Source organism: Zonotrichia leucophrys, chromosome 5 (genome assembly GCF_028769735.1).
Source record: "Zonotrichia leucophrys gambelii isolate GWCS_2022_RI chromosome 5, RI_Zleu_2.0, whole genome shotgun sequence".
Classification (NCBI taxonomy): domain Eukaryota; kingdom Metazoa; phylum Chordata; class Aves; order Passeriformes; family Passerellidae; genus Zonotrichia; species Zonotrichia leucophrys.
In genome coordinates this window covers 13,730,935-13,875,113 of record NC_088175.1, presented here as the reverse complement: position 1 = coordinate 13,875,113, position 144,179 = coordinate 13,730,935, and the positions used below count along the sequence as shown (strand labels likewise).

General features: G+C 37.3%; 1 protein-coding gene across 4 annotated transcripts; it reads left to right on the top strand.

Annotated features, from left to right (window-relative positions):
- The first annotated feature begins 74,433 nt into the window (after positions 1-74,433).
- On the top strand, positions 74,434-134,136 carry FLRT2 (fibronectin leucine rich transmembrane protein 2). 4 transcript variants are annotated; one of them, XM_064713690.1, is made up of 4 exons: positions 74,434-74,648; positions 74,829-74,961; positions 75,411-76,313; positions 130,471-134,136. In XM_064713690.1, the coding sequence occupies exon 4, from the start codon at positions 130,883-130,885 to the stop codon at positions 132,866-132,868; it is 1,986 nt and encodes a 661-aa protein (XP_064569760.1). In that variant the 5' UTR covers positions 74,434-74,648; positions 74,829-74,961; positions 75,411-76,313; positions 130,471-130,882; the 3' UTR covers positions 132,869-134,136. The 4 variants fall into 4 exon arrangements, with proteins under 4 accessions (XP_064569760.1, XP_064569762.1, XP_064569761.1 ...); XM_064713692.1 differs by having other exon boundaries at positions 75,411-77,472; XM_064713691.1 differs by lacking the exon at positions 74,829-74,961.
- Positions 134,137-144,179: the final 10,043 nt, after the last annotated feature.

Sequence of the window (144,179 nt, the reverse complement as noted above, 5' to 3'; positions counted from 1 at the left end):
GTAGGAAGCAGTGAGTAATGCTAAGAAAAGGGGACTATTTCAAACCTGGACTTTTCCCTTGCTTTGCGTTTCTAATGACAGGCAGCATTAAACACCTCTGGATTCACAGCCTGGATTTATGTGCAATGTTATGTGACATACATGTGTCAAAACCAGCCAAACTTGTCAGAACATGCCCAAGTAAGAGTAAGCCAGTGACCTGCTCTAAGACAGCTTTAGCACAGCAACATCCAGCTCTGGCGGGATGACTGCATTCTTAACTTACAAATTTGCAGCATATATAAATGAAAATTCATCCCTAAAAACCTCAGGAGTCTAGTCAGAAGCCTATTCACCCTTTGCTCCCTCTGTGAGGGTATTTCAGTAACTGCTGAAAGGCAATTCAGATCCTCAGCAAGATGACAGAGAGAGCTCATCTCCACTTTTATGTGATGTTAGGAAGCTAAAATCCACATTTGTTCTTTAATGCCTACAGTTAGGTAGGGTAGTTGCTCCAGGCGTCTAAAGACTTTCCTTACCAATGCTTTTGTGCAGATGTCATGAGTTACTTCCTCATACTTCTGCAGAGTTTCAATATACAAGAACTCTTCTTCTTCTGCTATCCTCTCAGCAGCCCTGGCACTAAAATTTCTATTGCCTAATTTGCTAGGATCTGGAAGAGCTAAGTGAAATAGAAAAATGATGGATATTAAGTCAGTCTCAAAACTGATCAATGGAAATCAAACTTACTCCAAATACAGCCATATAAATATGAAATTAAAAAGTGTCCATATTTCTTTATTAGTCAGAAATGAAAGCAACAGAAAAAAATCTTATGCGTTGTATGTCTTCAGTTTAGACAAGTGTAGCTCTTGCTTCCAATAACCTCGCTTCTGTAGGAACTTTCTTCCCAGGGTTCACAACATAATAGAGAACCCAGATTTAATAAAATATTTATAGAACTCTGTTACAATAAGTATCACTCTTTGCTCAGAAATCTCAGGTACTTTCCATTCTGTTTCACTTCTGGTAAAGCTATTAGAGAAGAATAGCCATAAGAGTATCTCCTCATTCCGGAGATGGGGTGGGAGCAGAGCTGGTGGTGGGGAGCTGGAGGCCTCCCAGGACAGCCTCCTGCCCTGGATCCAGAGAGGAGAAGGGGCCCTGGGAAGGTGTGAGATCATCCAGAGGACAGTGGCTGATGTGGGCCCTGCTGCAGGACCAAACACAGCTCAGAGAGGAGTTTCCCCCAGTCTCTTCCTCTGGACTCTGCTGAAGTAGTACACACTGAAAAGAGAGATGGCAGGCCAATAATGTTCATCATCACTATTCTAAAAAGCCCATCTGATCTTTTTTTTTTTTTTAAACATATTTTTTTTTACACAAATTCAGTGAAAGAAATACATATAGTACCATTTTTTTTCAGAAATTACCATAAAGGAAGAGAAATAAACAACAAGTGTGCTATTTCAAATCCATATAGTTGGTATAACATAGGAATAGGTTAAAATATATAAATCAAAGTCTGAAGCTGATTAGAGATGAGACATTAATAATTTCTATTTTCATTGTAACAACATTAGTATTGTAACAACATTAGTATTGTAACAACATTTGTTTAATATCTTCCCTTTATAAGGTGAATTAAACCCTATAAACAAATTGAAAAGAGATGTATTATCTTTAAAATAAAGGTAATAATTTGACAGATAAAATAAATTCCTTGGTTTCTTTGAAGCTTGATACAGTCCATAACACTGTGGTATAGACAAGCTACACTAATATATTCCAGAAACCCATAGTAATGAAATTTGAGCTGTCACTATCCCAAAGCACTGTGACAAACGTGTAGGGCAACCCCTTGTGTCCTCTTGTATGTGTCCCTGAAACTGTGACAAGAAGCTGTGCTGTCACAGGATATAGCAGCACACAATTCCATGACAGAAGTAGAACTTGGAAGCCAAGAAAGTGAATTATAGCTTCGTGAAGACTTTTTAAAAACAGTTTATGTGACATTTCTCAAACCTACAGTATCTTTAAACCTAATCCAAGCTCCACTTAATGTAAAAAGTGAAATTTATATTACAAGGCCTTGGATCAGAGTTCAGGCTACACCTATTCTTAAGTATTCACTTTAGTGAACCTGTCCATTGCCTCATAAAAGGTACCAATTGAATTTCATGTCCTAGCAGAAGCTGAAAAAGTGAATGAGAAATAAAACATTGTCATTCCTTCACGTATGTAATTTGATATCTTAACAGACAAGAAGAAAAGTGCAATTATTTGCAGCGCATCAATCCTATAACTGCTTTTCCCATTTCCCCGTAGACAATTTGCTGTTCCCTAACAATTCAGTCCATAAAGCTTGAAACACACACCACAGAGAGGAAACTGATTCCTCTAGTAAATATTTCCTTTAGGCCAATGGGATCAGCACATCTCAAATGAACCCAAATCCAAAAGCATTTCTGATCAGCTGTTTCAGATAAAATTATTAGAAAAGCATATCATCTTTTTCTAATAGACCACTCATCACTAACCTATTCCCAGAGATAGAATGTGCAACTATGTAATCTCTTTAATCAGAGTAGTTACAAAATAAGAGTTAAATATTCATATATACCCTCTTATTTCAATATACTGTGATATCTTATGGCAGATTATAAATTTACATCTAGCTATCTTCTCCCTCTCCCCCACAATTTCTTTACAGGTTCACCCATAAAATATTGTTCTGCATAATTTGGGGTCACAGAGATGTTATACTGTAAAGTATTTATTACTTTAACTGAACTTTTTCTTCCCATGCAGTGATATAAATAAGAACATCAATGCTCTTTCCAGTAAGTAACATTATGTTCTCACATTTCTTCTGTATATCTAGGCCATATTAAGAGCATGAATAACATAGAGGCAAGCAAGTTTATACATAACAGCCTAAAAAGGCTCAAATCAAAACAAACAACAAAAGCAAAGTTATTGATGGTAGTGTTTAGATAGAAGCCTGCAGAACAGATTTTACCTAACAAATTAGTCTTTGTTCCAGGGCTGAGATCTGATGCATAAATGAGTTTAAAGAGAATAAAGTGATGCAAGTTACATCTTCTGTCACTCTCTCAGCCCATAAATTATTCCAGCCTACCCTCTCACAACCTAACAACCAGTATGGAAATATTAACTGCATTGTCCCCTTTTGGTTTGTTGCCTGTCACGTCCATTTGAAACACTGTAAATATAGTGAGAAAAATTTACGTGGATGAAAAAGTGTGCATAATTCTAATATAACCCTACCCTTTCTCTAGAAACTCAGTTTAACTATTAGTTTATTTGAAACTATTGCACAGTGTAAAACTTGAGTGTTAACAACTGCAAGGCTTACATAATTCTCACACTTCTCAGTCAGTATGGAAAGAGGGGATACTTAGTATATTCAGAGTCAGAAAGACATTTAACTGTCCATGTGAAATATCATAAATGTTCCAAAAGCACATAATTTTGTAATACCCTGAATTGCCTCTAAGTAAAAGCTAAGTCAATATTTTTTATCCACTCCCCATAAAACCTTTCACTTTGTTACTCATCCAAAAAATATAAATACTAACTTGAAATGCAACATTCACAGCTCTGCACTGCAACATGCACAGCTCTGTAGTGTGTGCACACAAACATTCCCTCTTATCATTTTCTTTCATGCATGATTTATCAGATGTCTATATTGCAAGCATTTTGCCAGCATAGACAAGTAGAACTTTATCCCACACAGGCAAAAACCTTTTTGAGAGCTGCATGTTATGACCCACCCTAAATTTTCCCCACTCCTCAGTGAAACTCTCAGTGTTGACAAAACAGTTTTTATCTTCATACCTATGTTAATGAGTGATTACAAATGTTCATAACCCCCAGCAAAATACACTTGAAGTCTGTATTAGAGGCAAGTTTCAGCTTTTTTTAGCATAGCTGTAGGATTTGTTTTGTGTTCTTGTGGTTCTTCAGAACTAGAAAAGAAGGGTAGTCTCCCACTTTATTTTTTTCCCTCCAAACAGCAAAATCTTGTCAGCAATCAATCTGGAGCCTATGTAACCAGCAGCAGGTTAATAGGTGACTGCTCCTTAGCTCAAGCAGTAATTTGTAGCACGTACCAAAAGTCATACACGTAACAGCCTATAAGGTATCACTTACTCTTATCTTACAAAGCTCTAAATGTAGAGACCTTATCTTTACCATGTAAACCCAGTGAAGGCAGGGAAGAATTAATAAACCTTCACCTCAGTGACTTATGCTGCTGCTTTTCTGTTAGCAAAGGCACAGCTCCAGCTCAGAGCTAATAGCTAGACTGCATTTTGCAGCCTCAATAGCCTTGAGACTTAAAGTCTGTTTCTCTCCTGTCTTATCCCCTGTAAGTCCATAAAATATGCAAGTGCAGACAAAGCATTAGATAATAAAGGACTGCCTTCATAAAAAATCCATTGAAATAACAGCTATCCATTTTCAAGTGGCATGCAATGGATTCTAGCCCCCTCCTACAATACCTGATAAGACTGTGCTTTGATCTAAACCAAAATGCACAGAAGCATTTTCCACTACTACAAGCACAGCTGTAGTTGTAACAACTGCTTTTGCTCTGGGGGCAGCTCTAGAACAGTGAAAAAGAAGGCTTTGTTCAGCAGTGGAACCAAAACATTACTTAAGCTTGGACAGTTTTTAACAGTCCAAATAACTACTAGGACCTTACAAGAGAGAACTATAAATATTTTTTAAATTTATTTTTCCTAAAGTCTAATAAAAAGGCAAAATATTTCAATAAAAAGCATTAAAAGTAGATATTCTAAATTTTTCCAATTTCTCTGAACACATTATGTGATGAAGCCAAGTTCAAAACATGTTTCAGAGTCATGGATTGCATTTTCTTAAAAAAAAACCAAAAAAACCCAAAACCCAAAAACACAAACAAACAAAAACAGGCAAATGAACAAACCAAAAGGCACAACCCAAATTCCCCCCACAAAAAAAAAAAAAAAATTAGTCAATGCTTTCGTCAAAATATTTTACTTCAGTTTATTTAAAATCTTTAACTCTGATAAATTATTCTATCACATGTGTGGACAATATCTTTTCCATGATGTAAGCCTCCTACATGTGTTCACAAATTTTATTTGGGAACCTTATAAGTGATATCTTTAAAGTTTGAGATCTTCTGTGACCTTCTACCTAAACCACAAGATTAGGGCTTCAGGTTATTTACAAAAGTACAGAATATTCCAGCTAAAATTTATTTTAGTATTATTCCCTTTTCCTGCATGGTTTCTAACATCCTGCCAATCTTACTGTAATGTATTCTTTATCCAGACAGCAAATATTATTGCTCATTAGAGCAATAATATTACTTTATTTTTTTAAGAGTAAAACTAAAATCTAATATTAAGATTATTTTCAAGTATATTTCCTCTAAATATTTTCTGTATAAAAGATATTTTATCCTAAAACCGCATATTTCACTTATAGAACCATTATGCATTGTTTAAATAACAAGGAAAATAACTCAAATTTTGAACATTTTTACTTTAAGGCATGAAGTAATTCAACTGACACTTCTTAACTCCTTATTGATCTGACATTTAGGTCCTTTTTTTACCTATTTTTATTCTGGTTCACTGTCTTTGGTTTATTTGGCAAGGATTTGATAGCACTGAGGCTGCAAGGGTGGCTTCTGTGAGAGAATCCCAGCTTTTCCCAAGCCTGACAGAACCAGTCCAGTCAGCCCCAAAGGGATCCACAAAGGTAATTAGTGAGCCATCTCTCCCTGCTCTTAACTTGACCTATGAGCTTTTCATTGTATTTTTCTCCTCCTGTGTTTTTGGTGGAAAACACAGTGGGGAGTGACAGAGTGGTTTGGGAGTGACAGAGTGGTTTGGTATGCACCTGAAAACCAAAAAACAATCCAGCACACTCATTCTCTGCCTTTCTAATCTATTGGAACTTTGGAATCCTTCCAACATGGTCCAAATACACCAAGACAAGAGAAGACTGTAACCTTCTTTCAGTCAGCATAGGCCACTGCTTGAAGACTTTTTTGATTCTAGTATAAATCCCAACACAGTACGTAAAACTAAAACTTAAATTATTTAATTATTGCCACTTCCTGGTAATAAATAGCAAGTTGCAGAAAAAAAATTATAAAAGAAACATAATAATATTGCAGTTTTCTAAATTTTATTTTCTTTTGAGTGATCTTGGCTTTTGTGCTGAATCATGTGAGTGCAAGATATAGTTTAAAAAATGTGTTCATAAGTTTTAGTCTCACTGACACCACAGAGAATTTATGAGGTATGTTAACCTCTCGATGTCAGTAGAGCTGAGACAGACACTTTGGCACTAGGGGTATTAAAAATCTTTGCTCAAAATTAAATTTTATTATGTAGACTATTGCAGTTATCAGGATTGAGTGCTTCTGAATCATAGATCTGAACAGAGTACCTATATTGGGCATTGTCCTCTTCAGGCATGTATTTCTTCATTTACATTAACTCTGAGGTGACTGAAGGTAACTTGTAGCTCTATGTGTTCACAAAGCCCAGCTCCACTTACCCACATTAACTACTAAAAAACCCACTGGTCCCACCTTTGTGGCCACCTTCAAAGCCTTCCTCAGAGCAATGGGGATTGTTTCATTGTTCTAATATTGCCACATATGCAAATCTCCTGCTTCCAGTTCAAGAAAGTTCAGAAGACACCTTCACATCACCAGGAAAAATCCAAACCATGTAGGATTTTCCTCAGCATGCTCACTACTTTGGCCTGAATCTATGTCATAGAACCTTCAGAACAGTAGATCTTACATTGCGATATTTGTTAAAATGTTGTTAAGGAATAGCATAAGACATTTCTTTAGCTCTCACACCAGTAGTTCAACTCCAGGGTTTACAATTCTAGAGCACAGACTAAAACACTGAAGCTCTTAATTCAGTCACAGCTGAGCTTTTCCTTAAAGAAGATTGAGTAAAAGAATTTTGTCACTTTAAGAAGAAACAACAGCACAAGAAGCAATACTTGCCATAATAAATGAGATCACCTATCTTTTTGCTGTTATCTAGTATTCTGATGCTAAAATTTTTCAGATGCATTAGAAGTTTGAAAGAAAGAAAAAATCCTATTGTCCATGAATGAAAATTACCCATACTTCCTTATCTCTGTAGACAGTTTTCTTAAATCCTAAAACATTGCTACAATTAACTTTTAACTATTATCATTTTAGTGATGCTCCAAAAGTATTGGAAAACTTACAGAAAAATACCTAAGCAGATATAAGAAGACAAATAATTTTGATATATGAAATTTTTCATTTCTTTATTCTATAAATCCCTTTCTGAGATGAAAAGATGATCCTGCTTGGTTAACCATGTCTGAAGTAGGTTATGGGATTATGGAAACCTTATGGGATTAGAATTAGCGTATAATTGTTCAAAAAGCATTAAATCCTTTTGATAGTTGTGGTTTAGAAAAGCCTTGTATGCCCTATTATTGTATATGTTCTTTTGTGCATTTTCCTAATGTGGAATTTTGAATTCAAGAAACAATAGTATTAAGTGTTTTTTTAATTGTTTTTTTCCCAATAACACCATTTTCAGTAACAAATAACAAAGAATTTCTGAAGAGATTAGTAAGTGATCTCTAAAGAATGAACAAACAATTCAGAGTGAATAAATATCCTTGAAGGGAGGAAACAGATGGTGTTGGTTTCTTAGACAACTTTGGCCTTAGTGACACTGAACACACTCCATTCCAAAGTCAGAGGATTCTATTGCATTTGTTCTATTTGATCCTGTTGCATAGGTTTTCCAAAAGAGAGGAAAATATTTTATAAAATCTATAACATCTGCAAATCTCAGTTGCCTAAGTCTTCATCCTGTTGCCCCAATCCAAACCCCAGCTCAAGAACATAGTGGGATGGTGATGGGTTTTTCTCCTATGGGAATAGCATAATTAGGCCCAGTGAGAAAAACTGACATGAGTGTCTGAAGTTGCTTTAGTGACCTTTATTGCCAAAGGAGATTGCAATCTGCATTACAGCATTTAAAATTATCTTCTAACTTTGTAGAATTTGTTTATACCATTATTTACACCCCAAAAGCAAGGTTTCTAACAGTTTTATGGTTCCTGGCATTAGAATTGTTAGGAACGTTAATTCAAGCTCACTAAAGCCTAAATCAAGGCATGTACATAAGTTAAAATGTGTAATAGTCCTTGCATTTGTTAACATTTAGAATCAAAGTGCTAGCTAGTCCCACAGAGATCTTTTCACTTCTGAATGCAAGCATAAGGTGCATGCAAGGATAAGATGAATGCAGTTTCACTCACAGTGTAAAGTATTTTGAATGCCTTCACATGGACAAACCCATAGTTGCTTTCTGTGCATGACTACTTTAGCTCAGTAGGATACGAATAGAACTAATATTTCAAAATGCAGGGGGAAAAAAAAACAGAACAAAAAAATATATTAAATCAACTTTTTCTAAAGTGAAAAACAAATTAATTGCACCACTGTAACGCCAAGCCACTAGATATCTGAAATTATTGAATGACTAGATGTGTTTATATAAAAGAAAGCAAAAAAAAAATCTTGTTAATAATTACAGTGCTCTTAAAATTTATTGACTTTTTAACTCTAACAAAATTCACAAGCACATCATTTTTCATGCATCATTAAACATTTTAAGAGATGATGGTGTCTACACTATAATATCACACTCAAGCAGCTGCAGTGGACAGCCACTGCATACAGCAGTCTACTTTTCAGAGTACACATACACTACTCTAATTGATCTCCTGTGGCAACATACAAAGCAATCATCAGGTTCTGATTTTGGTTACCAGAAATTTTGCCATTGTTTTAGGTACTGTTAACCAATTTTTTACTTGCATACAATACTTATGTTGTATATTTGTTCTCTTTCCCCAGTGCGCATTTTGGGTAATTCGGGACAGAGAACTGTTTTTACTCTGTAGAGTTAGAACAGAGATCTCCAACTTTGATTGAAGGAGCAGATGAAACATAGTGTAGGTGTCTGCCCTATAGTTAGCCATGCAAAGGGACAGCCTTTGCCAGCACTAGATCACACAGGACACACAAGGCAGGGAATGCAGCCCCAGGTGTATTTTGGGGACTGGTGCCTGGCTGTACAGCAGCAACACTTAAAAAGGCAGTTTTGTTCTGCTACAAAAGCCCCTGTACCAGATAGGCATAGGTATCATGATGATCAGCTGGTAACACATCTGAAAAGCCGGAGAGTAGCAGTGACACCAGGCTCACTTAATACCTTTGAGAAATTTTTACCGTAGCAAGCCTGGTATGGGTTCAAGCTAAGAGATCCAAGGAAAAGCAAGGGAAGCAAAGTAACGCTGAAATACCCATTTAACAGTACTATGAAATGCCTCTAGTATTTTCCAGCCTCTCAAAAGTACACCATTCTACCTAAAAAATGTATAGCAAAAAAATAATGTCCTTCTATCTCTTCTTAACAGCATAGTTGATACGTTCAGTTCTGTCTGAAAATACTAAATACAACAAACTGCAACTGTATTCTTTATGATTCTCTAAAATTTTTAGTTTTAGTCCTTTCTCCATAAGCTTTAGTTTCCTTCTAGATATGAAGATAAATGACAGTAATTTCCAGCCAAAAATATAACAGGGGTTATAACTGTTGGGAAGTCTTGTTTTGTAAAAATGAAGAGAAAAATATTTAGTCACTGGAAGACGACATCTCTTTAGAATTTATAATTAATTTTTTCTTTGCCTGGCCCAGCTTGTGATTGAGGTACATGATGAGAAAGTGCAACCTAGGATCAGAATTAGTTGTGGTGACTGTATCAATGCAGTAGAGACTTTTTTATTCCCTCAGTTTTCCCACTCCCACATACACTTTCACTGTAAGCAATGTTTTGCAAAGATCTTGATGGCAAAGACTGTCAGCTCAGACACAGCTGGTGGTATTGAGAGGAGGATGCTGAAACTTCTTCATTTTTCTGATAAATTACTACAGCTAAGACAGTTCATTATAATGTTGTCATTTGCAGCTGACTCCCTCTTCTCCTTTCAAGTCTAGTTGCTCTTATTCCTTTGCTGTCCTGTGACCAACAAAGACTTGAAACACAGAAGTAAAATGCAGGTGGCTCAGATATTACCCCTGTGGGCAAAGTATCAGGTATCTACAAAGGGCTCTGTCCCAGTCTCTGATATATAAGATATTCCAAGTCTTTCATCTGAAACATGCAATGAGAACACTTGATCCTTGGATGTTGCTTTGCTGTCTGTATTAATACTGAAAGCCTGGTTTATTGTGCTTAGTTTGTTGATTGTTGTAGTTGAATGTCTACCTCTGTGTATAGCTTTCAGTATATGAAATAGGAATCATTGGGGTCCCTTAGAAAACAGAAGTCAAATATACTGACAGCCTTGCATATCCATGGAGACAGATGTATGTAAGGAAAATAAATTAAAGAAATACATTCTTAGTTAAGGAAAGAATATATTGAGACTCAATATTTTTGTAAGTTTATTGTGCTACCCCAAGACTTTATTGGTTTGAAATTCTTCATGATACGGACTTGCACACATACAGTTGAACATATATCCTGGACGTGTAATTCTAGTAAAGAACTAAATTTTTCTTTCAACTGGAAAGGAGCTAGACAACTTTAACTATTTAATCTTGTTTTATGATAAATGTCACATACCAAAAAAAAGAGTGTGTGCACTCTCTTCTTCATTAATTAACTAAGACTGCTTTATATGTCCAGCGATGCAACCACATTACAATATATTTACTGAGTAATAAGAAATTAATATCCCCACAACTATATAAATCAATATTCTAGGTCAAGTTTTTAACAGTTTTGCAAAAACTAATTCTAGATATCATCCTTTTTCTCAGTCATTATGATTGATCTTCATGTAAAAATAAGGTATTGCTTTCTTCTTTTAAGGTGGAAAATGTCCTTGATCATATTCTTGGCAGCATCTTCCATATATTCTATGGGAGTGTAAAAGCCTTTCTCTTCAGATAGATAAAAAATCTAAGTACCAGCACACTGTTCTCACACAGAGGGAAAGGATACGGAGGATCACTTCCATACTATGTGAGAAAACAAATCTACTTCCCTGCATTCCTTTCAAGGAAGAACTATAGCACAGCCACCCCTAAACTATTTGAAGTCTTTCTTTTGTGGAGGAGACAAACATGCAAAGCACTGCATCCAGTTCCCCCTGCCCAGCTGCATTCTCCAGAGTGAACAGTGCCATCCGATTTTGCCTTGCTCCTTCCCTGACCATCTCCTTTGGCATTCAAGAGATCCAGCTGCTGTGTCTGACCCAGTTCTGGACCTGACCTCTCTGGCCTCCCCTCTGGTTCTTGCTCAGTGACCAGCAGTGCCTTACCAGGACATGTCCCCTTGAGAACCTTTGCTGTTCTGTGCTGGTTTACAGCAGCAGAATGTCAATCACACACAGGCTGGAGAAGCTTCTAGTGTTTACGTTCACCCAGCCTTGTGTATCAGAGCTTTAGGAGGGCCTTTAAAGTCTGCAGTCAAGTTATTCCATGATATGCAGCTGGTAGGTGGAGGAGCCACAATTAAAAAGTAGGTAGCGTGATTTCAGGCCAATTATTGCATGCTTTTACCATGCAACCTGGAATTCCTCTTTCTATCAGATAAGATATCTCCTCATGGCTCTAGTACACAAGCTGTGGTGTCTCATGTCCCCTAGACATGTGGCAGAGAAATGTTTTTATTAACCGGTACATATAACATAGATAAGATAGACTTAAAAGTGGGAAAAAAAACCCTGTCATGTTTGTATGGACCTGAAAAAAAAAAAAAAAGACAATTAATTCTGTGAAAGATTAATCCTACTTGAGCATTTTCTAATTTTCCAGAGAACATGGATTCAAAAAAACATGTGTGATTTAATTAGTATTATTACTAAAAAATCTGAACTGAAATCCATACATAAAAGTATTCGTAGAGATTATTAAAACTAAATTTGCATTAAAAAATGAGATTATTTAAAATATGGGAGAAGAAAAACGTTTCTGACAAGAGTATTTTTTCTTCAAAGGTATTTTGGGGGAGTTTTTTTAAATTTTGTTTTCTTTTCAGTTAATTGCTTTCTTATTGTTCTATCATCTTATTAAACTAATACTGAAATCCACACATTTATTTGGATGCATATTACTTATTCATATTGTTATTATTATTATTATTATTATTATTATTATTATTATTATTATTATTATTTGTTTGTCTTTTTATTAAACAGCACTTCTGACTAATATGTGAGCGTATCTAGTTTTTTACTTTCCCAAGTGTCTGGAAGTTCAGATTCAGTCTGAGCTTCAGAAGTTTAAACAGATTTTCAGTATCAAGAAGTTTAATGAGTGCACCTGATATAACTTGCAGAATTTGGAAATGTCCAGTTGAACTATTTTTTCTGATAATTAGCCACCTATTTTTCTGATGTGAGTTCCAGAAAGCAAATAAAAGTGTTGCTAAAAGTATCGACTTTATGATACTGATTATTTTTCATAAATTATGATAAAAGAAGTAGTTGTACCAAATGCAAATGACTGCAACTTTTCCAAGACTTAGCATAGCTAGAGAGGCTTTGTATAGAACAAGCTTCTTAAGCTCTCAAAAGCAATTGATACCTCTAAGATGTTATAAACCACCTGATGAAGATTTAATTTAATAATATTGATGATACTGAGTTCTGTGAGACATATTACACAATTTGAATCACAAAGTAAATATGTCTTTTTTGTTGGTATATATGTAGATAATATACTACTCTGGCCATATTTCATAGTTCCTTTTCCTTTTCTCACTGCCAGTATTTAATACTTATTATAACTTTCCACCAAATTCCTGCATTTTCTCTTCAACTTGCACGTAGATAAAGAACAAAGCACATATATAAAGAATTTGTAAGAAATTTCACAGCAGAACATGCTGGAACTAAAAATGGATATGCTCAGCTATCAACATTTTCTAACAGTGCTTGAGTTTGGGCAAAGTTTCCATTTCTCACACCTCTAATAGGCAGCAATAAAATTGCAAACTTTGGCTCTAGACAAACATTTATAATACTCCTACTTCCTAATGACTTCCCTGGGACTGCTTCTTTTATACAAAGAATAAGCTGTGGAACATAAATTGACAAGAGATGCAGATGACAAGCAACACTGAGATTTTTTGTTAAGAAGGAAATCTCTCAGAATAAAGATTTTGTTCATCTTGCTAGCTTGACAATTTGTACAGGCTTTTAAGATATAAATGTTAACATAACTGTGTTAATTCCTACGTTACAAGATTAATGCTAGTGACTTCTGCGGAAGTTTTCTTCAAGCAAAGACAGCCTGAACCCTGGATACAAAAGGATTATCAAGCATTAACCTGGATCTCTCCCAAGAGGGAAATATACTCAGAGCAAATAACATTCTTCCCCAGTTACTTGTTAGATTTGTAGTTCAGATCACAGCTGAGATTGCTACATCTCATTTAATAAGGACCATTGAATATGACTAGAGAACAATGGTACTCTGACAGGCTTGGAGTCTGACCCTGCATTTTTAAGTCTGTCAGAGGTGCTGTCCATCCTGTGGTAGGTCTGAGCACTTTGCTTCTTAAAATTAAATTAGAAATTAAGCTCAAATTATATATATATTTATATATATATATATATGTGTGTGTGTGTGTGTGTGTGTGTGTATGCATTTACATGCACTAAAAGTAAAATGTGTTACATATATATATATATATATATATATATATATATATATATGTAACACATTTTACTTTTTAATAATCTGATCCTTAAGGTGGTGTTAAAGGTTTAAGTTGAAGAACAAAGTTCCAGTTAAAATAATATATTTTGCCTTAAGATTGCAGTATTAAACAGTTTCCTGGAGAGCCCCTTGGCACACAGGCCCTTAAAAACAAATGGGACAGTCTCAGTAAAAGGCATTTTTGCATTCCACATTGCAGGGCTGGTATCATACCATAATAGTCATTCTCATGACGAGACTTGATGGCTAACCTGCCAGAAAATAGCTGACTTTTTTTGGCTTTCTTCCTCCATTTTTCACCCGCCCCCCTCTGCTCTTTATAATATATTTAAATAGAGAAAAAATCACACATTTTTGACAAGTAGGAACTGGGGTCAGAACCAACCCCCATCTCCTTCCCAGCTTTCATCTGCCTGAAGCAACATGGCTTGTTTCATCTCTTACCTAGGAAACAAGCCAAACGGAGCATGCCCTTTGCAAGAGCTGCCTCTCATATGAAGAGCCTGTCTTTTCTGAAGGACAGGCTGCTCCTCCCCTTCTCCTTAACTCAAAATTACTTCCTATAAGGGTCTCAAAAAAAAATTGAAAACTTTTAATATTCCACTAAATATCAATATTTCAGCCAAAGTACATGAAATTTGGACTCTTGTGGACTAAAAGATGTAGAAACAATAATCTTTCTGTCCTCCAGAACAGAAAGAGGCCATAAGTGCAATGCTGCTATGAAATAAGCAACTTCATTAAAAGTTTGCCTGTGCTATGAACAGAAGCACATAAAGCCTCAAAGACACTAAGTGATTCATAAAGAAGTCAAAATAACAAGTGCAATTTTGGTTTAAAAGTCAAAGAGCTGTGGGTGCGGTTTGGTTGAGGTTCTGGGTTTTTTCAGGTAGAAATTGTTTTGCTGTGCTCACAAAAATGTAAAAAGAAGCATAATTCACACCTTGTATACACATTTCAGCCAGTCACCTATTGCACTGACCTTCATTTCAGGTGTGCAGTGAAATTAAAGATCTCATTATTCTATGAAGGATCTTAGCATTGCTCATAAATTGTACATGATAATTGGAAAAGGGTGGAATGGACTATTTTGACAATGACTTTGGCATCTCTGGACAAAAAAGAGCTGTCTAAACAAAAAGATGTGAACAATATTCTTGTTACAGCAGTGTAACAGAGCTTCCTGTTTGATCATTTTTTAGCTTAGTCCTGAGGAATTTGACTGATGTAAACACACCTTAGCATGTGTGTGCAAAATACTAAGGGAAAATAAATATATTTTCCATATATTCCAAATATTCCCTCCTTTTTGTTGGAATTTGGAGGGTTTTTGTTTTTTTGTTTCTGGAGATATGCTTCTATTGTATTCCATATACTACTTTTTATGTGAGAGATAGTAGATAAATTTCCAGGGAAGACGGGTTCACAGAAGTCACAAAGAGTGATACAGGGAGTTGTCATGTATAGTGTGGACCACAAGTTTTAGGAAGGAAACTGTTACTGAGTTAGTGGTCCAACATTGCAGTCAAATAGGTTCATATAAACCCAAAGCTTTCAGATGCTTCCAATTTTAGTAACTGGTCTAACAAAAGACAACTGATGAAGCAGAGTTGCAAGCAAGAAACTTAAGTTCACTTAACAAAATCAACAAAATAAAATACATGACAAAAGAAGTAATAAACACTTAAAGTGTGATCTCTTAAGTATTGTACAAAAAACGCTTTTTAACAGGGAATTTCCGTTATACTGGCAAAGGGGTGACATAAGAAAACTGAAATATGGCATTCTGTAATACTTCCACGCCTCTGTAGGCTATTAGGCTAAAGGTCTGGACACTGGGAGAAGAACTCTTTCAACTATTAGGCCTATGTCAAAGAATTTACAGTCCACCCTACTTACCAGTTTGATGTCTGGAAAACTAATTTTAGTAAGACAAAATTGAAAAGGAAGCAAAAGAAACAAGTCCAAGTTGCTTCAACTGTAATATAGAATAGTTTTTGGAGAAAAGTTGCCTGATCTCTACCCACTAAGACTCTTAAAAGCAGACTGGAAAAAAGCAAACAAATTTCAAATATTCTGCTTGTAAAAAAAAATGCTGTACAAGCTGGAAGATGTTTATAGTTTCTTTAATTCCAGTACAGCTTAGTGAACAATGAAAAATAAAGTGGTTTGAATAATACATTTGGAAAGAGGAAAATCATACCATTCATTAAAATTTGTCATCTTCATTGCAGCGCAAATTAACAAAGGCATCATTATTTAGGAATGCATTTACATTTGTATTTAAATTTATACTTTTGCTGAGACAGAGGAATTACAAACTCTGTGGTTTTGCTTAGCTTCCTGCATTTAGATGCAATTCTAGCATATTACTGCCCAAAGGCCACTGTGAATTACATTTCAAAAGTGGGCAAAAGTCTGTCTTCTAATTCCTGTAAGTAGCACTGAAAAGTAATTGGATCACCAATGTTGATGGAGTGATTAAACAAATTCATTCCTCTAGCAGTTGCTCATGAACCCATTAACTAAATCATGCTAAATTATGGAGTAAGAGTCAGATGATAAACTGGTTTTGAGCTGGCCCTTTCTAGTGCCATCAGAACTTAAATCTAGAACACTTTAGTTTAGTTGAGGGTTTTTGCCAAGGTAAGTGGTGGTCTTTGGACATTTTCCCTAAGCTATCTGTATGTGAAAAGCCAATATCAGAAGTACTCCAAGGAGTAAAAATCAGACTTTCCCATTACTTTGTAATCCATTGATTCAGTTAAATACTATTACCTATATGTTATCTATTCCTTTAAAAAGTTATTTCCATTTCAAACAATTCAATAAACACTGAGGCTTGTAATCAGTATTAAAATGCACACACACTTATTTACAACACACATGCCCTGTAATGTGTATGAAACCCAGCTTTTGCTGCTAAGATGATCCAAACACCTGTTATCACAGAAATACAGTAAAGTGTCTCAAAAACTTTAAAAACATAATTTCTTGAACACTAATAGTAAAAAAGGTCCCCTTCAATAATGTCTTTACAACTTTCTACGTGATTTAATATAACTGAAGGTAGCTAATCCCTGAAAAATATTATTTAAAATTATCTCAAATCTATTTTACAGCTCAAGGTGAAATCAGGGAAATAAATGCAGCTCTTCCACAGGTGTAAAATATGGGAAACAGGCTTGCACTTTTACTTTCCTTACTCTTTCAATTTATCCTGTTACAAGCTGAACTGTCAACCTGTTTCTTGAGTTTTCATGTTTTCCCCAATGGTTTTTTTTTTTTTTCCTTTTCCACCTGTATCTGGACAATTTAATCAGTCACATTAGTGCTTTGTAATGAGCTCTTCTTGAGAATCAAAATTTCTTCATTTTCAAAGAGAGTGGGGGTAAGGGTGGGCTCAACACTAACCTCCACAAGGAAGAAATCAGTGGGAATTCTTCTGTTGGGAAAAAAAGAGGATGAAGAGGAAGAACATGAGGGATGAAGTTATTGTTCCTTATTTATTTTGAAGCAGCATATAAAAGTCTTGATTTTTGACATCTGTTTGCCCTGTGCAGTTGTCCCCCTTCAGAACCACCTTCTGAATTTCTTACTAACAAGTTTTGAAGAAAATGCTGTTTCCTTATCCCCACTGAAAATGTGTTTTGGAAAACTTATTCTGCTTTTGAAACATGCTTTGTATTAATCATTTAGTAAACATTGTGTTCATGAGATTGCAAAGGTACTCTTTGAGCCCTACTGAAATGGAAAAGAACTCACTGGAATGAAAAACACATGAAAACTACTGTCAAGAGTGTAGAAAACCTGATTTCCTGCAGTCATGTCAAAACCTGATTTAACATATGTATAATTAATATGTTATGAAAAAACCCTTAGTCTTCAGAAAACATTGGACTGAGCCTGTTTTGTGGGCAGAAGATGCATCTAGAGGTGATCTAAATGAGAGAAGTTTCTTATCTGATTCTTTTAATTCACGCCTTTGCGTGGAAATTCTAAGGGTAAATAAAGGAGCAGAAATACAATTTCTAAAATATCTAGTCCTTATATAATGTGTAAGTTGAAGTCAGTGTCTCTCATAGGTGGACCTATGATATATAGTAACCTTCAGAGGCTATACTTGACAATAAAGGCTTATATAAACTCTTTGGAAAACACTATCTTAGCTACGGATTGCAAGCTGAAGACAAGAGAATTTTGGTTAGAAATGAAGTACACAATTCTTGGAGAGAAAGTGAAAAAGCACTGGAAGAAATTTGGAAATAAGAACTAAAGGAAGTTATGTGATTCTTCAGATTAAGGCCTAAATTTTTTCCATCCAGGTTCAAGTCCTTTAATAATGTAATCTCCATAAAAAAGCCTTCATTCTTCCAGTAGCCAATTGCAAGATGTTGATTGCAAGGTTGATTCTGGATCTTGGTGTCTTTAGGGATGTCACTTACACAAGATACCAAGTTCAGTTCAGGGGAAACTTGGTGAACTTAAGTTTTCATATGGAATGTCAGAACAGACAGTTCAGTTGTTTCAGATGGTTTTAAATTTTTCTGTTCTACCCTTTCCATACTACACTGCTGCATCTCACTTCTGCTTTGAAAGAGCAGCTCTATCCTCCATTCCAGTCAGGTCTCTGTTCCTACTGCAGCAATGAGCAGCTATGCCAAAGGCGGCCTGCCATGGCAGTTATTTTAAGTATTCCATTCACTAAAACAAATATAGAATAACAATTCAGAGACCACAGAAGAGTCATCAGCTAGTGATGATTTACCAGAATAAAGTTCAGTATATACAAACTGTTGACCTAGAAATGATTGTATAAGCCATTACTAATTTTCTGAGTCACCTAGTCAGATCTCCATTGGGTCTTAGATAATATCTTGTAGCTGAACTCAGAACTGCTAACACAAAGCTATTGCAACTTCTCACCTAACAATTACTCATCCTCACTCTGTTGGGTGTAAATTTGATACGAAACATTCCTTGGTAGTTTCTGCCCCCATGCAGCCTACAGAACTTCTGTTCTGAGTGAACACTTAACGTCTTCAACATTTCTGTAGCCTTGAGGGAATAAACTTATTCAGATGAGCAGAACAAAAAGGCTGGTTCGTGCCCCAGTTCTTACTTCCCTTGAATTCTAAGCAGTCATCCATACAAATGTTGATTGTGATATGGATGTAAAGCAAACCATCGCTTTAGTGTGCTGCTGCTCACAGTGTAAATGACTACATAATGTGAGCACTGAAAGGGGCCCCATCAGCTACAAAGAGCAATCTGATATCGAGGTACAAAGTTCATATTTTACTTCAGATAAGTGAATTATTTTCAGATATGTCAAACACTTGAATAGTCAGTGAGAGGTTATTTATGAAATTAAATTGAATCTTTAGTTTTGAACAGAGTATCCATAGAGATCTAAAAAAAAGGAAAAAAAATCTGAACCTCAACTCTCTGCTTACTATAGTGATTAGCAAGCTGCATGTTGTCTTTCCTATCAAAAACATATCTTTTTTTTTTCTCTATAAGACTTTGAGCATCAGATTTTCTTTGCCTTTCTGGCCTTAAGCACATGTTCAGCTGATTGGTTACAAGAAATTCTTTTACAGCCTCTGGCTAGCTGCCACCTTCCAGCTTGCTTTTCCACATTCTTGAAATGATCAGTCTGTTCCCCCTGTTTTGGGGGGATGAGACCTTGTGGTTCAACCACCTTTTAACTGAGTTTCCAGGAGCACAGAGGTAAAAGTTTCCTTTTACCTGCCTACTGTTGCACATACACACGCCCAATACCTTTATTAAATATACTTTGTCATTTTTCACTAACTAAAAAGCAATACTATTTTGGAATCGCAGTTTCTTTTGTTTCTGCTACACAAAGCAATACTCATTATGTGTATGTGTATGTGTATGTGTATGTGTATGTGTATGTGTATGTGTATGTGTGTGTGTGTGTGTATGTGTATGTGTATGTGTCCTGTCATTTTTTTTTCTTCATATATTAGCATTAGTTCAAGAGAAAAAAGGTTTGACTGAGTTTGTTATATTCTGCATTCTTAATGACAAAATGACAGCATGCTGAATGTAGATCCTGTCTCATTGCGTATCTGTATGGAGGAGCCTGGAATTTCCATTTTTGGACTTCCTGTTGGAAATTAATAAATCACTGACTTCTAATCTATTCCATTAGCTTTGGCAAAAATCTTTCCGTAGAGTAGGTGGACAATAAGAAATTATTATTAATATATTCTTATTACATATATAATAATATAATTCTTCCATTAATTATCCAGACCATCTTTGAGGACATGAAGTTTCAGGGTCATTGATTTGCCATACTTATCTGTTTTTTCTAACAAATTCTTTTGATTTATCTCGAGGTATTCAAAGAAGCTATCACACAGATACCTTGTAAGCTACAAGGTACAAGTATTTTCCTTTCTGCCTACACTTGAGCAATTTTTTGCATAAAAGATTCTGAATTCTGAAAACCTATCTGGTTATTTTGTTCCTGTTAGAAGGATCCTACATCCAGCTACTCTATAATGTTTTTTCAGTATATAAGTCACCAGCAGATCAAGACTGTGTGACAGACCTAAGCTTTTATTACAACCCCTACACTATTTATCACTATACATGTTTTGGCATTCTCTTCACAAAATAGGCTTAAAGTTTATTTTCAAATTCAGTGAGAAAAGCTTTTAATAGGTTAGGCTAGCATACTCTCAATCATGGCCAGAAAGACAAACCATCATATCGATTAACATAGCATTATTATCCCTGTGTATATTTACATCTAAAATATAGTATTAGATATTTTATCATGTGACAAAATTGGCATTGAGCTTTTCCAGTTCATCAGTCAAAATGTACTGTGAAAATGAGTTAAGTAACTTGCAACACTACTCTTAAAAATGTGCAGTAGATGGAAAGCCACAGTTACATGCAAAGTGTAGTACCCAAGATGTAATCTAAAGCCATAAAATGACAAGAGGGAGCTTACAGTTGAGAATGTAGATGAAAGACAACTATATATACAATTTATATTCGTATAAACTCACTTACATGGTTATATATATGCTTCACTATATATAATGATGTCTGAATTCATCTTAGATAAAGACATTGGTTATGATACTGAAATAGCTTAGTGGATGAGTTTATAATGAAGTCAGTCACAGAATTATATGAATGAATGAAAGAAGGATCACCAATCACCAACCAAGGGTAATAAAACATTCTCTGTCAAAAAAAAAATGTCACTTAGGCATATACTTCCAATATTCAGTACTAGGCTTTCTCAAGACTGTCTATAATAAAACTGAAGGTCAGAATTGAAATCACAAATGATAAGACACTTAAGAAAACCAGTGAAATCAGTGAATTGGAGACTGACAGCGAGCCTTTTCCAAGTCGGGCTCCAAAAAAAAAAAACCATAAAACATTAAGACCTCTGAAATATAAGATGGCAATCACCAGTTTTCAGAAAGACTAACTAAATGCCTGAGATGATTGAAAGAATGAAAAAATATAGACAAATAAAAGAACTTGATAAAAACAAAAATAAAATAGTTTTGAGGATAATATTATTTTGATATATGTAAGTAGAGCAAACAAGTTAAATGTTATGCAGGTTTAAGAGTTATTGAAATAAAAATTTTAGCTGGTAGAGAAAGCAGTGGTTTATGAACAGAACTAATTTTTTATGTGACTAAAAGATCACAGAATATTCAGAGTTGAAAGGGACCCACAAGGACCATTGAGTCCAATGTTTAAGTGAATGGCCCATACAAGGATAAAACCCAGAACCTGGGTGTTATTAGCACCATGCTCTAACCACCTGAGCTGATCTCAAGGGACAAAAAAACCCTGCATCTTGATCTCCCTGTCCAACTAGTCTTCAATAATAGTGCCTCTTTGGTTGATACAAAAAAAAAAAAAAAAGAAATATGAGATTGGGTTTAATGAGCCAGGATGTCCTAAGATGCAGGGTCTAAAAAACCTCACCAGTTGTTACCCTTGTCCACTCACTGGGAATGTTTTTAATTGAAAGGCAGCAATTAATATCGTGCACAGTAGTTACATAACTACCACTACATGATATGACAGCCAGTTACAAAGAACATATATTGAATTTCATCCAGCAATTTTCAAACAAAATATCCCACATCCTGTTAAGAACCCCATGGTCTTTTTTGTGGCCTGGTGTCAGTCTTTGTTCCTATTCTGATCAAAGTCCTAAAATTTCCCAAAAGTTGCACATTGCCATGTTAGGGGAGCAATTAGCAACTCACCACTGTTTTCCTTGTTAATTTATGTTTGAATCCCTTTTAACCTCAGAGCTTTAGGTACCTTCAAAATAATTGTGGCCTAACATTTGCTGTGTCCATTACAGTTCCTGTTTTCTAATATTTGTTTAACTAGAACTGTTTCACAATTCCAGAGCTATAGGGATTTACTTGTGCTTTCCCCCATTTTAGGTTCTTTAATTCAATCAATCATATGCTAACTAAAGCTTAGGACTGTGAATAACAGGCAAAGATATTTTATGATTTTGATTCTATCTCACTTTTTGAGAGCCAAGAGCCATTTGGTTTTTTTGATTGCTCATACAAAATACAAAATAAAATTAAGTTCAGGAAAGCACAGCTGGAAAGAAAATGTTGTTTTATTTCCTCCTCAAGAAAAATTCTACCATTGCCTGGATGATAAACCTTTTTTCTATAAGTCTGAACAACTTTCAGCAATATTGAGCATGAGCATTGAGCCCACCAAGATCATGACAAGGTGAAAATCAAACCTATTTTAAAGAGGGTTCAGGAGATTCAGCTTTTTATGGAACCACATCCCTGATACTTTTGTGCTTCTTACTCAATCTGTTAAAATGAATTTCAATGCAATGACTCAGACTTGTAAGATAATACCAATGTTTCATGCATTTTGAATTTCATAAGTTTAAATATTGATTTAAAATAAGACTATTCTGAAATATATGTAAATTTCTGTATTGCTTGTCAGAAATACATTAGGCCATCTACATCTATGGAACTATTCAGGTTTGGGAATCCATAAAACCCATAATCTTTCTGTGACATCCTTCAGATATATTTTAGGACACAAAAAAATCTTTCTTTGGGCCTGAGCATCTCTGTATATGATACACATGATCACAGAAAAGTGTTGTTAATTGTATAAAAACAAAATTCCAATATTTTAATAGATAATAATACTTTTTGAATCATTAGTCTTCTAGAAAGTCAGCATAGAAATGTTCATGGTAATTTCATCAGAAAATATAATTTTCAACTAGACTGTGTTGGTGACAAATCTCACAGAATTTGTGGAGATGGACAAAAGGCAAATATGATGCCCAAATTTAACTGAGATAGGAGCTCCAGATACAAAAAAATCCCACCCTCTTTCTGGACTATTTCACTCTATATGTTTTAAGGATCATCACGGTATAATAAACTCTTCAACTTTGACACATCAGTGAAGGGAACACTTTTCTTTTTAATTTCTCTACAAGATGTATTTTGCCTCTAAATCCTGCTGTGCAGGGGAGTTTATAGCACTAATAAAAATGTAAGTGTAATAATAGTCTAGAGCTATGATTACTACATGTAGGATTTTGTGACTAAGCAACACCTACTAGCTAGTCAGTCTGGGTTTTTAATGTCTTTGAAGGACACAGCTACCTGAATCACAAACATTTTTACATATCTCCCAAAATACTTTTAGATACAGAAATTTTCTGTAATATAGTTTGTGCTTTTCAACTGCTTAATAGTAATGAGAAGGTTTTTTGTCTAACTTCTGGCTTGTGTAAAAAGAAGTCCAGTGAACTAAAAAACATCTAAGAAAGCAGATCATAGCTTCAATATATGGTGCCTGGTTGGGATTGGAAACAAAGGCAGAATGGCTCTTTTGAGAAGTGTGGTAGTGTGTTGTTAAGTTTCTTGTGTTATTCCCCCAATTTATGTATTGTTCTCCCCTATTATGTGTAAAATGGTTTCGTTCTCCCAGTTTTTCCCGCCACTGCTAGCCTGTCAGCTAAGTTGCTATAGCAACTGCTATTCATAGTTGCCGATATATAATTGCTTCTCCCTGGTTTCCCTTATAAGTGAAAGTTGTTTCCTCCCTGTCCAGTCAATCACTCCCTTCCTCCTCCCAGGTTTCGAGAACCTTCTCCTCTCTAGAGATGTTGGTTGGCTGGGGTCCAGGACACCTCCTTTACCTTTTGATTATTGGTCTCCATGGAGTGTCAGTTCTGTGAAGTTCATCCCCTCACCTTTCCTGATTGGCTCTGTCTGTACCCACCCCCTTGCTTTATAATCCTGTTTTCTCCCCTTTGAAAAAAACTTTTTCCCGGATGGTTTCCCGGTGTTTTGAATGCGGCATCACCGTCAATAAACCGATGTTTAACCCCCGGGAAATGGTCAGTTCCGTTCCTCTCCTATACCAGCGAGGTACGCCAGTCCGCAGCCAGCACAGCCCGAGCCATCAGACGCCGGAAGGGTGCTGGCCAGGAATTGCAGAGGGGCGTCGGCCTTTCGCCCTCAGCTAGTCGGATTCTGAACTTCGGGCCACATACGTTCATCTCTGCTGAGAAGTAAAGCTTGACAATTTTTTTAACCTATTAAAAACCTTTAAGAGACACTGAAAGGGCTCATTAAGTGGAAAAATACCAAACAAAAACTTGCTACTTTTTTTGCAAGGTTGCAGATTTTGGAAGACTTACTAAGCATTATTTTCATTACAGCAACATTCATAAGCACAGTCCTAATCTTTTCCAGCTCTGTACATGACTCAATATCTTATTCTATGATTCTTCTGCTTTCCACACAGCTGTCTAGACAAGTAAATGATCTAGATACATGTCTCAAATCATCACACTGCTACTGAAAGATGTAAAAAAACCCTGGACAATGTAAGTAGAACAGTCAAGGGAAGTTAGACTGAATATTTTTCCACAATGGTGGAATTAGGAAGAATGATTTTAAACTACAACAAGATCTACTATTTATACAAGACTGAGAAAGAAGAGAAGAGGCTAAAAAAATGCAATGAGGAGATGCATAGAGAGATTCATCTCTTTTCCTTGCCAAAAAGAATGTGTCTTAGTATATGTGTTTAAAGACTTTGAGATAAAAATACTAAATGAATAATCACTGACAAGCAAAAGACAGGTATTAACTGAAACTTGAACATACACACTGAAAGTAGCAATAAGGTATAGGGTTTTCTTTGGTTTTTTTCTTTGTTTGGAGTGGGTACTGCAGTGAGCTACCTTTATTTTCTTTAGATATGTTCTAATTAAATGCAAGTTAATATGATCACTGTTGATTATAGTTTCATGACTAACGGGCAACAATTAAGTATATATTAATTTATTGTAATCCTTCACCATAGGACTGAGATTCCTATAACAATTGAAGAAAAATATCGCCAAGAGCAGCAGATAAAAACATCAGTCCTTCAAAGGAGCTGAAAGAAAAGATGCTTTTATATTTAGAAGATTTTTGGGAAGGATGATCTGAAAAGGATGACAGTGTTATGGTGTAATGAATGTAGTCTCCACTGAAGGGAGTTATTGAGATAACAACAACAACTTTACAATTCAGGACTGAAATTATCTATTTTTGTCTTACACGGAGAATAGCGTAGCCCTTTGCTAGTACTTGGTTCAGAGCCATATAATAGGCCAGAAAAAATAGAGCCAGAGAAAATCTATTTTCGCAATCAGTGGGAAAGGCACGATCAGACCTTGACATGCTGAAATTGCCTTGTTTCTGATATAGGGAAGATTTTCTGATTGCTGGTGAAACTTGAGTCAGGCACTCCCAATTCCTCTACTATGCACACAGGGCATATACAAAGCAAACATTGGTTGCATGATTTGCACTTTTGTTGCATCAACAAGAACGATTGTTTCCCATCCACATGTGTGTGCACTGAGAGCGGAGGTGGGGAGACCCCATTTGTGTGAGCCAGCTGAGACTGGCTCATTTGGCAAGTCCATAAGGATTGGGGGGGGATTTCCTGAGCCATGAAACAGAGGTCTAGTCAAAGTACTCCTCCAGGAGGCATTGAAATGTGAAGTCCAAATTTGTACAACTAAATACAACCACATATTTGAGGAAGAAGTCCCAGCTTACTTGCTCTCCTGTAAGGAATAGAATTCCTCTACAGTAGAATTTGTCAATGGACATCAAGAGTGTCATCCAATGACAAAAACCTACCAATGGGTAGGAATTGACCAGCTGGAGCAATTCCCTTGCCAAACAAGCTCAGCTGCAGCATCAGAGTCATATGAGGCCATCAGCACCGCTCTGGATAAGCATCTGTGCAAGACTATTTTAAAATAAGATAGAGCTAACAACAGCTAGAGAAAATAACCTAAATAGGATTTCTCACCTGATTAGGAGATAGCTGTTTCTGTAATATTATAAAGATAGATCTGTCTTCCTCTAAGCTTCAAAATTTCAGTACTCAGTCTTATAAGAGAGTTCTTCAGGCATTGTACAAGCCTTAAGAGAAATCTCTTCTTAGTTTCAACCTCAAGGAGAATGTATTGATACTGAGCTGAGACAAGATATTAAGGCTGGTACTGCAACCATTTGTAACTGCTTCTGGTCTCTCCCACTCTATTTTTTTTTCCAGTATCACAAATAGTATTTGCTTAAGAAAGTTATTCCTGAGAAAATTTAAAGCAGCAAAAACATAGTGAAACCTCTACAACAGATGTCAGCATGAGTATAATATATAATTAAACTGTTGAATTCATAGTCCCAAAAAATTACTAGGGTACATTATTGAAATGGACAATGTATTTGTTAATATAAAAATCAACTTTTACAGATATTTACAGGAACGAAACTACAGTGCTTGTCAGGAAATAATTCAGTATTACAGATCTTTCACAGACTTTCCAATGCTAACTTTATACAAAAAGAAATTAAATACTTCATAAAAAGGTAAGTAAGTAATCAAAGTTATAGTCATCATAAAAAGAATGATATAAATCTAAGACATACTGTTACTGACAAATGGTATATGCTAGGCTGACAACTTCACCATTTTATTTTCTCACATACAGCTCCCCAGTCTACAGTCCGCATGTCATCCTGCTGCTCTTACTTAGGAATTCCAAGTAGGAAGCACCTCACCGTCAATATTAATTGTATATTGTTTGTATTGTATATTGTATGTATGTAATTGTATATATAAGTGGCAAGTTTTTTAAGAATCTGAAGTGGGATTTCTTTTATCAAAAACAATACTTATTTTTGGTATATTTATTTGCCCTGTGAAAGGAACTGAATGTATTTCAACTGGAAATAACACTGTTAGATTTCCTACTTTAATTCCATACATTCCCTTATCTCTTTAAGAACCTCGCAAATAACATTGACAGCCCTGTCTCTCCATGTCTAAGACTGCCACTGACCAGTCATTCATCTGCTGAGGGTTGTAGTTTTTTATATTGAATAAAGTTTACAAACACAGGCTTTCTAATCCATTATTCTACTGAATGAAGTTTACCAGATAGATGAAATCGAAAGACTTGTAAAATCCTTCCCAGGAAGCCAGGCTCCAATGACTGTTTTGTGATAAAAAGGGATCAAGCAATATCTTGAAACATGGGATTTGATTATTCTCAAACACAGAAGTAAACCAATACAACACATCTAATATAATTCATGCAGTACACTACATTATCTATGCTTTGATTTAAACATAACCCTGATGCAAAAAGAGGACAAAGGAGCAAAAAATTTACTTTAGGATCAGTCTGACCACAGGCACATTGCAAAAATAAAGATTCAGAACTTGATCTTGGGGGACATTTGGAACATTAACTGCAATGTGAATCAGGCCTTTCTTTGAATAGAAGTTAAGTATGATTTACCTATATTTATTTATTATATGCAATTTATATTATTTTCCTCATTTAAAAGAAAAATCTTTTTCTCCAAGTATCTTAGTGACCAAAAATTCATATCAAGAGCCTCAAACACATGATATTTATATGTAGCAAGGGCCTCCAGACACCATTTCCAAACCTCCCCTTGACAACAAAATACTGAGTACACTCAGAAGTTCTGTGCTACACCTATTTAATAATGGTATGTCAGTAAAAACCACAAATGAAACGCAGGCCCAGAAATGTTTTGCTTTAGGAAATTTCTTCCAGTTCTAATTCAGCACTAAAATAATTACTTGATGTCCTAATAATCAAGATATAATCCTTATTGAGCAGAGTATTTATAAATAAAGAATATCTTTTACATGTTCTTATTTATTTTACAAATTACAAAGGATTGTGTCAAAGTACTAAGGTACCAAAGTATTGTAGATTTCTCTTAAATGAAGGAGGGAATTTTTCCTGCAAACATAGAAAACCAACAATAGCTTCATCACTTCTCAAAGTCTCTGAGCTGGATCTGAGATGCCTTCATCCTCTTCCTGCAAGGTCATCACTGAACAGTCCTGAATTTCTGCTTCTCTGAATCTGTTGGAGGCCTCTGATTTCTCCCACAAATATATTAACCTCTCTTCTCAAAATATTGTCTTTCAAAGCTCCCAGACCACACAGTTTCAATACCCCAGGAGGTTTTTGTGTTGCTGTTTTAGTGGTTCTGTGCTATGTTTGGATGGGTTGTTTGTTGTTGGGGTTTTGAGGTGCTTTTTTGTTGTTACGGGTTTGTTTGTGTTGGTTGTTTGTTTGTAGTTAATTATCCCCCTTGTTTTCTCACATTTATCTAAAAGAAGATTTCATTTGCATTTGCTTTTGATATAGCTTAGAGTATTTTTAGTACGATATCATCATGGACAAAAGGGGCTAATAGAGACCTGAGGAGGAATCTCTTTGTGCAGTTCAAATGCATTACTTCTTGCTTCACCCACCATGTAAACAAATAACAGATTACACCCTCCTTATTACTCCAGTTTTGTAGGTTATGTCCTGAACTGTTTCCTTGGCTCTCTTCAGCTGGGCTAGCAACCACTCGAGCAATGAGCTCATAGGCTCTAATGGCTGAAAGCCTAATCCATGCAGTTTACCCTTGCACCTTCCCCACTACAGCTTTGCTCATATGTCACATTGGATGCTTGCTTTTTAGTAACAGCATGTGTGCTTTTTACTCAGTTTGTGACCTGCATTATTTACTTTTTCTGCTGACCTTGCACATGCCCAAAGGTTTTCAATCTTACATTTAGCAGCTGATTGTTTTCACCTAGATTTTTCCATGCAAAACAGTTTAAAAAAAAAGTTTTAGACATTGTCAGAGGAAGCTTACTCTCAAAACCCAAGTGTTTTCCAGAAGAAGTCTGGAAATTGCTGTTTCTCTTACAATTCCTAAAATTAAATCCATCACTTAATAAGTAAGTATGAATTACTTGATCTATTGACAAAAAAAAAAAAAGAAAAGAAATTATTAAGGGCCCCTTGATATATATGACTTGTCCAACCAGACTGAACAGGCAAAATGCTAATCTGAGTCCCAGTTTCTTAATAGGGACCTGGTCTTGGTCACTACAGGTATCCACTCCTTGGTCAGAGCAAGTATCAAGTGACAGTGACATCCACCTTGCCTTTACATTAAGCCGCTTTCAGCAGTAATAACAGTGTCAGTTGTTACAGAATTTTTTATTGCCCAGACAGTTATTCTCTACCTCCCCTGTCACAAAAGCACAGCTCGGATGAAACATCCCTTGGGTCTGTTCTGGTTTAGAGACTGCCTTTAGGACAAAATTGTGTTGATGAACTAGATTTTAATCTTAATTGCAGCCCTCAAACTCAAAACTACCTTATGAGATTTCAGGGATGTCAGCATTCACAGCAGCAGCAACATAGAAACCAAATCACTCCTCCCCTCCCCCAGGTGCAATCTGGCTATGGCACTCTCAATTCTATTATCACTTCTGTTCTTGCCAAAAATATGCCAAAAATCTTTTAAAAAAATCAGAGACATTAATTCTCAGATAATTCCAGATGGAGTTTTGGCTCAACATCTGAAATATTTATTAACTGACCAAACATATTCTCCTTTAAGACAAATATATTTATTTTTCAATCATAAAATCAGGTATTGAAGAAGTTTGGTTTTAATGCTGTGTGCTGTCACAGGTTAATGGGGCAGACAATGTTTGGAATCAATCAACCTTGCTGTGAAAATATATTCATTAGTACAACTACAGAAAGCACATCATCTTTAATTCAGAAGTCAATTTAAGATTAAATTGGCATAATAGTTAGATAAAATATTTTAGGCCTTAGAGGAAACAGTTTAGTGGTAGGGGTAGTAAAGAATTAATTTCTATAGCAATGGAACATTCCGTATAGTTTCTAGGCTTGCAGCATGGAAAAAGTAAAATGATCCAATCAGTTTTGACAGGATGCTTGCTACACATGCTCAAACTCCACTTTACTAATCCTGATCTTTAGTCTGAACCAATATCAGCCACCCTGGGAACTGGAGAAGGCAATTCTGTTGAATTTCTCCTCAGAAAACAGACTGCCTGCTGAAAGCTCTGGAGATACCTTTTTCTACTATCAAACAAGTTCAACCGTGCTTGCAATTAATGAAATTAAGGTAAGCAAAGGCACAAAAAGTATCAAGGCCAAACTGGAGAAAGAGGGCAGTTACTCCAGGATCACAGAGAACCCACAACCACATTAGCTGGGTTTATGATTTTAGTGTAGAAAGTTCATAATCGGCTTTGCAGTTCTCATATGGAAAAATGGTGTGTAAGGAAAGGAATTGTTCAGAAAAATTGTTCAAAACCTGCTAGAAAGAATGCTCACATGGCCCTGCCAGGTCCCTTTGATTCACAATCACATCACTCTTATTTCTCAGGAAGGAGGAATTGTTGCTCAGAAAATGCAAGGAGAAAGGAGGCTTCTTACTGGTTACAAACTATTAAACTATAAATAATTATAAACTATAAGACTCTAAGAAACCCTTTTGCAAAAGCAGCATCCTATCTACTTCACAGGTGACAACTGATCTGAACAGGAAATCCAGGTGAAATCTATCAACCCAGAGATTAATGTCTGTGACCTTGTAGCACATTCCTAATAATTCTTCCAAAAACTGATCCTGCTTATCCCTGATTAACCACATTTCTCATAAATGGAGATAAAATAAGGGCAATGCTTGCCTTTCTGTTGACTTTGAGGAAATCCCAGGAAGTCAGAATAGATTTCTTTTAGGATGTGAAAACACTGATAAAATACATACTTTGTTCAAGAAACACTTTTAAAGAATATTAAACCAGAAATCCACACTTTAATCTTTTAAAAGATAATAAATAGTTCAATTGAGTAAAAGGGGAAAATAAACCCCTTTTTTTAATTACTCAGACAAGACATGACAAACATGACTAGAAATGAAAAAATCCTTAATTGAAACCTTTTTTCTGAAGTAACTGCAGTGGTGGACTTTTTAGAGAACAAGCACTACTTGAACATCTCTTAAATAGATGCCAGGAAAATAATTTTGGGAAAGAATTTAAAATTCTGCAAGTGATCCCGTAATGACATTAGATTATCCTTCCATTTATGCTTAATAATCTGTAAAACAGTGGATAATTTACACCAGTGAAACTTCAACTTGCCATAATTTCATTTGTAGCCCTTAGTGAGCCAATTACACAAATTCTTTCTTACCTTTTTTTAACTGACTGTCTTTAATGCATATCGATCTGATGGTATACAGACTATAAATCTGTCTCTCTTCTGTGGAGAGAGAATGAAATAAAGTTTATAATTGTCAAGACAAACTTGAGTAGTTTAACTCAATCAATCTATCTAATCAAATGTCACTCACACTGTCACTGTTGAAGTATCTCCTGCATTTAACTCATGAGCAGTATTAATAGTCACCCCAAAATCTCTGAGCATAAAATGTAGGACTCAGGTTCAAACTAAAAATCCGAAGGACACGCATACATTTATGTTGTTACCTAAATGCAAGTGTATAATCAAAGAAAAATTATTACCCTGTTTCTTATGCACCTATGAGGGAAAACCTTTTAGATAATACAAATTAAATTAAAATGAACAAGTACTGTACAAGTTTGTGCATAACATAGAACAATGGGATTAATACAATTAATGCTTCTTTCTGGATCCAAGTGGATTAAGACTAAAGATAATTATTCTCTAATGAATAGTTGACAACTTACAGAAATACACTGTATTTTCCTTTGATTTCATCCTATTCCTCTACCTACAATAGGCTGCAACTTATTGTCAATGCCAGACCTGCAATCAAGGAATGAATGGGAGGGAAAGTCAATTTCATTTTATCAAAATATTAAGTTTGGAATTAAAAACCGTGAAGATGCTATTTAATATGTTTTTCCTGTTATTTTTAAAACATTTCTTAGAAACCAACACTTTTTATACTCATTTAGAAAAACCTATTTGAAAGCTTCTCTACATTTTCTTTATGTCTCTGCTAGGATGGATCACAAGTAGAAAGAATGTATTCAGCAAGTATTTGAGTCAGTTGTGAACTAAATTACTCACAAAAAATTCTTGACATTATTCAAGTAGTGTTAAGTCTGAGTAATGACAGAGACCGGAAAGGACGTTGTTTTTAGCTGTCATGATCCATTAATACAGCATGTATCTTTCCAAGATGTTTAAGATTATTAATATCTCCTCTACAGCAGCTGCACTGGGCTTGGTTGGAGCCATTAGATATTTCCTGGATGTGTGTTAACACAGCCAAAAGCCATTTCAGTTTCTCTCCAAAATGTCTAGGAAGTAATCTGAAAATATTTGAGCTGTTTGAATAAAAGAGGGGCTTAGGTTAGCTTGCAGAGAAAGTCAACAGCGTCAAAGCAAAAGTTAACTAAAATACCTTAAAAAGCAGATCCACATATAGCAGAACAATCAATAATTTAGGATTCTTTAATTTCATTTGAGACTATATTTTCTCCAGCATGTTCAGAGTTTCAGAAGAAATTACTAACACTCAGTGTGTTTTTATTTAAAAGAAGTGTTTTTATTAGTAGCTTTTATCTCAAGGCATCTCTGAACTTGTGGTCTCATCTCACTGTTCATCCATTCCTCTTAGTGCCTTAATCTTCCCAACCTCCTTCACTATAGATAAAAAATAGCTTTTTAAAAAGCATTGTACCTCCATAATCATGGGCCATGATCTCCAGGAGCCTCAACAGGTATTACTTTATTTATAGGGGTCACGTCACCCCATCAGAGAAGACAGGCCAAATCAAAGGACCGAGCTCTGTCTTCAAATTTGTAATCTGTCACTGAAATCAGCTTCAAGCATTTTGTTAAGAGGAATTGAAAGCATTGCACACCTTGTAATAATTACAGAATGACTCTACCAAATCAAGAAATAGCAAAATCTCAAAATAAACAACTAAACCACCATAAGGAATAATATCAACTCAGCTGCAGATATTTTTCTGCCCCATCCGGTGCTAGAGGAAGCAGGTTTCCTTTTCATGCTGAGTATATAGAGTTTTGACTCATATTACCAGGAAGGCTGAAAGGAGAGGCCTCCCCCAAGCTTCTGAACTCATCTGGTATCTACTCACACAAAGACATCAATGTTCTGAGAGAAATTAGCCACTGGAATGTTTTTGTTTTCAAAACTGTGTTCTGAAAAGGCAGCATTTGCCGCACATCTGGAAAAAGTGCTCATAGGTTAAGGATGAAAATGAGAAAGTCTTGAGAAAATAAAACATGAAAAGGGGCAGACTGGGTGGGAAAGCTGCTGCAGACTAAGTGAGAGGATGAAAGGGAGCTATCCTATCAGGAGGATGTCTTGCAGAGAAGCTTACAAAGATAGCTTTCTCTTCTGGGGCTTAGAGATGCTTCACTTGACACACTTCACTCCCCAGCAGAGTGGGAGGACAGCTAACTTGAGATTTCATAGGAAAGTGAAATCTTTGAGATATAAATACATAGAAAGGATCACAGAAATTTTGCACAGTGTTGGTTGGGTGTTTTGAGTTGTTGTTTTTTTTAAGACATCCTATTTTGCTAGAGAAATGCCTTACTACATTCTGATTGTAGGGCATAATGGGTGGGAGAAAGATACAGAGACCTTAAATGCCATTTTCTTCTGGCCTGCTTTTTTTTCTGTGGTCTTCCTAGCTGTATTTAGTAGTAAAGTATAAACAAACAGGTATAAACAAATAATATGTGAGGTGTTCTGTAGTACATAATATTCCCATAATCAGCAATGCACTGCCCACTGCAGCCTTTTTTTCCTGCCTATCACCAGACCTCAAGGCTGTACTTGAAGTTCAGCTGATAGTTATGAATGCCTCTACAGTTCTTGCAGTCCTTCCAAACAACGAAATGCACTTCATTAAGGGTGAAGTTGAAGCTCTTTTCTAGTAAGCAAAATTTTGCCATTGCAAGAAGAATCATCTGACTTAGATTTCCAATATGGTCTTCTCAATTGATTTCATGTGATTTGACCATTCCATCTGCAAAGACCTACACAGATCTTTCTGTTGTTTCTGTACATACAGAAAAAAAAGACTAGGCAGCCATCCAGCATTTGTATAAATATGATCTGTACTGTAGTGGAAGAGAAGAAACATGCTAATACTATATAAATACAAAAACAATAAGATGTCTGTTAAGGCATTAATTATAACCAGTAAGCTCAAAGATATTTACCAGCTTGCAGATATTACTGTGATGCAAGAAAAAAAATCATCCGACTGCAATCAAAGAAAAGGTCAGAAAACAATCTCCTTCCATCACAATTATGCAGACAAATTATCAATATATGAAAAGGATTCCAAGTGCAATGGTAAGTCTCAAGAACAGTTATATCCATTCTGTGAAATTATAAATGTTAAAATCAGGAAAATACTTTAAAGCAATGTACCAATATAATGTGCACAGAGAGAGAAAAAAAACCACTGAAAGTGAAATCATAGTCTATTGAAAATTCAAATAAAGATTAGCGGTTGACCTACAAGTCAAAGACTCTTGACAACAGAATTTAAGGCCAGAGGTGAGTATTAGATTATCTGCATGCTATAATCTAAGGATTTTAACTACTTATCATTTGCAGAGAGTCTATGTCAATTATGTAGTTTCAGTAAAACATGCACCTGACTGGAAAGCAGCAAGATACAATCTACCTCTTTTCTAAACAATTCATTCTCTTGGTATGTTGGAAAATACTGATCGGGATATCCATAGACTGACAAGGTCTGGGATTTCAATCTACCATTTCAGAGTGTCAGTCAGACTATCTCTCCATAATGATCAATAAATATAAAGAAGTTCGTCTCTATCCCACACCCAAAGCACTATTTCAAAGAAAAAGACTGAATAAAACATGGAAAAGTGTCAAGGCTTCAGCCTAGAAATGAAAAGGCAGAGGGGCAAAATCAAACAAAAACCTCTCTATGTTTTTCTTATTGACTAATAGATTGTTATTAAGGTCAATAAGATCTTAATAATAATCTATTTTTTCTCCCAAATAATCTGTTTTTTCTCCCCTGTGCCTACCCAAATTAGAGTCTTGACTGTTGAGAAGCCTGGTCCTGCTGTTTATCTCTCCAGGACATTGCACAAGAAATTTGTTTGTTTAATGTTTCAAAACTCAAGTCATTTGCCATACAAATAAGAGGCACAGAAATAATGACTTTTATCACTCTTGGAGTTTTCGCTTTCAGCATTTCAGTTCAATTTTTACCTTTGCAGAGCATAGAAAAGTATCTGTTGGTATGGATGCCATACTGCCTGATGTCCCTTTTAATCTTGTCATTTATAAATACATACATGATATGCATGTATGTCTTTATACACCTGATAAGCCTCTGTTAGTGGCTGTGACCTTGGTAACAATCCATGATAGATATCGCCAGCTAATTCCATTATATGCACATTTTTAGTTTATCAAATCAAGTATATGTTCTTCTATATACTTCTTAAAACTTAGAAAAGAACATACCAGAAGTTTAAAGTTTCTGGAAACTGGTCAACACTTATATGTTCTCTTTACATTTCACACAGCATTTTCTACCACTTATGTGCTTACCTAATAGTTTTTAATCAAAAATTTCTCATACAATGCAGTGCCACTGTTCAAAATAAGTGTTAATATCAGTTTATTTAATCTTGTTCTGGAATAAAAAGAACATTTTTAAAAAGAGAAGAGAAAAAAATATAAGCGCAGATGAATGAAGGAGAGGGTGATGCCCAATGTACATGGGGAGGTGAGGATGAATGAGAATCAAAGTAGATATAATAATACTAATCTTGTATTCAGCCATATGTGCACACTAAAAATCAAGGAGCTGTGAAAAATGCTTGAACTGCATTGCATATATGTCACATGTATGTATTAATGTTAAGGCTCCTTCAAACATAAATCTTTACCTGAGAAGGGGAATTTAACTGAGCCATATTACAGAGAGAAATTCTGTTTTGACTTGTTTCCCCCTGATAATTGTATTTGTTTCACAGACTTAGTTCAAATCCAGATGGCAGATGAGGACAGTGTACAAAAAATTTTTCCTTGTAAACATTGCTAGCAGAGATTGAACATCAGCTGACAATCCAGAGAAAAAGACCATTTCCTTCAGTCTAATTACAGTCCGAACAAGTGGTTCACTGTGAACTATGAAAACTTGAGATATTCCTTCTTTCACATGCAGAATTGCTTTTGCAAAATGAAAACTAGCATCTGTTAGTGGTTTTTAACCTGCACTAATAAGTAAACCTCAAATATTTTCCTCATCTGTGTCAGACTAGTAAAGCATATTTAACTTCAACCAAGTGCATCGAGTGGATAAATTAATCTCTTTTTCAAGCTACCACAGAAAAATGCAAAGGACTTAAATCCATCCCTAGCTTTATCTGCTCTAAGATGCAATGTGTTCTAGCGATTGGCACAAATGCTCATACAGTAGTAATAGAGATTTAGACACAACATGACTGACACAAACAAGGTTAGCCTTTTCGGAGACTTACATATTCTCTCCACCCCCTTTTCACTGCTGTGAAGGGAGAAATTGGATTAAAGTCAATACATCCTGCACCTCCAGCAAAAAAATTCGTCCCCTGGCTGTCATAAATGGAACATAACTCTTAATCACCTGTTTCTTGCCTCTGTTATAGGAACTGGGTAAGAGCACAGCCCTATTACTCCATGCTTTAATTACCTCCAAAAGGTAAAAACCATTCTTGAGAGCAACAGAAAAACTGGAATTATCAAAACTTTTCCATGTGGTAGGCCAGGGCCTTATCATATATGGGGTTGAATTGCAGAAGAGCTGAACCCCATTTTCCCCTGAAACTGGTAGAAGCAGCTTTTGCTGAGTGTCTTGAGAATTAGATCGCTGCATTGTAAATTATTCTGCAATCCTTGATTATTTAAGTAAAATCATTCTTTCTTTCCTGCTCAAGAAAAAAGTGATGCACTAAACAATGGTCTGAAGGAAAACATTTCCCAGGACACAGTAGCAAAGGCATCAGGATTCTCCCTGTCTTCCAGAGCACTGCATGGGGATCAAATGACAAATATGCACTGCACCTCAGGGAGCAGCAAGGACCACTGTCCCCTCAGCAGCTGAGGGCAAAGGGGAGCAGGGGCCCAACACAACAGGCAGAGCCAGTGCTGGCAGCAGGAACCACCAGCATGACAAGGAGAAAGCCCAGTCAGTGACAAAAACCACTCGGGACAGAGAGAGGGCTAGATACGGCACAACACGCCTAAACAAGGAGTGGAACAAGACTAACATGTTCACATCAGGAAAAGACTGAACTCACAAACCTGACCTTAAATGAGACCATTTCAGGGGTGAGTGCCTCAGAGGGGACAGGTCAGGGCCAATAAAGCCTATTAGCATGTTCTGCACTCTGCCACTCTTAAGATATTCTTGCTACCTCTTACTGCAGTGGTAAGGGAAGGATTTTGGAAAAAAAACCAACAACGAATAAGCCCAAAAACCTAATTTCTGTGTCTGTTTCCTCTTGAGCTTAATGTTTTGTATTGTTCATCTTCGTTCTGCTGAGGACACAAGGTCTATAGCTCATAGAACTTAAAAGAAAAACACAGACTTAGCCCTTTAAAAAAGAAAAGCTCAAATGAAAATAGTCCTTCAGGTCATCTCTCTAAGGCCTAAATTATTTGAACAGCTGTATATCAAAGCTAATAGAATTGTGTCCTTTAGTTAGTTGTGAAACATTTTAAGTAAAAGTCCGAAAATATCAAAACATTTAATATTTAGTCTATACAAGTGCGGATTCAATGGCATGTATGGGGAAAATATTTCTTAATTTCTCTCTATAACAACTGCATGCACAGCAGCTTTTCCTCTAGTTGAATTTTTTGACAATTAATTTCCAGTGAGAATAGTTTGACTGGTGATAACATCGATGGGAATGGCATTGTTATCAAAGGTTCAGGAACTTACAGTCTCATTTTATGTCTGACTGGGTATGAGCAGTCTCAGGTTACAGTTTAACTGTAGTTATGGACTGTATAGCTTCAGTTTTTTAAGCATGAGTTTAGGCCATCACTAATTTTTACAGCACCATCATTGTTACAGAGGATTCTTGGAAGAACATGTAGAATGTGAGATGGTTCCCCACACTGTAAAGATAATAAATATTATCATAGGTGCTAAGATTTAAAAGACATTTCAGGTGTGTTTTGGTTTTGATGTGTTTTCCTCTTCTAACATTCCATTTATAGCCCAGATCAAATTAGAAATACTGGCCATAACCCATATTTGAAATCAAAGGAACAAATATAATGATTATTTGTTTTATTATTACCCAGCAATGGATCTGTAAGAGAGAATGATTGCCAGGAAGAGAAGGTAAAGGTGCCTGTCACCCTCCATGAGGTGGCAGGCACCTTTGCCACCTCTTTATAACTAGTTTCTTGTTTGGAAGCTGAAGCAGAACAAAAGCAAAAATTATATTTGCCATCTTTACTTTGAGGATTTTGACACACCCAAAGAAAAAATTCACTTTTGTTGCAGCCATTCTTTGAATAACAAGAAAAGTTCTGCCACTTTCTCACTTCCACAGTTAAAACTAGTTATACTATGGCATTAAAGAGTCACAGAATCACTGAATATTCTGAGCTGGAAAGGGACTCAGAAGGATTGGTGAAGCCCAACTTCTGCATGGGACAGTCCAAAGAATCACACCATGTAACTGAGAATATTGTCCAAATACTTTGTAAGATTTGTCATCTTGGTGCTGTGACCACTTCCCTGGGGAACCTGTTCCAGTGCCCAGCCACTATCTTTTGGGTATCTGGTGGGCGAAGATACTTTTTCCTGATATCCAAACTAAACCTCCCTGACATAAGTTCAGCCCATTTCCTCACATCCTGTCACTGGTCACCAAAGAGAGGAGATCAGTGTCTGTCTCTCCTCTTTCCCTCACCAGGAAGGGGTAACTGCAGTGAGGTCTCCTCTGCTCCATGCTGAACAGACCGAGTGACCTCAGCTGCTCCTCATGAGGCTTCTCCAAAGCTTTGTTCTCCTCTGAATGCTCTCTAACAGTTCAATGTATTTCTTAAATTGTGGTGCCCAAAACTGCCCACAGGACTCAAGGTGAGGCTGTCCCAGTGCAGAGCAGAGCAGGACAATCCCCTTCCTTGCCTGGCTGGTGATGATGTGTCTGGTGCCCCCCAGGACACTCTTGGCCCTCCAGGCTGCCAGGGCACTGCAGACTCATGTTTGGCTTTCCATTGACCAGGTCCCCAGGTCCCTTTCTGCAGTGCTGCTCTCCAGCCTCTCCCTCCCAGCCTGTCATACATCCAGGGTGCCCATTTCAGGTGCAGAATCTATCACTTGTCTTTGTTAAGCTTCATACATTTGGCAATTGCCCAGACCTATGATTTGTTGAAAACTCTTTGCAGGGCCTCTCTTTAAGAAAGCAAGCAGCTCCTCCTAATTTTATATCATCTACAAACTTGCTTAGTATCCCTTTGAGTCCTGCATTCGATTTGTTAACGAAGATATTGAAGAGAGCTGGGCCTAAGATGGAGGCCTGCAGGGCCTGGATGGCAGCAGCACCCATTCAGTGTAACCCTTGCACCTGACCCATGAGCCACTTGCTCACCCATCACATTGTGTTTTGGTGCAGCTGAAGGGTGGACATTTTGTCCAAGAGGACATCATGAGAAACAATATTAAAAGCTTTGCTGAAATTCAAGAGTGCATCAACTGGCTTCCCTTGGTCAGCTGGGTGGGTTACCTTGTCATAAAAGGAAATTAAGTTTGATAAGCAGGACTTTCCACTCATGAAGTCATGCTGACTAATGACTGTGTTGTCCTTCAGGCATTTTTCAATATCCCCCAGAATAATCTTCTCCATAACTTTACCAGGCACTGAGGTGAGACTAACAGGCCTGTAAAAATTAAACCTATCTGAGTTTTTCCTCTGCTGTGCACTATGACTCAGAAGTCAACCCCCAAAATATTTCACACAATTAGAGAGAAAGATTTACGCTGCAGTTTGAAGGAAATGTAAATATAATTCTTCGTTACCTTTATTCACACAAAATTATCTGTTTATAATGAGGTAACAAAAATAGGGACAGAGCAATGAAGAAAAAAGTAACACGATAGAAATATCCTTTCAGTTCTATGGAAATTCCCTTCCCTTCCCTTCCCTTCCCTTCCCTTCCCTTCCCTTCCCTTCCCTTCCCTTCCCTTCCCTTCCCTTCCCTTCCCTTCCCTTCCCTTCCCTTCCCTTCCCTTCCCTTCCCTTCCCTTCCCTTCCCTTCCCTTCCCTTCCCTTCCCTTCCCTTCCCTTCCCTTCCCTTCCCTTCCCTTCCCTTCCCTTCCCTTCCCTTCCCTTCCCTTCCCTTCCCTTGTTTTAGGATATGACAGAATTCTCAGACTTCTCCTGTATCTTCTTTTCCTCTCTTAAGAAAGCTGCAATTCATAAAATTTAGTATGACTCTAGAAATTGTTAGGAAAAATAGCAGATGTCATAAAATCTTGAGAGTATTTGTCAGTGGATTTGTGAGAATCCAAGCAGCTATAGGGAAAGATTTTTCTGCCTAAGGAGAAGATGGTATAGGGAGTTGTGTGATATGAGGTCCAGCATGTTGGTGGGCAGCAACGCTTCAAAGGAAGGAGGCTTGAATCAAATAAGGCAAAGACCCACTTGATTCTTAAATGAACTGCCAAAAATATCTTGCGTTGAAGATTATCTTAACAGTTTCCTTATTTTTTTTTTATATACTGCATTCATACCACTTTCATGTTACTTTTATGAAACACAAGTCATAAACTTGTTCCATTGCTCTTCAGAGGTACTTTTGTGTGCAATTAATTTGGTACCACACTTTGTTCTAATTAGCCTGGAAATCCGCATCATAGTTAATTACACTGTACACCATTCGAGAACATGGAAATAATTAAATAAGTTTTCATTACTCAACTGGCCTGGAAAAAGTATATACATTTCAAGCACTAGTCCTGAAATGCACTTTCAGATGCTGGCAGTCAGTTACAACAAAACTTTCAAAAAAGCCTGAATATGTTCTCAGAAATACACAGCAACAGTCAGAACAATGAGCCATATGAAGTAATGTAAAATTTACTCTTTCCTTAAAGGGACCTTATACCCCTGTGGAACATCAAACAAAGAAAAAAACCTGATACTGTGTGAAAAATAGAAATTTAATAGCTATGAAGTATACTTAAACAATAGTATATAAGCGGTGAAGTTAATTGAAACTATAAATACAGAAAACTTTGAAAATCAAACCAGCAATTTTTTTCCAAATTCTTCAAGTAATTAAAATTCAACAGTTTCTCTACAAAATAGTTCACTGTGATATGTCAACAGGAGATTATCTTTGTTAAACAACTTCATTTTTGATAGTCCTGCCCTAAATGTCCTCTAACTCAGTTGGTTTTATTTTCACCAAAGGCTGTGTCCACAAAGGATTTAGGTGACTAAACAATGGGCACACAGGTTCCCTTGAAGGGAGCATGCAGCCAGCCAGAGCCCCCACAGCAGCACACTAAAAGGCAATCATGGGGGCTGGAACCACTCTGTTCCCCAGCTCAGCAATCACTGGGTAATAATTAGCCAAGGAGGAGACTCTGTGGTCAAGAACATGCCAGAAATGTCACTCACACCTATGTCCGAGTGGCACACACCTGCCATATCTCACCTTCAGCCCTGAGCATCATCCTGGAGGGAAAATCAGTTTGCTGCTTTCTCTGAATCACAGAAAAGGTAAGGCTGGGAGGGACCATGGTGGGGTCATCTGGTCCAACCACGCTCTCTTTACACTAAGGTGGGCAAATTTCATGTTTTACTTTAAAAATAACCCACAGAACCAGGCCATTGCTATGGAAGTGTAAGCTTTTCAGTTTGGACAGCCAGGTCTGTACTGAATTGCCTGAGATCTATACCTACGACCTCCTCAGTTGGTCTGTTCACCTCTACTGCAGGTGCACCAAGCGCTGGACACTTTGAGAGAGCCTCCTGCAGAATTTTCACTCTTTTATATGAAATCTGAATCAAACAGTGTAGAGCTTTTAGCAAATCAACCCTTAGAGCTGTGTAGGTGCTGATAGTTCCATATTGGGAAAGTTAAGTTTTAAGAAGACAGACATAAGGAAAGGAAAATTCCTGTGGTTGGTTAAACTTTTAAAGTGTTGTAATTTACAGAGTGTGGGGAAAAAAATCTACAATAGAAATTGAAAATGTAAGTTGTAAAATCGACGGCAAAACTTAATTGTTATGAAAATGGTAAAATGAGATTTTCTTTAGTATTGTGGTGACATTTTTTCCCCCTCAAAATGAAATTTTGAAAATTGCATCCCATATATAAGAAATGTAGTTTTAGAAGAATTATTAATTTCAGCCAAATATGATCCCCTCAAGATTTTTTTTGACCAGGACTATTTCTTAGCTCTTGCAAGAGAATCATTGTGAATAGACACAACATTTACATTTAAGCTTACATTTTGTCAGAGCATTTAGAAAGGTTATCAGGCAAAACAGAGAACTAGAAGAAAATCTCTTTCTCTATCACGGACTTCAAACTAGCTTTTAGAACCTCTCCTCTCCAATGGTTTGGGAAACCAGGAGATATGCTGAATGTGAGCATCAGCAGGGAATAGTTTGCTTCAGCTTGCCTTTACAAATGAAGCAAATCAGATACAAAATTTGTTGCTCATGGATCTGCAAATTTGAAATAACCCATTCCTTTTTGAAGCTAAGCCAAATGAAATTTGACCACCTTATAAAATATTTTTTTATTTAAAAAAGTTATTTGTATGATCTGAATTTTTCTCATTACTTGACAGCTATATTAAACAAAGAGAAATTTAAACCTGAAACAAATATGCCTTCATTGTTGTAATTTGAACTTCAACCAGTAACAAATTCAAATGTCAACAATGAAATGTAATCAACCTAAAACAATATCAAGATTAGAGGAGGCATTTTTTTTCTGTTCATTATGCTAATTTAAATTTCTAAACATGATTGTTTCAAATTATTGACTTACAGAAATAAAACATATTTTCACTTAATTGAAGCCATTTGTGTGCCACCAAACTCTTTTTTGAAACTATGCAAGGAGGCAAAAAAGTTTTCAGTAAATTTTTGTTTCTATTTTACAGCAATGAGAGTAAAGCTGTGTAAAAGCGTCCTGAACCAAACCAAGCAAGTTTTGGTTAGGAAGTGAAAGCAAAGTAGTCACACCTTAAGGATGATACCTGTAGCTTAAATACTTTTGTTTGCTTCTGCAGTTGAAGTACACATCTGTGGTGAATAGGTACATAACAAAAATCTGACTGAAAAGCCCACTGAACTCATTAACATTCTTTTCATTGACCTCAAAGGGTCAATGCAGTCTGATGGCCTAAACTGTTGATATTCAACTGTGTTTGCTTTCACAGGCCCATTTACAGCTATGGGAACATGCAACAGATTGTACAGAAGCTGCTTTACTTTTAAATGCAATAAGTATCAGCTCATTTATATGCACTGGATATATATTGGCTGTTATTTCTCTGCCCATTGATATATAGCAGAATTTATAGAAAAAAATAGAGATGATAGAATAATTATTGTAGATTTTCTATCTCAATAATGATGGTGTGATTTACAATAGAAAAACCATAAATATACTATTTGGTGATTTCCTCTGAAAACCAAAACTTAACTTGACAGCAATGCTAGATGAGCTAGGTATAATAAAAATCACCCCACTGCATTTGTTTCTATCTTATTATATTTTAAAAAGCCTCTATGTGACAAGAGAAATAGAAAGCTATCAGGCTCTAATTGCTCCTGCACAAAAGGCACTTAAAGAGCTTGTGACTTCCTGACCTAGTCTAATATTAAGCACATCTAAATGGCAACTTTACTGAATGTCCACATTTCCCTTAATGAAAGGAAAATGAGGGCAAACTGAACATCATATGAATACATTCTAGTCCAGCAGCTCCATGCAAAGTTGAAAACTTCAGGAAGGAGAGGTTCATACTTTGACCTCAGGCCACAGGCCAGAATTTTTTACCCACCTTGGAGTCCACAGATAGTCCATGAAACAAAGGAAACTTCGGGTGCAAAGTCCTAGGTAAACAACAAAACTTTAACACTTCAGCCTTAAAAGAGTATTTTTCAACCCTTATTTTACTCTTAAATGTAAATAAAAAGCACATAAAATTCCATCTCTTTTTTTTTTTCTCTGTGAGGAATAGGCTAACAGACTTTTCACTGTTTGCTGGGAGACTGAATAGAGTGTTATTGATTTCAAGCAGTTTGGAGGATGAGAGGCTGCTGAACTGAGGCCTCTGCAACAGCAGAAGGTGGTGTTGGTGTTGTGACAAGTAACACAGTAGCAGCAATTTAATGGAGCATTTCCTTCTGTACATTAGTTAAAAATTAATTTAGAACCTGGGAGCCTGATTCTAATTTCAAGAAAATCAATGTTTAAACACCCACTGAATTGTACATGTGAGAGATAAACTTCCAAATTATTGACTGCTGCTGCTTATGTCATCTGTTTGCAGTTCAGGTGTCTGGTTTCTTAAGGGATTTTAGCAAGATTCAAAGTCTTTCCTTATCTCAAACACTGAGCAAACTCAGACAGCCTCAGACATAATCTGTACCACAGAAGGACCAGTCTGACAAGCCAAGGCAATGCATCACTCCCATGACATTCTGGATTTTAGAACACACGGAATTACACTAAATAGCTGACGCTTCATCTTTTCTCTCCCAGCTGTTCAGAGCAAGCAGATCCAGTTCCAACTGTGCTAGGTCATCACTGCTTCTCCACACTACTAACAGAAGGATATCTTACCTAGAGACTAATAGCCATGGCACCATCTCAGCTGTCTCTCAGTCTGCTGGTCTTTCAGAATCTCCTTATTTCAGCAGCATGATCACAGACATGATTGCTTAAGACTAGGAAAAATCAAGATTTTACAGGAAGAGGAAATATTTGTCATTGAAATGAATGATAGTCCAGATTTCTGAGACAGAAAAGACTTTTTTTTAAGAAAAAAAAGCCCCAGTTTCTGTGTAACACTTGTCTGCTTTTTCCAGCTGCAGTTCGTTTAGCTTCAGACAGTTTAACAAAATTACTTATCCTTAAGGGTGAATGGTCACACCTATATAACATCCAGATTTCTCAAAACAAAAGTGTTAATATTACATAAATATGAACTATTGCAGCTAGGACTTTCTAGATGTAATGCGGAATTAAATTTGCAGAATTACAATACCATCTTTAGAGGAAATAAAGTCAGTTTTGTTTCTCACATGCTGAAGATTTGTGCTTTAATTTTTTTTCCTATTCAATTCCTTTTGGTGCGATATTAGGATTAGGTGTGCCCTAGTTTAATAGATCAGAGTAGTTCTGTATCAATCACCAGAAAAGGCAGGCTTATGCTTGCTAAGAATTTGAAGGAGATTAGATAGTTAGCTACAAAGAGTGAGCAGAAAAGAAAATTTCTTTTCAGAGCCGACACAAGAAAAATTAACTCACTTTGCTTTATTAAAATATACAACTTGTAAATTGTTTTTTTAGATGACTGCATCATGAAAGTTAGGTAAACTGAGTGAGGCAAGGAGAACAACAAAATAGTCCTGAAGTAAAATGTCACAAAAACAATAGGAAGAGATTCTCTATTTTTTTCAGTGGAGTTGGTCCAAAACTCATTATAAAATTTTAAACACGGTCCAATATAAAATAGGCCTAACTTTTGTAGTATCTTATTCTGCCCGTTTTACTACTTTACCTGCTATATTTTTTGTATAATTTTATGTTTAAATATTCTCACCAGCAGTATGTTCTTACCTGTAATGACAGCAAATAGATATGAATAGATGTGGGAGGAAAATGAGATTTTCTGTTTTGTAAATAGGCAGTTTGTTCTTTTACTGTTTCTTTTTAATTTAATTCACTGAAACTTGGCCAATCTTTTTCTGACAACCAAAATACTTAGTTTTGCTAAATTTTGGATGTTTGTTCATGTTTTTTGAACTCCAGAAAAAAAGGTAATTTTTTAGGGTAGAATAAAATTTACATATAGTTTTTTGTTTTCAGGATTGATCAAGGGAAATGCAAGAAGAGTAGTTCCTCTACTGAACAGCATAGAAACACAGCAAAATATATAAAAGACCTACTTTCCTAGTACAGTCTAACAACTTCCTCTGATCTGAAGTTCAAGGTCTTCCTGAGTAGCAGGTTTTAACTTATATTTATTAGCCTTTCAAAGATTATTCTTCTTTGAGTCTGCTTAATGAGTTTTAAAATTCATGTAAATTTTTGGCATTGGCAAATAGTTTAGCAACAAGTTACACAGATTAATACTTTTTTTTTTATGTAGGAGAAAACCAAAACATGCTGTTTAGTTTGAGTCTGCTATATGAAAACATAATTTGATTTCCATTGCTTCCTGAATTTAGAGAAGTGGTGAATAGTCATTGCATATAAACATGTCTTCCCCAGGCAAATAATGCTGCTTCAGATCTCTGTAATTCCCCCCTTGTTTGTGTTTTTCTGTCTTGTATAATCTTAATCTATTTGTATGTACTTAATATAGAAACAATTTGTTTCTCTAATCAGCCTTCTCTCCTTTCAACGCACTTTGTCTTTTTGCTATATCCCATTTTAGGTTAAAATGAGCAGAAATTAATTAAAATTTGAACCTATGGGCAGTTAAACAACATGGTAATATGGTAATACAATTACGTTTTCCTTTTTATACTCAGTCCCGATCCTAATACTTCCTAGCATTCAAATTATTTACATACATTTTTTGGGGTTTTTTATAGTTATCAGAACTTAAGAAGATTAAATATGTCAAGACTTATAAAAGATCTCCTTTGCTTTCTAGGGAGGAGATGAGGGGAAAAAAGTTTAACATAAAATATTTTAAATTTAAATCTACAAGATCTTGAAGTAAAATAAGAAAAAACAATTTTGTCAAATTAGAATCTTGATATAAACTGAGTGATCTAAAGAAATGCGAACAATAAATAAGGACTATATTTAGTTAATTTATTGAAAAGCGTTGAAAAGCAACTGTCTAAAATGCCCTGTGCAGAATCGCTTTCTCACCCTGGCATTTTCAGGCTGACTTTTCCTATCAATATTGTATTTGGATATATTTTTCAGCAACTGTGAGGTGTTTAAATTTTTGCCTTAACATAAGAAAGCCTTCAGTTCTCATAGGAAATTACTGTAAACAATAAACAAGAACAAAAGCCTTTTGTAGACTCCAATCTCCCATTTTGGAGAATGGAGCTAGATTAATTAGCTGGTGCCAGCACTCCCATGTCTTTGCTGGGAACAAACTATCCGTCTCACTGCCTGGCTCTCTGGAGTGCTTCCTTGGCTCCTGCTCTGCCCTTCCCCACCGTGGAATTTGCACCACCAGCCTGTGCACAGGGGAGCATCACCCGGGATATCAAAGCTGCTCACATCACCCCACACACAGCCCAGCCCTGCCTTCCTGGCCATTTCCCTCTCCACTCCCAAGAGCAAGAAGGAAGCACTGGCCCTCTTGGTTAATCATAAATGTGACTCCTCTTTTTGAAATAACAGATGCTTTTAAAAGGATTTTTTTCCTTCAAAGACTCACTCTGAACACTCTGACTTTGTGAATCCTATTTGCATGAGTGATATTTGAAAAGAGCCACAAATCGCCTTTCCATTCTTATTTGAACCACACATTTAGATGAAAAGAATAAGAAGATTTTTCAATTAAAAATAGAGAGAAATTAGGCAGGTGACACTCAAGAGTTTTATCAGGTCTTCAGTGATCTGTAGAAAGTTAAATATTTGTTTTCCAAAGTAAATTCCACAGCACATTCATCACCAGTGTTCAGCTCTATGAGATAAAATTTAGCTGTGGGAGCACAAGGCAGAAGTCAGGGCTCTGGCATGCCATTGAAAAATACAGGTGCTGAATCTCTTTCTGACCTAGAAAAAGTCACTTAACTTTAAATCCTTCACGTACCAGATTTAAATAGAAAACAATTGCTGTTACCTCTATCAAAAGGAGCTTTGTGGAAGTCATGTTTTACCTGGCTAATATGAGGGTGTGCAAAGGAAATAGAGATGTACTATTGTTTTCTCTCAGCCTCAGGACGTTTAGTCATGAATGGTGATGTGATGTGACAGGGAGAGCAAATATGGTAAATACTCATCTGCAATATTATTATGATTATTACCTCTGCAGCAAGTAAAGAGCACATTTTAATGCAAACTGAAATGGGACTGACTGCATTCTTGTTTTAACATAGTAGCACAAACTGAAATTGCTGGTAGATTCCAGCTGCTGAGGTGCTGACTTTGGGCTTGACAGTTGTTTCCCTGTTCCTTCCACCATATTACAGCCAGCATGCACAGGCCTTTTTCCAATGAATGGGCCAGATACACCAACTCTGCTATCATCCTCCTGGAGAGGGTCTCTGCTGCTGCTGGCCACCTAAAGGAATGATGTTGTTGTCCACAGAGCTGCTGAAAACAGGCTGGTTTTGAGTTCTGGGGAGACTGAAGTAGATTATTTCCCTTAGTAGATATTTCCCTTGCACAGTCAGGGTAACCCATTACAGATGTTTTACCTCCATGATCTTTCTGAGAGGGAAATCTCTAAAGTAGGTGAATCAAGGTCTTAATGGAACAAGCTGGCTTTAGTTTGTGTTTATCCTAAAGCCTCAGCATGCTGTTGCAGCAGCATAAAAGACTATAAAATTCAAATAGGTTATATTTGCAGCCAGTGTAAGGCCTCTTTACAGTTTGCAAAGTGATAGAAACAAGAAGCAGGTATGCCTGCAAAGTACTTTGAAGGGAGCCTTCTTTTATTGGAAAGCATCATAATCTTTCAACTCACTGTCTCAAGAAGGTTTTTTTCAGCCTTTTCTCTTTTTGTTGTGAGGAAAGGTTTGGCTGCAATCACTTTACACTTATGGCTGACAAGGATACATGGCACTGCCATCCATGACAGTATCCTCACTAACCTGATGAGCATGCTGGGGAGGCTTGCTCTCGCCAGATCTTTCACCACCCCAAGGGCTGTCAAGCCTGTTGTCACTCACATGCTTTGGAGTGCAGCAGATCCAGCATGGGGGTTGTGTATGTGGGAAGCTGAACAAGTTACAAGAAAAGGACATAAATTAGGAAAAGAAAGGAAAAGGAAAAGAATATAAGGAGGTATTTCTTAATGGTAGTATACAATAAAAAATAAACAATGATCCACAGTGTGCTAAAACTCTCTGGTAAAGGAATTGGAAATGCTGTTCTAATGAACGGTTATGCTTCAAGCATATCTCTAACTTCCTTAGGCCAGATTTAAAATTCTTTATTCATTCATTAGTGCAAGTCTTGAAACTGATAGGATTTTTTTTTCTTTACTCCAGATAAAGAACTGTGAATTTGGCCTTTTCCATCTGTATGATTCATTCCAGCAGTGTCAAACTGAAATCTGTAATGTTTGGGTTTGATAACCTATTGTATACAAGCAATTTATCAAAAGCGTTATTAAATTAAAGGCTAGCTGATTACAAAAGATTTTTCTCTTTGATTTACCAAAAGTGACACAGTAACCAAACACACACACTCTGTTATGTGCAATTCATCCAAACGACAATTTTATCTCAAAAAAAGAAACAGAAAAGAGATAAATAGGTCAGACACTCTGAGCTCTACTTTCCCATCAAAAGTTAAACTGAAGTGTTGTATATGAAATGAAGAAGTGCTCATGCAAATCTCTGGCATGACAGACCTTAATCTCTTCTCACCAAAATCACTGCAAATTAGAGGGCAGCCCAGGAAAAGCCAGTGCTCCAGTATCAAAGAGTACAGAAGAAAGCCACTCCCAGAGTCCTAGTTATGTAAAAAGCAGGGTGCTATTTAGAAGCCTCACCCTTAGAGGAAATCTGATATGTATAAATTAACTTTCTTAAGAGAAAAGAACCTTGATAACTCTGTCAAGGAGGGCTGTAGATCTGGATGTTGGAAGTAGGAAGCAGGGGTAGCTGAAACACCACAGTGCAGTGGTTCACACTTCATGTCTAACCAAACCTATTTTAAGTTTCTTAAACAAGGATATGTAGCATTCAGAAGATTACATGCCCACAAATTATTAGAAAGGCTACAGAAAAATCTACAAAGAGGAAGCTGAAGTCTCTTAATTTACCAAATCACTAAGGTACTAAGACTCCACTTACAGCCACAATATTCAAATTAAAATCAGTCATGAATTCTCATTAATAGCCACTGGAACTTGCTGTTTCATGGGCCCAGAGCACCAAAGCATTGAGGGCTCCCTACCAGTGGCATGCCTATTTAACACTTTGCAGGAGTTCTGCTCCCTCAGTCTCCACTTAAAAGATCTTGATACATATTTTACTCAAGCCTTGCAAGAAAAATCAAGGAAAAAATAGCAAAATAAAAATAACTTAGATACGCAAACTCAGATTTTCTAAAATGATGTAAAGATTTTATATGCTAAAATAATTTTCGTTCAAAAGATATGAAAGCATGATCTTGCCCTTGCTGCCATTTAAGTCCATGGCCCACTGAACTAAAAATATGCCATAAAGTACCTGTAACTTTATCATTCTGTACCCCTGGTTTTGTGCTGCAGTTGATTTCAGGCAAGTCAATCCTTATTTCTGACCATTTTGAGTTAAGAATTAGGGGCACAGGTGGTAAAACCTAAGAGATTTTGTCCAGTATTTCACTAAAGAGCTATTCCAAGGGAGAGAGCTTGAAGGGAAATTAAAGAGAACACTGACTTGAGATAACTACATACAACCAGCTGTCCAGTCAGGTAAAAGCCCTGAGATATAAATTGGTTAAAATTTCTTGGCTTGGAGGAGAAAAGATATTTGCAGTATGAGATCACACAACACTCTCTCCGAGCAACAGGTATTTTCCTAGGAAATCTGTGACTATGCAAAGATAGAACAGCAGCAAAAAGCAGGTAACTTTCAGAAATCATACCTTTTAATAACTATAAAACCTTTCTCTACTGTATTTTGTGAGCCATAACTCACCACTTTTTTCAATCCCAGTTACAAAATTACAGTGTTATTAGTTACTAAATGTTGAGCTAATGCTGAGCTAATGTTGAATGCATGCTAGCACAGTTATGAGGGTGATCCCTAGAAGACCCTCTCTGGGAGATAAGAGTAACCAGAGCTATTTAATAAGGAAATGAAGCAAGCAGGTGAAATAATTTATATAAATATGTTTTATATAATTGTCTCACTCTGCTGAGGTGCTTGATAAGTTGATATTTTCTGCCTGTCTCTCTTTATCTATGCCACTGTGCCAAAAGGAGCAACATTAGTGTCTAATAGCTATATCCTCAAAGGTACTAAGGCAATTTTCTTCATTTGTACTTCAGAATATAGTCAGAGATATGTAGAGAGGCAGAGCAGCTGATTCCTAAGCTTTGTTTAAAAGTAGTATCCAGATCTCATTTTTTACTCATGGGCACAAAATAGAAAATTTTCTCTAGAGAAAAGATAGTGCAGAGATGGTTCTTTGGATATTACTTACGGCTTAGGAGTTCAGAAATGCTAGGAAGAACATTATCTCTATGGGATCAGAAGTTCAGAGCAAAGTTCAAGAGACAGCTTTTGCTGGACAGAAATTTGGAGCTTATTTCATTCTTTCAGTACTTACTCACTGTCACGAGAACGTGACATGAGAGCAAAGCCATTGTCTGGGTAAGAAATAGTGACTAGAATCCCTATTTCCATCTATCTATGGTGTCCCTTACAACTGATACCCTTTTTAACTATCCCTAGACTCAAAAAGGGGTGTTGCTGTGCTCATAATTAGCCTATGTAGAGAGATGCTAAGCATTGCTCAAAGACACAACAGCAAAATAAAACTTTGCATTCATAAGCACAGCTTGTTTAGGAAGAATACAAAGATACTGTACTAAGAAGGCAGAATTAAAAATATGAGAAATACACTGGGCACACAGATTATTACCCTTTCAGGAGTTTTGTAAAAGTCTTTAAGTCTTCAAAATGGAGCTACAAGCTCTCTTTGGAAAAATTCTAATGAAGAAATTTATAAATGTATTTCTAACTTCTTCCTGGAACTCATGAATTATTTCTCCATTTTTCACAGATGCAAACACTGGTGAAATGGCTAATGCAGTTGGTCTATAAAACACAACTGGAAAAATCATTGCTGCAGCAGTGTAATATCTCTTTAATTTTTCTTTTCTCCTTCTCCAAGTTAATTCCCATTAACTTCACCTCAAACAGAATTTCAGTGTTCCTGAAACTGCTGTGGCTGTTGCTGTCACAGCATATGCCTTGTGCTAGCTGTTGTCTGCTTGTGTCCTTGGTAAGAGAATTTTTCACTTATCCTGTCATCTTTCTGAGGCAGCTGAAAACATACCAAGAGGCAAAAATCAGAGTTCAAATCCAAGTCACACTAAACTCTGAACTAATGATTATCCAAAGTGGACAAACAAGGAAAGATGTCACCACTGATACTCACATCATCCCACTTAATCTTATCCAAATAGTCAAGAAGGAGAAGAGAAAAAAAAGAATAAGGACCTCCTTATAGTCTATTCTTCCCCCTCCTCAATGTGGATGACCAGAGTACACCCTGAACACAGTAAGAGCATTTGGATGGCTTCCACGCAGTGCTGTCAGGCTCTACTCTGGGGTTTCTGAGGTTCTCAGCCATGGCTTGAGACCTGATTTACTTGACTAGCCCACCTATTGTTTTTTCATGGAATTCTGAGGACTAGAAGGTGAGTTTTAATCGTGAAATGTAATGCATTCCATTTTATGTTTTACAGATTGGTGTCACCTACTCTTTTCATTTACTAGCAGACTGATTTCCAAGCACGCAAGTTGCAAGATTCATTTAAGGAAATTATTCTTAAGGCTATATTTTTTTCCAGTGGTAACAGAGAGGTCCAAATTTCAGTCTTAAGCACCATAACCTGGATCAAATAAAACCAATATACGGTCTTAGAATCATGCCACAATTTGGGACAGAATGAACATCCAGAGTCCACCAGTCTATTCTTGCTGTGAAATCAGTGTTCCTGTAGGGAATCAGTGACTGACAAAGGGGGATTTATATGTGGTTCCATACATGTGAGATCTTTTGTTGAAAGTGCTTTGATCGAGCTTGATTTTTCCTTTTCATTTTGTTTAGTAAAACAATACAGATGGAGCTCTCCAAACAATGAAAAATTGCTCTTCTGTGTGCCTAAGTAAAAAATACTCCATGGAGTTTTTAAAGGGATTAGCTAATGCATGTAGAAAATAGATCTTTCCTGAGAACCATGTCACATCTTTCAAGCAAATATTACAGGCACAAGGAAAAGGGAGTTGGAGAAAATTATGTTCTTCTTAGTAGTATACGGTTGTCCTTTGTTGCTTCAGGTATCAGATAAAAGAAGAAAAGTTCAGCAAGATCATAAGTGGAACGGGCCCAAACCCAAAATACAGCCATCACAGTCTTAGACACAGAAAAAGATGGAGAGTAGGGAACTCAGGATATGACAGACCCATTGACTATTTCATTTCCTTTGAAACACTGACTTCTTCTGCTTTTCATTAAAGATCTCAATGAATATTTCTACTCTGAGAAATGTTCATGAGCTCTCCCTTTGTGTGGGACAGTTAATAACTTTCAATCAATTAGACTAGACCTTAGAAGAGCTCCTCTCTTCCTGGCTTGCTGTGACTATGATCTAGGTATTTCCTAAGTAAATACACTTCAATGCATTTCTATTCTATGAGTACCAGTACTGATCTATAGAGTTGAAGCCAAAAACAGGTGGTGAGGTATAATATTGATACTGCTACAGTGAATTACCTTATCTCATTCTACAGAATTGTAGAATTCAATATATGAATTTATTTGATGAACAAAATAGCAAAAACTCAACCCAAAAGAGACTTGTCAATGATCAGGGAATATGCTGTTTTCAATGCAGGTAACATCATAAAATCAGGAATAACTGTGCTTAATATAAAGATTGAGAGAACATAAACTATTCGTGAACCAATCAACAAGGTTATAGTGTGAATTGTTCACTGATTCATATGCCATTTTTAATTTTGTTCTGCATTAGATACCTCTATCTGCTATTTTTAATTCATGGTTGAGAAAACTGCTCACTCAAATTTCATGTGCTTCCAAAGCCAAATAAAGATACGAATTTCTATGGATTTTAGACATATGTATGGTGTTAAAATTCACAGTGATGCATGTTAGGGAAGGATCTCATTTCACACTTATGACAATCTGGAGCACCTCTTTTTACTTCAGTGAAGATACAGTAGCTCAGTCATAAGAGAATGTGGGTCCTAGATTTCAGTATAGCTTTGTACCTTTGAAGGTGTATTTTTCTTTGCCCTAAAATATGCATCTACAAATAGCTATGCACTCTCTTCATAAAAAAGAATCCTAGCTGAAACAAGTAGATGGATTTGGCTAATGTTACATATTTTTGCATATCTAGGAACTTCTTAAATATAGGGGTAATGTTTGAAGAAAATGCCTAATTTACCCATGCAAGGGCTATTAAGGCTTCTACAAAGCAGAAAATTAGTTAATGCACTCAAAACCTTGTTGTTCTTAAATTACATAACATTGCTAACAGCTTAAAGGCAGTAACTCAGGTTTACAATTCTTCCCATGCCTGATACCAATGCAGATGAATTTAGTAAAAAACTGTTGAAGATGATTGCTAAAACTGTGAGGAGATGAAGGTGTTCACAAACAGCCTTTAAATTCTGTTTGGTGAATTATTGTATCTTCAAATCTAACTGGTCAAAGTCTGTCGAAAAGAAATGAAAGAAAACCTCACCCTACAATTCAGATAGAATTTTAGTCAAAACTTCCCTAGAAATTTTATTAAATGAAGGAGAGGAAAGAAAAATAAAAAACTACCAGATCTAGGTAATGAATTCTTTACTAAGTTCTTTGGGCTTCATCTTACAAGACTTCATAGTCTGAATCTACTTCCTGAGCTCCTATGTAAATATGTGCCAGGGTGGATCTATTTTTTCAATGACTATATGGAAAAAAATCCATCATTCTTATTTATTTTCTGGGGTTTTTTTCATGTTAATTGTGAATCTTAGGGACACAATTTGGTATCCCCAGGTATCCTGTAAAAAGCAGACGTGCAGGAAGACAAAGAAATGTAAAAATATCTCCTGTTCTCAGAAGAACCATGGCAAGAGAAGAATCTCCTTGGGCCACTGCCATTACCCCAGCTATACAGCTGGCACCAAAATAGCACAGTAACTGGAGACACATAAATATCACAGATAATTATATTCCTTTTAGTTCACTCCAAAACCACGGCCACACTTTTCAAATGTCACAGCAGTGCTGGCAAATCAACACTTCCACGCACTTGACCGTGCTATGACGAGTTCTCAGGTCAGCCAGGGCCACCCGCGCCTGGCCCCAGTGTCACCCTGCCCCAAGAGATCCTGCTGATCACAGCCACGGAAAGAGCCCCTCTGGGGGCAGACTGCTGCCTCCTTTACCTGCATTTACACACAAAACCTCTTTCTGATGCCTGGTTGGTTCATGGAAAATTGTCTCACTGACATCTGCTGTAGCTATCTGCTTTGCTGAGTCAGTTTCCCTTATAATAGAGATTTGTTCACATGAACATCAGCAGTAAGTCCAAGTGGCCTCAAATTCATTATCCTTTTTGGGGATGTACTATGTAAGTGAGCTTGCATATTTTCTCTTTCTTCTAAATTTATTCCTTGTACTTTATATTTCTTTTTTGACAGAGACCAATGCGATAAAACCTTATTTCCTCTTTAGTTACAGGATCCCCCAAGCTCTTACTTATATTTTTATTTTTAAACTCAGTGCCATATTTAGCCTCAATTATGTATTTTTTCTTTTAAAACACTTGGTTTAACATATAATGTTAACTACTCTGAAACAGAAACAGGTAGTATATTCCTTTAATTATTAATTAGGTAAATATTTGGGGGTTTTGGGGGGTACAGTTTAACAATGAGCTGAAAATGGATCATAACTGTAGCCACCAATTAGGCAAAATTTTTGATGATTTCATGTCTTTCTTATTGAAAGAAGGACTTAATAGATGAGTTAGGTGACATTAGTGTTCATCATTTTAGAATGGCTATTACTATCTGGGACATGTGCATGTGTTAATTCAAGGTTGGTTGCAAGACTTCATTTAGAAACAAGTGAAAAAAAGGATGAAAATTATAATTCCAATCAAGAGGAAGCTAGTTGTATAGAAAGTGAGTTGAAATTATACTGGAACACATGATCATTCTAATATGTAATAAAAAATTACTTTCTTTGTCTTGACTCCAGTTTCAGAAAGCATTAGTTGGATTCAGTCCTGCACCAAAAAAGCTTTTGGCTGCACTGCAAAATCTTCTTAGTATAAATCGAGATTTGAATGCAAACTGAAATAGCAATTTAATTCTAGAGTGGGTTTACTTATTGTGGTTAGCTATCTATTTACAGTTTAGCTGTAAGAGAAACAAAATTTAAAAAGCATATCATACATAAAAAATATTGTTCATATAATGGTTAAATTATCTCTGTCTCTAAAATTTAACTTTACCAGTATCTAATACTAATATACTCTGCAAAAAGCTTACATACGGATCATACCCATATGAATACCTTTATCCTCTTCTGTAATTAAATACATAAATACAATAATGACTTGATGAAGGCTTTCTATCAAAATGTGGAGTTAAAGAAAAGAGAACAAAACAAAACAAGAGAAATTTTAAAAATAAAAAGAAAATAAAAGAAAAGCTAGTGGTAGATTTTTGAGCAAAATGAACAACATTTGATGAAATATTTTTTGGCCAGAACAATTGCATCTGGTTTTCCCAGAAAACCAAAAGCTGGATACATTTCTTTGTTTTGGTTTGGTTTTTTTTCATACTTTATCTATATATGTTCCAAAACTTTCCAGAGGAGCCCAGGTTAAAGTCTTCCCAAAGTCTTTACTAAGATAGCTTATATCTCCTTTACTCCTCTTCCTTTGTTCTTTATGCTTTATCTCACTGTTTTATTTGTACTTCAGATTAACTTGAAACTTGATTCTTACTTTTGTTATAATCATGATCTAAGGCTAAATATTTTGGTCAGGTTTTGGGGCATTTTTTAATTATAAAATTGGTTTACTATCAGGAGAGGTTTTAAGGCAGTAGAAACTGAGATTAATAGCCTTATGGTTCTTTATCCTGCAGGAATTGCCTCTGTACTGGTAGTGTTTCAACAGACATGTTTCAAGTAGTGCAATTCTGGAGCTGACAAGGTTTTACATAGCTCAGTTGGCAAAAGAGCAACTTACCGCAGGGTATGAGTGTGAAATTACAGCAGCATGGTAACTGCCAGGTGCATGTTCTTATCCCACAGAAAATATGGTGGAGCCCTCCTCTTACCTGCCAGCTTGTCAAACAAGGCATCGGGGCAAAACATGCAGTGTGCACTGGATGTAGAAATCTTTCCAATAGAAAGCAGAGCAAGAGCCTTAGATGAGAACAGTCATTACAAGTAGCTGCAGAACTGCTGGGTTTACAGCTTACTACAAAGAGGGATGGGAAGCGTAGCCCTTAGTTACTTATTTATAAACCCCACACTCACTCCTCAGCACACAGCTTTTATCATGCTTCTTCCATTCCATCAGTGCCTTTGGCCCAGCGAGTCTCACAGAATGTGCAGGATTAAGCAGTCAAACTTAAGCAGTCAAACACAGATATCTTTACTCAGGGGTACAGAGGTGTAGCAAGAAAACCAGCTGAACATTAGAAAGTGCTCATACAAAGTCTATTCCCTCCTATAGGTAATACCTTCTCACTCTGCCAGCTCCTCCACATGTAAATCACATCAATTTACACTCCATTTCACTGACTTATACTCTAGTAAGTGAGTGTAAGTAGGTCTTAAGGTGTCTAACTGAGCAGAAAGGACTCTAAATTACACATTTTATGCATCACCTCTGAACTTAGCTCATAGGTTTTAAACAAAAGCAGAGTAATAAATCGATAGTTTGGAGGAGGGAGGACATGAAATGTGTGTCCATTTTGACTTCTCGAGGTTATCACTGTATTTCATCAAAACTAATAAAAAGGTCCTGCTTTTTTACTTGAAACACTATTGAATTCAAATTTAGATATGCACCAAATTCTTTAGACAATTATTTAAGCGGGTAAAACTAAAATAGAAAGACATGAAGATATTAAATAAATCAGCATTTAGCTTAGGTTTCTGTTGGTGGTTTGTTTTTTGGTTTGTTTTTTTTCATATCTCACTTTTGAGCTGCCCCTAAAATTTCTCAGAGAAATGAGCGTTATTTTCTGTTTGGACCATGCTCTGAAACCTCTATTGTTAAATTTCGTTCTGATTCACTGTCAGTTCTGCAATGAAATATGCATTTAAGTAAATTGCTAATGAGATTTGTGGCAAAGCTATGAGGCTATGAATAGCATCTCAGAGTCAGTAAAATAGTATTTAGAAACAGTGGAATCTATTTATTTCCAAATTACTTACTCCTGAGGTCAATTATTGCTACAAACATTTAATTAAATGGTGATGTAAACTTGATGAGCCTACTCAATACAAGCAAAGCCTGTTCTGCATTTTGAAAAGGTGAATAACAGATCTGTCCTTCCATCATTCCAGTTAAAATTAATTGGTCTCCTGGAAGTCTAGTTATAGAAAATATGCAAACTCCCTAGTTCATCTTCCCCAGAATCTCATCTCCATTAACTTAAAAAGGTACTAAGAACAAGGTTTCTCAAAGCAGAATAAAAGAACAATGTACATTAATAATAGGAAAAATCCTGAGGGTTATATCTTGCTATGGAGGGTTTTTTAGGATTTGTTTTTCGTTTCCTTTTTTTTCCCCTAAGGTAGGGGGAGGATTTCTTTAAGGTATGGTGTAGAGCTGGAAGGGAAAGAGTAAAGCTAAGAAAGCTTTTATTATTAGTGTTCTGCCTCCACAGTTTTAAAACAGATTCTGGCATTTATGAGAATGGGGAATGGCATTGCTCTGTGACTTCCTCCCTGATAACAAGTTAATTAGATGCCAAGTGCTAAATGCTGGATTCTATGCATTCAACGGCATGCTTAGGAAAACAAAAGAATTTGGCATCTAAACAGCCTATGTTTGCTTCTAGGAACATTTATTTATTTTAAGACTTCAAAATAATGACAATCCATAGAATATAGCACTCACATTTTAGAGTACATCTTTCATTGCAAAGATCTTTTATTTTAATTCATTCTTAGAAATTATAATTATACACCTAGGTTACCCTCATAGTACTGAACTGTACAGCTATGAAAATCTAGACTTTTATGCATTTGCTGAACCAAACATTTTCTTGAAATCCTTTTGTTGAAAGAATGCCCAGTATGATGAATGACACAATCTTTTGGTCTTCGTTCAGACATTTTCAGTGAAATAAAAGACATTTTCTGGTGTAGAGCCCATCAATTTACCCTTGTTTCAGCTGGTTGGAGTTAGGAACAGTTAGGAGAGAGACTTGTGAGTGTCAGAACCAGAAAGACAGAATGAACTACTTGAATTCTTGAAACACTAATGCTGCATTACGTATCTGTCTTGTTTAGTGTCTCTAACACTAAGCTGAAGGAGGAGATGAAGTGCCCTTTCTTCAGGTTTGCAGGTGACAACAAACCTGAAGGAGGGGAGGAACAGTCAATAGAGCTGAGGATGGAGGGGCCCAGACTTGCTGGAGGAATGCAGTGAACAGGAGCCTCATCAAATTCAGCAAAGACAAATGTAGAGTCCTATACATGGGAAGCAGAGCCTTTTGCAGTGTTACAGGCTGGGATGGATTGGTTCCAGGCAGTTCTGCTGGAAAATTCCTGGAGTTTGCAGTGGTTAGCAAGCTGAACATGAGCCATCAGTGTGTATCTGCAACAGAAATGGCTAACTGCCTTTGAGCTGTAGGAACAAGAGGAGAGCACATTCAAGAAACCAAAACAATTGCTTATTCCCATTTACATGCCAGTCTTTAGAATGCTATAAAGCTACTTCGTCCAGTTTTAGCCAACTGCATCCTGTAAAGACATTGATAAAGAGCATCATAGAATTATCAAGTCATAGAATGCCTTGGTTTGCAAGAGACCCTGAATATCTCTAGTTCCAAGTCCTGCTGTGGGCAGGGATGCATCAGGTTGCACAGGGCCCCATCCAATCTGGCCTTGAACATTGCCAGGTGTGGGGCATCTACAGCTTCTCAACACAGCCTTCTCCTGTACCTCACCACCCTCACAGTAAAGAATTTCTTCTAAACATCTAACTTAAATCTGTCCTCTTTTTGTGTAATACCATTTCCCCTTGTTCTACACTACCCCCTCTATTTTATGATCACTCTTTAAGTACCTAAAGTCCACATCACGTTCTCCCCAAGGACTCCTTTTCTTCAGGGAAATCTACCCCAGCTGACTCAGTTGGTCTTCATAGGAGGGATGCTCAACCCCTCTGTCCAGCCTAGTGGCATTCCTCTGGACCAGCTCCAACAGGTCCATGTATTTTCTGTGCTGAGGACCCCAAAGATGGATGCAGCACTGCAGGTGGTTGTCTCATGAGAGCAGAGTAGAGGAGAAGAATCACTTCTTTCAACCTGCTAGCCACTCCTCTTTTGATGTAGCCCAGGATATGGTTGGAGGGCTGTAAGCACACACTGCAGGCTCATGTCCACCAGAAACCCCAAGTTTTTCTCCTCAGGCTGTTCTCCAAAACTTCGTCTCCCATTCTGTGGTCATGTTTGTGATTGCCCCAACTTAGGTGCAGCACCCTGCAGATGAACTTGTTGAAGCTCAATATGTTCTTGTGGGCCCACTTCTCAAGCTTTTTCCAGGTCCCTGTGGATGACTTTCCATCCTTTTGTTCTGTCACATCCACCACTCAGCTTCTTGTCATCTGAAAACTTGCTGAGGGTGCTCTCAATCTCACTGTCTGTGTCATTCACAAAGATATTACGGAGCACTGGTCCCAAGATGAGCCCTGAAGGACACAACTCATCACCAGCCTCCCCGACATGGAGGTGAGGCTCATAATTTTGTAGTTCCCAGGGTCTTCCTTTTTACATTTTTTAAAAATTGTAATGGTGGTTCTCTTTTTTCCAGTCACCATAGGCTTTACTTGACCACCTTGACTTCTCATAATAAGGGAAAACCTTCTTCCCAGAGAAAGAAGTAAAGACTAAATAGATTGCCAAGAGTACAGTCTGCATCCTTGGAAGTTTTGAAGTTCTGAGAGGATAAGGTTCATCTGACAATGAGTTGTTCCTAATTTCAGCAATGTCTTGAACCAGTATTAAACAGTACTGTTGTAACAGTGAAAAGAAAACCTCTGGAAAAGATATTCTGTGTGTCAAGTTGTCTTGTTGAGGATTTTGTTCTGAATGAACATCTCTCTATCTAGCACTGGTGCAAGATACTACTATAATTTATATACATCATTCTGAGTAAAATCTTCTTTTCCATACTTATTTCCACCAAGGAAAATAAAATACTCCAGTCCCAGCACATTTTGGAATGACCATGTCAAAGGCATTTGTGCCAGTCAATCTGTACATATTGGCCATGCACTTAATATGTCAGTCCATCAGAAACATATTTCACAAATCCTTGTGATCTCTGATCTCAAGAGATATGGTTCAGTGAATTCACATTAAATATGCTGCTTTCTCTCTGGTTTTGTTGCATTTTAAGTGGGAGTTATCTTAATTTTTTTTTACCTTTAGATAGTAAGCAAATTAAATTAAAGCCTTACTTATGACTCTTCAGCCTGTTTGCTTTCCATTAGAATCAAAGGGGTTAAAGAGGTTAGCTAGTAATTACTGAAAAATCCTATCCAGCAGCATGAGTCTCACACATTTAAATGTCCTTAATTGTAATTATCCCATTTACCCCTTAATACCATGAAAGTATTTTTGGATGCTTTAAGAAATACATTTTCTTCACCCAGTAGGCTCTGGAACCATTATTCTACATTGTGTAAGTAGATATTCAGTCACATAATTATGTTCTTCTATCATTATATATTTAACTGTTTTTTGAGTTCTGTTTACTTTTCAGCTACAAATCCAGCATATGTATGAAAAGAAATGGTAAAAAAACTGGATATATGCACAAACATCCAGTAGGCACACAATTAACCACTGGATCTGCAGAGATCACTGCAGCAGCTTGCTCATAATTCAACTTTTCTCTTACCAGTACCAAAAATCATCTGCATGTTTTTCTGAGATCTAAACCTAATACAGCTGCTATCAATGTAAACCCTTTACTGAGATGTGGAGGATGCAGAAATTCTGCCATCTACTTTGCAATAGGCATAACCAAAACCAAGGATCACATCAGTGAGAACAACTTCTTTCTTAACAGAAATCTACAATGGAAGGGTGAAAGACCATTCCTGAGAAAATATCAAACATTTTGCAACATCATTTGTAAGGCTTTTCCAACTTCTAAGATGTTATCATCAACTGCTCTGAAAATAGCTACTGCTTTTAAGTTAGAAGCAAAACATGTCAAAAGCAAGCAAGCAGTCAGACTGACTTTTTTTTTTAAGAGTTCACACCTTATAAGGAAACAAAGGTTTTGGGGTTTCAGCACAGCAAGACACCTACTGCCAGCCATGATGACTTACGAGGATCCTTTCAAAAAACTGGAGGCCATGAGGATTTACCTTTAGCTAGTTATATTCTTCTGAGAAGAGAGAAGAAGAATTTCTGTCCTGATAATACCAAAAGACTCCTTCCACACCCAGCATTCAGTGATTAGCCACCCAACAAGACATCCAGAGTAGATGCTCTGTGACTTACACTGGCTCAAAAAGGGCATTGCTCTTTCATTACTGCCCTGCTAGTTTGGAATTTGTAAAAGGCTGACACACAATTTGACAATTTCCACTAACCTGAGTGGGAAACAGTCCTGTGGTGACAGGATCCCTTCACAGAGCTCTAACAGCAGGTAAGCAATCAAAAAGAGCGTGCTGACATGTTAATCTGGAGAAGAACACACACCAGGAAGTGGTGTTTTGTCTTCTCCACACTTCCAAAATCATCTCCCAGATGTACGGTCTGTGCAGGGTTGGAAGGAAGAGTCAGATCTTTTATTAGTGTGCCAGTTTTGCTTAGTTGGCAGCTGGGGTTAAACCATGACAATTAGAAAGCTGCAGACTTGTTTAATCCAAACACACCAGAATTACATGGAGAGACAAGTTGTATAAATGTTGAATTTGGCTTAAAGATTGCATCAGTAGAGACAGATCCCTGGCTATGTAAATATATTTATTTGTGTATACATTGCACTTGTACACTATACACTGTATATATGAAAATCTCTGTGTTGGAAAGAACTAAAGAAAAATTATTTTCACAAAATACTGTGTTGGAAAAGGTAATAAAACAAAAAACCTTAATTTGCATTTAACACTGAAAAGTGATTTCTTTGCCATGGATTTTCATGGTTTGAGAAATACATCCAAGTGAAAATAGAGAAAAAAAAAAAGTGGCAGGCTGCTGGTTAACAACACATTGAATCCAAATTAATAGGAAACAGCATTTAGATACCCACTTGCTCCCAAACTTACTTCAATTCCTACCTCACATTTTCAGTTTTTATAACTTTTATTTTCTTTTCAGACTTTTTCTCACACTTCCATTGAAGGCTGCACAAATAGTGTAAATGATACTGTTCCCTGCATCTTTTTCTTTAGGGAGGTCTTTTGGTAAATATCTTTCAAATCATGTATGGTGACATGAGCCATCTTGTCACTCTTTCACACTGGAGAGAGGAGCTGATGAGAAGTGAGAGGTCACAGAGATATAGAAAATACAACATAAGGCAGTTGAATTATTTGGATAAAAGAAGTGGGAGGTGATTAATTTTAGACGGCCATCATAATCCTTCCTCAAAACATGACCAAAATCCTGGCACTGCATTCCCAAAATGTAAAACAAGTCACAACCTATCAATTTTTTCAAAATTCTTTTGTGCTCTGGCGGATGACCAGAAGGTATCTGCTGAGTTTCAGAGACAGCAGAAACCTATTGTTTACCAAAAGATAGGGAAGGACTTTGAACATGTGGCCTGAAACACTGATGGACCCAGTTAAAATTTTTTTCACCTCAATTTAACTCTTGAAGAAGACTTTCAGTGGCAACTACATAGAGCAGTAGACCCTCTTCTTGATCAGGAATTGTGCCACAGGGTCCCAAACAGAGCCAGTCACCCTCTGGCTCCATACTTCAACTTACAGCTCTCTCAGTTACTCATGTTACTCATATACTTTCCTGGCAGTTGTGTGGCAGGAGTAGGAAAGCCAGAAAACACTGAATTTGAGCAGTTAGTGTTAGGTGGAGAAGATGAGCAAAAACCAGTAGAGCGGACAGTAGCTCGAAATGATGCTGTCAGATATTCAAGAGAAGAGAGTTTTTATTTTCATCTGCCATTACTAAGCGGACCTGAAATGAGGATTGCTGTGTTTAGATACAAAAAAACACTGGCGGAAACACATGAGGAGAAAATTTTGAGATACAGTTTGTGGGGAGGAAAAAGAAAAAAAAAAAAGGAAAACCCGGAAAACCCAAAAACGTGTATATGTCATTTATAGAAGATGTCTATGGGGTAGGGTCATTTCATCTTCCGCTTCATATTGCCTCTGCCTATAGGTAGGCTGGGATGGAGTTGAAAGCTGACATCTTTTGCTATCTGTCCAGGGGCAGAAACAGTTGTATAAAATGCAGAGATTAATGGGGGCATTTTCCCTGACCCTTTTTCATTTTCTTTTGTAAGTTATAACAGCACAGCCACTTGTGGTTATTACATTGCACTTTGTGATTTAGGGCTTGAGATTCTGTGCTAAGATAAAAGGAGGTTAAGAAATGAAAGGGTGGGGGAATGAAGGAGGGAAGAGGAGTATGAGAAGAGAAAATCAGGCAGCATGAGAAGACTTATGTCCTTTGAAGCAATAAATAAGTCCAAGTTGGGAAGTAATAGAAGTAGTTAATCCACAGTATACTTCAGCACAGATGAATAAAACAACAGCCTCAATGACACAAGTGGCAGCAGTGGCACAGCCAATCTATTGGCAAAAAGGAGGTGTAAGGTAGCAAAGGAGATTAAATAGCAATGAAGAAGAGACAGCCAGTAGGCCTGGCTGTGCTATAGCATTCAGCTGCACAAATTATATGGCAGGAAAAAGCAAGCTGAACAAAGAAATTAAAGAATTTTCCACAGAACACCAGAGAAGCAGAGAACATGGGAAGTCAGAGATAAAGTCTTGTCTGTGGCCCCAAAGGACAGAAAAATAGAGTTTCTTCTTTCAGTACAGCTGGAATTTGGTTTTTCACCCTTTGCTCAAGAAAAACCTACAAACTTATTCTATTCACATTGTGTTACTAGCTCTTTCGAGTTGAAGTTTAGGAGATTTTCCAGAGCCATGTTGTACTATATGCTCATGAAGATCACGAAATAGACTAGAAATAGAATTCCTCAATCTTTCAAACACGGGTGGCTGCCAGGAGCCTTGGATAAGTACCTATTTCTTGATTGTTTCTTAGGAATGAATGGCAGCATTGATAACAGGTGATGTATTCTGGTGTTTTGGAAGGAAAATGAGAAAGTAGCAGCTGGGATGTGTGGGTGGGTGATGCTGTAGTTGACAAGGAACCGGTAACCAACAAAAGAGTGGAGAAGAGGAAAAAAGATTTTGTTACTAAAGGAAGTTAAGGAGATCATTCCATATTGTTTGCGATGAGAAGGTTCATGTGTCATAATCTGTAGTAATGTACAATAGCTGAAAATTCAAGGTAGACATACTCAAATGTATAATTGGCATTGAAGATAATTAGTCATCATGATGGATCATCTCATTATGTTTCCAAGCTATGTGTTCTTTTTCAGTTAAAATTTACTGGCTTAATAAAAACATTTAAAAATCAAATTAGACATACTCTAGGAATGCTTCAATGCTTTAAGATTAGCTTAATTTCATAATACAGTGTATATAAAACATTTCTGGTATTTATAAAATTAATTGAAATGAAAACATTTGAAAAGTTAAGAAGTCTGGTGAAATATTTGTCCCTTTTGACCTGGCTTCTGCTCCTTGTACTAAAACTATATAATATTTTGCCCACATTATCAGAAATTTCACTCTTGGTGAAAGCAGAAAAATTAATTACAGAGAGATATTAATGTAAACTGAGTTTCAGCAGATTTCTTGTGACCTGATATTATTTCTAGTCTAAATTACCATACATGAAATAGTGTCTTGTTCATCTGAGCTCAAGTAAATAAAGTTCCCAGGCCTCTGAAACCTGCCCACATGAGGTAATGATACCACTGTTAATCTGACTCTCTGCTAAATGCAAAAGCAAACCCATCCACATTTGTTTTCATTTCATATAAACCGCCATAGTTTCATTGATTCCATTATACCAATGTGCCTCAGTTAAGAATCTGATATATAAAGCGTACACTATTTTATCCTTCTACAGTAACCTTCTGTCTGATAACATTCTCCTACTCATGAACAGGATTTCCTTGTGAAGGAAGGTTTGTTCGTTTGTCCCACCTTACAGACAAGGAACACAGTATCTGTACAGCCCAAAATTAATGTTTCCACATTTACTTCTTTCAAAGTAGCCCTCTGAAATCTGAGTTCTTTATCTAATTTCTAAAACATCTTCTATAACCCAGTTTTGCCAAGTCTTTTAAAATAAAGATGATGAGACGGGTACCTAGGAGGAAAAGAACAAGCAAAAGCAGTTGTATGACAGGAAAAGAAAAAAAAAAAAGAACTATTTTAATTAACTAAAAAAACCATATGAGGCACGATAAAACCAAGAGTAAATGAAAATCATCAGTAACAGTCCTTATTCCCTTCTGGCCACCAATCTAATATTTATCAGCTGACAATTGTGCAGAAATTACTTACAATAAGTGCTTTTGAGTTTTAGGCTATGTCAAGGATAATGTCCAGAGCATAAAAGATAGATTAGGAAAAGGTGTGTAGGTTGTTGTGGTGTATAACAGGTCCGCAATCCTGAGATTTATCCTGCCTTGCTGGGGCACGTTAGTCTTGTAGATGAATAGTAGTGTTGACTATAAACTCTTGATAAATGCAGAAAAAAAAAGCATTACCAATATTTCTGCTTGAAACTGCCAGAAGATTACAAAAACACCTGGTAATTAAAAACAATTAAAAGCAGAAATCAGCTTGCAAGAAGTAATGGATAGTCCAGGAGAAGCAAATGAGGAAGAATGCAGACAAGTGCAGAAAGATGTATAGTGTTCAAAATGCTAACGGATGACAGACAGCTCAATGCAGATAAATGAAGTGCAATTATGACTTTGATGAGCCTTCATGACACAAGACTACTCTTTGTTCGAGATAAAATATGAGGAATATAGATGAAAACAGATGAAAAAAATGAGAGACAAGTCATTGTACATCATTAATAAGAGATAAGAAACAGAAAGAAAAAGACAAATCAATGCATTTAATGAATCTTAATAGTCCAATTGTCTATGTCTCTGGATTAGTACATGCATGCTTCATAAAATATGATCATTTAGAAAAAAACTGAGAAACAAAAGGGAGCTTCTTCATGTTCTGTTAAATACAAGGTGTCTAACTGAGCACTCAACTAGAAAAAGATCATCAGTTTCTCTGACTTCTGTTTCCTCATCCATAACTTTTTTAATCAAGATATGCAACTTGAACAATTGGCCAGGTGGTTTATTAATTTTTTGCACGTTTCTCTTTAGTGTCAAATAACGTCATGGCCAGAAGTAGCAGGGTGTTGGCACAGCTATACTAATTCTCTGATTCATTGCATCAAAAGTTGTGCAGTCAGTGTGATCTGACTCAGCTGGCTCAATAGAGTTTGCCCTGCAACAGCAGAAGACATTTTTGTTCCATTTATCTCTAAGTATAGAATTCCAGATTTGTGATAGTAACCAAATAGGTAGCAAGGAATTTTATGGTCTCTCTCAGTACAACTACAGAAGAGATGTTCCCAAAGGATCCACTCCCATGTCTCCAAGAGCAGATTTCCTAGGAAATGGTAAATTTAATATTATCCCCTGCAAACCTGAAATAAACCTATCTAAGTCAAATAATTCTCTCAGAGGATAAGGTAGGTGACAGTAGAGAACAGCCTGAGGCTACAGGTAATGAAGGGTTCACAGGTACTGACTACAACACACTCCTTAGCTCAAGTATCACATGGCACAAACCTTATTCAGCATTTCTGGGCAGTTTAAAATGTAGAATAAACAAACAATCCAATAAATGCAACTTTAGCAGTAACAAAAGTGAAATAGAACCAGAACTGTTAACACCAATCTTTTCTTAGTTACAAAATTGAAAATCATGATTTTTAAAGCCTGCATTTGTAATGGAAATCATGACAGCAATCTATGACATGATGTGGAATTCTAACCCAATACTCACTAGGAATTCCTTTCTTCAAGTAATTATCTCGTTCACTTATTTTGTCTTGGTTTGTTAATTAGTCTTTTGGGCGTTTTTTGACTTTTTTCTAGTTTGAGGATTTGCATTCTTGAAAGTTGGAGACTTTTTTTTTTTAACTTTAAATTAGAGCTGTGACTATTGACTCATTTGCAGTGGGGGATAAAAACTGGTTAAAGTTATTACCTCCCCCAGTTGCCCACCCATCCCTTTCCTCATTTTCCCTCAACAGGAAGAGCTTTTTTAGACTGGCAACATCCCATGATAGTTATCAGTTTAGAGCATAGCAAAAAAAAAGGAAGCTGGAAATTGACCCTGGTCTGTGCTAGTACATATTTTGCTGTCATCTGCAGAGGTTCAAGACTACATCTCAGTAATAACTGCTGCAAAAAAATGTACTTGCAGGAGCACAGCAGAAATTTTTGATCAATAATTGCTTGAGTCCCCTCAGATCAGATGACTGTAAAAGTCTGTGTGTCTCAAGCAATAGCCTTACCCTATTTTTGGGGTATTATCAGGAATTATCTCCATCACATTATCATCAGTTATAAGAATAATTATAACACATCTGTTCAAAATGGTAATGGTATCTCCTTCCTGACTGTCCAATCTCATGCACAAAAATGAAAAGACTAAGAAAAGAGAAGCATTGATAGAATCTGAAAAGAACTTAAAACTTTCTTACATGTAGATGAAATATTCTATCTTTCAAATACATAGCACAATAGATTATCCAGTATGGACTGGTAAAACTAACTATTGTTGGAAAAAAAGAGCTTGATCTTGTTTGTTACTTTATGAACTGGCCCTTCTGAGAACTGATGTTATGTATTCATCAAGTATTACATGTTTTCAGTAAGTTAGACGTGCAGTTACTGGCGGCTAGTGTGATAAATCCGGAGTCCTGGGGGAACCCATGGGCCCTGACCACATCCATCCTTCCCTGGGAACCCCCTCCTCACTCCTTCTCTCCAACTGTGCTCTGGTGCAGAGCTTTGTGTCACCTTGGGGGTGCCCAGATGCAGTCACGACTGGACATGGGCAGGTCTCCAGTCCTCTCTTCTGGATGCACATTGGACAGGCATGACAGTCTTCTTTCCAGTCCTGTCTCCAGCCCTCTGTGAACAGAACCTGAATCTCCACCCTGGCATGCCTGGGGATATTAATGAACCCTGCACCAAGCCCTCTTTTTTGTCCACCCTGTCTCCCTTCTGCAGGAATGGCTGAGGGCACTACCTTTTTCTGGGATCACCCTTGACTTCCAGCTCGTCCTCCCTTTTTCTTGCTGTTCCCTACACCAATTCCAGCAATAAGCTGAAAATTATGAGAATGCTAAGACTGTCCATAACAGTGTTCAATGGCCAACAACCTTTGAGACCAGAGAAATCCAAGGACAAAGGCAACAGGAGTACATAGTTAGCCTATTTTGTTCAATGGTTGCTAAGACTATTTTTGTTTGACAAATGCAAGAAACAGACACTAAAGATGTTCCTATAGTGAAACCCCAGCTTCTCTGAGCTTGTAGAAATCCATCTCTCTGATGAACAAATTCTGACAAATATGCATATGCTTCAAAATTAAAAAAGAAAGAGCCAAAACTGGAAAACTCTTCTCTCCCTAACTCATTGTTTGGACTTAGTAAAGTTCACCAATTAATGATTACATACTCAAGCTGCTTCATTTTCTCCAGGGAGGATTTCACTCTCTTCTCTAACCCTACCAAAAAGAATATCTTAACTTCTTAGCATTCTTTTTGCCTGAGGCATAGAAAGGAGGATCATTTTATGATGTAAGTAAAAAGTTCAGTTTATCCTGGGGGTATATTCCTGGCTCTTCTTCATAACTACTCCACCTAGGACACTTTAATTGTGGTATGTTTAACTAAATAATCTCATGGTAGATTTCAAGTGCAATTTGTCACCACCAAGTAAGCAGAATTAACTGAATAGAAAACCCATCATGGACTGAAGAAGCGTCTGTTTGAGTTAAAAGAAAAGAAGAAGCAGACCTCAATTACTTAGTTATAAATTCTGCAAGACAATTCAATATATATGTATGCACATGATTCAGAAAATGAATTTTCCATATGCTGTTATCTTTGCATATAGCTGGGGTTTTATATCAAATGGTCAGTATCCTTTCAGAGATTGGATGTATATGATACATTTAAAAGGCAAAATTGGTCCTTCCTCAGGGATTATTCAAGGTCTTGAGAATTGCAAAGACTGCTGAATGGAAAACACAATTCCACAAGAAGAATGGAATTGCCTAACAACGACTCCCACCTGAATTAAGTTCACCCTAAACTTGCAATCCTGGTGCAATTCTGTAGATGGGTTTTCTCACCAGAAGGTTCCTTCAGCATCCCATCAGTGAAGCAAATTTAGACTTTCCTAGTTCTATATTTATGGGAATGAAATAAAAAAATCTACTGGCACTAGGCACCATATCCTTCATAATATCCATTAGCAAGCAGCCTCATAACTTTTAGCACTGCATTTCTACTTCAATGTAACACGTGTCACTCACAAGTGCACATCCCTTCTCTTTCTCTCAGCAGGCATTAGTTACCTGGATGGGTATCTAATCAGAGATCCCTGCTCCTTCTAACAACATTTCCCTTAAATCTAAAAGGCAGTGTCTTCCTGTTCACAAAGAAATTACTGAAGTGACATAGAATCTCTTTAACTAAATTCTAACAAAATGTTTTTGGTCTGAACAAAATTAATCTGGTGCCCTATGTTTTAAAAGAGTTGAAGTTGTTGACTGTTGTGACAACCTTCCTATCCCCCTCAGTCCACAAATCTGTGATGTGGGTGCTTTGCAGTGCTAAAGAGCAAGACAAATGGTTTCACAAGATATTTTCACTGCCTCAAAATCCTCTTGAAGACCTGAAAGCTTACTGCTAATTTATCAGGATTCAAAACAGATACCATCTGCCGAGTATTCTTTTTTTTTTCTTCCTTTCAGGTAATCAGTCTGTACCATGGTGACTTGTTTTTCTGCCCTCTAGTAATAGTCCCTGGAAAGGGGACCTCTTGTGCACCAGCATGCCAAGATTATTGCTCATTTATTTCCGAGTTTGGAGGTGAAATCATGTAGCCTCTGCTTCTTGACCCTGATGGTCAGGGTAACATTTTTATAGCTTTTTCTTTAGGTAATTGAAACCAATTTTCCTTTTCACCTAATCTTTTTACAACAATATGCTCTTAAATGAATAAACAGAAAAGACTAGAAAAGGCTTTATCAAATGATGCTACCAGTTAATCAGAATCTAGGGACTAATCCAGAAAAGGCAAAAATCAATAAATTTCAATAGAAAACATGCATTCTCCATTGTATCCTATTACACATAATTAGCTGATACTGGAATTGAAAGAGCATTAACAGTTGTCAGATAGAGCTTGAAATATTTTGAAATACTGTAGATCAAAGTTTGTTAACCTTGTGTAAAGTGACACAGGGAAATCAAGCAAATATAAAGCTAAAGCTATGCTATGAGCCTTGGGGTCTATATTATAAACTGTAGCATTATTTTTATGTTCTCTCTTTAAACAATATTGAGACATTTTGATCAGGCTAATCTTTTAAAAATAATGTTCTCCTGTCCAACTTTTATATATTCTCATTATTCTAATGAGAATATATATCTGTTCATCCATGTTTATTGGGCTGAAAGAAAACTGGCTCCTTGTCCTGGTTGAGTGCAAATCTGGGAGGAAACTTCCAAAGAGGTCATTCTAGAAGGCACATTCAAGTGATCCTTCCCCCTACTGGTTCAGGAAAATATTTCCTTGGTGAAAAGTGGAAAAAACCCAATTTATTTAACAAGCAAAGTATTATCGAAGTTCACTTTCTGAAAACAAACTCTGCACTTCTTCTCCCCTCTTCGCTCTTGGAACCAGTCTTAAAGGTGCAGAACTTAATATCCAGCATAAACAGGACAGACAAATGGGGATACAAGCATCATAAAGTCACTCTAGGACATTCCTCTTTGATCATTAAGAGGCACTCTGTCATAATTATAACCATCCTCTAGAAAATACAAAATTCACAGAAATTGACTTGACAGAGACAAAAGTGAAAGAATGATTTAAGTTTGCCAAACCTGTGGATAAGAAAGTACAAATAAATCTGATTTTTTTACTCAGTCGGAAATTAGAATGAGTGAGCTCTTGAACACCCATGGGAGATTGGGAGGATAACCTTGCAATCAGAAAAGGATGTTCTCTCTACAGTAGATTAATAGTCTGCCTTCTAGGGTTCTCCACTTCGAATGAAAGAAGAGCACTGAATGCAGAAGGGGCAACTTATGAATGCTGTGTGACTTTCACTGAGGTGTTTCACCTTTATACAGTGAAGCAAGAGTTTGTCTGATAGAAGGTGTGGATTATTTTTTCCAGAAACATAAAGGTGCAGTGACAGAACCAGAGTTGGAAGATATTCCTCTATTTTAAAAGCTGGCTATGGCAATGAAAAGGACCTTAATGATTACACTTAGAAAATGGAAGGCAAAAACTTATGTTGGCTGTTTGTGTGTTATTCAGAAGGCTTTACTGATGTCTTCCACTCACCATGGTAGGTTAGATCAATCATAAACTAATTATTTTTTTCATATAGGTTCATATAGGTGATGATTTCAGTTTTTCTCATTATTCTATTTTCCCTTGCATTGCCTATACATGAAAGAAAAAAACCAACAAAACCACAAAGAAACGATCCATAACAATGTTTAATGACTGCTGGATTCTTATGTCATTATTTAGCCACTTTAATTTCCTTAATTTTATCAAATTCAACTAAATGTTGGTTGGATTGATCTACATTTTCGAAACTATCATCAGCAGGAAAACTATGTTAATCAACATTAATATGTTGATTATTATAACTATGTCTACCTGGTTCCCTTCCCCTTCCTTTCTGCCCCTTCCCTTCTTTTTCCATTCCTTTCCTTTCTCTTTCCTTCCCCATTCCCTTTCCTTTCCCTTTCCTTCCTCAAAACCTTTTTTAATAAGCTGATTTTCCAAAATTTGTTGAAAAATAAATTTAGTGATTTTTTTCCTTCTGTCAGCTGCATGAATTTAATGCCTGAAGTAAAATTTTACATTACAGACAAAATTGAGATTATTCAGTATGATTTAGACCAACCTCTCAGTTACAAAATTATTTCCATTTCCTTTTACTCTCTTTCTTGCAAGCTGCAGAAATCAATCTAACAATATAGCCGGAAGAAAAAAAATATTAAAAATTACACTTTCATTTTTATAACATTTCTTAATGCTATCCCATCTTACACATTCTATAAAATAAGTGAGATTGTATTATGGATCAGTGGACCATCACTCCAGGCTAGCCCTCTTGTATGATCACACATAATTTAAAGAGAATATATTTCTATAATCTCCTTTTAGTTTACAGCTTTTCAACCATGCAAAGCGGTTTGCTAGCAAATAAATAAATAAATAAATGCATCCTTGACACATTTATAGTCTGGTGACGGTGAGGGCAAAAATTGTTTAAAGTCCAAGCAATCAGACTATTACCGGGATTACGTGGGGAGGGGGAAGGGGCGCGCAGCACTTTGAGCACAGCGAGGAAGGAATTGTTGGAAGCAGCGAGGGGGGGATTGTCCATCCTAGCGCTGTGCTCTGCTGCCACCTTGGCCGCGCCGCGGGACGTGCAGGCGGCCCCGCGGAGCTCGGGCTGCGCGCCCGCGGAGCGCTCCTGCCCTGCCCGGCCTGCGGAACCTCCCTCGGACAGCGCTACTGGCGGCCCCGCCCGCGGCACTGCCGTCACCAACTGGACAGGGATATTTGTGATGTCCAAAGGGTCGGTTTGGGGGCAGTTTTGGGAAGGGGGGGTTGAGCGGGGCTGGGGGTTGTTCTTCAAATGAGGTTCATTTGCCTGCTGTGCTTAAAATCGGAAATTGGAAATGTGGATGGGAGGAGGATTTATTTTTTTTTTCCAGTCCTTTTGCTTACTGTAGGATTCATCTCCTCCCTTGTCCAGCCTTATCTTACACATCTAATGAAGAAAGCACTGAAATTCCCATTCACACACATCTACCTGCCTCTCCATCCTTCCTACAGCATGACCACAGGGGCTCTGGAAGGACCTCCCGGAATACCAGCTGCAGGCAGAGGTCGTGTGTTTCCCCCTCCTTTTTTTCCTTTTTTTTTCCTTTTTTTTTTTTTTTTCTGGGGGGGGGGGATGGGGGCAGAGAAGGGTGACAGAAATATCATAATGCACTGAAAATATATATAAATGAATACTAGGCAACCAATAGAGTTTGTTAGTCGTGTTTCCCTGTTGTCTTGTGTTCTTGACATCGGGCTCTGGGCTGGTGGTACACACTTTGGAAAGCTTTCAAGCACTTCATTACTTCGTTTCATCTTTGAATTGCACATGCTTTTCTCTCAGTTTTAAGGTTTCTTGTGCTTAGGAGGAAACATGCTCTGACATGTTGGAGTTTGGTGGTGGCAAATTTTTCCTTTGAGTACAAAGTGCCTGTGTGAAAAGGGCTTTTTTTCCTTTCTTTCTTTCTTTCCTGAAAATATGTTTCTTTCTCACTTGCTCCTTTCTCTGTTGTAGTTAATAACCTGTAAAAGAGCTGATTCTGGAGATCTGAGTGAAATGGCACTTTTGAAATCGTGCTTTTAACCGCTGGGGAAAGTGCAGAAGCTCTGTATACGTGCATATAAGAGGAACTCGTGCCATGCAGATGAGTTTGCAGACGCGGTGACAGAGAGGGACCGCAGGTGAGTCCCCAGCGATCTGCTTTGCCAAGAGGATTTTCCAGCCCCTAATCACAGAAAAGCCCTCCATCTGCTCCCCAGAGCTGGCGGTTCTCATCTGTTTCAAGTGAAAATAACCAAGAATGTAAAATGGCAGGTAAAAAAGAATGCCCAGCCAAGTAGCCGCGTTGTCCTGCATTCCCCCCAGCCAGCATTCCCCGGTGCTGGGGTCTCGCTCCCCGGGCGAGAGAAAGAGCTGCAAAGGGTTAAGCCGCTGACTTTCTCGCTAGGCAAAGTTTGAGGAAGAATATGTCTGAGGCTGGATACGCCGCAGCCCCGCGTTTGAAATCTGTCACCCTCACTTAGGAGCGCTGCATCTCTGCTTGTCACCGGTGAATAATGACGGCACGGCGATAAGATCGCTCGGCGGCGGTGCGCCGGGGCCGCCTGCGGGAAGAGAAGACAGGAAATTGCGAGGCGTTTAGCCGCTTCAACGGGGTGTTCCTCTGTGTCATCGGTGGGTGTCAGGGTCAAATGACCGGCTGGAGAGCAGTTTGGCAAGATAATTTCTTTCCTCCTTTCCTTGAGAGCAACCTTGGGTGTTGGTGACCAGCTATGGAAAACAGAGACCTCGGTGGTGAACCTTAACACAGTACCATGCTGGAGCCCAGCCGTGCTGCCACTTTCTCCCCTTTCAACCTGCCGGACCCGGTGGGCTTTGGGTGACCTACCGAGGAGGAACCCACTTCCGCAGGAGCAGGTAACGCCTGATTAAGTCACTTTCTGGATTGGCACAGTCTTGATTTGACCAAAACGCGTCCTGAGTATCATTCACTGGTTTGAAGTATAAACTGGTTGAGGGTCCAGGGACCGGGAGAGGAACAGGAATAATTCCGCCTTATCCCTCTGAGACTGGGGAGCAGGGCAACTGCCTGCAGCCTTGCAGAAGTTTTTAACATTCCCACTGTCCTCCCTCATTAGGGGCACAGAGGGCAGAAATACTTGTGATCGACAATGGCCAGCTCTGCCTCCTGTGCTGACGACAGGTTGCTAGTATCGGGGACGTGGAAAACAGAGGGACAGGTGGATTACACATGAGAAAGAGAGGTTTGTCCGCCAGAAAATGCACTGGCTGTCCATCAGTTCATGAAGGTGATATAAATCATATTTAAATAAGAACTCTGAAAAGTATGCACAGGGGCTAAGAAAGAAAGAAAGAAAGATCTTAAAAAGTAAAAAAAAAAAAAAAAAAAAAAACAAAAAAAAAAAAAAACCAACAAACTAGAACATTAGCCTTTGTACTCTACAGGACTCCTGATCCTTTCATCCCTCGGGACCAGCTGGCAGCTGCGAGCAGTTTCGACCACAGAGCAGCCCCTGCTCCGGGGCGGGGATGCGGGCTCTGACCGAGGGGCTGACCGGTGTCACACCCTCTTCTTGCCGGCCGGCCGGGACCCGCGGAGGGCCGCGGGCTGCCTCCCCTCCATCCTGGGGGCGTAAAGCGGGAGGGAAGCGGGGGTCTCCTCCTTAACTCCCTTCCTCTTGCTGAGTCCCCTGAGAAATGCTGGCTACCTGCGCTCCCCGTCCGTGCTCGCTCCCCACCCCCATCGCTCCGCGTAGGTGAGGGCACAAGTCCTCCTCCGAGCGAGCAGGCGGCTCGGCTCGGCTCGGCTCGGCTCGGCTCGGCTCCGCGCTGTCCGTACGCGGGGACTCTCGGAGCCCCCTCGGGGGGCAGGAGGTGGAGGGCAGGGCGAGTGCGGGGCAGGAGGTGCGCCGAGCACACGGCGCTGGGCTGGCCCTCGCCTCGCCGGGCTCCTCGGTACGGCTCTATTGAGCCTTTGAAGTCGTGAGTGGTTTAGCCCCCCCAAGCGCAGGGCGAAGGAGGCGCGGAGCTAATAGCGAGTGATTCAGCTTATGAGGTACGGCCGAGCAAATAGAACCACTGAGCAGCCAGGGGTGAGGGGAAGCCAACCCCGAGGCATTTCGGTTCCCTTTTCTGTTTCCTCGACACATGGCATTGATCAGCTCGCTCTCCTCCATCCCTCCTCAGCCCGTTTCTTAAAGTAACTCGCAGCAAAAGCTGTGCTGTGCGTTTTCTTTGCTAATGTAGGAGTTTGAGGCAAATTCTCTTCGAGCACCCCACGTCCTACCCTGACGGCTGTATCCTATCGCTCAAGTGCTTCTCGGTATTAAATAGCTTTGTGTTTAAGTGGACTTTCCAAGACAAGGCAGTAGCCTACCAGGGAGCTGGACGGCGGGGGAAGGGTTACTCCGAAACAAGCGCAGACAGCCCGGCATGCACACAGACACACACACACACTCATATGTACACACACTGAATGTGTACAGGAGAAATAGAGGGGTGGAGGGAGGGGTGTTGTTACCGCTTTAGGGCAAAAGGCGGTTTCTCCAGAGGTTTTTAAGTCTTTATGGCTGATGATGAAAATCAGACAGAATACTAGACGAGGTCCGTCTCTTCCCTGAGGGTTAGAGATTCTTTTATTCTGTGTTATATTTGTTGAATACTGGTGCTGTGTATCTAAAAGTTCGCAAGGGAGGAAGGAGGGGAGAAGAAGGGGGTGGGGGAGGCGGGCTTGTCGGCGGCTGCACATGAAATATCGCCATGTTGGTGGAGAGCGCGGCTGTAATTATTGCTAGCGAGGGCATCTCCCAGCCCGGCCGCTCGGGGAGTTTCTCAGCTCACTTCCCGGCTTCCCCTCCGACACGCTCCGATACCCTCGGAGAGTCCCCGGCGCGGCGGAGCGGGGCGGTCCCGCCGCCGAGGACGCGCTGCGCGCACCTTCCGCTCCGCAGCGCGGCCCCGGCGGGGAGGCAGCGCGGGGAGCGGGGTCTCCGCAGCCCCAACATCCCCCGGCGAGGCTCAGCCCAGCTTGGTTCCCGCTGCTGGAAGCGGGGGAGAGGGGGAGCCCAAGCAGATGTAGCTGGCTAAATTGTCCTCAGCAACATAGGGGTTAAAAGCAGCCGGGGGGGACGGGGGGACGGGGAGGGAAATAAGGAAAGAAGAAAAAGAGAAAATCTAGCCTGACTTTGCCTCTTGGAAAGCTTTAGGTTGCAGCCCTGCCTTCCAAGCATTCTTTAAAGTAGAAATGTGGGAGGGACTCCAGGAGAGAGAGAGAGATGGCTATCAACTGAATTCATTACTGTAAACATCTCCCTGGGGTGTCAGGCAGGGAGGAAAAAAAGGCACGACTTACATTAGCAGGGAATAGTGAGATGTGAGGCATCACTACTGCTAAGATCATCCTGCAATCCCGGCTGGAGGCAGGCGCAGGACTTGGAGAGAGCCAGACACACGCTCACAAATATACTCACATACATGTGTCCGATGCCTTCTCCGACTTACGAGGGTCCTGGGTCGCCGAGCCTACTCCTCATGTGATCTTTTCATCACTTCCAGAGGATAGAAAGAGACAAAAAAAAAAAAAAAAAGGGCAAACAACCAAAAAGACCAGAAAGAAAGAAACCCCGAGACCAAGCGTAGCCGCGTTTCCCTCTCGTTTATTTTTTTACCGGAGGAGGAGGAACGGCGGGGGAAAGAGAGAGCGAATCGAGGAGAGAAAGCGCGTTGGGAATGCCAGAGCCGCGGGCTGCGCGCCGGAGGAGGCGGTGGCGGAGCAGGGGGTAGGACGATGCCGCCGCCTCGTCAGGGCGGAGGAAGGCGCGGGGGTCGCTCGGAGCGGCGGCGGCCGGCGGGGAACGGGCCCGCGGGGCCGGCCGGGAGCGGCGCCGGGCGGAGGGCGGCGGCGGCCACCACCGAGGAGCGGCGGCGGCGGCAGCAAAGTTTTGGTGTGGGGGGCCAGAGGCGCGGAGGGGGATTACGATCGGTGCCGGCGAGGGATTCCCAGACACCGCCAGGTACAGTTGGGATTTCATTTCTTACTCTTTTTCCTTTCTGGTAATTCTAGCCCCGGGCGATCAAAAGCCGCAGAGGTGCCCTTTGCCTGCTCCCAGATGGCAAAGTTGCGGAGCCGGGATCAGGCTGTGTCAGAAATTCCGCCTTGGCCGCGTTAGAGCCCCGTGTCCGCGGCGCCGGGCACGCACTAGCAGGATTTATGAATGGCCGGCGGCAAGTGCGAGCAGGGTCCCCGGGCTGCTCTGCGCCAGCGTGTGGCTCAGGAGCGGCGCTCGGGGCTGGCAGCTGCAGCCCGGTCCCGGGTCCCCGCCGAGCAGGGAGGGTGCCGAGCTGGCGCCCACCCCGCGGGGAGGGGAGAGCCGAGCACTCCCCCTGCGGCAGGGGCACCGGCAGAGCGCCCTGTGAGCACCGCCAGCCGCTCTCTTTGCGAGGTGGCTCGGGCAAACGGGACCTTTAGAGGTGAGCCTTGCTGGGCAGAGCTGGGCGGCTTAGTTCGGCGCTGCCGAGTGCTCAGGAATCTACCGGGAGAGTCGGGAGCTGCGCCCGGCAGGAGGATCCATCCGATCCCCATCAGCAGCCTCCGGAGCGGGGCTGGCGGTGAGTGGGTGGGGGAGAGCTAAGGGGAGTCGGATCGAGATTCGGAATACGAAGGAGCCGCTCAGAGACCCTACGAGTTTGACGGAGGTCTGACAAAATAAGAATAAATGCTACGGGGGGGCTGGGTGCGTGGGGATGGTGCGTGAACAAAAAATAGCAGATGGCAAAAGGAAGTCAAGCAGCTGAAAAGACCTCTCTTGAATATGATATAAAACCCCATAAAGGATAAATAAACAATCATTAAAGTTAAGAGAATAAGATTCTCCACCTTCTTTTCAGAGTGGGAAGCAGTCAACAGGAGCTTTTAATTAATTTTAATGGAGGAAATCTGTTTTAGGGCTTACAATAAGCTAATAAATCCAAGGCACAAATCCGTGTAAATTCCTGCACTGTGTGTGGAAGGTACTGATTGTATTTCTTCAGATACTGCCTTTTGCAGTGCAGCGCTCAGCCAAATGGAAAGGGAGAGGTTCCTTACATGAGGAGCAGGAAAAGATACTAAAAGCAAGTCAGACCTCTCCTTCTCTACCTCCCTCTCCCTCCCTCATTCCTTCCCTCTCCCTCTCCCCCCACCTCTCTCTCTGAAACTGAGTGTGTGTGTTAAAGAGAGGTTTATTTACTGTAACTAACTTCACAGTGCTTGCAGGGAAATTAAACCAGTTTAGAGGTTGAGATTGATCAGTTCTTGGATTTAATAAACCCAACTAACCATACAAACCCCCCCCCCCACAAATTTCCATGGACTAAATTCCTTGATGCATTCACTGACATGGTCCTTCTCCAAAGAAAGACCTTTACATATTTGTAGTTTGAGACAAAGCTAATGAATTATTTTTTGATATATGTGTTTTTGGAAGGAGAAAAGTTCATCCTGGCATTTATTTCAAAACTCCTTAAAGGTACTGTACCTATATCTCTATTCACCTTTCTTCTCTTTCTCCTTTGAAAGAGTCAATATATGCAATGTTATCACTGAGATATAAACTTTGCAACATGAAAAAGATCTAAACATTGCACAATAAAAAAAGACAAAACAGAGGCGATTTTAAAGTCATTATTTCTATGTGACAAAAGTGATGTCAGAATGTGAGTGTTGATCTTGTTTCTGAAAATTGTGTGAGGAGAGATTTCAAGAAGCTGTTTCAGTGGTTGTTCTGTGTGCTGATATGGTAGCGAGGCAGTTAAGAGAGTTCAGGCCTGGAGTACTGTAGGTGAAACAAGTCAGAGCACTGTGCAAATACAGTGTCTGTAAAACTACCTGTGACTAGAACAGTCATCAGTGTTTTCCAAAGTCCAAGGCTTCAGCAAGAAGTGGAGCAGGAATGCACCCAGCCTTCTTAAGAGCTGCTCCTCATGCACACATACACCCTATATTTTGTATAAGGTGATGTTATCTGTGTTTGGCTTGGGGAAGTCTGGATCTAATTTGAGCCACTGTTACAAGTTACATTTATATCCTGGCCTGCTGGATAGCTTGATTTAGGATGTAGACATATCTCCTTTGCGCAACCCTACACCCTTCCAGTTGGAATCTGCATTACATAGGCTGTGCTTTCCTTCAAGAACCAAGAATGTGCTCGCATTCAGCTGCTCAAAATAGCAGTATCTAAAACGTGAGATGTCATTAGGGCTGACTTCCCTACCCTTCTGCAGCAAAGGAGGAGAGACAGAGTTTTACCAAGTGAAGAAAACAAAAAGCAGTTAAATCAAGTACAACTATCAGGCTTTTCCTGTACTGAACTTTCTATTTAAAGGACTAGAAAGAAGGCACACTTAAGATAATACTGTTTTCAGGAAGGTGAGAGCTTTATTTCTTAATCATTTCTGTTACCTCTTTAATCTCAAAATGAGTTCATTTTTGTCTAGGATACTTTCATGTAACTTTCAGGCTTTCACTAGGCAGATTCAAATCCAGTCCATTACTGACCTCTATCTGTGAGAAGGGTGTAGTCAATGGTGTATTTTTCCCTTCTCCATAATGGATAGGAAGCACAGACTATAAATTGTTTTAGTCTTTTATACCTGCAAGTCACCTAGTTTTTTAGGTTATCAATCTTATATTCATTGCAAACAATGTGATATTTCAATTGTTTTAAGCAGGAAAACAAAAACAAACCCTAGTTCCAAACATGGAAGTGCTTTCAATCTCTTTCAGCTATTCCAGTGATAATATGATAAATATTTGCAAAAATCAGAAAAACAAGAAGTAACCAGTGCTGTCAAATATTGGTACTAAAGGAATTGCATTTATATTTGTCTCATGTTATAATACTTACTCTAAAGCAGGCTGAACCTGTGTGAAATTTTATTGCCCCTCAGTGCTTACATAATTGAAACTTGAGAGAAACAATCAGATCAGATATACTATGAGTAGAGTTTATGGTAGCAGGGTGTTTAAAAAATGTAAGGAAAAAAAAATCCAGTGCTGTCTATATTAGGAATACATGTCAGAGATCATGCAAAAAGGGGTCTTTGTAAAACAGATGGACTTTTTTAGGGGATTATGAAACCCAGCTTCCCGATACTAATTTGCCTCTTGTTTATATCCACAACTATATTCCATATTTTAGTTAGTGATTGCAAATGGCAGTTAAGAACTTGATCATCAAAATCTTTGAGTAGATGAATACCACTGTTTGACATTTCTCAGATTGTAGTTGATTACCTCAGCGCTTGATAATGTGATGTTTTAAGGTGTTTCCTTCCCTCCCCCTTGGGCAATTTTTTTAGGAGTCTTTCTGCAAAGCTTTTTATTTATTTCCTCAAGAAACCAAAAGAGTTGGAGCTTGCCCCAGAGGTGTAAAAATTGTTTTTTCTTTTCTATTATTTTTCTTTTCTATTTTTAAACAAATATTTTTATTTTTTCTCTTATTAAAAAATAGAAAATAATAATGTACAGCTGTTATTTTTTTTTTAAAGAAGACTAATTGGACATGCACTGATGATATGAGCCTCAGTTTCCCTACAGCTATGCGTAACCTACACATTTCAAGTAGTTGGCTTATTTTAAAGATAAACAACCACAAAAAGATCATCATTAAAATGAAGGCATGTTTTATTCATTTATTTTAAACACACCGAAACCTTAATCCATCTATGATACTCAGGAAAGAAGTGTTTGAAATAAAAGCTCTGCTCTGTTTAACAAATTATATTCTAATCACATCAAATAATAGGCCTCAGGAATACTACAATTTAATCTGATATTTTCAGACACTGGTGAAAGGTGTTGGGACCTTCTTGTATCTTTTCTTTTTTTTAACTGATGGTTTTCCCCATTAACAGGTTGTTTGGTTTTTTTCTGTCTTTGATTCCTTTTTCTGATGTGGCCCCTTGAACTTTATCAAAATTAAATACTAGCAGCAACTTAAATCCATCATGCTCTATTCAGCATTCCTGAAAACTTAATGATGCAGAACAGGGTCTGTAAAGTTTCCCTTTTTAAAAGAAGTCTTGTGTTTCAACTCTACCTAGAAACAGTCTTTTGTATATTTTACTTCAAGCTATGACTGCTTTATTTGGTTTGAGGTTTTATTCATAAATCTTTCCTAGCCTAGTACAGTGCAAGGATGTATTTAAAAAGGCATATGACACAGAAAATTGTTTATCATTCAAAGGTACTGTCTTTGAAACTGTTTAAGTCCTTTCAGAAAAAAACTCTCTTTTGAAATACATCAGATTATTGCCAGATTTGGTCCTGCAGAGTGATGGCTTTGCTTTGGCCCCAGGTGAGAGCTGACTTGCTTCCAACAGGTCAGTAGATTACTGTGATGGTCTGCAGTGTCTTTCTGCAAATCCTGACCCAGGCAGAGACATACCTTGAGCCACAGAATCCAGTTCTTACTTTCCAGCACTTACTTTCTTTTAGCATCATTGATTTTTGAAAACATCACAGTGAAAATGTTTGGGTGAAGTGACAGAAGTTCTGCTGCTTGGCCAAAGTTCTTTATTGTCTCCAGGTTGTCACTGGTAATCTAATTATCTCAAAAATATCATATAGGTATCAAGCTAGTTCCTCCTTGAAGCTTGAATTAATCTAAAGCAATTCCAAAAATTCTCTTCAGAAAAAATTTTCAATATTTTTTTAATGACTGAGATCTTGTGGGAGCATTATGAGCAAAAGATTTTGAAATTCCATGTCTGATTTATTAGACATTCATTGTCATGTACATCTGGGTTCAGGAAAGCCAGGGCAGGCTGATGCTCACACATTTCTGTCATGGTAAATGCAGTAAATTATGTGGAAGTACTCCATGGCCTCTTGAGAGGAGAGAAGGTGAGAGCTCTGAATGAAAAGCCTCACCAGCGCCTCCCAAAGCCAGAAATCAGTGTGCTGCATTGTTACTCCCAGTTCTCACTGGCAGATTTTGTCATTCCTTCACAAAACCAGCAGGTCAAATTAAACTGAATAGTAGAGCCTTTTCTGACAGTGCTTCCAGTGCTGCACCACACAGCTGCACTAGCAGCTCATACCTGGCCAAGCTGCTCCATAAGATCTAGCCAAGAGACATCCTCTTTAAAAGGGTTATCTGTGTGGGAAAGTGCTCCAGCAGCATGTCCTAGGAATGCTGGGGGGATTTGGAGATGCTCATGTACAGTCTTCAGTCTTCACACAGATTGCAGAGGATTAAAACATAGTCAAGCTGGAGTCATGGGGTCATCACCTGCAGACCTGTAGGTTCAGAGTACAAATATTTCTTTCTCTTAAGATGTCCTGTGTGTTTTTCCTGCAGAGAAAGGATGACCTTTACAATGTCACTGGAAACTACTGCCAAAAAATATTTTATATCAATATCATACTGACAGAACATGGGAATTAATATGCAGTTTTGAAAAAGAAATGTAGGTTATGTATATGTACATCCATATATATACATTTTCTGTATGGGTTACATATATGGGTGACTGTGACTGTCTAGTCATGGAGGTCTCCCTCAGACCATTCAAAGCATATATAATTAATATTAATTAAAAATTAATTTTTAGGTGAAGTGCAAATCCAATTAAACAATAAGAAAAAAAGTATACTTTTCCTGCAGTGTGTTGGAAACTTCTATAGTGGGTAAAAAAGCTGAGGTGTTCCCAAGGGGTATTGATCCTGAGATCAACAGAAAGAGTCAGTCCCAAACTCACCTGTGCTTGTGAAATACAACTTCACAGCTGAGGAACTGCATTTTGAATTATTGGACTGGTTTCTAGACTCAATCCTTCTCTCTTTCACTGGCAAGCTAATTTCACAGACACTCTTCTCATTATTAGGTAATACTCATGTGAGTAATGATTTCAATACCCCAAAGTGATGTCATTTAGCTGTAATTGAAGATGATACAACCCCAGCAGCATGTCTCTGATTATACTAATATATATATGCTCTCAGTAGGAGTTTCTTCACATATTTAAATGAAACAAACTATGTAGGTAAAATTAATTTAAGTTACTGGAATTGTGTCTTTATTAGGATTGAAGCAGTATTTGCATTTGTCACAGGAGCAGCATACATAGGAATACTTCTGTAGAAACTATCTGCGGACAAGACATTGTGTGTGCATATCATTTAATGAATTATGGTTTTGGTAGGTGAGGGAGTTTTAGTGAGCCTGTTTCATGTCCTAAATGCTAACTGAAACCATGTCAGGTGTCTCTAAATGATGGAGTATGTGTTAGCCATACCTTATAATTTCATTTGTGATCTTGGAAGTTTTTCCTAGGCGGTGCTTCTTGTGTCACTGAGAGATTTGCATCCAGCTAAATGTACCCTATTTAAGAGTCTTGTTAGGCTGGTTTCACAAGCCATCTCATTGGCTCATCCAAGTTTAACCTTATTCTTATCTTCAACCACTTAGCTTTGGAGTTATTCACAAATGCTCCAAGACTACATATTATTTCTTGAGCCATATTGGTTGATAACTTGCTCTTAAGTTTCATCATTTGTTATATAAAAAAAAAATCAAAACAAACAAAACAACAAAAAAACAAACCCCAAATCATTTTGATGCCTGAATTGGTGTTACCTTAGATCTGATGATTGTAGGACTCCTATTAAATATATTACTGTTCTATATGCATATTGCATCTTCTTGTACAGATCCATTACTGTAAGTCCCCACATCATTAATTGGAGAAGAGAAAGTGGAGGCAGAAAAGACAGGAAAGGCTAACCAACAGCTCACACTTCTCTCTATAATATGCTCATAACATTTTCTTTCTTAATTTAAACTTTTTCAATACTTCATAATTTTGTGCTTTGAACTGTCCATTGAACATTTATTTCCAAAGCAAAATAAGCAAACTAGGCAAATAAAATGTGCTGTTATCCAGCCTGATAGATTTCTCCTCCTTTAAAACAGATTTATTTGTCTAAGAACAAATTTCCTCACGTTAAAGATGAGTATACAGTGAAGAACTGTTAAAATTTAGCAGAACATGAGCACATACAGTCATTCTCATCTGTATTGCTGAATCCTGTGCATCAAATCGGTATATGCCTAACAGTGATTTTGAAATAGCTCGTTCTGGCCCTGTGCCATGCTGCTCACTGAAGAGCTGCTTCTTGAACAGTTCAACAGTAAATTGTAAAATGCATTTTGCCAGTGGAAGTCTTTTTTTTTTTTTTTTATTTGGGAAATTACTTTCACTGTTCAACAAAACTAATTTTAAAACCTTATTATTTATCAGTGGTGCAGCAGAATTACAATCTTTAGTCACGGAGAGAAGTGCCTACCACTATAGCTTTGAAAATACTTAGGAAAGAAAGAAGCATAATGGACACCTCTCATTCCTTTAAGAATGTGCACTTTGAATGCCACAGACAGAATCAAGTCCTTTATAATTGCCCAGAGATGCCTAAGCATCTGTGGCAAAGCATCTGACAGTAATGTTACCCTAGTTCTTTTAGCCATGTTGAGCCCCATAAAATCTCCTTTCTAAATTTTTTTTATTCATGTAGTATTATGTATCTAAAATGATAAAATGTAAATACATGCATGTGGGGAGGCACACACACAAAATGTAGTAAAGAAAAACAACAAAAAAGATTTTCAAGATAATTAGAATAACAACAGATCATTTAACAAAATATGTTTCCTTCTGGAGTTTAGTTAGCATCTTCCATTTTTGTTATTTAACTAGGTAGTGGGGCAAAGAGTGATACTGAAGAATTTTGAAATGGAAGCTGTTACATGAGTTTTTCTAGTTTGTTTGGTTTTCTACTGTAGTGCTTTCCCTCTGCAGTTAATGCAGAAGAGTTTTCACAAGTAATACTCCATTCAATATACAGTCTTAAGAAAAATGTTGAAATTTGGTTCAATTTTAAATTCTGGATACGGGGTTCTGTATCCCTTCTTGTGTGATAACCTAGAACCTTAGTTTTTTGTTATGTATAATTCCAGTAAAATGCTGTCATTGAAAACTAAGTAAAGACCAAATAAACAACCAAAACCCACTAAAACAAACCCAAAAGCAAAACCAAAGGACACCCAAGCCCACAATTCAGGAGCTGTGGAAATCTCAGTACTAACAAGATGGTTGTTTTCTGTTCCACACTGGATGATCTTATCAGCATCTATTTAACTTTATATTTCGTCCCACATACAGGTTTGTCTATTATCACAGAATTCAAACACTCAGCTCTATTCTCAGATCAGCACAGTGGATCTTTATAAATCTGGAATAAATGAGATGTTAGAGTTGCTGCCAGCAGCTCTGGCAACAGAACTGTTGATCTGCCCAGATTCTCTTTCCTGCAAAAATGTCTTATCAGCAGATCCACACATCCTACATGGTGTGACTGTGAATTTACAGATAAGAGGACAGAATGACTGAAAGTGGATGGATGGCATGATCATAAATAGGTCATGAGTTACCAACTGTGGAGCTTGATCCTGACACCAGGAGAGACAATTATAAATTTTAGAGCCCTTGAAAGGGTAAGGAGGTCTCTAGGAAGAAGAGTTTTAACTCTTCACCCTTCATTTGTCCAAAACTGAAAGTACATAAATCAGTCCATACGAGCAGAGATGACTCTGAAATTCATAACCACTCATCTCTGTGACATTGATGGAAACTCTATTGAATGAAAAGCATAGATATTCTAATTATGAGCCTCTGATATTCAGAACTTCCCTTAGGCCATCAATATCTTATATGCAATCATATTTTACAAGCTGCCGAGTGATTGTCTGGTTATGCATGTGCTGACCCAGGGAAGGCATCCTCTGGTATAGCCAACCAGCTGCAGAAAGATGATCCTTTTTGAGCTCTAGGAGAATAAACACTTTTAAATTTCAGATAACATCAGTGTCAGTTCACAGGCTGCTTAAGCCTTGTGAAAAAATACTTGGCAGTCTTGGGAAGGGGTGTTTAAATATAGTGCTCTATATTGTCTTGTGTTGATTGATAGCCAATGCTTGTCGAAAGACATTCTCTTTAACTCTTTCACTGCCATCCTAAAAGATTATCTCCTCTTTAATACAATAGGAAGTAAAAAAGGCCTAGAGCCTAGCTATGAAATTTGTCTTTCCACGATCTGAGGCACTTTTATTTACATATGTTTGTATTCTTGTAGCAGCATACCACTCTCCTATTTGTCTCTTCCACTGCCTCTTTTTTAAATACATGTGGCAATATAGGCTGAATCAGAATTTTTAGTTAGCTCTTCAGATAAGAAGGATCTTTCTTTTAAGCTGGAGTTCATCCTCTTACGTCTGTCATGTCAGGTGCGTTGAGGACAAGTAGCCTAAAGATACTATCAAAACTAATAATAATGCTCACAGAACCTTTTATTTTCATTTAAATACTTCTCATATCATTTTTGAAGGTCAAGTATTGAAGTATTGTGCCAAAGGGAAGATAAAAGCTGAAAAGGGAAAGTAGCTAGAAAATAACTGAAAAACAGGATGGAAGTGAGTAATCAAAATTGTCTGGGCCTAATGAAGTCCAGAGATAAACAAGTTTGTGTGCAACAGAAAATCAGAATGTCCCAATTATCACAGTTTTAGCCACCTAAGCTGTTATTTGTCTGAGAAGAAAAGGACTGCCATGAGAGGGCACCTTCTAGGACAAGCTAAGATGGGACAAAAAGATCTGTTGGGTTTCCCTAATTGTTTCTGTTGTGGGCATAGCACATTTGAATTGTCAGACAGTTAGTGTTCTCTCAGAGTGTGTTACCTCTAGAACAGAGCCCTTGCTGGTTTCGTGAGTCTGTTGCTCTTTAGCCTATTCCCTATTAATATTATTCTGTGTTCTCTTTAGAAAGGATGCATTTTACCCATAAGAAAAAAACAGACACAGAGTAAAGATGGGATGGATAAAGCAATTAGTGATAAACTAGTCTTAAATTTTCCTCTCAAGAATGGGTTTATTCACATAAAATTTCTTTATGTGAATAAATCAAAGGGGAATAATTACTATTATGTGTTATTTAAAGTATATAATAGACATCCTGGTAGCTTTTTTTTTAGACATCCCATCTGAAAGAGATTAGGGATCCCTATTTTACAAAAAAAAGACTGAATTAGGGGAGCAATGTGCCAAGGGAGCAAATGACACCAAAGTGGGTCTTTATTACTGTTGTTTCTAAGAAACCTGATGAAAGAAATGTTCACTGTGCACTGTAACATTCAGGACTGTGATGTTTTCTCTGCATCATCAGTGCATTCATGCTGTCCTGTTGATTAAATCACTGTCTAGGTCAAACATTGATCAAACTCTATGCTATGGTCTGCAGTATGTTTTTGCCTCTTGCAGCTGAACTCAGGGCAGAATTCAGCCCTGTCCCCTTGTCAGGGGACAAGGAGGGTGCAGACTAAACAGCAATGGCTGCAGAAACTCCCTGTGCATGTACATATGGGAGGGTTGGCATTTTTCTTCCCCCAGGCACACCAAATGCCCACAATCAGCATCAGCACCAAGTCTGAGTCCTTAACATGAAGGAAGGAGATAATTCGTGGTGAAGGCTATACTAAAGATATATGTCCTTGCTTTGTTAGGGAGGGTATGCAATTTTTTTTACTGTGTCAGCCTTCTCCATGAGTGTTGTGGTAGGAATAATATTTGGAACAACATGTAATTCTAGTTATTTGCTTCCTTATTATCTTGCAGGAAGTCCAACAAAGAATCTGACTAGAATTCTGTTACTGTAACTGCAAAACAGAAAAAATAAAGCTCAGTGGAAAAATGGCACTGTATGAGTTAACATGTTAGCCCTTCATTCTTTCAGATCAAGCTTCCTGTGAGTAATAAAACACAAGGCAGATGAATTTGGCTGGTCTCAGTCAAGCCTCTCATGGATAGTTGCCCACACGGGAATAACTACTGCATAGATTAGCTCTGTGAATAGTTCCAGGACAGGTGTGGGGCTGAACTGCTTTGGCAGAACTGTGCCAGGAACTTGTGTGTGATGATGATTCACTTGGTGCTATCTGCCTTCCCTTTTCATGAGCACTAAAATTTAACCAAACATGTTTTTAAGTAATTGATTTTAGGAAATTGGAGAAAACTCAAATTTTGTCAGATTAGCAAATACTTTATTGGACAATTCAGATAAATGAAGTACAAGTGGAAATTAGAATACCCTTACTAGGGTAAGAAATTAGTCAACATTTCATTCCTGACAACAGAAACTGTTATAGTTTCTGATTCATCTTTCCTAATAGACTAAAAGAAATAACAAAAAAAGTGCAATATTTAAAAGCATACAAGGGGAGTAAATGACACAGGTTTTCTCTTGCTGAATACAAAATCTTTTTATTACTGTTTGAAATCCAGGCATAGTCTTTGGTGATCTATATGAAATGAAAGGGGGACTCAGATAAACCCACCACTATTAACAAATCCTTGTTTTCCAGTCCCTGTCAGAAGTGAAAAGATTTGTTAGGTAAGGAAGACAGACTGCTTTTTGACCTCCACATGCTCTTCTTCCTCTGTTCTTACAAAGCAGACGTGAGCCTCAGTCACACTATACAAGTCCTCATAAAAAGCACATTATCAGAAACAAACTCTACACTATTTTTCCTGACATAAAAAGAGGGAATGTAAACATAAGATAGGAGGAAGAGTAAAGAACAGCATCTGATCAATGAATTCTGATGCACAAGTGGCTTTATATTAGATGTGTAGTAGCACTTGCATGAATCAGGGCTCGACCAGTTTATAGCTGAATTATCTACAACATAAAACCGCAAACTTCTCTGTTGAACTCCTTGTTAGAGCTATGACTGTAGGCCAGCCTTCCTTCTTAAATAATAAGGGGGAAGGATTGCAGTCTGGTAGCTGACACCGCTGTTTGTGCCCTTGCTTCCTCAGAGTCAATAGAGGACCCTGCTCTTCAAATCTCCCACACAAAGTAAATATTTTTTTTCTTGATTTAACTGGAAATGCTTGGGCATGCAATCGCCTAAGGTCAGGTTTACAGCACTTCTCTAGTTATTTGCCACACAGTTTGGAGTTTCAGAATCATCTGTGGAGTAATTTATAGAGGCATCTATTTTATATTGCAGTTATGATCCTTATATCTGTCTCAGCAATTGCTCTGCCCATTGTGACTGACATGTTTTCCATGACATTTTTCATGCATTCCACCATCGCTATAACTACTGTAGATTGATTTTCACAGGCATGTGACCATTTTGGGCATGTAATATGGCTCTAAAAAATTTACCGGCCTAACTATCATCTCCTTCTGCTGGAGGAATACAGACATAATGGCTTTATCAATGCAACAGTGGACTTTTGCAATTTGTAGTAAATTTCAAACTTAACAGTTTTAATGAATTAGGTAATTTCTCCTGCTGCAGGAGCTCTCTATTGCAGGAGTAGTGAGAATAATGACAGAGGTCCTCTATCAATTTGCTGTTTTAAAATTTCAGTTAGGCTTATAGTTGTGCATATTCTGATGGTAGTGTTGTCTAAGAAAGATAAAAACAGCGTGAGACAATTGCTATAATGTTACTGGAGAAAATTCAGTATTGCTGCGTAGCAGTGAATATTTATCTCCAGAATTTACAGTAAGACTTTGCTATCTGGAAACCAGTGATGTTTCTTCATTCAGGATTTAGTGGCCTTTTTTCAGTACAAATTTCAGTAGCACCCCAGAGGCTGTTAATGCCTAATAATAAATGTGTCCTTTCGTTAGTCATTGTTTCGTTTATAGAAACCAGTACAATGTTTTGCAACCAGATATAAAACAAAGTGAATAATAATGAGCCAGATTGCATTCTGTTCTGTGTGATCATATTCTGCTCATCACTGTATTAACCTAATGCCAATATGAAAAGCTTTAGTGAAAGCTGCTATTACAAAAGTGTTCTGCAATGTTCAATAATATTAGATGTCTTTATATCATGCAGAGAATTATTAATAGTGAACATGAGACCTGGTCAGTCAGAATTAAAAATCTTTAAAATTCCTTCTGATCTTGAAATTCAGAGCAGTGATTTGTACGCACAATAATTTATGGGTACATCAATCATGTTTATAACTCCACTGACTTCGTACACATGCACAATCTAGATAAGTAATTAGCAAAATGGCATCAATTGTGCTGCATATTCCAGCTGCAAATAACAATGTTGCAAAAATGACTCCCAGTGGATTGTTCTAGAACTGTTATATACAGCATTTCTCTCTCACCCCTGCTCTCTTGCTCTCTCCCTCTCCCTCACTTTGCCCTTCTGTTGTAACCTCTAATACTTAAAGCCCCAGACATGCTGAAACCTGGGTCTTCCCAACAAGATTAAAGGGTTGCATTTTCATAGTACTATGATTCCATCTGTTTTAACATCTCCTATCAGAGAGGAAGCAGTCCACAGGTTCACTAATGGATATAAGTACAAAGCTGTCATTTTAGGCTGTGGGAAAATGAGATTAGAACTGATCTGACAAGAAACAAATCTCCTCTTCCTTTCTCTCAGGTAATTACACAGGTTGAATTCATGATCCCAATGTATTTCTTACTTTTCAGGCAATTTCCAGGAGGAGGATTCTCCTTGTTATAAATAAGTACTCATATTCTATAATTGCTGGCAGTCATTTGGGGAAGTTTTCCCTTACATGCATTGCTATGCTGCAAATAAAAAAAAGTGAAATAAATAACACCATGTCTTATATTACTGTTCCTAAATAGAGAGAGATCTTTCTGATAATTTTGCACTCTGTAAGTCTTTTTATGATGCATCATTACCATTAAGAGAAAAGGAATTGTAAAACCTGAAATAGCAAAAACTAAAGGGTCACACTTTCACCACAGATATTTCTCCAGTATAAATATAGGTTCATTCTTCTAAAATCTGGAATTACCTTACATCTACACAAATAAAAATGAAGAGACGTACTCCTTGTTTCAAATCTTTACCTATAGGATAAAGCAGAAAGAAGGTGAACATCCTTGTATCACATATTGACAGTGTCACATCAAAACATATTTGAAGCTGTAAATAATCAGAAACACTGTGCATGTACAGACCTGAAATGCCTGAAGTAAAGTAGAGAGTGCTCGTGGCTTATAAATCAATGTATAGATGTCCTACATTGACAAATCAAATGGGCAACTACACTCATCTGCCTATTTGTGCATGCTACTTATATCCACAGTAGTTTAAAAAGCAATTGCAAAAATCCACAACACTTTTGAAAACAGAAAACAGAATCAAAAGCACTATATTTAGTCCAAAAAGGCATATTCAAAAATTCATTTGTAAAAGCATGTTAGATTTTCATTAAATATATTGAGTAATAGGGAAATGTAAAAGAGTCCTAGAGTCCTCTGGTTTTTAATATAAACTTTAAAAAATAGCACTCCATGAACAGCAAAATTTTTACACTGTTTGAACAGAGCTTCTTGATTTATTTTGATGATTAGTATGCCATCCAGTAGAGAAACTCATACATGTGCTTAGTATATATTGCCATTTTGCTATGTGAAGGACTTGGGAGAATAATAAAAATAAACCCAGCAAAACAATTGTCTGCTTCCAGCCCAAGTACAAGCATTAAAAATGCTACTATAATCAGATGATTCCTAATGAAGCTGCAGCTTCAAAATATCAGATATTTCTATATAAAGAAGAGAATATGGAGTAAATAGGTGAAGGAGATTGTAAGGTTCTCCATAAAGTACAGCAAAAATCTGAAGAATACTGTAACAAAGAGTCATATACATATAACTGCAACATATGTATGTATCACTTTTTACAGATATCTCCAGGCAGCAATGGCTACTTCTAGGGGCTTTGCTACTGGTACAATTAACTCCATGTTACTTGTTTAAAAATTATTTACCTAAAAACATTACTTACTCAGCAGTATCTATGATTGCTTCCCCCCCCAATAGCCTAAGAATCATGCAGCTGTACTGCAGTCATTTCATGCTAAAGCAATAGAAAATTTTTAGATTTCTCTTCAACCTTCCCACTCCCTCCCAAAAGTGACTAAGATATTATTCCTGCGAAGTGTAGGCCTCTATTTCATGCTGGTTACTTCTGTTTCCAGTTAGATCAAAAATAAATTTGTGAAGCAGTATCCTTTTCACAGCTGAGGTCAGGTCCTTCACAATTCTGCATACATTCAATCCCAGTAAAAGTCAATGAGTTTTGAACGTGATAACCATTTTGCAAGGTCTCCACATGTACTTAAACACATTTCTTTCAGTGGAAATTTCTTTCAACTTATCTCCGTTGGAAGAACCAAGAAGAGCCACCTTTATATTTTTATGGGTTTTTTGTGAGAAAAATTTAATTTCAAAATGTAGTATGGCCTAAAATATAAATCTGAGACAGTTTGAAGTAAAAGCTCTTTCTGAAGATCAAGTTTTCTCGTAGTGACTTTTTTTTTTAATTTAAATTTTAACAGTGTTGCCTTCAAAGTCCTCCATACAACAACAATTAGTAATAAAAGTAATAGTAATAGGCAGCAGGTTGTCTGGCATGGAATGAGAATTTGAGCAAAGACAAATCTCCCTTGGTAAATGTTGATGTGAATAATTAAATGAAACAGAGGCAAAATACAATCTGTCAAAACCAGTTTCTTTCTAGAGACATGGGAGGAATTAAGATTTATTTTAAGGGAAACTTTTATGCATGTCTCCAAAACCTTGGTTTGCACAACTTGTCTCTGCTAAAAGTTCCCAAAATAATTTCCGTAATAAAGAATGTTGGAATAATTTTTTGCAATATGCAGTTTATTATAGAAATTTCTCATACATATGTGAAATTTTCATTGCCAATTGTGTCCTGAAGAGAAAATACTGCAATATCATACTGGCCGAGCTTCATTGGGCTGAAATGGGGCATCCAGTTACTGATTCAATATTCAATGTATCTGATGATGCTAGAATACATGCTCTGTTTTCTGAACATGCATCTCTGCTCATCACTTGGTCTGTACTGACATAATTTTCTTAGATTAGTTATGCTAGTTCAGGACTTGAACAGAAGAATGAACCGTCAACTATATTATCTGATCTGATTAGCTTTCCTGAATAAAGCAGAATATTAATCCAGAATAACAAAAAAATATAGAGAATGTACCATATTAATGAGGAATCCACTCCTAAATTTAATACAGTCATAAGTTTTCTTTCCCATATTATGTCCAGAATTGGTTGAAAATTTTAGAAATATTTAAATAAATTTCAAATAAAACATTTTGATTTGTTGAAAAAATGTATCTGAAGTGATGCAGAATTACTTACTTAGTGTCCCAAACACAAATTTGAGCTGCATAAACCCCTGAAATTTAATACCAGCCCATTTTGACTGGTAATTGATTAATTTGGTTGTAATCTATTTTTAGGTATTTGTGTGGCATAATAGCACTGATGTAGCTATATCTCTGTTTTAATATAAGTGACTGAAGTTCCTGGTGTTAAAGACTTATGTGATGACTTCAGCAAAATCAATAGAAATATCTCCCACCAACATCAAAGAAATGGGATAACTTCTGACTACCCTCTCCATGTCCCTGATTGTTGGTTAAGACTTCAGTCAAGCACTTCATTGAGTATTTGCTAAAACTCTTAATATGTTTATGAGTTCATGCAGAGGAACATCCATTCAATAAATGGCCACATGTAAAAGCTTAACTGGTGATTTGATTACTAGATTTAGCTCTACTGTAAATTCCTACCTGGAAAAGGATGAATTCTTTTTCTTCTTGTCACATTGGAACATGAGCACTGAGACAAAAATGCATCACAAAGGGAGACAAAAATTTATTATATGAGCACCTAGAATCTAAGCTGGTAGACAGGAATTCTGAGTATGATTCAGGCTCAGTGCTGCATCTTACCATTTTTAATCAAAACCATGTAAAAATTAGTTTGAACCTAAATGATCTAAAGAAAATTTGTAAAACCATGATCCAATATGTCTATATGTATTTTCCATATATACTTGTAACACTCAGGCTTGAATTCTTCACAGACCTAATGAACTGCTTTTCTGAAACATTTTTGTTTCCAGATATTATCCAAAAAAAAGAGTGAGATATGCTGAGCATTTTTTTCAGAAAGTCATTATACTTGTCCTGCTAGCTGGAATGACATCTTTACTCTTTTAGCCTTTGTCTCAAGTAAGCAGAACATCAGGATATTTTTCTAAAAGCAAAACGTTAGTACATAGTCTCCAATAAATTATATAAGCCTCATTTCTAAGCACAAATGGAATTAGCTTTGACAAAGCACTGATGTATTAGTGTTGAAAATACGTCTGCAGTGACAGAGCAGGCACAGCTGGCATAAGGAAACCTTCTCACTATTTAAGATAAATTAATTAACCATGTTTGTTCATTTGGAACAGCAAAATTGACTGATCAGAGTTGAGCCATACAATAGGACTCTGACAGGGAGAATGCACTGACTTCAAAATCATCTTCAATTGGAGCCTTAGGTAATTAAGAACTCAAGGCACTGAAATAATAGTAAGAATCAATTGAGCACTGGAAGAGTTTTTGTCCAGACACCTGATTCATAAAATCTGTTATGTATATCTTCCAGATATTACGTCCTTAGGCCTTAATTGCTAAAGCCCTAAAAATATCTGAATTTCCATTCACGTGAGGAAGCCGCATTCACACAGGAGAGGTACCTGCAGTGCAGCCGGTAGCTGAAATCACACTCTGTGGGAATCTCTAGAAAGATACTTTGTCACTCGTGTTGTAAACACTGAGTGCATTTGTGTCTTCTTTCTTTTCCTGGTCCTCTCTTACTCCTTTGTGCTTCTCCTCAATCTCTTTTCCCTTTCTGATGGACATCAGTGCAATAAATCAGTTTAAAATAAAACATTGCAATAGAAGCAATGCCTTGCTGACTTAAACTGCTGCATTGCACACAAGACAGGCAGGTATATTTCTATTTGGATACTTTCAGTGGATACTTTAGGTGGCATTAATAACATCAATATTTATATTACCACGAGGTCAGCTTGCACTAGAGTGTCATTTATAAAGTGTTGTTTCCTGCAAGGGTTCTTTCTGTCACAATAATTTCTGGCTTTTTGAAGGTAAACATACAGGGCAACTAAGCCAAGTGTATGGAATTTCCAGTATTTTTAATGTTGTAGCTATTAAAATAATGACCTTTATGCAGCCATCTGTGGCTCTATGCAATGCCTTCAATCTCAGAGGTTCTTTGAGATTATTAATAGCAATAACATTATCTCAGCAATGTGAGAACTGTAGCTGTCCAGATTGAATGTCATTGGTAAAATTACATCGGAAAATATTCCCATCTGAATTGGTTAAAAATATAATTACTAAATCAAAGAATCACTTCTTCAATTTCAAATATTTCTCAAGCATATTGAGCAAAATTCTGGACAGTCACTATCATCAGCAAATTAGGATTTTCAAGAAAGTATTGAAGGTGTCAAAGTTAAGCTTCCCCTGATTTTTGAGTGTTGCTGCAAAAAGACTGTTAGCAATTTGGCATTTACAATTTTTTGGGATGAGTTTATCAAGTGTAGTAATGATTTAAAAAAAAAGTTATTTTAAAGAACTATCTGAAAAGCTTTTTTGCTGTTGAAAGAAGAAAAAGTTAATCTGATGGGCTATTCAAGGTTTTCCAGATCGCTCAAAAATACAAAATTTTTGGTTTATTTTATTTCTTTTTTGTTTCACAGTTTCCAGATATTTATGACAGAAAATGTTACCACTGTTTGACCGGTAAACAAAGGTTGCTAAAGTGTTTCTATATCAAGTTCACAAATGTAGTCCATTGCCATCATGTGCTTTGATACAAATAGCCTGATGTGAGATCTATCTTTCTTCAGAAATTTTATTTATCATTTATTTTATTCAATTTTTGTATTATACTGTCACTCTATAATAAGTTAATGCTATGCTGGAACTATTTAAAGGGATTATAGTGTCAGTAAATTTTAAATCAAGATACTTGCCTAAGCTTATATTACTGGAATAATGATTGATGAGCACTTTAGTAAAATCATGTGAAATAAAGTACATGAGAAGGCAAAAAATATCACCAGCAATGCCATCAAAACAGCATTTAAAAGTTTAGTAACTGAAGAGTTTAAAAATTTAGTAACTGAAGAGCCACTCAGAGCCATTGTGCTTTAGTGATTAGAGGAGGCAGAAGCATATAATAGGAACTGAAGTGAAATCCTGGCTAAGCAGAAAATGTTGGGAAAATTATGTTGGCCTCAAAAAGATGAAATTTCACTCTTGGGGCTTATTCTGACTCTGCTGCTGACTCACTGAGCTTACTTGGTCAAGTAATTTAACCTTTGGTCCTAGCTGGTTAAAAATTCTGACCAGTCACAGAAGTTTTGTTCAGAGTTGTGTCATCTTTTGTCTCTTAAACACTTATAGATGATGCAGTGAAAGATTATCTTTGTATGAAATGTCCCATAAAAAGCTATATTTCTCAGATTCTTCAGAATTGAAGTCAACAGAGACAGAGAGTAAGAGAGATTTTTCTGGTTTTTTTACTTTCTTTTTTTTTCATGAATTTTTCACTATATAATCTGTTGCAACTGTAAGGAGACATTCACAAAATAAAAGTATTTAGCTCAGAAGGGAGATGAAATTATAATACAAAAGCTCCTAGGTAGATAAGGAGAATATTCTTAAGTGGTTTTTTCCTTAGATCAAGGGTCTGGAAGTCAACTACTTGTTAAAGTGATTGTATTCTCTATAGTTAGGAGCTATCCTGCTGAACTAAGTGCTGCAGAATTTATGGTCAGAATAAGTACAAGCTGTTTAGATGGATTACAAGACATTCTTAGGTAGGAAAAAAAAAAGTGATTCTATGTGTCCTTGTATGGGAGTGAATAAGACAGCAGTTAATCATTCAGGAGCTGGGCAGAGGCTCAGAGACCTGTTTACAATTGTGAACAATTATGACTGTGACACTTTAGTCTTCAGGACTTTCTGAGGCCTTTGGTGGTGGCCACTGCTTTCGACTTGCCTGTCTTGCCCTTTTTCTCCCTTATGTAATGTGTAGCATATGTTTTCCATGTCAAGCAATTCGTTTTCTACTCAGAATCGTGCCATTTACCATATGGTTAAAGAAGTTATAGTATTTTCTTTTTCATGTATTTTTTAACACTAATTTTCCATTCTGTCTTCCACTGTGTGCCTTTCCAGCATTTACTTGCCAGGTTAGTTCTGATTAATCTGCATATATCTAAGATACCAGCCTATGTTACTAAGCTATGTTTTATAAAGATGCTTTACACATATAACTCTCTATTACTCTATGCAGCTTGTATTTATGATTATAATTTTCAGCCTATGCAGCAGTTCCTTCTTCTCATTTGCTTTAATGAATTATGGAGTTATTATAATAAAACAGTAGCAATTTTTGACAGTGTAGGATTAGTCTGTAACAATAGTAATATTATAATAACTTATTATCATAACACAACAGTGAAAATATAGACTGCAATGATTTAATCTAGATGGAATCCTAGAAAATACCTAATGTGAGAGTTTTTCATTCAGAACAACTTGCCAGGATCCCAGAAGGGTACATTTGGACACTTTGAAAAGGAGATTGTAATGTCATTCACTGGAGGTACAATAGTGGGTTTAAACACTGGGATCTATTTCTAAAGTGACATATAAATGCAAGAAAAACAAGCGTGCTCTGAGTGACATATTTCATTATCTCTATTGCAGGGAAAGAGATAAGATAATTTTTTATAACTCATTCCAAATAAGTTAAATTAAATCTTACTCTCAGGATTAGAACTCTGTCACTGAATTTTCACTGGGGATGACTCTGAAATATGCAAAGACAGAGAGAAAAGCTAGTGGAAGCATGCATTTAAAAACTAATATTTCTTCACCTGAGAATGCAGCAAGTGTTAAGGATGTGCGAATTTCACCTTGGAGATTTGAGGCAGTAAGTCCTGCGGTGTTCTTCACTAATTGGAGAAGATGTGAAAAGGAAGAAAAAGAAGGAAGTGATAATTTTGCTAGTGTGGCTAGAGGTTCTTTTCCCTTCTCATAAGCAAAGATTTAAAATGCATTTTGAGACAAATGTTTAAAAATATAAATGTCTGTGTAGAATGGGATGGAATACAATTTGCATCAGCCAGAGATAGAGGGGCAGTGATGCCAGGCTAGCCTGATAGCTGTGTTTAACAAGATAACTGGTTTTCTTGAAGAAAATGATAATGTACTTTTCTATCTAGACTTCAAAAGAACATCTGATCTGGTGAAATTCTTTAGCATGAGGAGGAAAGTTAAAGACTTAGAGACTGGCAAAAAAATTTAAGTGTAAAACAACTAAAAGGAAGAGAGTTTAAAATGCAGTAACTTATCTTAACAGATATTATTATTATAACTCCTCTAACCTTATCTTTGGTACTGACAGTTATTAGCATTTTCATCTAGAAATTTAGTTTTCTAGAATAAAATTAACTAATGGCACATATATAAGATGAACTCTCATCTGAAAACTCTTTCGCTGATCTAAGACAGAATTATGATAAAATTATTAAAATACTGAAACATTTTAATTGTTGGTGTATTTATATCGTTATTTAACAAAAGTTTTGATTTGTAGGGTTGGAGAACAACTGTTGAGAAGGGAGACTTGAATGAGTGAGTCGATCACAAACCACTTGAGTGCCTTTGCCAAGAGGGAGGGCAGGAAGGAAGGAAGGCAAGGAAGGCAAGGAAGGCAAGGAAGGCGGGAAGGAGGGAAGGAAGGGGAGGAAGGGAGGAAGGAAGGGAGGGAGGAAGGAGGGAAGGGAGGGAGGGAGGAAGGGAGGAAGGGAGGAAGGGAGGAAGGGAGGGAGGAAGGAAGGAAGGAGGAGGAAGGAAGAAGAAGGAAGGAAGGAAGGAAGGAAGGAAGGAAGGAAGGAAGGAAGGAAGGAAGGAAGGAAGGAAGGAAGGAAGGAAGGAAGGAAGGAAGGAAGGAAGGAAGGAAGGAAGGAAGGAAGGAAGGAAGGAAGGAAGGAAGGAAGGAAGGAAGGAAGGAAGGAAGGAAGGAATTAGTATGCTTGAAGTGATGTATCTCCAGTAGGTAATGAAATTTTGATCATTAGTATAGGAAGAGTTAAAACTATTTGGAGCATTGAAGGGAGTATTAAAAACCCCCATGTTTGAACTGGAGCAGGTACACAGACCAGCTGCTTTGATAACTAGAGGAATGAAGAAGCTGTTTTACATGAGGGGACTGAAAGAGCTGGATTTAGCCTAGCAAAATAATAGCTGAGAAAAAGTATGATTGCCTGCTATAAATAAATGGGGGCAGGAGGAAGATGAGTTATTTTTGCTGAAGGACAAGGTTACACAAGAACAAATTAATATAAACCAGCTATGAATGCATTTATTCCACAAATTCATAAAAAGGGTTTTAAGATGGAGCTCAAATGAGATGAATGGGATTATATGACATGATTATTTATGATAGCAGGGAATTGGATTCATTGACCCAGGATGCCTCCTCTAGTTCTGCAGCATATGCTTGTACAAATCGCAGTTCTGTGACTAGTAGATCACCTATTTCTGTGATTAGCTACTTCCTTTGCTGAGATATTGTAAAACTTTGATTTTTGTTTCCAGCAGTGATGCAGTCAGAGAGTTGGATTTAGATCTGCTGCCCCCACACACTTTTTTCCCCCTATTTTTTTTTTAATGTATAAGATAAATAATGTTATGCTTCTGCATTTTCCAGTGTTTTTGGCAGAAAAACAAATCAGGGTAAGTGGAGGCAAAAAAGTACATGAAAGTAGGTGGTAAACTTTCTGAGCAGGAATTATGTATGAGTAGGTATGAATAGGTAAAACAACCAGTTTTATGCCACTGTATTTCAAATATGAGCATTTCAAATATATACATGCATGTTACATATTAATGTTCATATAAAAAGTATTGAGAGTTACTTCGATTTAACATTATTGTTTTATTTTTACAGACATATAGGAAATTTAAATACAGAGATGCATTTCTCTGTTTGTTTTTTTTAAGTTCCACAAGCTCCACAGAAATGTCTTGCTCTCTCAGATCACCAAGCTGATTTTGTGAGTGACCTGATGCCTTGAAGTGCCACGTTTGCTTAGGGTGACCTAATTGGCTCAAGTGACTGAGGTGCATCTGCTCATCTTGGTTACTCACATTCCTTTCTGATGAGTTGAATAGACAGAATTATCTTTTCAAGAACATGCATTGTTAATAATTTGCCTAGAAGGGCATGTGTATAAGTCTTGAAAAATTACCTCTCTAGTCATTGCTATTATGTTGCAAGAGTTTGTTAGCCAAAAGAAAATGATAAGAAACTGGTAATGTGCAATGCATAAAAAATTCCTTAGTAGACAAAAAGTTTCTCTTTGCCTTTTATTTTGCTTTGAAAAATAAGTACATATGTCTTTGTAGTACTCTAGCTGAGTGATTTGGGGAAGTGATAACAGAAAAAAAAGGAAATTTTAAGAAGACTTAAATGCTAAATTTTTTATTCATCCACTGTGAGTTGTGAGGGCTGTTAGTCAGAAAAAATGGCTCATCAGTCATAATGTTCAGAATTTCAACTCTTCTCTGGTACTGAGCATGTGCTGGATCTCACTGTGGTGTTGTCAGGCATGCTAAGCAAATATTAAGGAGTGTGAGAGCAGCAATGCAGAAAAATTCAAACTAGTGTTGCATTATGCCCTGTCAGTCACAGTGAATGTGGCCTGACACAGCATGGTATTTGTGCCCAGATGGTCTCAAGGGCTTAAAATTCTTAAAAGGAAAGTTTCTTGTGAAATAGGTTATTAAGAGTTTCGTCTGAATAAGGAATGAAGGTTGTGGCCCTTTAGAAACACAGTGTCCCGAGAGATTCCTATGTCTTTGTCAATTTAAAATGATGGCAAGCAGTGGCATCGTATTTATTGTATAGCAGTATTCATATTAATAGCCACCACATAACAGCTGAAAAACATTCCTTTTCTATCTGGGCATGTCGCCCCAGTACATTAGCAAGGGTTCAAGAACAGAAGATGACAGGCTTTCATAGAGAATCATGCTGTTAAAATAACATTCTCTCCTGTGCCATAGCTTCTGGCACTGGAACCCACCATCCCGCTGTAAATTGCTGACATCAGTGTAGCGCAGCATTCATATTATAACTTTAACCCTTTTGAAACCGTTTCTCTGTGTAAGTATCATATTTAGAAGGAAGAGAAGAAACTTCACAGGAAAACATACCCATAAACATACATACACCTATAAAGTATATTTCCTATTGACAAATTTCAGAAAACAGACTTTAGATTTTATTTAGAACTCTCACTGCTTTTTCAAAATTATGGCATTTATGATGATGGCTCTTTAATTTATAAGTGAAAGAAAAATGAGGTTCTATATATTTAAAATGTTGTCCTGTCCTGCTCAGAAATTCCTGATAAATTCTCCAAACATCAACATATTAATTTCAATGATAGAAGAGTGAGAAAGAGGAAAGAGGAGAAGAGGGAGAAGCACTCAGCTGCTTCCAATGGTGTTCTCGTTTTGTTTTGGTGACTGTGACTCCTTTCAATATATCAATCATAGATCACAGTTCTTCTCTGTTTAATGTTATGCAACTTTTAGATTACATCTGTTACTCTGAAACATGGTCTTTGTGATTTTTTGGTAGACATTTTGCTCTGATGACTCTTTATTCATAATGAAATAATCTAACTAGAGATATGACTGAATGCAAAATAAGAAGACAAAATGGACACCCAAGTTAAAAGTTTCCTGATCTGCATGAGGGAAAAAGCATTTGCAATGTCAATTTACAAGTTGTACATAAATTTCTGAACTTCACTACAGAGAAACTGAAGTAGAACAAAATGTGATTAGTGATTTGAATAAGTGCACAAGGGTTTTGAACATTTTTGGAAACAGGCATCACACAAATGCTGACCAAATCCTAAGCAAATCTGAGTTTCTTAGTAGAATCACAGTGCAAATTACAATTTGGAGAAGTCTCTTATATTTTAAATTAATGCCTGAATTTAATTCTTCCTGTTCAGCTCCTTAAAAAGTTGGCCTTTTCCTAGGACACATGGTAGATGAAATCTTTATTCCTTTTGCCTGCCTTGCACAAGGACCCTGTTCTGCAGCAAAACTCTTCCAGGTGTAAGAAATACTTTCTCACACCACATACCAGAGATTCCCAGATACACTGGATCAGACTGCTTTAAATTCAACTTCTTTTCTGCCTTTCAAATATCTATTTAATTTAAAATATATATACATCTTTGCAACTCCTCATGGCATGAAAATGAAAAATTCTGACATTTGTTTGTCTGTAGTTAAATAAAAGGTAATAACATAATAAAAAAAGTTTATTAGATTTTCTGCTCCTGTGATGACCTTCACTCGCAGAAATTCTGTTATACAGAACTAGGCCCAAAAGTATTCTTGGTATAATTCCTTTAAGTCTAGCTTTCTGTTTCCATCAAATTCTACTAGTTTGTAGGGGGTCTGAATTGATGTAGGATTTATCTTAAAAGATGTGGGATAAGAGAACAGAAGTTGTTAAAAGGCAAAACAGCTTAGATTGTCAAAATTGACGTATTCATCCCTGAATGTCTCTTTTTTTTTTTTTTTTTCCATGCAGCCCTTACAGTGTGTAGAGAAATTGAAAACTTTAAAGAATGAACTTTTATGCTGCAAAATTGTGTTTAATATACAGCAAGCTATAACAAGAGCTCATCTGGTTAAAAGTATTATTTTGAGGTTTTTTGCTTGGAAAAGCATAGAGTTGTTCATATATATCTTCTTCCTTGTTTCCTTTGCTGAAGCAAGGACAGATAAATTTTATCGCATGAAGCTAATTACCCACTAACAAAACAATACACAAAGTATCATTTTGATTCATCCCTGGAAAATAATACCAATAAATACAATATCTTCCAGCCTGCACCATCATAGAGGCATATGCCTCTATTTCTGGAGGTTATGATAGGCGAGTGAGCTTCCTAAGCTTCTTGGACTTCTGTCACTCTTCTTCACACCAGCTCTATTTTTGCCTCTTCAGGACCCTGAATCAAGCCACCCCATTTCCCTACAAACTATGAATTTCTTTCCTCTTACTATTTGATTTCTGCTGATTTTTTTTTTTTTGGTTTTGCTATTTCTTATGTCTTATTCCACCATCTTTTTAGTTCTTGACTAAATTATTAACTGTAGGTCTCTGCTGCAGGGCTTAGGGATTTGGCTAAAGGCTGTCATTAATGTTAATGGAGGTCATACATAAATCTATGTTCAGCATAGAGAAATTTTTTCTCTTCATTTTTTGGTGAAGGGTGATATGAATGTGATCAATTTTCCTTTGATATCATGTTAGAAAGGTTAAGAATAAAGGCATTTAAATGACTTCTCATTTTGATGCAGAGTAGAAAATATACTAGCATGCCTATAAATTGTACTGTATTTTCCCATCTTGTCATTTCAGTGAGTAGAAAAGATTTAGTTTCAATTTATTCAATTATTAATTGTTGTAGTGGTGGTTATTCAGACTGAAAGTCTCAAACAATGAATGTCTCTGTTCGAAGAAGAAATACAGCAGAGGTGCTATGGAAGCATGAGCCATGCTTTCATCCTCATTTCACACACACAGAAGCTGATTCTGTCCCTCACCTTATCTCAGAGGGACCTTCTAGGCAATAACTGGACAGTTTCATCTCCTTTACTGTTTGGGGGTTTTTGGTGTCACAAGGGCACTGTTACTCCCAATGGGAATTGTGGTTTTGGCTGTAGCCAGTGGTAGCTGCAGTGGAATCTGATTCCTTATTTCACACAGAACTGCCATCAGCTGGTAACAGTTGTCAGGTCCTGTTGAGATTAATTTGAAATACCATGTCAAAGTTTGAGGGATTTTGTAGTCTATTTTCAAAGTTTTCAACCAAATATTTCCTCATATATTAATGTAATACCATGTCTACAGTCTGTGCTCTTTTCTGGACATTCTTTCCAATCTAAACTTTTATAGGCTGAAGCTAGGAACAGGTCATGCAGAAACTCTTATAGATCTGTCTGACTTTGATGTGGAAACTAGGGCTAATTGCATTTGACCCTTACTGCTTTGGGGTGAATCTAAACTACCCTAGCTCTAAATCCTGATTAGTTGCTATTTGTATCTCAAAAAACCCATGTGAAAATGAGAACTATGTTCTATGTTGAATTTTATAATTTTTTTTTCTTTCTCTAATAGTAATAACAAATAGAACTCTTGATATTTTCCAAAGCATCTTACATCAGCTTTAATAATTTTCCCCCCAGATTTACTAGATACTTAAAGCTGTTGGTTACTATGAGACCTGAACTAGGCAATGGGAAAATGACCATGGCACCTTTTTTTTTTTTTTTTTTTTTTTTTAGAATATAAGCCCAGAAGATATATTAATCCACATCTGTGTGTGTAAATCCAGATCCAACTTTACTACTTTCCTGGCTCCAAGGGGCCAGGGTGGTTGGTGGAACTTGGCCAAGCAAGGTGCAGTGGTTAATTATCTGTTCTCTCTGTGAAAAATTGTGAGACTGATTGAAATCAACCCTCAGAGTTCACCAGTCCCAGATCAGTAGTAGGGGGATACTGGTTTGCATGAACACTGGAAATATCAGCCATGTCTAAATAGTACTTAAATCCAAATTGCAATTAAAAATTTATTTATAGCAATGTAGTACAAAGCTTTTTAATGTCATTGATTCAGAACTTTTCACCAGAAAATATGCACTGATGAAAAGTACATACCAAGCGAGTGCTAAATATCTAAAATCCTGTAAGAAATCTTGGGGTTGCTCAAAATCTTCAAAATACAGCTATTCATTTTTCTGCTCCAGCTAGTTGTTCTATAGTGTTTATCTAGCCTACAGAAATGTTTGGTGAATTGTTCATGCTTACAACATGCTTTTAAATGCAAAATGCATGTAAATCAAGTGTCACTGTTATGCATGCACTGCTAACAGGTCTTAGTCTGAAAAACTCCCAGATCTCTCTCAGAGCTTGCCTGCCATACCTCTAAGCTTCATTAATTTTTGACATTTCTTCATGGGTTAAGATCTTATTTTCTTTGTGTAATCATGGTGTCTAAATGGTAGGTATAATAATTTGTCATTTAGAAAACACTCACATGTGAACATTATTAGGATTACATGCTTGAAAATGGGGAACGTTATTAAAATATTCAAACAAGTATTCAAATGTAGTCCTAGCATTAGTTGTATCTGTTTCTTTTAATCAATATGCGTACAAAATTTGATTTTTCATGTCTGGTATTCCCATCTGAGTTTTGACTCAATAATTATAGTAGTAGCTAATTGCAAACTGTGCATTTAAGTTGGCTAGGAATTTCTTTACAAAGGATTACAGTGAACTCTTCTCTCAGAAACTTCCATATCTGTCTTATTTACAGCAGAAATCTGATATTAGTTAAGAGACAACCCTGTCATTCTTTTGCCAAACAATTCAATTTCTGATTTGGTTGTAATACAAAGTGTTAAACCTTATGATTTCTGTTCTCTTTTTTATATAATCAGTAAGTACGTACATTTTTTAATCTGTCTGAAGCTGCTGGTATGATTTTGAGAACATTCTTCTTGTTTGACAGTGGTTATAGTAGTTGAGGTGGGGATGAGGGCCAGAGCCTCCACAGGTACACAAGCTTTCCTCCCCATTAATCCAAGGAGAGACTGGTGTGCTGAGCACCCATCACTGAGACTGGGGACACCCTGGAGCCCTCCCTGTAAACTCCACCACCTGACATTTATCCACATCCTGTTCTGCTCACACTCTCAGCGAGGTAGGAGCTCCTGCACGGCTCTAACAATGCCTCAATGATTTTTCATGAACATATTGTTTCCCCTGTAGAGGTATGTTCTGAACTTGTCTTGCAGTCCAGCTATTCTCTGGCAGAGAAAAATCAAGTGCCTCTAAATTTTGCAAGTACCAGAGTTACCTTAAAGTAACAGGTCAGGTGTTGTAGTAGAGCAGAGATATCAGAGCCTATCAGAGTCATGTGAGGCCCAGGGATTTACAAAGCCTTTATGGCAGCATTATGTTCAGTAGAGGTGGGAGGAGAGTATTGATTCTGCATTGGTATTGTTAGTATTGATAGAAAAATACCAGAAGGAGCTTTGCAACCATTCACATTGGTTGTTTTGCCTACTACTGTAAGCTACAGGCTAGAAAATTTGTTTTAAAGCCCAGTTTAAGATTAAAAGTCAAAACATTTCTGGCAACACAAGTAATATGGGGTTCACAAATAAGAGCAACGTTTTACTTTTGAATTTATTAAAGGAAACTCTCCACTTGGTCCCCTGTGTGGGTGTAGGAAGTAGAATACTACCCACACTAAGAAAGAAAATAATACCTTCTCTCCAAATATAAGTGGAGTGAGAAAATGGATTAAAACCCAAACCTGACAATAGATTTAACTGAAAGCATTTTCTTTTCATCCTTGTTGAGTGTGCAATTAAGAAACTGTGCTGCTCCAAGGAACACAGAAGAGTGCTCAGTAAAAGACAAGGTGCATCCATTCCTTCTCCCATTCACAACTGCTGTTGTCCAGCAGTTAATAGTAGAAAATGTCCCAACCCCAAAATTTTTCATCTCAACAGAAGATCAAATATATACAATAGGAGACCATCAGTCTTTGAAACAAATATAGTACAATCAAGAAATTTAATACTTTCAAACTGGTAGTAACATACTAGATAATCAGAATTCTTATCGCAAGTCTATCCTGTCTTTCTGTAGAATTTGACTACTCTTTTTTGAGACCTTATTGATGTATAATTTTTCTTCTCTGTTTTATGCATTTTTGCATTTGTCCTAATTACAGAAGAGAAGTCTACCTGAAGATATTTCACTTGTAACCATAAAAAATGTCTCATGATTTGCTGCTCTTTCCATACTTTTTGAGTCCTTCACTACTTTTTCATTCCTGATTCCTGAACTCACCATCTGCAATACTTTTTCAGTAAATTATTACTTAACAATCTTTAATTGTAAATTTAGTGATTTTTGTTTTCAACTCATTGCAAGCAATTATATTTATGTGGTGCTTACTTCCAGATATCCGGTACTCCTTTGACACCTAGCCTCTCCAGACTTTGGCATTTAATTTTAAAGAAACATTGAAACACATGTTTTATTAAAATCAGTAGGTCAAGAGAACCTTTACACATTTGGCCTTCAGCAGCAAAGTGTCTGCTAGATACTATTGTACTTACAGAAGAAATCGAGTCAGCAAATGTAATGAACTGGCCTAGTTGCATGTCAGGGATTTTATAGGTTTTCTAATATTCATTTCTTCTTGATTATGCATTTGCTGGTCTTCATTTGGACTGGAGCATCTTATAGTAGAAAGCTAAGGTTTCTACTGTACTTGAGAGGTGAAAAGTAATATAGCACAGAAGTACATTTAGTGTAAGTGTTAAATGTTCTTGCTGTCGCCTATGGGTAGAGCCTGGACATCCTTAAATCCATTTATTTAGCAGAGATCTCATTCAAGAAAGATGGATTTATTTCTTTTCATTGATGCTGTTTTGGAAAGATATCAGCACACTAAAGGAAACAAAATGTTCAGCTCACAAATCTAAGGGGAGCTTGGAGCTACTGAGGAAAAATTACTTTGATATTCAAGAGGGATAAAAAACCCTTAGAAATTCTGTTTCAAAAAATTAAGAATAAAAGAAGTATTCACTTTGCACCAAATGCATTTCTTTCAGAAATCCAAATGCCATTTAGTTTATGTAAGTTACAGGAGGGAGAGAATATCAGTCAGAAGCCCGTCCACGCTTGCTGAAATCCACAGAAACCTCCTAGAGTGGATTGTGCTTCATGTTGGGGGGTGCAGAAATGAGGGAGGAAGAATGTGGAACAAATGTGCAGCAGAGAAAAAGGGAATGAAAAGGTGGAAATACAGATGTGTGTGTGTGAACTGAGGTCATTGTTACAGAATAGGGGAAAGAACATCCAGTACAGGGCTCCAGTTGGGTTTTTTCTTGGCATCATGCTGGTACCAATGAGAGCTGCATCAGGGTGGAGGAGGCGGAGGGGGCATTGATGTTTTTAGAAGGAGGTGTGTAAAAGTAAAATGCAACGATGCCTGGAATGAGTTAAAGTTTTGGCTGACATTAATTAGTGAGACTGCTGTTAATGCACAGTGGTGTTTTTATCTCTGCTTCCAATTAAATCAAACCATGGCAGTGAGATTTTACACGGTGCAGGATGGTGCACTGCATCACCAGATGAAACTTTAGGATAAAATTTTGTTTTGAAAGTGAATTACACCCTTAAATATCCCATGAAACTGATAGAGCCCATTATCTTGTTTATTATTCAGGTCTTAAAAAATCCCTTGATGCAGCAATAATTGCTTTACTGAATCAACTGAGTTTATGTAAGACAAAGTTTCAGCTACTTTCTTGAAAATATTTCTTTCAAGCCTATTACACTAAATGTTGTTCAGAATAGTCCCAAGAAACTTGGAGAAAATTGTGTTTTTGCCGTTTTTCCCTAACACATTGAAACTACTCTCTTGCAGTTTTATGTCCTTGTCATTCCACAAAGTATTAACTCTGTTTTTCTACTGAACTGCCATTGTTAGCAATATAACTATTGCATATAATAGTATAACTATAACTATATGTATAACTATAAGCTGCACAGCTACATATCTCGAATTATAAAGCGGGATGGAGAAGTCAAGGCAAGATGTTGGCATTCTATGCAGTTAACAGAATATGGCACTATAAGTGATGATATTTGGTCCAGCCCTTCAGGCTCATTGGCTTCAGTAATTCTCTCTGTTCATGGGCATAAAAATTCTCTCAAGGTCACACCCAAGGTTAAATCATGGGAACTTCAAAATGGGAAACTTTAAAAAATGCTTCTGAAAATAAAACAAAGGGCCTACTGAAACTAATGGGAAATTTTCCATTGCCTTCAAAGGCAGTAGAATAGAATCAGAGCCATGAAACTTCATACATGGGAAAGGAATCCATGACTATGATTTTGTAGTAGTTTCTCAAAATTATACATTTCCTATGGACCACCTTTTTTTACCAATTTTAATAATTTCTGGCTTCTCTTGAATTAAAGAACATAGTCTTCCAACCTAGTGCAAATAAAACCTACTTCAAAAATAGAAAATATGAGAAATAAAGCATTATAGAACTTGAATATGAAAAAAACAAGCAATTAAATAACTCACAGTAAAGTCTTTTTAACACTCGACTAAAAATATAAATATTAATTTTGTTGAGAAAGCATACAGAAAACAGATGTTATGATGACATATTAGAACATGACATTGGGGAGAAAGTTACAATGGAGAGTGATTGATTTGGTTTGTTTTTTTTTTTCTTCTGTTGTTTTTTGGTTTGATTTGGTTTGATTTGGTTTAATTTTTTAAAGATAAAGAACATTCGCATTCTCAAACTTCATTATCACATTGTGACATCTGTTTTAAAAAATAAATATTTATCCACAAATCTTAGATATGTTTAGAAATATACCTGAAAACAAAAGAAAAAAACAAACCAACAACATTTTTCATCCTTTTTCTGATTTCTTCAAATGTACGTTCCATAGCTTAGTCAGACTTCAATTTGAAGTGTCAAAATATTATGCAATATGTTCTCAGCCAGACAAGCACAAGAAAATGGCCATTTTCTTCACAGGAGAATTTGGCCCTGGAAGCAGAAATTCCTGAAAATGGGAGTGATATATTTGCATTCCTTTTCCCTTGCTTTTTGGGCACATTTACATGAGTCTTGAGAAGAACCTTAACGGTGAATTGTAAGCTCTTTCCACCAGAAAAATCAATCCCAGAAATTCTAAGCATTGAGCATGAACCCAAAAACTCTTCATGTGATTAATGTGACCTACTAATGTGCAATTAATGATACTTTCAATAATAAACCATCTCAAAGCTGTAATTTACAGAAGACTATTGTACAATTCAAAATTATACATATATTTTAGAAAATCATAATATTTGATTCAAGAGCACTCCAGGAACAGAATAAAAGCTTATTCTTTTTTCACTATTGCAATTTTTTGTCTCCATCTGAAGTCTAAGATTGCTCATCCAATGATTAGTAGAAAGAGCTGCAAGAAGTGGTGAAAGACAGAAAGATTATTTAACTTGGTTACAAAGTTGTCCACATAATATAGCTGCATCAAGGATTTGGAGTAATCTGCAGCATTAGCAGCATGAGGTTAATTTTGTTGCCTATGTAATAAAATAATTGCCATGAATTCTACCATGTCTTATTGAGGCCACATTAAAACCTGCATGCTGTATAATCTAGGCACTTTAATCCATGTGAGTCTCAATATGCCAAGTTTACATTTCTTTTTCTTTCTTCTGTGCATATTTGATATAGCATGAGCAACTATTCCTTCTGGCTTTCACTCTGCATAGTTGTTCAAAAGCCAAGAAGACAAATTCCCTCTGCAATTCAGAAAAAGCAGAGTTGCAACTTTTCAGGATTTAGAAAGCCTTTTGTCACCTACTGTCAGAGAGAACAAGGTAAAACCAGAATGGTCACTTTAATAGTTGGTGCTTAAAACAAAGATGGATTTGAATAGTTGCCTTGGCTTTCTGCAGTGAGTGTTTGTGCTGTTCTCTGCACAGCACTATAGTTTCCAAGCTGTCTTAACCACAACATCAGGGGAAGTTGTGTACTTGTTTCCCTGTATCCTTGTAAATCATACTGTCTATTTGCATGCTTTCAAGAAACAAAATATTTCTGCTAGTGCTCTTATTGAGTTCCCCACTGTAACACCATTCTTCCCTCTACTGGCTTTGAGGGACTCTGTCTGAGGTTGGTAGTAAAGGCTAAAAGGAAAAAACCAAACCAAAATAACAAAGCTGGAACAGTCAAACCTCAGGCCATTAAGGGCCATGTCTTCAAAGCCGTATGTCTAAGCAGAGAGGACATGTGGTTTCATTGACTGAATGCAGACTGAGAGACAGGAACTTATAACTTTTAATTTTACTTGTGCTCGCGTCTCACTTTGCAACCCTTAAGCAAGTTTATTCACCTCTGCAGTAGATCTAGCGTTGTCTTTTGGGGAGTCACAACACCACTCCCAAAGGCTAAGGCAGATTTAGGCCACACTTTGAGTTGTCCTCATTCTGGTCTGCTCCAAGGGGGCAAGGAGGCATCCTGAAGGTAGCTCAGAATAACCACCCAAGCTAGTGCTTGGACATTTTATTACATCACAAACTTAATTGTTATCCTCAAGCCCTTGGCCTTACTCTCCATATCCAATATAATGGGTCTTATCCTGTATTTCTTGGGCAAGTCTGAGCTGCTTTTGCTACCAGCTGTGCAATTGAGCAGTGTCTGCAGTATTTATATTTACCATAGGGCTGTATGCAGCTCACAGCTGAACCTAGAACACACAGCCTCCTGTCTTAATTTCTCAATCTAAACTGAAAAATAAAAATGCTTTTTGAATTCCAGGAGGAGAATAATGATGCTTGTCATGCCGTGACTTTGCCAGGGATCTTTAGCTAACCCTGGGAACACAAGCAGCTGAAGCACATACTCTTATCTCCCTGGAGAAACAGGGAGGGGTTCACAGTGGGAAGAACAAACCATCCATTAGCTCCTAGCCAAGGTGTTCCTTGCAGTGGCAGGGCTGCCTGTGAGAGCAGGAGTCTGGGCTCTGACCCAGCAGGTCAGCTCCAGGCCCACGCTGCCATAGCCTGTGGATGAACCAGGGAATTGGCTCCACTCCTGCTGACAGCCATCTGGTCAGGAGCATGGCCAGGGCTGCTGTTACAGCACTGATGCCTTGTGAAGGCTGACCTAGAACAGAAGCTAAAGAATAAAGTAGATATTTATCAAGAGGCCTCAAATAGATCCACCTTGGGCAGCACAACCCAAAATGGCCGCAGAATGGATGACCGGTCACGGGGTGTGACACTTTTATAAATTTTGGTCCATTATCATATTGGAGCTAATTGTCTAATTACAGCTGTAGCCCATGAAGTCCCATCCTTCATGTTTCCTCTCTTTGGTCCACCGTTGTTTTATGCTCTTGGGCCTGAGATCTGGATCAGCTCTCCTTGGTCCCCAGCTAGAGAAGGAATTGTTTTGTCTACCTACTTTGTGAAGAGAGCTTACTATCTCCTAATATGAAGAAGCCTAGGCTTGCACACTAAAGCAGAATAAAATCTAAAAAATATAAAAGCTAAAACCTGAGGCATCATTTCCCCTAAGTTTGAAAACCCCAAACTGACATGAGTAAATGAGTGTTATGGTGAATATAATTGACTGTAGCTGATATTAGCAAAAAAAAAAGAAACTTTACAAAGCCAGCATATAACCATATGAGGCCTGACCTTTTGATTCCTTATTTTGAGGAGGGAAATCCAAAACCTTAAAAGTTTCAAAAAAAGAACCAGAAGCAGAAAATGTTTTCTGTTTCTACCATGATACTGGCTAAATGAAGTCTTTTCTTTGCCTGTTGAACACAGGCAGCAGAGAACACTTAATCTTGTGAATTTTTGTTACATTTTACTGAGATATCTGGGACATTCTACCCACACAACTTGATAAAGAATGCTGCTTTCAGATGTTTAGCTTCATTTTACCTTTTATTATGCTCAGGAGAGATAGAGTTGTCATAAATATTTAAGTGGGAAGCTACGTAGGATAATTGAATTAATCACTCATTTTTTTACTTAATGCTCATATTGAGTTTAAGAAACACATCCACTGGTGTTATGTCTGATTATAGGTTCTGACTTGCAACCTGATTTTACTGTGAATCTTAATATGCTTGTCATGTCTTTTATGGCATTTTCTCCTTGAACCAGTGGGTGCAGAAGTACTTAAGCTTGTCTTCCCTGAGATGTAAAACTTTGTGATTATAGGTATGAGAATAAGGATGCTAAGGGATATCCAGGCCACCATAACATTTCTTAGAAAAATTAATTACTTCATTGATTAAAAAGCACCATTTAAAGATGCAGAGGCGTTCTACGTGCCAAACATTAGAAGGATGGTGTCATTTTCCATCCTGCCTTTATCTACTGCTTCTAACTGTAAGGTAGTTTTCATCCAAAGAGCTTGTCACAGAAAAAATCAGTGTCTACCAAGAAGAGAGACTGAAGAATGGAGTTTTTTCTGTCACTGGAGTGACATTAGTCTTTCCAAGCTCCCCTTTTAGAGGCCTGACTGTCTGCTTCTGGCTCAGTATTTAATCAAAGGTTTGCCATCAGGAAAAAGAAACCATCACACAAGCATTGCCTCCCCTTCACTCCACTTTGGACTCCACTTCTCCTAAGGAATAGCCTTAAGCTGCCACCTCATTTTTCACCATACTTATAGACTGATGGCTGGGCACTACTGTCATAGTCTGGATTAGAAAGGATGATGAGAAAGGTGAATAATGCTGTATACAATGACAAGTATGACTGTGCCCAACAGATCTTGGGATATAATTATGGTTTAGGAATAAAGCAGTTTTTGAACTCTCATGGCTGTGTTAACATTCTGAGATGATATTTACTATGTCCTGCAGTAATTGATGCAAAAGCTGACCTGACTCCCTGAGAGAGAGATTGCAAATATGACATGGAAAGCAATATATCTTCTGGGATCACAAATTTTTAACCTCATTTTTTTAGACAAGAAAATAAACAATTCTTGTTGGCTGTTACCAAGCATTTAATAAGTGCCAGTACCACAGCTGTCAAGAAACCACGTCTGGGTTTTATTTCTTTAGGACATTCAAACAGGAAGAAAGTAATGATTGTTTAGAAAATAGACTTTAAATTTTATTATTATTATTGCTTAGGTTAACAATGGCAGAGAGTAGTGGAAGTTTTTGAAGAATTCATTCACAAAAAGGGGAACAACATTGATCATGATGGATGTTGATGTGTTATGGGTGGTAAAAGAATGGAATCAAGCACAGTATCAGAAGGAAAGATGTGGTTATCCTCTGCTTTTGTTTCTTTTTATCACTATATTTATTCTGAAATTTGCTTTGTGATAAGTATCTTATTTAGAAAGGGAGACATTTTTTCTAAACTGTCCTTACACTGAAACACAAGTAAAGTTACAGATTCTATGTTAGTGGAAGATGAGGATATTTCTAAATATCTACCTCAAAGGAGGTGAAGTGAGATGGTGAGCAAGTCTTTCTTCAAAGGATTGTGTTTGACAACCTGCCCAGCAGTCAAAAAGGAAACGACATAACCTAGAAAGTTCACAGACATCATATAGAGTATATGTAGCAGCTGATTGGATGACCTCTTTCACCAAAGTTTCACTGAGAAGAAAAATCCCATTTATATAATACAAAGAATACAAATGGAATAGGAAAAAAAAGACATTTATACAAAAATTAGCTAAATAAAAATTACAGGTGTGTTCTAACTGAACCCCTAGATTCAAAACAGTCTCAATTTCAAGTCAATGCAATTTTATGTACAGATATTTTGGCTTGGCTTGGGTTTTTCTATATAGGAAAGGTGCAGAGGTCATTGAAGAAAAGTATATAAAACATGATTATATGTTTCAGTTCCTTCTGTGGTCGCTATTTCACTCCTTACAGGTTCCAGTCCTCTAAAGCTAAAGCAGAACATTGCTATTTAGGGAACCAGAACTTACCCCTCAAAGCACGTTTTTGCATCATCATTTTACCATTTTATTTTCTTACTTGCCTTAAAAACTCATGGTCTTAAAAGCAAAATAGACCAGTAAAGTCACCCGCCTTGTTGCATTTGGAATGCTCCTGAGAATACATTACTTGGTCAGTTTAGGTTCAACATTATATTTATAGTCATTAGGAAATACCCAGAATTTCAAAATGCAGAATTTGAGCTGTTTCAATGACTTTTAAGCTTTCACATACATTATGGGATACCCCCAGATCTAATTTCTGTCTCAGACACTCTGGGAATGTAATGGACAGGTCCATGCATGCGGCATTTCTGCTGTTTGGCTCAGTCCCTAGTTCAGACCATAAGGTATGACTGACTAAAACAAGCAATTTTCAGCTGAGACAGACCAACAGTCCATCTATCTCATAGTTTTGTCTCCAACAAATACAAGAAATTGTTGCAGTTGCTTTTTGCCATCCAGTTTGCCCCCTGTACACATCCAGAAGTGCCTGAAATAGTGGAACTAGACATATTAGAGGGTGCATCCCTTTCTCTTCTGTTCAAGGGAACCTATTTAAAGACCAATATATTGTGTAACCATTTCCACAGAAATTTTCACTTTACTATCTACTGTGTAAAGAAACCTTAGTAATTTTAATGAATCACAGTTTCTCTTGGTATTCAAAATATAATTTTTTTGCAAGAATTTTCCTAATTCCATACTTCTTGTGAGGCAGTGTGAGTCAGAAGCTTCCCAGGTGGAGACTGGTATTTGCAGTTAATTTGCTGCAGGTACCTATTAAATCACCTCTACATTTTCTTTTGTTCCAGTGCAGCTCAGTGATTTGTGGGAAGTGAACTCAGAAAGTGACCAGAACAGCCACAGTGACTGTGTTTAAACAGTGACTGTGTTTAGTCAGTCCTTATCTGTGCTTTAAAAGGAGTTTGTAATTCATAATAATAACGAACACTATTGGTTTGACAAGATTTCCTCCTTCATATAAGCTCTAAGCAGAAGATTAGGATAATTTTTTTTAAAGAGGCCTAATGCTTGAAGTATTTTCAGTAAATAGAGAAACAGATTTTTTTTTTCTCTTGAATACAGGATGGTTTTCTATTTTACTGGCACAGAGGAGGGCTATATCTCCTAAGGGACTTAAAAGCCTTGAAGGTAGTTGCTGCCAGGGTGAGTTTGTTTGAGCATGTGTCTGGATAGAACATGTAGCAGCATCTCTCAGGATGTATGGTATTAGGAAATTAAGTTTTTTTAAATTCAAATAGGAAGGAAAGAATTTTTTAAATAATACTTTACAGTAGACAAACTCAACTGTTGTGGGCTGAACTCTTGAGTCAATAAGTCTTATCCATTGGAATAACAGTAATTGTTTTATTTTTTGTCCTTTACTGCTTTATACTACTTTTTGAGTTAAAGTCAGCTATTTGCAGTAATGGGTCAGAGATGTCTAGGTAGATTTGAAGTAAAATGTCTGACAAATTCTTGCCAGATCCAGACTGAAGGTGTATGGGGGTGGTGGTGGTGATGGATGAAGCCTCAGATGACTTCCCCCTTTAATATTTATTCTAATTGCCAGTGTCCCTTTCTTGTCTAAGCTGTGGATTCTACACAACACAACACAGATGCAGTAGCCTAGAGACAGAGGTGGAGTAAACAGGGATTTGCACTAAAAGAAAATTTCCTTTCAGTAATCAAAGCAACATCTGCAGTTAGTCAAGTTCTCAAAATCCTTTTTCCAGGCTGTTTGTAGGCTCTTCTGCCATTCATGTCTTCATAAAGCAGAGGATTTTGATATTTTTCCTCATCTGCTCTGCTTCCACAAACACATGTATGTATCCAGTGTATGCCATGAAACAGGAAGGTGCAAGCCTATGGCTGCTCTTTTGCATGTAGCAACAGCAGTATTTCTGTGGCCATCAAAGTTGATTTGTATTTAAATTCTCTTCATTTATAACCCCCTATAAAAAAGGAACATGTAGAGGTCAGAGCAGATGAGCAGAGGTAATATTGCTGAAAATACCATGGATTGCATGTACTGTCTTTGTACCCTACATCAATGGGTTATGCCAACTGTGCCTTATTAGAAGAAGTGAAAGTAAAGAACCTGTGCATTTAGTAGGTAAAATTTTGGTGTGGACACAAATCAAATTCCTAGATTTCCCATACTTACAAAGATATTTGTATTAGGAACCTACCTCAGTTTTTAGTACAAAGAAAAACCCATCAGCAAATCCCCAAATCGTGTAGCAGATCTTTATATGCAGTTCATTTAAAGTACCCAGAGGTCTGCATAGAAAACTTGAGTGTCTTCTTATTTGATTCATGCAGTGACCTGAAAAAATAGAGTGCTTGCAAACAAAAGAAAACAATAATTGCATTTTTGAGCAGGCATATTTTTCTGCCTGCAGAATAGCTTAAACTCTATTTCATTTTTTCTTTACATATTTCTCCCTCTGGTTTGCTCTCAGGCTTTATTGTGCTCTGCCTCTCTGCCTTTCTGAACTCATTTGAGCGGTCCAGCTTTGTATAAGCACAAAATGCCGATAATATTTTGTGATTCCTTGCAATAACAACTGTGCTGAAAAGTACCACAAGGACACATATTCACATATTGATAAGGACTCTGCTGCCTGGAATTATTTGGCACATGTCAGGTGGAATTTGCACTTGAGCTGAAGGCCAACTCCAGGCTTCTGCACCTCTTAGGACCCACTTAAAAGTTGCTAAGAGAGTTTAAGTGGTTTGGAAGTATCTTGTTGGCTGTCTACACATGGCTAAAAATAACCCACCATGAATTATTAATGGCAGAAGACTATGGTTTTTTGCTTTACTTTTGGCATGTGTCATTTTTGGGCCTCCTGGCAATTTTGATCAACTGATGCAACCACACACAGACCTCAAAGGTAAAGGGGAGAAGTGGAAAAACAAAGCAGAATTGCTTTCTGTGTTCTTTTCCATCTTTGTCAGGATTTGTTCAACAAGAAGGCTTTGAACTTTACAGTTGAAATAAGCCTAGTCAAGCTCTTTTAAAAATGTTTTAGAGAAGTTATTGAGAAAATATAGTGATAGAAGCTTCAGGACAGAATAGCAGGACTTTATTCTGTTTTGAGCTGCTTCTTCATAAATGCATAAAGATGGCAGACTCTTTCCTGTGTATCTACTCTCTACATTGTGGACAAAATTAGACCTATTGCCATTACTGTATCCTCCTTTCTCAGTTCATGGTCAGAAGATTTGTGGTTTGGTGTATCAGGTGAAACTATTCACACAGAATATTTGATCCTGCAGTCATCGGCATGGGGCAAAAGAAGAATTGGCTGGAGTAACACATCGAGCTTCTGGAAATGATGTCCATTTGGCTCTGCTTTGTCTTTGAGCACCTTCTGTGTTGGCAGCATCTCTGCTCCTTCAATGAAATAGTACACCAGAAGGAAGACTGAAAAGTGACTTAAATCACAACTGCAGATGTAAACACCATTTCTTCTTCTGCTCTGTCTCTTCTTCCCCAGGGAACTGAGTTGCTGCCAGAAATTAAAGGCAGATAGTAGTTTCTTGGTTGATGTAAACTGGTGCAGTCAGTGTTTGAACGAATCATCCGTTCTCCTTCATCCTGCAGGAACAGCACTCTTGCTGGCTAACACTGCCTGTTTGTATTATTTTTTGATCCCCTAAGAGTTCTCAGGAGATTCTTGTGGATTCTCTCACAGCTGAGAATCTTTGGGTTAGAAATGTCTATTTACTATTTCTAGCTTGCTGTTATTTCTACTTGTACCTAAAACTGAAGCTGCCCTGTGTTAAATTCTGTCCCATGCAGCCTTCTTTTCTCAAAGAACTGAGGTTAAATTTTACGTCTGCATGGCTCTTGGGGAAAGGTAGTAGTGTAGCCTTTCTCTAAATGAGGACCAAATCAGAGCAAAGTGACAAAAAAAGTTTGCTCTCTGTCAGAATCAAGACCTGGGGAAGACTCACATTCTCACTGCTACAAAGAAATTCTTTAATCCTATAATCCTTTCTTCAATCCTTTTAATCCTCAGATGTATACATTCTTTGGATATGTGCTTGACCAGCAACACTATAAAGAGACAACAGGACTCTCTCACTGAAAATAGTTATTATCATAGAGTTACTGGAATCTTGAGTGACAATTAGCAGAAAATAAATAGCAGAACCAAACAAAAGCAAATGAGGTAAAAAAATCTGCTAATGGTCTGTACCCTTGGTAAACTCTTCTCTCCTGCTGCCTCTGGTGTTTCTTTCCTCTCTGTACTCAGAAAATCACTGGGTTTGCTGGTGTCCAGACAACCAGTGTATGGATGTTTTTGTTTTGCTATAAGGAAGTTACAGTTGCAGCTATACCTTTAGTGTTTAATATAACTGATTTTTTTTCTGATGATATGTAGGTGCACAAGTTGTTTCCTGTATGAAGTGCTGTGTCATATCTGGTGCTGTGAGATTATTGCACTTTCTCCACCTGTGCATACAGAAAAGTGTAATTGGATCACTGGGAAAAGATAACAAATCCAGATCCCCAGGCTCTTGTCAGGCACTGTTGATGCTGAGATATACTGTTGATAAATAATTCAGCTATTTAGCTGAACAGGAATTTAAGTGGCTTAGCTGCACATCATCTTATTATCTTTCTCCTTTTCTGATAACTGGCTATCTGATGGCAATGATTTAAGAATTTTGTTTGATAACCTTCTATTTGCCTGTTATAGGGACTGTCGCATAAGCAAGATTTCTTCTATATCTGGGGAACATCTTTTGTTCACTGCCCCCATAAGTGACTATACCATACATGACAGGTTCTCTGAAGCAGAAGTTAAGAGTGCAAACAACTTTAATAATCTTTCTTGATAGCTCCTAAGAAGTGTTTATGGAGTAGTTCTTAGAGCTGTGAAGGAGCAGCATGCTAAGTGATATTAAAATAGGAAGGAGAGACCTCCATCTGCCTTTGTTGGAAAGATGAACATATGATGACACTTTCAACTTTATTTGCATTGAGGTGTCTGAGAAGTTGAGGGGCAGCTCCTTCCATATTTTCTTTCCAGGCCATATGCTCCAAATATGGAAGACAAGAATATGACATGTCACACTCATTTGTCTGAGATCCTGAAGGAATGTTACCCCACGAGGTGAAGGGATGCCGTAGAGGATCTCATCAATGATGTAGCACCATGCAACACATTTAAAATGTGTCAAAATGTTGTCTCCAAAGCAGCAATGCTTTGCTGCTTAGGTCACTAAAAGCAGCTTTCTCAAATTCTCCACAGATGTTTTGCCAGGCTGCCCACATATCTCTAGATAAAAGCAAACTGTTTGCTTCATAGTGTAGAATAATTTATAGGTAGGGACCAATTTGTTTGCAAAGAAACAGCAGGTTGCCATCAGTTTTTCTCAGTACAAAATGCATTATGCTAACCGCAGCACAGAATGTATGTGGTCCAGAAGGGGAATTACTTGAAATTAGTTTAGTATTAATAGTTTTTCTCAAACAGTCCCATCCAGTTTTAACAAGGAAAGCTATAAGCCCTCTGGAAAATGGTCAAGAAGGCAAAGAAAGATTATCTTTCTATTTCTTTCACTGTGTTAAGTGCAGCTGTCCAGAGGCAGATAATTCCACAACAATTTTCATGGTTTTAAATTGTGGAAGGTAAACACTATTTTACAAATGCTTTTATAAAGTAGAATTGTGTCCAAACCTATGTTTTAGAGTAAAAAAATTCAATTTTTTATTCTTCCCCTATTTTTTTTTCTCTCTCTGGTCACAAAGGACCAGAAAACATTAGACCTCAGGCACATTTCCTATTGAAAACATTATCACAACTGACAAATCTACATGCAGGTTTTTGGCTTCAGTGAAATAATATATTTTAATGAAAATGTATTTTGTTGAAATGTTCAGGATAGCTCCTCATGTGAGATTCTTTTCATCTGCCATTTCCAATTTTCTCAAACCAACTTCACATCATCACATTGTACATTGGTGGGTTCTGGAGTCCTAGATGAGATCCATCAAAACTATTTCAACTAAGATATAAGAACAGCTTTTGGGGATGAAAGACTAGGGAATTAATTTACTGCCATACTAAATAGATCATTCTCACTGTTTGACAAATTTGTTAAGTTTTGAGCACTGCAGCATTAGACTGGTGAAAAATTAAAGTAGGCCTTGGGGCAAGGTTAATAAAGACACCAATAACCTTTTGCTAGTAGGTGCAATACTCCATTTAATATGAGTCCTGAAGGTGATCATCTGTTCCTCTTTGCCCACTGGAGTGAAAATATCATGATGGTCACCATCTGGAGTAGTTTTTCAGCAATCAGCAATTCTATAATGAAAGCAGGGATATTTCTCTATAAAAATATGCTTGGGCTGTCAATGACTTTTGGCTGCCTTGAAGTCCTACACAACTGAGAAGCTCACATTGGTTTAAAACCTGGAATTCTGCACCTTTTCTTCTTCCTTGTGTTCTGTGAGGGAGTCCTGTCTGCTCATGTATAGGCAATTAAAGATTTTGCTTTTTAATTTGCCATGTGTATCCTCATTAACTTTTACTCTAACAGCTCCAATTAGTTGTAATACTAGGCTTAGATGTTTCTTACATTAGAATTCAGGACTCCACAGGCAGGATATTCTTGGTGGCAATTTTCCATTTCGGGAACTCCTAAGATGAAATTATCAATAGAAATAGGTCCTTACAAGATTAATTCATGCAGACACTCATTCAGATAAGACTGGATGGTATTGCAAACCAAAACATGAATTTCAATAGATATCTTTTTCACTAGACCTTCTACAGTATTTCATTGATGGGTTTTATTACTAAAAATAGACTTATTTTAAAAACTACTTAATAACAAAATTTGTATTTACCTATGTGTGTGCGAGCAAGGACTCTTTTTTTTTTGCCACAGGCTGCAAACACAGTTGTTTCTGGGCTCAGAAGTTTATTTGTTTTCACGGATGAGGTAGTCTTGATGAAGCTGTTCAATGTCATTTTCAGAATAACTTCCTTCTGTTACAATTCAGTAACTGTTAAACACAGGAATGAAGATAACATTAGTCTAGGCAGTCTCCACACCCGAACTTTGGCACTTCAGCACCCATTTATGGAGAAGTGTGAGGAGCTGAGCAGGGTGTGTCGTGCAGCTCAGTGCCTGGCAGGATGACTGGCAGCCTTGAATTCATGGCCCCACCTGAGGCATTAATGCTATTGATCTTGTAGCTATTTCAGCTCTGCTTCCTGGAGTACAGCACTCACTCTAGTGATTATGTCTTGTAGGAGGTTCTCTCTCTTGACCTGTTACTGGTTCCTATTAGTGCAATGAAAAAATCCATTCTACCTGAGCTTCCCCCCTCCTCAAAACCTATCTATTTTCCATTATTTGTTCTCTTTTGTCTCCCTCCCTCTTACATGCCTCCTCATGCCAATTTCACTCTGCAGTAACCCACAAGTAAAGTCTTGAACCATGAAGGTGAGAATAGTGCTTTTATAAGAATACATGAACATTAATTTTCCCAGTAACCAAGTCCAATACAACTCAGTTTTTCAGGTGTGTAACAGAGATGCCATCAAACAAGTCAGCAGTCACAGACAATTTTGAAGAAGGATGTGCATGTGTGTGAGGACAGACAAAGTGGGAAGAAAACAAGTCCCACATTTATTTATTTATTTGTTTGTTCATGAGAAAGTTTCCTGCTGGCTTAGCTCCCTCTCCTGGCAGTGAGGAATTGAGCTGTATCAGAGTCCTGTTGAACCTGTACACTACCCAAATTTCCAAAGACCAAGCTCTTGTTCACTGTAATAGCATGCCTTTTAAAATGGGATTTCCTGAAACCTGCATCCTTCTGGGCAATATGTCTGCATAATAATTTGCAGGAATGTAACTAGAAAGAGAAAAAAGGCTTGGAGGACGGGAAGATTACAGAAGAACCAGAAAGAGAAGGGTGGGAAAAAATGTCTTTACACCGGTTGTTGCAAGATGTACCACTCTCTAATTTTTCTCCTGTCTCCACTAAGGCAGGTCCAAATCAATTTCACTTGCATCCTCAGGCTGCCTGATATGAGGTTTTGAGAATAATTATAAATGCAAATTGACAAGTAAAACCAGAAACATCCTGATCAGAGTAGAAGAAAGCACAAGAGTTCAGATGTGTACATTTGCTGAATCATTTTGCTAACAATATTGCAAAGACAGTAATGTCTTTCTCTGCCAAAATCTGTTCATATAGACTTCATTTGTCGGTAACAATCTACAGAGACACTATAAGATTTCCTTCATATACTAGCTACTCATCATTATCCTGTCATCAATACTTATTTTAGAAGAGGACACCAAGGATGTTTTCTTCCTCTCTATCTCTTTTTCTTTGCCTCATTTTCTTCCTCCTTACCTCTTACATAATACACACTCATAGCTGTGAAGCAGCCAGTACAGTAGGCATGCAAAAAGGCTTCCTATAAAAGCATTTTGATTCCTTTGGGTCATTTTCCCTATGCCTTTGATGCAGAGATTATAGACTCTTATTAAAATATGAGCACAAAGTTCAAACCCAAGACACTCATAGAGAAGTATATACAGCAAACTATTACCCAAGGCTCCTAATCACTTAAAAAAAAAAAACAAAAAAAAAAAACCACGAAAACCAAAAAACCAAAACACCAGGATATTCACTAATGTGTGCATTCACAGATGTGATCTATACTTGTATGGAAAAAAGACATATGTCAGGTGTTATTCTGTAATTTTTCTTGTTACTACTTGATAGATACACAGGGACATTTTTCTTACGAACAAGGAGCTCCGTACTAGATTTCCTATGAAAGGAATTAGATTTGTTTTCTGTTTGTCATTCAATTCCAGACATAATAGCCTTGTACTTACTGTGTATTATAATTATGTAGAGTAAGATTATATGACTTGATTATAACCCTGGTCTGCAGTACAGCCAAGAAAATTTATGCCAAATGGTTTAGTGCGAAGTAAGAGTCCCTGACTGGTAATAGTGAAAAGAGTAAGTATGACTGTTTGGTTTTGGCTTTGCTTGCCTTTCAATTTATGTTGCATGGCACTCAGGTCCAGATAAACAGATGAACTACTGGGAAAAGTGATGCTAACTTGTTAGGCTATCAGAGAAAAAAAGGCCTTGGATTCCTTTGACCTATTTTTTATTATTTTCAGTATTCCTTAAAGGAAAGAATAGCCAAGCATTCTTAATTTTATTACCTCTGAAAAATTTGTAGCCTTAATGTAAACCATGATTAGGCTAATGAAGACAGACAACCTGGCTTTAGGATCACCTCAGAACTCTGTGCTTATAGGTAACCAATGTTGCCATAGGTAACATTCCTATGCAGGCTTGGTTCCATGTGTTATCTTCTCCCTTTATTCTCTGTTATCTTCCCTGAATTTCACTAAGTTCTCAGGTAGCCATAGGGACTGGAAGACTGCAGAATGAAAAATGGGAAAGATGACTCTAAGGGCAGCTTTGGAGATTCTTTAGACAGTGTAGGTAGAGCCACTGAGGCAGTAGACCAGTCAGTGAGGTAGGAAAAAGTTCCTTAAGCTGACTACTAGTGAGATGATTTTTTTTCCCCTTAGATGCCACAAATTTATAATTCAACATCACTTTCAGTAATATATTAATTATTGCATGGCTGTGCAGTGTGCAAAGGCTGGAAGTTGTATGGAGGATTCTGACCAGTAAAGGTACGACTAGTAAAGAACTTTCACCTTTCCAACTTGCAGCCAGATATTTCAACCTTTAAAATATCTTTAACCAAAACACCTTATATTTTATCCAGTACATAAAGCAAGAATTTTTCTTTTCCAGCTAGCATCAGTCAAAAGGGAATTTAAACAAGGCAGGTTTGAAAAAAGACAGTGAGATAAAAATGTTGATCAGAAATGCATTGTAAGGCTGTAATTCCTGCAGTAAGGCAGGAAATATCTTACACACTGGGAAGATACAACTTGTGTCTAAGGAGGATATAGTAGAAATAATAGAAATCAAGTGTACAGGGGAGGAAATAGAAACAAAAATTACCAAATTGTTGATGGAGAAATGTGTTATTATTGAGGCATTTGCTGGATAATTTCTTAAATTTTAAGTTAATTGTGACGCTTGCCTTCTTCTCGACCTAGACTGGTTCATAGAACTTTCTCATTTCAAATAAGCAAAGTTATTGCCCCCTATAGCTTGTCAGTCATATCCCAAGATTTAAAATCACGATAGCTAAGGAATGCCTTTAATTCCTCCATTTCCAAATTTCTACTACTGAAAAAATCAGTAAATTTGCAGAGAGACTCAATTTAGTATTTGCAGTCATATTGAAAACAGAGCTTGCTTTAGGAAGCCAGCATGCCAGGAATGGTGGGGAGAGGGGAAGCTGAGTGACTCTACCTGCCTTCAGTTTTGGCAGTTTACTGAAGAAAAAAACTGTTTATACTTTTCTAGCCTTTTGGAGTTTAACTTCAAAAAGTTATTTTCTTTTAAATCAAGTAGATTTCCAACTCTTCAATCTTTTTAATGTCTTTGAGGTAGAGATTTCTGACACACAGAACTCCCTTTTGCATTAGGGTCCCTGAGATATGCCGAAAAGTACAGCAACTATGAGCCCTATTTTAAGTTAGTATTAAGCAGTTGTAAAAGACTACCAAAGAAAAACCCTTCCCAAAAAAGTCATTTAAATACATCCAGTTTTATCCTTACTTCCTCATTCTTTACCTCTGCCACACCAGAGTCAACCATGAGGTCATAAATATCTAGTTAGATGTGTCCTTGTACTCTTGCTTAGTTCCATCAAGAGTAGTCCCAAATACATATAATCTGTACTGGTTTTTTTGTATCACTTTATTTGGGACTGATATCTAGAGTTTAGGATACTGGCATTAATAAGAGGACTACCTTTCTTTCCATCATGACGGAAGAAAACAGGAAAGTTTTAACAGATTTCTAATAGCAAATCCATGTAACAAAAAAAGGAGAGAAACTCTAGAATCTGCCTAAGTTACTGTCCAATCAAAGCTCTTTTTCTCGTAATATCTAATGAGAAATGCTGTGTGCTTGACCTAATATGTTTGAACCATTACTGAAATCTTTAATTCAGGTGCCACGTCTACTTAGGTGAGAAGTACACTGTACAGAGTACTAGAATGTGGTGAATGTATAAATCAGTTTTAATATGACAGTCCGTTCTTAGGACATTCCCAGCAAACCAGGAGCTGCAGCTGCCTGTGGCTGCATGTTCTCAGCTGGGCTTTCCATTGTACCCGGGAGTGAAATAAAACTTAATCAGTAACTGGGCTTGGACTCGGCAGCGAGGTTAGTGCAGGGTATTGGATCTGTGAGGAGGTGCAGGCTGTCTCTCTCTGACAATGACAGGAAAGTGAGAGAACATCTGTTATTACTCTCTGTGGTCCTGAGCATCTCGGAGGACGCTCTGCATATCCATTCTCATTTTAAAAGAGAGTGTCATGACGGATCAGAGCACTGAGATCTAGACGGGAGCCAGGCCGCATTAAAGGCGGATAAACTGTCACACTTGGGCTCATGTTAGAGTGTAATCCTGTTAAGAGTTTCTCTACAGTATCACGTCATCTGGCATAATTGAAAAGAAATCAGTCTTGACTGAAATATGCCTGTGCAAGAGAAAACCATGAACAGTGGGGTACCTAATCTTACTGTTTCTATAAAATAACAATACAATATAGGCTGTATTACAGTATTACATTTACATATCTTTAAAATTTGTATTCATAATGATAAACAGGATTTTTCAGGGTCTCACTTTTTTATCTCCAGCTGTTTTTACCTTGAGTGTGATACCTGATGATGCCCTAAATAAATACAATAATCTGCAGGTGCAAGGTTGAAGGGTTATAACAGTTTGACTCCTAAGGATGCTTTCTACACTATCAGTCCATGGGATTCCCAAAAGTAGCATGAGGGACATGTTATAAACTGCACAGCTGTATCAGACTAACAAGGTTTTATGTACTAAAAGTAAGTTTCTTTCTGAATGACCTGGATGTTCTTAATTTGTTTAAATAAATATAAATATAATAATAATAAAAAATAAAAAATCAACCGCCATTAAGAAACAAGATTTTTGTTCACTAAAATTCTATTTTCTTGAAATCCTAGCCTGTGCTTTGATCTGGATAAACAAAACCATGAAAATTACTGTGCTTATGTCTCTGTAATTGAAGACCCTGAGATCTGCACATGCTTTGTACTTGCCAAGGCTGATATCCTTCATTAGGTCCAGCTATGCATTTGGAGGGGAGGATGGGGTGACAATCATTCGAAACAACATATAACAAGACAAGACAACATCACACAACAAAGTACCTTTCATTGCATGCTTTAGAGAGAGGAAATGTTGTGTTATAGATCTGAATAATAAACAGTAGCTGTGAACATAAAACGTATGCTTACAAGCTGAAGACACACATTAATGAACTCAGCTATACCAAAGTTAACACATTTGTTTATGTAACCATTCTCAGATAACTGTGTAGCAAAATTAAAAGCCATATCTAACCTTTATAGTTTCAAAGGAGCTGTTCTGCAAAACTGCCATAGTTTGAGCTGATCTCCTGAAACAATAACTTAGCAGATGTGAGCCTGTTTCATTTAGTGGAAAGCAAGTTGTGGAATCTATTGACAGCATAGTTCACATCAGAACCAATATCAAGATGATAGTTTTAGCAAGTACATGTCTTACAGCTGGGTATCTTACATTCGTGGACTACCATATTTGTTTAAAAGACTCTTCTCAAAGTCTCTAATTCACTAGAGCAAGACAAAATAATCTGGCAGTGTGCATTAATTTGGACAATATATGTAATGGTATTACAGAAATAGAAGCAGAATATTTCAGAGTCTGGTAGAAAATGAAAAAAACGTAGAATATGATTAAATCATACAGCCTGTCAGGCATCAGTGAATAGTAGTCATTGAAGTTGGTGGTTCTGCAAAAGAAAAATAATTACCTGAGCAAAAATTTCCACTTAAATGGCTTAGGTTTTTGGGTTGTTTTTAGTTCTAAAATTTTAAGCAGATTGTGAGAGGACTAAGACTGGAGGTATAGTATGCAAATGAAAGTAATAGATCCAGCCTTCACTGAAGTCACTGAAAGTCCTTCAGTCATTGCGATGACTTTGCATCAAATCTATTTCAAGACTATTTAGCAGTAATATTAAGCTAATGTTTAATATTAATGCCTTTTTTTCCTTTTTTTTTACCCCGAAATCCATAAAGAGCTCAGACTTAGAATAGTCTTCTAATGGTCCTAATTTTCCCTATTAAACGTTTCGTGCTATTAAGCTTTTTCTTTTCTCTTTCCTTCTACAGGCAGACCAGATCTGGCAGATAGCGAATATGAGGACTTTGCTGACTTCAGAAAGCTGACAGAAGCCAACAGACTTCAGTGAAATACACCTCCAAGCACAGAGACTTTTGGTAGCTTTAAAGTAACCTGTGGGTCATTTGCAAAGACATGGCTACTGGTTCTTTCAGCACACATGGAGGAAGGCAACAAACATTGTAACCCTGGCTAATAAGACTGTGTTTTCCTTATCAGAAGTAGGAGGCAGGCCAATTATAAAAGGATTATTTTATGCTTAGCCTCCAAAACTTTAACTCTGGCCTGAACACTGGACATAAATAGAAGCCAATTTTAATGACCTGAGATTTTGTTACCTGTGTTACCTATTATTGTTATCAGTTCTTAAACACTTTGGTACTTTATTTCTTTAAATCAGAAATGGGTTTGTGGACTAAAATGTGGCCCACAGATTGGGCTCTTCTCATGAAATCATGGCTTATCTTTTCCCTGGGGCTCTACATGCAGGTCTCCAAAACTCTGGCCTGCCCAAAAGTTTGCCGCTGTGACCGAAACTTTGTCTACTGTAATGAACGAAGCTTGACCTCAGTGCCTCTTGGGATACCGGAGGGTGTAACCGTCCTCTACCTCCATAATAACCAAATTAATAATGCTGGATTTCCTGCAGAGTTGCACAATGTCCAGTCTGTGCACACAGTCTACCTGTATGGCAATCAATTGGATGAATTCCCCATGAACCTGCCCAAGAATGTCAGGGTTCTCCACCTGCAGGAAAACAACATTCAGACCATTTCACGTGCTGCTCTTGCTCAGCTTTTGAAGCTGGAAGAACTGCACCTGGATGACAACTCCATCTCCACTGTTGGCGTTGAGGATGGGGCATTCCAGGAAGCCATCAGCCTCAAGCTTCTGTTCTTGTCCAAGAATCACTTAAGCAGTGTGCCAGTAGGCCTTCCGCTGGACTTACAAGAACTTCGCGTAGACGAAAACCGAATTGCCGTCATTTCAGACCTGGCCTTCCAGAATCTTACAAGTCTGGAGCGTCTGATCTTGGATGGCAATCTCCTCACTAATAAAGGCATAGCTGAAGGCACTTTTAGCCACCTCTCCAAGCTCAAGGAATTCTCAATAGTTCGGAATTCACTGACTCACCCTCCTCCTGATCTTCCAGGTACACATCTGCTAAGACTTTACTTGCAGGACAACCAGATTACCCATATACCACTTACAGCCTTTTCAAACCTCCACAAACTGGAACGTCTTGATATTTCCAACAATCAACTTCGGATGTTGGCAAAGGGAGTATTTGATAATCTCCATAGTTTGAGACAACTCACTGTAAGGAATAATCCCTGGTTGTGTGACTGCAGCATTAAGTGGGTCACTGAATGGCTCAAATTTATTCCTTCTTCCATCAATGTCCGTGGTTTTATGTGCCAGGGACCAGAGCAGGTCCGAGGTATGGCAGTCAGGGAGCTCAATATGAATATGTTGTCATGCCCCACCACCACTCCTGGTCTGCCACCTATCATCACCCCAGTCCCAGCTACAACCATGCCAACTACATTAGTTCCCAGCCCATCATTTCCTTCCTCAAGTAGTAAATATATTCCTCTCACTCCCATCATAGCCACACTCCCCACTGTGCCTGACAGGGAGGACAGAGAAAGGGTGACACCTCCTTTGTCTGATTGGATTCAGCTCTCCATCCACTTTGTGAATGACACTTGTATCCAAGTCAACTGGATGTCACTTTTTACCGTGATGGCATATAAACTCACATGGGTTAAAATGGGCCATAGTCTGGTAGGAGGAATTGTTCATGAACGAATAATTAGTGGTGAGAAGCAGCAATCGAGCTTGGTAAATCTGGAGCCCAAATCCACTTACCGGATTTGTTTGGTTCCACTGGATACTTATAACAACTACCGAACTGGAGAAGAAACTGTCTGTTCAGAAGCCACAACCAAGGCTTCCTTTTTCAATGGCAGCAACATCCCTTCCAGCCATGAGCAGACGACTTCTCAGAACCTAGGCTCCCCATTTCTGCTGGCAGGGTTGATTGGGGGTGCAGTGATATTTGTCCTCGTGGTCTTGCTCAGCATTTTTTGCTGGCACATGCACAAAAAAGGTCGTTACACCTCCCAGAAGTGGAAATATAACCGGGGCCGTCGGAAAGACGACTACTGTGAGGCAGGGACCAAGAAGGACAACTCCATCCTGGAGATGACGGAAACCAGCTTCCAGATTGTCTCCTTAAATAATGATCAGCTCCTTAAAGGAGATTTCAGACTGCAGCCCATTTATACCCCAAACGGGGGCATTAACTACACAGACTGCCACATCCCCAACAACATGCGATACTGCAACAGCAACGTCTCAGACCTGGAGCACTGTCATACGTGATAGTGAGGGACCATGGGGGTCTCTAGGATAAGGAGAAAAAACTCTAGAAAAAATAAGCCCCCCAAGAATAATGAAAAAAATTACATTTGATAAATGTTACACAGATGCATTTATGCATTTGAATACTCTGTAATTTATACGGTGTACTATATAATGGGATTTAAAAAAAAAGTGCTATCTTTTCTATTTCAAGTTAATTGCAAATGGTTTTGTAACTCTTTGCTTTTTAAATCTTTAAAAACTATTGCTGAGTACTGTACAGGGTTGTACAATAAGAACCCAATGTCATGGCAAAGGAAAGAATGACTCATTCTTCAAACATTAACCACTTTGCTGTCGAAGCAGTCTGAGGGATGTTAAGTTTCTAGGTGGCCTGTAATACAGGAAAATAAGTGCATATTAAAGCAGGGTTACTAGGAACAGATAAAAGCAATTCAGATAAAATGGGCACAACCCTTCTGACTTGAACCCAGCAGTTGCTGTTGGGCTTCAAACAATTGGAAATATATCCCTCCCTCTTTATCAGGTCTGCACTTCTCACCTCCAACTGAAAGCTGGAGTTCTGAGTGCTGCCAAAAAAGCTACTCTCTTGTTTGATTAGCTTCTTTCAATCTATTTGGAATAGGAAACGTGGAAAGAACTCAGTGTCAAAATGACCTTGATTCCTATTTGCAAAAGTTGCCCCAAAAATGTCCCCAATACTATATACTTTATCTCAGAAACTGTTTGCGCTTTTCAGTAGGATTAAGAAGCTTTAGGCATTCTCTGACCCTTCTCAGTGGGAGGTGAAGGTTATGTAACAGCACATAACAGAGAGCTGTCATTAAGTTGCACCTCTCAATAGAGCATCATTTGTTGACAGCGTGTTCAGGTAAGGCCAGAATGAGGGAAATTCTGAGTGCTCCCAGCTCTGCAGTATTCATGTATGTGTTCATGTAATTTGAAATCTAAAAGTGCATATTGCTGAAAATGTGGTGCAAAATATAATGGCAATGCAAAGGTTTTGCTAATAATTTTTATGGTTCAAGCCTTGTTTGACTTAGGGGCCTGAGTTATGTTCAGTATGGAGAAATAGGAGAAAAAAAAGACAAAAAGAAAAAACAAACAAGAAATATATTGTAAAAACTTATTTAGTACTGGGAAGACCTTGAGGGCTATTATAAACTGAAATATCTTCAATGGGGAAAATCATGTACAAATCTTTGTGGGTTTTGTTTGTTTGTTTGTTTTGCTTTTTTTCCTTCCCAATTAAAGTGTACAGAGACTGACATTAGCTAAGCATTTGATTGACTGGGGAATTTTGAGAACACAGGTACACAGTGTCCCTCTGAATTACCCTTCTTTTACCTTAAGCATTTTCAAGTTCTCCATAATGATTTCTGCTCCACAAGCAGAAACTGCATTTAGAATTTGTTTTTTTATACCCTCAGATTCTTCTCAGTCCTTGAGCTTTACATGCACCATGCAAAACATCGTGCTTGTTATTAAAACCATAATGCAGCTCTCAAAATTATGTAATATTTCAGCCACTCTGCAAACTCAGTGACTGCCAAGAACTGTGGTGAAATCTAATTATTTGGGAGTTTTTCAGTTTGCTTTTTTATATTTGGGGGTTTTTCAGTTTGCTTTTTTAATGTAGCTATTTTTCTCCTGAGTTTGGAGACAAGCTAAAGCTACATCACATCATGAAAAAAAAAAAAAAAGAAAAAGAAAAAATATAGACAAAACTTCCCAGAAGTAGTAGGGAACCAAAGAGAGAAAGTTTTACAGTGATCACAAAGCAATAGAGAGAAAGTTGCTGCATGTGGATTCGAAGTAAAGGCTGAAGCACCTTCACAGTGGAATGCTTAGATTTGTCACTTTATGAAGCTCCTTATGCTGGAAAAAAAAGTTTTAATCCTTTCCTTCACTCATTTTACTCAACCCATTCTTGGAACTCAGCAGTCTATGAGCATGTATTTTCTGTAATTCAGATCACATGATAACACTAATTGTCTGCAATGACAAAAGGAACCCAGTTATGATTGATGGCAAAGTACCATTTTGTAAGGAACCACTTCCTCCCAGCAACACCTTTTAAAATAACATTTTGAAATTCCAGTCTATATTCTATATATTGGCTATTTTCTCCAGCTATAGTGGGTATTCTAAGCAACCTGTGTGGCTGCTGTCATAGTTATGTCACTAAAATTTGTCTGATTAAAAGTTTACCATATGATTTCAAATAGCATAATTCTAGATAGAAATGTCTATGCAAAGTGGTGAGGTTTTTTCTGTCATCTATTTACTGATTATAAGGTTTATACTTTTGGGCTTTGGTTTTTTGTTTTGGTGGGTTTTTTTGTTTTTTTTTTTTAATTTGTTTTGTTTAACATATTTTAGATGCCACAGCTCAAAAGACAAGCAGCAAACAGTTGTGCTTCTGCACACTTCTGTTGAATGCTGGAGTTTGCTTGAAGTTAAGCAGAGCCAGTGATTCCCATTGGGTGTGGTCATAGTATTTAATTTCAGTGAAATAACTAGTTGTACATTTGGTTTCAAAAGGCCTCCTTTGAAAGTACAAGCTGATTAGTATTTACTGATGCAGGAGGAATCTTCTGTTCTAAACCTCAGTTTACTATAGGCACCTTATTTATAGCAATATTCAGGGAGTTTGGCCTGTACTGCAGGTGGATGATCCACAAGCCCAGCCTCATGACAACAAATCTGGTTACTTATAGAATAGGGTGAAAAGAGAAGGCATTCACAAACTGATCATTTTGCTCTTGAATGATGAAACATATATATGTATGTAGACTATGACTCGCTTACCTAGATCAAAAATCACAGTGATATTAAAGATAGCCTACTTTATGTTTCTCTTCAGTATGAAAAAAAAAAAATCACTTTGTATGTGATACCAACAAAAGTTTCTTTACTTTAAAGGCTCTTCTGAAAAAACATTGCTAGGGCCTTATACCAAAATTTGTGGATAGAGCTGGGAATATTATCTAAAAAAGTTCAGAGTTGTAGTCAACTGAAAGGTCATATCTGTAATTTGAAGAATGTTTCTCCCTATTTAATTGTTCCTTAGCTCCAAAAGGGTTAATGTATTTCAACCTACAACAGAATTTGGGACTGCTCAAAGTGTCAGCCACACACACATCTGAATTTTCATTTCAGTTCTCACCTAGATAAGCACTTAGCAAGCAAACTTCACTAGGTAAAATATGTAGAAAAAATCAGTTAAAAATGGACAACAATCTCTTGGCAATATAAAGTTTAAGACTAGTGGCTTTTTCCTTGGGCTTTTTAAAACTTGGTTGATCTTCACTTAGGGCAGGTATCCGACCACATATAATAACTGAAGGCTATAGAGCAGAAGTGCCAAATCTGAATATGTGCAACTCACTCAAAATGTTCACTTTTAAGTCCTGATTTGATCAAGTTCATTGGATCTAGAGACAATTTTTTTTCAGTTAAAATCTCACCCATCTTATGTTGTGTACTGCTAATAGTTGACACAGACATGCAGAAAGATTGGCGTAGAATAAAATACGCATTTGAGTGAAATTGTGTTAAAGAATTATCACGACACTGCTGTTCCTAGTACTTGGCTTCCTTCTGAAAACGTATATATTTACAAACAGGTCCTTATTTTCATGGATTCTGTCACTTTAATAAGTGCTACTTGCATGTGGCTTGCTGGCAGAAACAAACACCAGATTAATGCATGGACTTTGTGTTAACAGGTTCTTATTGGAACATAATTACTGAATTTCTTTATAAGAATATTTAGGGAATAAGCTACTTTGATCTGAAAAGATATTAGCAGTTTTCCATGTAACCCAATAAAGGACTACAGTGAATATCATGAAAAACTAAAAAATTAAGTAGTATATGAAATTTGCTACTAGAGTAATTCAACTATATTTTTCTCAGAAGAAGTTTCATTTTTTCATGAGAACAAGTTTCTCCCTCTGAAAAATTTATTAATTTAAATTTTGCAAACAGAAAAACTTTATGCATAGTGATATTATTGTTTTAAGGGTCTACATAAGGCACTTTATTAAAGGCATTGAAGTGAAAGTTCAGTCTCAGCTTTTGACAGTAAAGTGGTTAATTCCCATTGAATTCTACATTTATAGTACTTCTTCACCTTAAATTTAACATGGAGATATTAAAGTTTTTTTCTTTAGAACATGAGAATAATGGTTTTACACATGACTTATCTTTACAGCTCAGTGGAAAAACAAAACAGAAGTGAGTGCCAAAACCAAAAGTTACTGGCTCTGAACCTCATCAAATCCTGCCTGATGCTCTCTTCTAAACACAGAGATAATCCTAGGAAGCTGATGATCACTCCTTCCCTGAACTCTATTGAACAGGGCACTTTGTATCCCAGATGATACTACAGGCAATATTGAAGCATTTGGCATTAAACTTTTGTACAGCAGAGAATGTTTTACTCTTTAAAAGGACGCTGGCTAGTAGTCCATATGGAAAACTAGCACAGAAGGGATTTGGCAACCTTTTATTACACTGGGGCTCTGTGGAAATGTGCCTCATGAGAGCTGAATTCTGACCCTCTCAGAAACAGATAAGCTACTAAACAAATTGTTATCAAGAGTTGATATCCCAAATATCTGAAGGTAATCTTTCATAAAATTGATTTAAACTGAGATATGCACACTTGATTCTGTTCTGTGTTTGGTATACTTTCTATCTTTAACATGGAAAAATAGATGGTTTGAAGTCTGCGTTACCTGTTTTCTGCAATCTGCCATGTTGCACGCATTGTTAACTTCAAAACCTCACTATACACTATATATTATCTTGTTGACATATTCAGTAAAGAGTTATTTAAAAAATACAACAACTTTGCTGTATTTATATTAGCAAGCTAATTAAAATATGGATGGGGGTATCTGAAAGGGACAAAAACATCCATTTCCTGTACTTTCATTCATGGAGATATTTTCAGATGTTCTACTGAAACTTCTGTCTGTTCAATCCTCTCTTCAGCTTCTAAAAGACAACTAATATTTGTCTCTCAAAGAGTTAAATAATTTTTTACCTCATTTTCTCAGATTTATCTTTAAAAAGTTATCTCTTTCTAATATGCATATAGAAAAGCAATGTAAAATGAGAACAGACTGTACTCCAGTGTTTGCAATTAATAGGTACACTTAAGGAGCTACACATGTCAATAACAAATATATATATATATATGTGGAAGCTGTGACTCATTATATGCATAGCCAGTTGATAAATGCATTTGACATTTATGACATGACAATCATGAATCTGTTTTTTAATTATTGTTATCTATTTAATCTGTTTCCTTGACATGAAATATGACTTTTTTTTCCGATTCGTCTTTCAAAATTGTTATTGAATTTTCAGAATGCACAACATTAATACATAAGCCTTAATAAATTTTTGTATAAAGCAAATCTTATACATAACATATATGGTAATATATACTATATATAAAGAGATGATTTTGCTACTTAGAAATGGAAATTGCCCCTCTTCTACTTCTATATACAAGAACTAATTTTTTGCTTTACTAGAAAGTAAGATGCTGAGTGCTATTTTATTTCAAAGCTTAGAAATTTAATATTTCTGAATGTCACAGTTCCTCCACAAAGTATCTTACTCTCTTAACCCATAGTATCATGTAGAACTACCTAGGGCTGGTGTGCAATATATCCTCACCTAGTCCTGCCTCTTTCCCCCTGTAATATGCCTCCCCTCATTTGATGTTTCTGGTGAAGCACATTAGATCCTGATAACTAAACCTACTTGCCTTACCACAGGAGAGTGGACAATAGAGATAATGAGAATGACAAATGCCCACCATCAGTTATGTATTTCTGACAATGAAGGAATCATCATTTTCAATTGTTAATACTTTCTTTCAAAAAAAGGAATTTACAACCATTGACTTCATCAACTCAAAATTATTTATTGTAGCAAAGATAAAACTTTATTTTCAATACTTTCAAGCTCAATTATCTGGAATTTTTCATGCATGTGCAATTGTGTATCAATCTGTTGTGTGTAGAGGATTTAACTGCAGAGATACCTGAAAGAAAGCACATGGAGGAGCATTTTTCATTATTGTTCAGTCAAAAATTTTAATATTCCACTTTAAAAAGAGTTCTTCCCTTGAAGAAGAGTTATGATACCACATGGGGAAGGTACCACATTGAAGAAGAGTTATGGTACCGCATTACACCAATAAAGTATGTAAAAAATACTTTGATTCTACTTGAAATGCCACTGTCAACAAAGGCCGAAACTAAAAATTACTAAAATACTTCCATTACACAGAGAGAGACTTGGTGAATTTTTTACCAGTAATTCCTGAAACAAATTAGCACATTTTTATAGTGAAATCCTGACCCCACTGCCTTCAACTATAAACCACAATAATATATAACAGTAGGATTATTAAAAACATACAATATGACACATTGTATAGCACCTCACACTATGTATCCCCAAATGAACTACATCAACTGAATAAGGAAGAAGGCCCATACCTCTTTTATGAAAAGCTGAGAAAGCTGTGAAAAAGACTGAGCAGAAAATGAGAGGGGAGCTAAGTATGCTCTGAGCAACACTGGCCAATATAAAGGCATGGAAAATAAGGACATTAAAAGCCACAAAGGGGCCAGTGGGCATAGCAAAAATATTCTTTTTTCACATAAACATGTGTGGGTTTTTTTTATTATAACCTCATATTATGGCTAAATTGTGACTGAAAAATGCATGTATGAATACTGAGAAAGAAAAAAGAAAAGAAGAAAGAATGGAAGAGAGAATGTTGGTTTGACTAGAAAGTCAAACAATTTAAATGGAAGTCTTATAATCCTGACCTCATGGATTTTCACAAACTGCTTCAGGCATTCACAGATCAGGAACCAATACATAATTCATTGCTCTCTGACTAACAATGCAAATGATAGGAATTTCTCCTCATTTAGAAAACATGTTAAGAAAATTTGAGAGGTGATGTGAAGCCAAGTTCTGCAGTATATGCTGACATGAACAATGATATTTATTCAAGGAGAGCATTAGCATACGTTTTTAAGTGAGGACTGCAGAAGCAAGGCGTGCACATTATTTCATTTTGAAGAAAATACTATACCTGACAAAAAGCACATATGGGTTATCAAGAATAGATTACTTAGAAAAATAAAGTAGAAACCTGAGTAAGGAGGGATATTCCATATTATTGCAGTTCTTTTAGTAGTATACAGGTAAGCACTTTAGGCAATTAAAAGAAGGGTTCATAAAAGTATTGAAGGTTTTCATATTTCCCATCCCTAGGAGGATATAGTTCATTTTCAATTCAAAAGAAATTAGATTAGATAGCTTTTTACTTACATTTTTGTTGGAGGTTAGTTTTGAAGTCAGCGTTTTCTTTTTTTTTTTTAGTTGGTCATGATATTTATTTGAAGTCTTTTCATGCACTGATTTCTTTTATCAGCTATGAAGATTTTGAGAAATAGACTACTATACGTGCAATACTTGCTTTCATAAGAAACAAGTAGCAAGTATATGTCTAGAGTTTTCTGATTTGGTTTTGGACTTCCTTTTTGTAATTTAACTTTACAAAAATGAAGCGAATTTGAAGTAAAGCAATTTTTAACTATTTTCTGCTGCAATTACAGCAGTAAGACAGTGTTGTCTTTCTATCAGAAGACAAAATTCAAGAATACTGAGTTAAGAAAAATAATCTTAAAGAATTTTGATATCAATTTTCAGTTTAATTATTTTTCAACATTTAGTTACAATAGTCATGGTGAGAATTTGAGCTAGAAACACTGAGTAACACCGAGCAAACTGAGGTTTGTGGTCATGTGAACTTTGGGTTCATAGGTTCAGTTTTACAGATTATTATTAGCAGCTGCACAAAGGAAAGGGAACAAAGGTTTCTTCTACTTTGAAGTATCAGATTCCTTTCTGTAGAGATGGAGGAGGAAATACAGCTACTTCACAGAGATCTCCCCCAAGAAGCAAGGTGACCAGAACAATAGGAAAGTTCATGCAGTCATGGCATTTCTCTTTGATGACTACTGAAGCTGGTAGAAGTAGAGCTGAATCATATTATGAGGGATGCAGCAAATTACAGGCGTTCTGCATTATCATGTAGGATATCTGGTTTGTCCAGAACCCTACTAAAGGTGTCTTCGCTGAGGTCCATGCTCTTGGGGGGGTTGTGTCAAAAGGTAAAATCCATGCCCATATAAAAGCAAGGAAGCATCTGGGTTTAACTTTGTTTGTGCATCTTTAATTGCTCTTTGCTGTAGGTTCTAGAGTGCCAGCTGCACCACAATGTTCAAGGAGTGTGCAACAAGGCAGGTTTGAAAAGTCACATTTTTTGACGACTCTCCCTTTTATCAATGCAAATAATAATAAGGTCCTTGCAGGCAAGATTCCAATCCACAGCAGATGTGATTGATCATTGTGCTGGCCATCAGATCAGACACAACTTTCAGGGTTTTTATTCCCTTATTTATTGGCAGATTAATTCTTTCCTTGATACCTAAAACTGAGCAGTTTGTACTATTGTTTATATGTCACAACACAAGGAAAAGGTTTATGAAAAACCATTGTACCTGCAAACTGTGATGATTGCCCAGCAAAGCTAAGCTACAGAAGTGCTGCCAATACAGTGAACCATTTTTCATGAAGTCACATCTTCTACTGTGATATCAATTCAGTTTATAGCCAGGCTATGAAAAATCCAGAGGCACCAATCTCATAATTTCTGTTGCTTTTACCTCATTTCCTTTATGTTACATTAACCTTCTTTAGCATGATTGGCTTACAGGACAGATTGCTGCTTAATGTCTCATATGGTTATCTGATTTATTATTCTTTACATTTAAGATTAAATCAAGAAAAAATAAGCTCTTTCTTTTCTGATTGTCTGCATCTTTGGGCTGCTCTAGCAGTAATTTACTTTGTGCCTCTCCCCTGCACTATTGGTTTCTCACCATTTTACACACACAAAAGACACACACACATAAACATGTACACAATCACACTATATTTATACATTTTTATGTTTATATATATGCAAATATACAAATATATAGACAGATAGAATGCATATCTGTAGTATAATTATGGATTGATCTATGTTGAGTACTCTACTGATCTTTTGATCTGGATTTTTACATGAATTCCGTTCTACTTTAGTTTGTTCAAGAGAGTAAAGAGGTAGAGTAGCATGAACTTTTTTTTGAAGCACTGTAATGTCAGTATTAGTAAGAGCATGTTTTTCAACAGTTTATGGGCTTTGACAACCTATACACTAAAACTTGAAAATTACAGAGAAGCATATCACAGTTCCTGGAAGCAGACCGTGTGCACCTTTTGGAATACACTTTGGAATGCACAAAGCACATCTGAGGAATCAGTTTATAGCAGGACTGTTCTGTGTGGTTGCTAAGTAAAGTGTAGACAGAGAAGAATGTGAAAGAAGGCAGTATGAAACTGAAACCTAGTATGAACAAGAAGGGAAAAATTCAGATATTTCTACATCATTAGCATTAATGTTGACTTTCTATGTAATTTTTTTCTCTGTGGTCTATATTTCTTTCCCTGTATTTGACAGTTTTTCCTTGTTATAGAACCTGTCTTTTAATTCACTCTTCACTTTCTGCTTCATGAAGAATCTGATTTTTCTACAGGATTTTTGTGGAATGCCCCAAATGAGCACTTCTGTTATACATGAGCAAATGCATTTGTGTGCAGCAGCCCAAAGGGAGTTTTCATTGCCACTCATCCTCCTTAAGTCATTAGTCTGTTTGAAAAAAATCTTTCTGAGATGAGCCGTACAGCCAGTCTGCTATTGCAGGAAAACTTAGAAATTTGGTGGGTAATATTATCTTAATGTTTTACTTTGCAGTAATAGTAAATGAACTGGTATAAGTAGTGAAGTTCCTTCTAGTTTATGAAGTTCCACTAACAGACTACTCTGAACATCAAAGCTGTTTTAGTATTTGAAGCAGGTGTAGAGGCAGAGAGATAGATTTGAAAGACAGAAATCCTGCAAATAAAAATGACTTCTAAATAAATATGGGCCAAAATATAAGAGTTCTTTTTAGAAATAGGGTACCACACAATTGTGGTAAATATAAAGATGCAAAACTTTCTGCTATTTTTTCTCTATTTGTGGGATTCAATTAGGATTGCTGCTTATTTTAAGTGACTAAATTAGTACACCATTAGAAAATCTTTGCCTGCGTTGAAAAAAATTTTTTGTTTCATACATTTTCCATTAAAAATCTGAATTTTCTTTTTGCATTTTCTTCCCCAAATTAACTAGTGTCTGCTGTGTTAAAGTGAATTTGGAAAGCTGCATGCTGATCATTTAAAAAAATATCACAGTAGACATTTCTCCACCTTGCTATAGAAGACAAATTGTTTAGAGAAACATTTCTTCAAGCCCTAATAATCCAGCAAACAGTTGGATTAGGGGGAAAATTTAGCAATGTTTGAAAGAATGATGTTAATTTGAAGTAGTAAAGAAATTTGAAGTAGTAAGAAATGAAGTAGTAAGAATTTAGAATTACTACTTTCTTTGCATTAATTCTAAAAGATGACATGCACACATTCGAATTTCGATTTAGACAGCTGATGAAGAATAAGTGAAATGACCATAACAAATAACAAAATTATGAGTAAAACACTAACAGCATTAGTTTAGGGCAGAGATGATATGACTGAAGTAACATGAATTTCCAAAAGTTAGAATTTACTGCTTGCTGTAAAATGCAGCTGTATTTTCTAATGAACACTATGCCTTCAAAACTTTTTGATCAGGATATTTCTCATAATTATTCAAAAAATGTGTTTCAGAAGCCATCCTGCAGAAAGATCTTTTCGCCATGCTAAATGTTCTGGTGTTTTAACTGCTTCCAGCCCTGACAGGTCTTAGTAATGCTCTGTTGGATTTGCTTGCAGCGTTTTTCCTTTTGTTTCTCCTGCTTGACTAACCTGGCTGCAGCCAATCACGTGAAGTATATGCCATTTTTCCATGTGCATGTTTTTCTCAGGACAGCGGGACAAGAGGGAAGAGGCAAATTGGGACAGATCCTTGCAGTCCTCTGGTGGTGGCCCACAAGGAGTTTGCAGTGCAGTGTCCCCTGCCCAGCTGCCACAGAGCCCTCAGCAGGGGCTGCAGAGAGGAGGATGGCAGCAGTGCGATGGACGATGGCTGTCACCTCTCCTCAGCAGCACACATCGCTCCTGCCACCTGCTTCTGCAACATTCCATCCAACACACCTGCGCAGGAAATGGGTCCCTG

What these genes read in the sequence shown, in the direction of transcription:
- FLRT2 (XM_064713691.1), top strand. Translation starts at nt 130,883, where the DNA reads ATGGGTTTGTGGACTAAAATGTGGCCCACAGATTGGGCTCTTCTCATG.